The sequence below is a fragment of the Tenrec ecaudatus genome, chromosome X (genome assembly GCF_050624435.1).
Source record: "Tenrec ecaudatus isolate mTenEca1 chromosome X, mTenEca1.hap1, whole genome shotgun sequence".
NCBI lineage: Eukaryota > Metazoa > Chordata > Mammalia > Afrosoricida > Tenrecidae > Tenrec > Tenrec ecaudatus.
In genome coordinates, this window is record NC_134548.1 from 92,853,248 (window position 1) to 92,997,426 (window position 144,179).

The 144,179-nt window shown below is 36.9% G+C and overlaps 2 protein-coding genes and 1 non-coding gene across 4 annotated transcripts; 1 reads left to right on the forward strand and 2 right to left on the reverse strand.

Moving 5' to 3' along the window:
- Nucleotides 1-6,086: 6,086 nt before the first annotated feature.
- KLHL4 (kelch like family member 4) lies at nt 6,087-78,165 on the forward strand. Of its 2 annotated transcripts, XM_075539154.1 has the most exons (12): nt 6,087-6,493; nt 16,861-16,865; nt 45,892-46,054; nt 47,218-47,354; nt 53,157-53,353; nt 61,628-61,840; nt 64,683-64,869; nt 66,175-66,399; nt 67,476-67,638; nt 73,495-73,707; nt 75,795-75,966; nt 78,106-78,165. In XM_075539154.1, exons 1-12 carry the CDS (start codon nt 6,087-6,089, stop codon nt 78,163-78,165), a joined length of 2,142 nt encoding a protein of 713 aa, XP_075395269.1. The 2 variants fall into 2 exon arrangements, with proteins under 2 accessions (XP_075395269.1, XP_075395268.1); XM_075539153.1 differs by lacking the exon at nt 16,861-16,865 and having other exon boundaries at nt 45,887-46,054.
- Nucleotides 78,166-125,136: 46,971 nt separating this feature from the next.
- Nucleotides 125,137-125,270, reverse strand: LOC142435390 (small nucleolar RNA SNORA42/SNORA80 family). The gene has a single exon (XR_012781453.1). It is a non-coding gene; the product is annotated as a small nucleolar RNA SNORA42/SNORA80 family (small nucleolar RNA).
- Nucleotides 125,271-132,660: 7,390 nt separating this feature from the next.
- On the reverse strand, nt 132,661-137,164 carry LOC142433519 (large ribosomal subunit protein eL32-like). The gene is made up of 2 exons (XM_075538395.1): nt 137,098-137,164; nt 132,661-133,130 (listed from the first exon to the last, which is right to left on the reverse strand). The coding sequence occupies exons 1-2, from the start codon at nt 137,162-137,164 to the stop codon at nt 132,661-132,663; spliced, it is 537 nt and encodes a 178-aa protein (XP_075394510.1).
- Between the last annotated feature and the right edge of the window lie 7,015 nt (nt 137,165-144,179).

Consider the following 144,179-nt stretch of genomic DNA (forward strand, 5'->3'; position numbering starts at 1 on the left):
TGGAGTCCAGCTGATTTTTTATGTTGATCGTGTATCCTGCCACTTCCCTGACTCTATTAGTTCTACTCTACTTGTTTTAGTCCGGGTAGACTAGAGAACAAATTCATAGACACTCAAATAGGTGTATTAGAAAGAGTCTTATATAAAGAGTAATTGTACATTAAGAAAATATTCCACCCCAGTGTAGATCAAGCCCATAAATCCGGTATTAGCCCATTAGCCAGTCTATAAAGCCCTCTTCAGTCTCACGAAACACATGCAATGATGCCGAATGCAGGAAGATCACAGACTAATGGGTAGGAAGTCTTATGGATCCAGTGGCATTGTAAGCATCACAGCGCTGACAGGGGTCTCCACGTGACTCCTTCAGCAACCATGGTTCTGGCTTCATGAGGGTAGCTTCATGTGGCTTCTCGTCAGAAATGTCTTTCAGGTAGTATGCCAGTGTCCTCCCTCAGTGAGCTATTTATTTCCTTAGCGCCACCAAATGAGGTCATGAAGCTATGACCTGATTGACAGGCTAGACTCCACTCCTTTATTCTTAATCCTCAAATTGACAAAAGATTATGTAACTACCACACTACTCGTATTGGGTTGGCATGAGTCAAAATTGACTTGACAACTGGTGTTGTTTTGTTTGTATATTTGAAATACTGTAAGAGCTTCAAAGAGATTAGGAGCTAGATAGTTTGGGTTGTTGTTATTTTTAGGCTTGCTTTTCTTTGCCCCAGAGGAGCCCTGGCAGTATAGTTGAGCTGTAAACCACAAGGTTCACAGTTTGAAATCACCAGTCACTCCGCGGGAGAAAGAGGGGGCTTTCTACTCTTGCTACACCAATAAAGAGTTAGTCGTGGAAACCCATAGGGGCAGTTCTACCATGGCCAATAGGGTAATTATAAGTCACCATTGACTCTGCCAATGGGTTTATTTTGTTTTTTGGTTCTCCTTTCCCAAACTACAGCAGGCAAAATCTCTCAGCCTCTCTCTGAGTGATGCTGTTGCTTTAGGTTCTGATTGTTCAATGGTCGTGGGGAGTACATTGTTCTCAATTATTCTTATATTCCCTCTACTGGTATGGGCTTAAGAGTCCTGGTGTTGCAGTGAGTTAAGTATTCGTCTGCTAGCTGCAAAGTCAGCAATTAAACCTGCCAACCACTTGATGGGAATAATTTGAGGTGGTCTTAACAGATCACTATGAGTTGGAAATGACTTGATAACATTGGGTGTTATGGGATCTCTTTTTGGTATGGAATTACTACGTTATGAAGTAAGGCAAGGACTTTGGAACCCCAGCATTTTCTGTGGTACCATATATATGACAGTTTCTGTGAATGAAGTCTGAGTAGAAGAAGGGAACCTTCACTTCTCTAGTTATCCTGATTTTTGCCATAGCAAGTGATAAAGGAGAAATGTTGGTATCCTTTTCCTCTTGGGATGATAGTCCTTTGACAAGGAGCTGGAGGAAGAGGGATCCCTGTGTTCCTAGTTGTGTTAGTATGAATGAAATTTCTGTCTCACAGAGTTAGAAGGGGGAGTGGGTCTCTTAAAATACTTGACTCCTGCTGTTCTCATCAAATTTTAGATATTCTTGAGAGGTGTTTTGTTTGTTTGTTTGTTTTCACTTCATTTGTTGTTGATCCTTGGACCATTTTCAGAAACTTAATTTTATTTCAAGTAATTATCATCAATAGTATTATTCTAGTCATTCCTCAATTCATGGCTATACTTAGGCAATTTATGCTGTAATATAAAAAGGCCAAGATGAAAAGCTTCTGAAATACAAATAATTGGATGAAATTCATAAGCTTATTCAATAGTCATTCAAATTAAATGTCAAAACCTGTTTGAAACAATTTACTAAGCATTTACGTGGCAACAGAAGAAAATTTGTCTCATGTATTTACCTGTAAAATATATTACATTCTTATTTGAGAAACAAGGTATATAACAAATATAAAATGGTTAATAATAAACAATATATATGAAAAAGATCTCAATTTTATCAACAGAAACTGTATTCTGATTAATAATAGTGTCATTTAAATTTGTGATAAAAGTTACACTCAAAAAAATTGAGGGACTGTTCCTGAATATAGCCCATCTTAGATATTTGCAATTATTTATAACCCTAATTAATTATTCTATCCCTTAATTAACATAACTCTTTTAGACATTTGCATTAAATTCTCCAATAAGTTCTGTTAGAAATAAATCTTTTAAATTGTGTGCAATCCACTGTTTGCTAAAATATTTAACCATAGCAAATACCTCAACTAAGAATACAAGGTGAGTGTTCTTGAGATACAGTTTAGGAAATGCTCTTCAAGATAAAGTGCTTATTTTCAAATTACTCCTTATCTCAATTATCCGTGTCCCTAATTATAAATATTGGTATGTGTAGGCATTCACATTTGAAATAATAATTTCATGATGTCTTACAATTGACAGAAAGTCTGACATACTCATGTAATGCAATATGCAGAATGTGCTTACAAAAGCAGGTTGGAGCAGAAAATAGGAGAAGTTGCTATATTTTGGAGTACTTGGTATAATATACCAACCATCCAGAAGTTAAAAAGGGGATTAAGAAAAAGAAATGGCTCTCTGGGACGTGGTCGGATGGGGTAATTTTACTTAAATAAAGAAATGATAGGAAAAATAAATTCATTAAAGAGATGTCAGAGCAGAAATCAAGGGACTAACTTGGCCCACAATTAGTGGGGCTGTGGAGCATATTCCTTTTGAGCCTGACACTTAATATACATGAATTTGTTTAAGGAAATAGAATAAAACCTCTGGGCTAGTTGTAAAATCAAAAGACACTTGAGATTGCTCACTCTTCAGAATCTTTCCAACTTATAATATATGTACATAATTGTGTTATAAGCAAAAATGAGAGAGAAGTAACTGAATGTACAGTAATGAAATTAAAGATGATATACCCATGAAATCTGAACAATAGAACATACTTTTATTCACATACTTTGACAGATTGGCTATCAAAGTAGGTAAGATTGAACTCAATGTGTGTTCCAATGGTTCAGCATTGCATAAAGTGGACCATATACATTCCCTTTTTGTTTCTCTGCTTTCATTGAACAAATTATTTTATCTTGATAAGCCTGTTTACTCAAATCTTGATGGAAATAATAACCACATCATACAGTGTCATAATATCGGTAGACCAATTGAAGTGATTCAGCAAGTTGATGAAGCACTCACTCGTGTACGCTAAAAAATTTGGAAGACGCCTCCTTGGCAACTGACTGGAAGAGATCCATATTTGTGACCATTTCAAAGAAAGGTGACCCAACATAAAGTTTAAAGTGTTGAACAATATCATTGATATAGCATGCAAGTATAATTTTGCTGAAGATCATCTAACAAAAATTGCAGCAATACATTGACTAGGATATAGAAGGTGAGAAGAAGGAAAGGGACCACTTGGAGCTCTGAGGCTGGGGCAAATGGAGAACCAGCAAGATCCCTACCCATGGCAGGCTGAAGGATGTTGTAGGCAGTGGGTAGCACCAACAACCATAATCCAAATCCCTATGGGTTCTGCTCTGGTGGGAAAGATGTAGTGAGGAAGGGGACTCATTTTGATAGTCATAGCCTAAGAGATGGGGGGGTGAGTCAAGGGGGAAACACTGGCACCAAAGACAATGAATGATCCCCTACCCTCATATAAATCCCCAATTTTCTATAACCATTTGCCATTTGGAACCTAATCATATAGATAAGTGAATATTAGTATACTTCCTTTTCAGCACCTACCACATATTATTTATATCTCTATGACGCCATTTTGAAGAGGCCTGGTTGCATAGTGGTTATACATTGGGCTGCTAACTGCAAAGTCTGCAATTCAAAACCAGTAGTTGCTCCATTGGAGAAAGACAGGGCTTTCTACTCTTGAAAAGAATTACAGTCATGGAAACTCACAGGGACAGTTCTACCCAGTCTTACAGGGTCGCGATAAGCTGGCATCAACTTGATGGCAGTGAATTTGGTTTGGTATGACATTTTGGCATGACATTATTCATTTTGTCTTGCATTTACAATTTGCTTATTCTTCATTCAATATTGTCCTTTATATACAGTGGGGAATGGAAAGGTTTGAAATACGTATGCTGACTCCATTGGTTGTACTTGGAATATTGACAAGTTCGATAACAGAATGGAAATTCATGTTCAGTTGCTAATACTCATCAATATGCCTATGATGCTCAGAAGAAATAATTAAGATTTTCTTCAATTATTTACATGCTGAGTACAGTAAACACTTAGTTATTCTCCAAGGAGAGATTATAATAGATATTAACACTGAGTCTTAAGGAGCCTGTTAGAAAATACATTGGTTAGTTGGAAATGTGTATATTCTCTTTGTAGCTGAGTTAAACCACCTATATACCTATGTATTTATTGGCATCGGGATGAGGTGGCTGAGTGGTTAAGGCGATGGACTGCTATTTATTGGCTTCATAGTATAAGGGAAAAACTACAAACAGAAGAGAGGAATGTATTTATGCACTTTCAGGTACAATATTAATCAGAATTTAGAAAAAGATCCATTTCTAAGTAATTAAATTTTCTAATATTGTCTTAGAACCTATTATATCTATTTAACCTCTTTAAATTTTATATGAGAAGACGGAAATGCCAAGAGGTAAAGTCAGTCGTCCAAGTTCATTACTGATACATTAGTGATAGAGTTAGAACTAAAATTAAAATCGGCAATGTCATTCTTTCTAAGGACACACTGGTATAACTTTCTCCCATATCAACTGTTTGCATGACATGAGAGTTGGATAAAATGAAAACCTGATTTCAAAATGACATTGTTAAATAAATTTCGTGATACATGACTACCTGTTTCAAAATTATTTACTTCAGTACAGGATAGTAATTGTGATTCAGATTCCAAAGTGTTTTGCGGGCAGTTATTACTGAGTTGTGTGATGATTTGAAACTAATTCAAATTATGCTCCATTGCATCTTCTTCTCGGGATTTTGAAAAATAAACTAAACCTTTAACAATGCCTGTGGAAGTAATGGACATGATAAGGCAGTGTTTGTACAGGCATGGTGCCAGCATGGTCTCTTCAATTTTGATGTTTTGGTCACTAAGTGAAGACATCTCTAACCTAAACAGTTTAGAAAAATACCACTATTTTGTTTCAGATATAGACTTAGACTACAACATGGGTAACTCGTGCTTTATTATGTTCCTGAAATGGTTCAGGTTTTCAAGAAAATGTTTGAAGAGAGGCAGTCCGACTTTCAGGAGAGTTTGTAAATTTAATTTAAAACCTGCATAAAAGAATTGATAGCAAGCTGCTTTTTCTTAATGAACTACTTTCAATATTTCCATAAGAAAACTTAAACATGGAGTAAAATTCATTCCCCTGTCACACAATCTCCTAGGACTAAGTGGCACATTTTAATAAGTGGGATACTAGGGAAATGAAGCTGAGTGGGTGGGGGTGGTAGGGCTGTGGGCGTGTTTAGTGGGGAAATGCAGAAGGAAGTGAGTTTACAGCCTCTGCTGTTGCTCACTTGCCTGCGTTTTGTCTGAGCTTCTTTACTAAGTGGGAGAAACACAAGGCTTTCTACTTCTATAAAGAGTTACAATCTTGGAAACTCACAGGGGCTGTTTGACCCTGTCCTGTAGGGTTGCTATGAGTTGGACAGTACTCAGTGGCAGTGAGTATTGAAGTAATTAAATACTGAAGAAGCTGGCTTAGATGTTTGCAAGTTAATTTGGGAGGGCTGCTGCCTGCATATCTAGCAGCTTGAATGTGTTGTTGTAGCTGCTTTCCTGTGCTAAGCTGATTTACTTGTTTAAGGTCTGACCTCATCATCCTGTCAGAATGAGTTCCCACCTACACAGCTGCAAATGTGTGCTTCTGCTGGAGGCTCAAAGTATTCACAGTGAGCCACAGGCAGGGGTAGGGGGTAGAGAGTGAAAAAGCCTCCTCTGGGTAGGTGTGCTTTTGTTAGTTCTGCAGAAGAGGCTGAGCAGCGGAAAAGAAAGGCTCCATTTCCTTTCTTTGAGAGAAGGCTTTTGTCTTTCCCCTGCAACAATGTCAGTATCTGGGAAGAAAGAGTTTGATGTGAAACAGATCCTCAGGCTACGCTGGAGGTGGTTTAATCACCCTTCTCAAGGTTCACCTAGCACTGGAAGCTGCCTTCAGCAGGAAGGATATGGGCATAGAGGGACCCCAGTTCAGGGTCGCTTGAAGAACCACCCTTGGGACAGAAACGGGCTGAAGAAAAGCAATAGTCCTGTTCGCCACAGCATACCGGCACCAGTGCCCAGACCAGACCATCTTCAGAACTGGCACCAACAAAACCTAAGAGAGCATCTTCAAGCAAATGAAGATACTCCTAAAGCAGTTCGAGAGAAGAATTTGTTCAAAGAACCTTCTGTAAAATGCTCACGGGATTTGGAATTGATGACTGATAACAACATAAAAGATTCTACAGGGAGGTAGGAGTTTTCATTCCCATAAATGACAACCGCATCCTAGCTTAACTTATCCTCTAAAACTTTCCTTTAGTGTTTAAATAGAAAATGCTATGATAATCTCTGAATCTATATGTGAGCAGAATCTACAAGAACCCGTTTCCTTTAACTTTATAAGGGAAATTTAAGAATAGTATGTATGTTTTGATAGTTACATGGAACGTTGTGAGTTTCCATCTATGTAAAACAAAAAATTTTATTTAAGTTCTACAAGTTGCTTATTATAATTTGTAAGTATTGTAAGTATTCTATGTGGTATGGATGTTCAAATAGCTTTTGTGATTCTTAGTGCAAGTGGGATGAATAATATCTCTGTCTTTTTGTGAGTTAGAGGAACATTGACAAAATAAAATCTTTGACCGCTCGGCACATCGTTAGCAGTTCCTTAGTACATTGTTTATATCTTGCCACTTGATACATGCATTATCTTTATGTGAGAATTTGGAACAGCTTTTACTAGCATTTGAGATTTATTTCAAGTTGCATTACTTTTATAGCTAGTTTGCAGTTGTGAAGATATCCTGTTTAAATCAGATAATGAAATGCTACTTACAACTGTGAGTTCTTTAAATAGGAAATGGCATGTCAGCTATTAAAGTGGAACAAATAATTGTTCTTCACATATAGTTCATAAAACATGATTTTATATTTATTTTTATATCAACCAGTGTTTTTTATAAAGAAGAAAATTATATTCTGTTCTACAATATTGGCATATATATTTTACCCTAGTGGAACTTTATATATTTTTATTTTTCATTATAATAAATTGTTGTTTTCTAGTATTTTTTAGGCAAAAGTGATACGCTGCACAGTGAATAAAGAGTGGAAACAACATTACAAAATATTTTTATTTAGTTAAGTTACATAACAGGGCAATGAGAAGCAATGCTAATTTATTTGGAAAACTGGTATTTGGTATGATGTGTGTCTCTACCTACTTATAGACAAGAAAAATTGCATATATTTTTTCTTAATATAAGTTCCCTGAGTATATCAAGATTCCTGACAGTATATTATTCCTTAAATTTAAAACAATTTCAGTAAAAACTAAAGCTTTATAATAATATTATAGCACATAATATATTAACTTTGGAAAATGATATCTTTAAAGAAATTCAGTCTTCTTGTTAAAATGTAAGCATAGATTTAATAAGAAGACTTATTAAATTATGTTAAGTATCACATTCAATTCTTTATGGAATTGATGACCTAAGACATTAAAATGTGCATAAATTTCCCCCAAGTAAATGCTATGTAACTGTTGGGATTCCAATTTATGATTTGTACAGTTAAGATTTCAAAGTAATATAAAGTCCTTCTTTTTAGATTCAGCAAGTTTTCAAATGATCTATCTGCATCCTGAAAAAATGTTTGAAAAATTGATATAATTAATAAGACATTTGACTTGATTGTAGGGAAATTCAAATAACCCACTATTATCTACAGACGAAATTTTTTCATGATCTCTGAATTGATTTTCTAGAATGGATATACCTACAATAACTTAGTTACTAGAAGAACATGCTAGATAAAAAGTAAAGTGTCACAATGTGATATTTTAAAAAGATACATTTCTCTTTTGTTTTTCCTTTAGGCAGTTTTTATATTCTAATAAAGTGATCAGTTACATGTCCTATAGTTTCAATGATAAATTAATACTTTCTTAATTTAATATAGATATTCATAGAAATACCTTAGGTTGAAAAGAAATGAAAATATATTGATGTTCTTATAATGGATTATTAATTTTTGTATTAATTTAGAAATAGTCTAAAACTTCCATGCCATAGACCAGGAGAGTGAGAAAGACCTTTCTGACATCTTTTCTCTCTTATATCTCCTCTCTTTTTCAATAAGATCAGGAGGCACAAAGGGATGTTTCTTACCTGTGGGCAGCAACTTGAGAATCCTTTCAGTGAACTTAAAGGGTTAAAAAAACAAAAACTGGGGAATTATTGCATCACTACAATATGCACTGTGACATTCAGGGAAAAGTACAGTTCTTTAGGTCATTCGGCTTTGTACAAATAATACAGACAATGAATAGATAATGTACTACATTACTTATATGGAACAATTGCATTTAGTTTTAAAAGGGAATTTAAAGCCAGTATAAATTTATATTAATAAACTTGTTTGGGCATTTTAAAACCAAAATATATTTCTATTCAAGTCAATTATAAGTATGTTATGAATTTAGGAACAATGCTGTATCAATAGTCCACACTAAGAGTATGCATGTAAAAGTATGCTCATTGTTCGACCTGAACTCAGTTGTCATTCATTTTGTGTCTCCGTTGCTTGCTAACTCTGTATCTTTGCTTCTCAACACCTATCCTGCTAGATTCTTTTTCCCTATTATTTCATCCATAACATTGTAACAAATATTTTATCTGTTATCATGCTTCTTAAATAACAGAATATTTAGTTATGAATAACATATATATTAATACACAGACTGATATATATAACATTTCACTTACTCTAAAATAAATGGTTTTATAAGTACACAAGTGAATATCAAAGTGTTAACATTATGCTAAAATGAATTATTTAAAAGTATGCAGTTTTGCCCTCATTTTGTTTTTTCATATTGACTAAAGGCCACATGGCATGTATATGGGTCCAGATCCAGATAATAACCCAATACAAAATCAAAGCTTCATAGAGCTACTTAGTTATAAAATAATAGCTTTAATATGAATAATGCACTCATACTATCAGTGTCAGTGTTTTTGTATGTATATATATTTTTTCACCCTGATGCAGTGTTATTAGATGACACTGCAATTCCCTTCCATTTTAGTCCTTCTAGTTTTCTAGATTTATCTAGAAAAAAAGTAACAATCATGTGTACATTGTGATATTATAAAGGGTGATTGGAAGAGTAAGACTTAAAACCATCCCATAAATATTGAGTTCTCATTATATAAAAGTACTTTTCTAAGTGCTAGAGATAGAACAGGATCAAAACAGAGAACCTGTTTTTATGGAGCATGAATCCTAAAGGAGGGAAGAGAGGCAATATAGATAAACACAAAGCATAATATCTGAATTATGATAATTAGTACAAAAAATAGTAAAAACGAGGGTACTCTTTTTTATTGAAAGTCCATGCTCATGAATTAGCCTTCAGGCAGAGATAGAGATAAAGTAAAGGGGCAACCATAAGAATGTATAGGTCTAGATTTTGAACTAAGTGAAAAGTTACTCTTGGTGTGTCGGAAGGAAATCTTTAATCCACCATCAGCCTTTTTCTACAAAAATCAGTGACACACATTACTACTTGTGTAGTCCTGTGATGAGTGGCAAACATCCTTTAACTTAACTGGTGAACTAAAAAATATGTCCTGACTTTTTGATTACCCTGTTAGTTTCACATTTGTGGCCTGTGGTCACAAAGGTGACTTCCCAGCCATCCTGAAACCATGATGGTATTTTCTCCTGTAGAGTTCTGTCTATTCAACCATCAGACTATACTTGTCATGTACAGGGGCCTGTGCCCTTTGTGAATACAGAAACATGATGTTTCATTTACTTAGGGAACTATTTGCTTAGGACCAAATATATGCTTAAGGGAAATCCTGCATCTAGAACAGTGAACCTTTTGGCAATATTCTTTCTCATAAAGTGGGAAGTGAACCATGTGTGTATTTGCAGGAAAAGTTTCCCAGGCAGAGAGAACAGTGATCCATAAATCCCTAAAACGGCAGTGCACAAAGAAGCCAGGCCAACAATTGCAGAGTCCTCATAGAAGAGAGTGGTAGGAGATGACTTTGGAGATGTAATGATAATTTTAAATCACATTAATATAATTGATTTTTCTAAACCTAATTTTTGCCAATCACTTTGCATATATTTTTCCAAGGCCTCAAGGAAAATCGTTGAATATACTTTCTTTTTTGCTTAACACTTTATTGTTTTTAATTGTTTTGAGACCTATTATTATGATATCCAAATAGCATATAATTTGATAGTTCAATCATATCAATAAGTGTAGTACAGTCAATACCACAGTCAACGTTAGAACATTTTCTTTTTACTTCTACTCCTTGTTTGTTATTGGCTCCCCATTTCCCCCCAACCTCTCCTACTGTGCCGTTGAGGAACAATTAATCCAGTTACTGTCTCTATAGATTCACCCATCCTGGATTTCATATATAAAAACAAGCTAAAATACAAAACTAAGAGTCAGAAAATCTAACAATGCGAAAATAAACAGAGAAAAACCCCAGTTGGAAAGAAAACAGAAAATATTCAAAGCTAGACAATTTTAAAGTGGGAGATCAAATGATAAAGTGTTCGGTATTAACCTAGTTATGCTTTTCATGATAGCAAGACTGTCCACATTGCTGGTCTGAGTTCAGAGGGGTGAATATGCTTTCATTTCTCTAATTGCTACACATTTTGTTGGATGACTTTTGCGATTATGGTTGCATTACCTTTTTATAGGCCAAAAATAATGTTTTCGTGGGATAGAACTACTTACACTTATTTATCAGTAGAGGCTTTTACTTCAAATGTTGGTTATTGAGGATAAAGGAATAAACTGCATTTTATTTTTGATTTGAGCGTGTGTGTGTGTGTGTGTGTGTTAGAAACACTTAGGTCTAAATTCATTTGTGTAGAGTTTTAAATGTACCTTAGAAAGAATGCATGTTATTAAATTGTTTTACTAAATTTGGAATGTACCAATGAGTAATTTAAACTGTACTGTATTTAATCCTAGCCTCAAATCCGCTTACTAATAGTCTTATTCCTTAGAGGGAGGTACTATAGTCCTCGTGTCTCCTTCTTGAAAGTGTTATTTCATATTTATTAAATATTAATAAATTTAACATTTAAAAACTTGAGAGTTCTGTCTCTTTAGGGAACTGATGATACTGGGGGGTCATATCCCTTTAAAGATCATGGTTAGGTAGGTGCCTATCATCATTCTTTTTGGTATATGAAAAACAGGAATTAGTTCCTTCCTGCATCTGGAAATAGCGAGAACTCAAATTGGATCATAATATTTAGTATGTGACTTCAACAATCAATAATTTCCTAATGATCAGTTGTTGCTTTGATTAATAACATTTTCTGCTTTGAGACATACTTAAGACACTTGAATGGTATACAAGAATAACAGCCAACATAGGTAAATACTATTATATGCAGTCCGGTTTCATCAATAATATGAACCATGAATCTACAAATGAATAGGTAGGCAAGATGAACAAATAGGAATAGGTAAAAGGTATTACATTCATGACCATTAAAATATTTAGCAGATGGTATTTTTACAAGCTTATTTCTATGTGTTGTAAATGCAACCATGCTTATAATAGAGCAAATGAGTCAAAGGCATGTAAATTTCTTGGCCATAATCAGATACTGTAAAGAAATTAGTCACTGGGGCTGATGGCATGGGACCACTGTCGTGAGCAACATCAAATACCAAACGGAAAGTGTCATACATCTGCTTTTAGTAAACAGCAATTGAGATCTTGAAAGTTTGTGAGTAGCCATCTAGGGTACAACTATTGGTCTTTGTCCATCTGGAGTAAGGAAGAATGAATAAAATCAAAGACTCGAGGACTAATTGACCATGGAAACCTCAGTCTCCATGACCCTGAGGCCAGAAAAACAGATAGTGTCTGCCTACCATGCCTACCCATCTAAAAGGGAGACAAATGTGGAACAAAACTCAATTATAGAAATCACGAGGTTTATTGGTCTGAGAGAGGCAGATATAACCCCCAACACCATGATCATTGGTCACTTATCAGGTCTGTAACTGAACCCGGCCTGCTGGCTCAACTTTAAATCCAACAATGGACAGGCTTTTCGGGTAAAGTAGCAACAGAAAGAAGGCCAAGGAAGAATCTATGTGTTTGGATTATGATGCTGGTGAAGAATCTTGAAATTATCATGCACTACCAAATGAACAACAGATCTACCTTGAAATAAATATGGTTGGAATGCTCCTTCGCCATGTCTGAGGAGGCTGCAGTTTATGTCCTTTGGATATGCTCTCAGGATAGACAGACCAGTATCTGAAGAAGGAAAGACATCATGTTTGGTAAAGTAGAAGGGAGATCTTCAATGAGACTGACGGACGCAGTGACTGCAACAATAGACTCCAACATAGCAATCGTGAGGATGGCACAGGACCTGGAATGTTTTGTTCTGTTGTACAGTTACCATGAGGCAGAACTGACTTAATGGTGCATAATAACAGTAGTATCCTTTAGTACAAGGCCGTCAGTCATAGCTTACCATATACATATATGCCTAGAAGAAAAACTAGATAACAAGACTCTTGTTAATGCAAACTTATGTGCCAACCATGAAGAAATTGAGGGTTTTTTACCAACTTATGTGGAATGAATGCTGCAACAATGGGCCCAAACTAATGCAGCTGTTTCATTCTGTTGCTTGTAGGGTTGCTATGAGTCAGAACCAGTTTGAGGGTACCAGAAAAAATAATATACAGTCTGAAATTGATCAAACATGATACCAAGATGCTTTGATTATTACTGGTGATTTGGATGCAAAAGTTGGAAACCAAAAAGTATAGGATGGCATGGGAGAATGCATGATAGACTTATTTAAGACCAGTGCATTACTTATTTTAAATATCCCTTTAACATCATAAATGACAACTATATGTGAACCCTGCTGTATAGGAAACCAACTAAATCTATGGAAAGAATCAGTGGAGACAGGTTTTCTAAAGAACTGTACAGGTGATAAAAGTGAAGACTCAACATTTGGAGTGATCACTGCTAATTAATTACATGTTGTGAGTAGAAACAAATATTTTTGACTCCTGAACTCACGCACAACTCTCTCAGCATACTTCTGGTATGTGTGTACAATCAGCATTATGGCTGATGTTAGAAAGTACTTAAGTTAGGCTGGTCACAGAATACTATAGAATAATATATTTCAAATTGTGATACTTTAAATTAGATTACTACCCCATAGGAGATATAAATTGGTAAATTTCACAAATTGTCATGCTCATTTTACCATTTGCTTAAAATATCCAATATAGTCCAATAAATTCAAGTGCAGACTTGGTGTTCTATGATTGTCTGCCATCACATAGTCAGTTTTCTCCACTCTCAGTAGTCCAAGAGCAAGGTAAGAAGGATTGCCAGTTGGGTGATAAGCTTTCCCTCCTTCACATCTCCACCGTAACAGGATGTGTAACCCAGAAATAAATGGGTTTATATGTATGTTGTTATTAGCATCTTTAATTAAATAAATTTCACAACCATATTCAAGAGATGAGATTATTCTTATACTAACGGTAACTTCCCAAGCTAATTCACAATTTCCCTTAAACAGTTTAGGCCCCATTCTCTTCTTGTGATGACATGTAAAACGTCTTATACAACATTAAATCCATCCTAGAATATTCTTGTCTTCAAGACAAATTTGAGAATTGTTATTAAATTCCTTAAATCCCCTTTCTTATTATCTGAATAATTTAATCTTCTGTTGAAAGTCAAACACTAATACCCATTGCTTGTGGATTCTAACATAATGGTGACCCTAAAAATAGAGCTGTGCTTTTTTGGCCCTTTGTTGGTTAATTTTTAAGAAGTTGATTATTACCGGGCTTTTCTTCTGAGATGCTTGTGGTAGTTTTGTGTCAATTGTCTGGGTCAGGATAATCAGTGGCTTCTGTAACCTAACCTAATATAATCCATTTCATTATGGGATCTGCTGTGAGTAGCCAGGGGGAATGCAAACCATGGTAGACGTGTAGTGAAATCCACTTTCTCAGATCACAGCCCTGATGAAGTTTCCTTGAGGTCTGGCCTAATTTCTATATAAAGAGGTGTTGTGGGGAGCTTGTTTGCTCCCCGCTAGATCGGGCTTATGCTTTTGGTTCAGCAACCTTTGATTCTTTGAACTTGAGACAGTGGCCTACCATATTCATCTTTTCTGATGACTTTGAGTTTATTGATTTCTGCAGTCACAAGCCTCACCTGTGCATCTTTGATTCATTGGCCTATGTTACCTTGTTCATCAGCCTCCAGAGCATTCTTTCATTACACACACACACACACACACACACACACACACACACACACACACACACACGTACACATACATCACTGATTTTCCTTCTCAAGGAAACCAGGCCTACCACAGTGCCTCTGAAAGGATTCAGATTTTCAGCCTTTCTGTTAACAACCAAGCATGTTTAACAAATTGTATGATGAAGAGTCTCACTATAATGGTAAGGGCTTGTCTATCACAGATGTGTACTATCTCTTGAAAGTGACTTGCAAAAGTAAATAAATACAAATTGTGGCTTCTACTCAAAGTTTCAGGTAATTAAGAAAGGAAAATATTTCCAAAACCATGCAAGTCATTGAAGCCATCTAATACTGCATCTAGTCAATCCCAAATAAAAGGCATTATAACTAGTGTAATGTAAATTTTTTTATCATTCTACCTTAGCATAGAAGTGCCAGGTATATGATAATTCTTGCCACTATACTAAAATGAATACATGAATCTTTTTTAAAGACTGTGAAGTCTTAACGGGACATACATACATGCTGTATAAAATTATTTCAACACTGAGGCAAACCACTAAAAGTGTGCAGCAGAGCAACCGTGGGAGCAGAGCAGGGAGCCCCTGATGGAGTATAAAGGACAGACTCTGGGGCCAAAGTATGGTACCCCATTGGACCTGAGTGAAGGACATGCCTAGAGATCGAAACTCAGACCTTCATCTATTTATAGGTTTTTCTTTCTTTCTAAAATTTTTTTCTATTAATTAATTTATTCTTCTATGGGTAATTGGTTTCCTTTTTTGTTGTCATCCCTGTGTTCTCACCCATTGCCTATCTTGCTATGGTTTGATTTTTGGTGCATATTATTATCTCTACAGATCTATCCAGATAAGATAGACTGGATGAATAGTCTGAAGGAGAAAACAGTGGGAACAATGGTTCCGGGGGGCATGGGAGAGGGGGAAGAGTTGATAAGGAGGTGGTGCTGATCAACCCAGGGACAGAGGAGCAGCAAGTGATCCAAAATCAGTGGCAAGGAGGGTGTGAGAGGCCTGGTAGGGATTTAGCAAGGGCAAGGTAACCGAGAGAAATTGCTGAAACCCAAATGAAGGCCGAGCGTGATAGTGGGACAAGAGGGAAATGTAAGGAAATAGAGGAAAGAACTAGGTTACAAAGTATTTACAGGGGTCTAAAGACTGGAGTATACATATGTAAATATATTTATACAAGAGTGTGGGGAAACAGATCTATGTGCATATATTTATAGGTTTAGTATTAAGGCAGTGGATGGATATTGGGCCTCCACTCAAGCACTTACTCAATGCAAGAACCCGTTGTTCTATTAAATTGGCATTCCAGAATGTACACTTTCCCGACACGATTGCTGAAGAAAAATGGGTGCATAAGCAATTGTGCTGAAGAAAGCTAATGGTGCCTGGCTATCAAAAGATATAGCGCCTGGAGTCTTAAAGGCTTGAAGATAAACAAGCGGCATCTAGCTAAGAAGCATCAAAGCCCAAATGGAAGAAGCACACCGGCCTGTCTGACCACAAGGTGTAGAAGGGACCAGTTATCAGACATCAAAGAACTAAAAATCATATCAGTGGGTGCCTACCTTCCGGATATGATCAATGAAGACAAACGTGTACATAAGCAAATGTGGTAAAGAAAGCTGATGATGGTTCCCAGCTATCAAAATATATAGCGGCTGGCTTCTTGGAAGCTTGAAGATAAACAAGTGGCCATCTAGTTCAGAAGCAACAAAGCCTACATGGAAGAAGCATACCAGTCTTTGTGACTATGAGCTGTCGAAGGGACCAGTTATCAAGCATCAAGGAACAAAATATCCTATCATTGTAAATGTGTGAGTGCAGAGTGGGGACTCAAAGCCCATCAGTAATGAGTGAGTGCAGAGTGGATTCTCAAAGCCCATTGGCAGCCCCATTGACACCCCCTTACTAAAGGGCTGTGGGGAGGAGATGAACCAATCAAGGTGCAGGGTAGCAATGATGAAATATTTAACTTTCCTCTAGTTCTTAAATACGTTCTCCCCTCCGCCCCCACTATCATGATCCCAATTCTAACTTACAAATCTGGCTAGACCAGAGGAGGTACATTGGCAGAGATAGCAACTGGAAACACAGGGAATCCAGGACAGATGACTCCTCCGGGACCAGTGGTGAGAGTGGCGATGCCTGGAGGTTGGAGGGAACATGGGGTTGAAAGGGGGAACTGATTACAAAAATCTGCATATAGGCACCTCCCTGGGGGATGGACAGCAGAGAAGAGGGCAGGGGGAGACGTCAGACAGTGTAACATATGACAAAATAATAACACTTTATGAATTATGAAGGGTTTGTGAGGTAGGTGGAGCAGGGAAGGAGGGGGAACTTGAACAGCTGATATTAAGGGCTCACGTGGAAGGCAGATGTTTTGAGAATGATGATGGCAACAAATGTACATATATGCTTGACACAATGGATGTATGTTTGGATAGTGATAAGAATTGTACGAGCCCCCCCAAAATGATTTTAAAATATTATTTCATAATACAAATGCATAAAATATAGTAATTCTCCTGCTGAGATTATTTGATGACAGAACTGCATAGAGAGTCAGGAGGTCCAATGATGTTGTGCTAAGCAGTTCTAAACCACCAGCCATTCCTCAGGAGAAAGACAGGGCTTTCTATTCCTGTAAAAAGTTACAGTCTTGACAACTCTCCGAGGCAGTTCTACCTTGTCCTATAGAATCACTATGAGTTGGAGTGCATGAAGTGCCAATCAGTGCAAGTTAGATATTTATAAAACTGAATTTCCAAGTATGCGAAAATATGAGAACTTAAATAAATAGCTCTCTTTGTTTCTTTTAAATTAATTTATGGTTAATAAAGTTATAGAAACAGCAGAGTTGCTTTTGTTTTGATTAGTCATAATTGCTCAGTTTTGACAGTACATCTAGTAATTACTTGTAAATTAATAGACTGCTAAGGAATTTGTTATTAAACAATTTCATTTCTCATGTTTAAAAGGCTTGCCTTTTTATATAAAAGATATGCAACCATAATTAATTACATTTCAGACTAAAGCAAAGCATTAATGAAATGGATTATTAGGAGTTCTGATTTTGGTATTCTGAGTTTAGAATACTAAGAGTTTACTTTTAATCTCCTCATTCTATGTACTTGTTTTATGAGGCATTTTATTTAATCACTCACCTTTGCTCTGGCTATATTATATTTCCCTGAAGGCACACTTCAATTTCTGAGTGTAACCAGAAAAAATAAAATACAAAGAATTCATTATTTCTAAACATAATATCTTTCTTCCTCCTCTCTGTATCCATCATCTTCAACAAAAGTATGGCTCCTCAAGTATGAGAATACTGCTCACATCACTTAAAAAGAAACTTACAATCAAAGGTTACATCTATGATGCTGGAGAATAATCAAGTGAATTTATTTACAAAAGAGTAAACTAAGGATGCTATCATATTATCTTGGAGCTTTTGTTATAGTTCAGGGGTGGATAATCTTTTTTCTGTCAAGAGCCATTTAGATATCTATAACATCCATTGTGGGCCTACTGATCAAATCATTTAATTTACTCAACTCTCATGTGATGGCTGGAATTAGTTCTCTTTGGTTAGGCATGTGCTATTGATGATATTGAGGATGTTGGAGGCCTTCTATGGCCTGTGGGCTGGATGTACCCTACTTCTATTTTATTTTTATTTTATTTTAAAATTTTAATACAATTAACGTATCATACAATTCAGTTGCTTAAACATATTGAAACATATTAAAAGAGTTGTGTAATCATCACCAAAATCAATTTAGAACAATTTTTTACATTTTTGTATTCATTATTATTAGCTACTCAAGACCCTGTAATAACCCTAAGAAACTGTTATTTTAGCTACTGTCATAGTGTCCTCTAACTGGGATTTCATAGAATGGACATACCATAAAACAAAAAACATAACCACCACCCCAACTATAATAACAGAACAGAGACAAACATGATTCAAAAAGAAAGCCAAAAATAATAAAAACTAGAACAAATTTTAAATGTGTCCAAAAGGACAAAAAATGATAAAGTATAAATTTTAACCTAACTACATCTGCATTAATTCACTTTGTCTGATAATAACTATTTATATCACTGGTCAGTTTTCAGAGGAAATTCATCAGAGACTTAATCCATGGGGGGCCCTGCAAATGAAATTTGGACTTTCACAGTTATCCATAACCTTCTGCAAACCGGGTGCTCTGAGTTTAAGCTCTGATACCTTCCTCTGGTCTTGGGTTTTATTATTTATAAATTTTGGATCACATAGGCAGGTGCGCTTCTTCCATGCTGACTTGGCTGATACTTCACTTAGGTGGTTGCTTGTTTTAAGAAACGCCTTTAGACCTCAGACAATACTCATTCTGGTAGTCAAGCACCACCTGACCTTTTCAGCACACTTTGCTACAACACTCATAACTTCACTAATCTCTTTTTGAGGGCACGAAGGGAGGAGGACTACACATAAGAATTGTTCTTAGATAAGTGTATGTTCAAAATCCATTCAGCTATCTATGGTTTGTATATGCCCTTGATCTCCTTTAGAGACAACATTAGCATTTTACTGGGGAACACTATAAATCATCCCCATGGGGCATATGTCAATACTATTGTTTATATAGTTAATTTAGTCAGTGATAAGGAATTTAAATACTGTTGAGAAAAGGAAAGTACCGGTATACATGTATAGAACGGCATTTTAGACTAAATACATGGGTTGTTGACTTATATAGATTAAAAACTTAAAGTAACCAGATACAATTTATATTACACAAGCAATGAGGGTTGGAGATAGGGCAAAACTTTCAATAATGCTCATTTACAAAGGCATCACTACTCTCTGGACTAAAACACAAAATTGTTAAAATAAAAAAAATAATAAAGTAAGTGTGAAAATAGAAAAAACAATGTAGTGTTTAGCTACCACTTGTTGGGCATCTTCAAAGCAAGAGGTTTGAACCAAAATCTAATGACTTTTAAATCTGTAACCTTGGGGTAGTAGCCATCTACTTCCTACAGAAGGGCATTTCAGCCTTGAAGCCAAAGGAGCATTTCAGGTCCTTTACTCTACTACAGGTGTGTGTAAGGTGAAGTCAGTCCAGTTCGGTTAATAGGGTTTTCAAATTGGAGCCTTCTGGTGAGGTCTATGAAGAATGTTGTGACCTGTTAGAATAAAGCCTAACAACAAAGTTGTATATTGCACTGGATTGAAATTAGGTCAAAGAGTGCCCAATTAGGAATATAATACTAGGTGTATTCTGTAATTGGGTTTCTATATAAGCATTGTTAAGCTGGTTTCCCATTGGCCGGCTGCACACCTGATTTATAGTGAAGGTCAAGCTTTAAAGTAACATGCCCTTTCCTCAAGGTCCAGGAGCCCCAGTGGTGAAGTGATTACGCATTGGGCTGGGATCCACATGGTCAGCAGTTTGAAACCACCAGCAACTATACGGGAGAAAGACTAGGATTTCTCCTCCCTTAAAGTTACAGTCTCAGAAACGCACAGGGGATCGATATGAGTTGACATTGATTTGATGGCAGTGAGTCTGTTTTAGTTTTGTTTATTCTCAAGGGAAGAGCCCTGGTGGTATAGTAATTACAAGTTAGGCTGCTAACCACAAGGTCAGCAATTCCAAACCGCCAGCTACTCCTCAGAAGAAAGATGGGATTGTCTACTCCAGCAGAGTTACAATCTCAGAAACTTACAGGAATGGTTCTGCCCTGTCCTGTAGGGTTAATATGAGCCAGCATCGACTCAATGACAGTTCATTCGGTTGGGTTTGGTTTCTCAAGGTATGATTAAGTAATAGAGGTATGATTACTGATGGAATGCTTAAATAAAAATTAACTCTTAATGATCAATATCTAAAAATAACAAAAACGCACTGCCATCAGGTTGCTTCTGATCATAGTGGCCCTATAAAACCGAGTGCAACTACCCCATTGGGGTTCCAAGTCTGTAGGGCTTCACAAGAGCAGACAGCCATCATCTTCCTCCTAAGGAGTTTCTGGTGGCTTTTCACTGTTGGCCTTGTGGTTAGCAGCTCCATACAAAACCACAAAAACAGCCCTCCTACCCTCCCCCCCAAAAAAGATAAAAATCAGGTAGCCAAATTCACAGCACTCAAGTTAATTAGGACTGACAGTGACCTGCCTCTTTTGGGTTTCTAAGGCTGTGAATCATCATTGGAACAGAAAGACTCACCTTTCTTCCATGGAGCAGCTGGTAGTTTTGAACTGCTGCATTAAGCATCCCAATTCGTAATGTATTACACCATCAGGGCTCCTAAAGTATCATTGTATATGCCCTATAAATTTCATTTGGTAAAATTTAAAAAATACCTTGTTAAATTAATTTTATAAAAATATATAATCTCATTCTCATTTAATGAAAGCTAAGACTATGAGAAGGTACCCCCCCCCCAAAAAAAACCAGAATTTGTTTTCCAAGCAATGTATTTAATTTTTTTTTTACAAAACAACTCTCTTGGAAACATTTTTCAAACTCATCTGTTTGGATGGCTAACAGCACCTCCCTCATTTTTTTTTCTTCACCTCATTTACGTCTTGAAGTCGCTGTCCTTTCCTCTCCCTCTTCATTTGGGGAAACAAAATGAAGTTACATGCAGTGAGGTCAGGTGAGTAACTGGAGCAAGGTCAGGTGAGTAATGTGTGGGGGCAAGAGAGGCATGCTGGGTTTTGTGAGAAACTGGCACACTGAGATGGCTGCAGGAGCAGGTGCATTTGTCATGGTGGCAAAACGAGCCCCGTCTGCCACAAATCAGGCCTTTTTTTGTCACACGCTGTTACACTCTTTCAGCAGCTCTAAATAGAAAGCTTGATTAACAGTCTGGCCTGGTGAAACAGAGTCGACATTTTTGTCCATTTGGGAAGTTGACAGACATCCAGAACGAGGTTTGTCATCATTGGCATTTCACCTTTTTGAAATAAGAGGGTGCCCTTGGGATATGTATCAACTCTGTAATGCTTGTCCATGCAAGAGACTGAGGATCACAGATAAACAGGTCTGCTAGCTGTTAAATGTTGTAAATTAGTAAATTCCCTAATAAACACCATAATCATGAATATTGTTTCGAAGTTCTGTAGTCATTGCAGCAACTTACTGAACCTAGCAAAGAAGTAGAATACCATGGGAGGGAATTGTTGGTGTCAGAATAGGATAAAGAACATTGAGGGTGGAGAAACACCTGACCTCTGCCTTGGGCTAGTGTGGAGTTGGGCTTTCCTTCTTCCTCTTTAACCAGAGAAGGTCAGATGTGGCTTCCTAACCATTTCCTCAGATCAATTTTTATTTTCTTGGAAATCGAATGATATTTGAAACCAAGTTGCTTCATTGGCCTATTTCCTGTCATGGAAGACTAGCTTTCTTTCATTATATGCTCTCTTTCCCTTTCAAGTTAAGTTGATGGTAATATTTTGTTTTGGTGGTTGGATTAATGTCAGTCCCAGGCTTAGTCTCCTTAATACGAGATTGAGACACCAAATCCTTGCTGAGAGTTTTAGGTTTTGTGCCGTTTGTACAATAGAATTTTATACATCTTTTTAAATATGTTTCATTTTGCACAGTTCATCTCATTTCTCCTGTAGTCTATAGTAAGTGGCAAGGGAGGGTAAAAATACTGTCTCTTTAAGTTCTTCCTTAGAAACCTCCTCAGTCATATATTCAAATTCATCACTTGCAAGGTTTACCTTCCATGAAACATTGGAACATAGTGTAGAAAAGAGAGAGAAGGTCTTTGCCACTGCATAAAACACATATCCTTTCCTCTATTATTTTAGTGCTTGTTCATCATTTCCTTTTAAATCTTCACCAAAAGCACATTCAATGCCCACAAATCTAGCAACGTTTTATTGACAGTGTCATATGTATGCACTAAGAAGATACTTTCTTCACTAATTCCACCAGTAATTTTTTCAAGGCATCAGAACCAAAAGATTGGCAGGAGATATACTGATTGGTTTCCCAGTTCACTGAGCAAAAAAACGAATGATTTGAAGTAAGAGTCTTTCTGATAGAATGTGTTACCCGTGAAAATTTAGCAGCATATCTACAAAAGCTTTGTAATAATTCTTGGAGCAGGGCCAATCAAGAGGCCCTGGACCAGAGAGAGGTGTGGCTGTGGACACAGCTGAGAAGAGACTGTCCTGATTACAAACAAACAAAACCTGTTGTTTCCTCATAAACCTCATTATCCATAGTAGGGGCTATGTCCTCTGAGTTCTTTGTGTCCATTGCAGTGAATTATCAAAGGCAGCAAGCAAGGTGAAAGGACCATGGGCTGGACAGCTAGTGTCTAAACTGGTAAAATGATTGGAGAGTAGAGGCATGTCTTATCTTTGCCTCATAGGAATCTTCCCGAGTTGTTGATCTCTCTCTTGTTCTGTTCATTCATTCATTCATTCATTCATTCATTCACCAGCACATAGTAGTTATTGATTACCTACTCTGTTGAGAGCATTTCCCTGTGTGTTTAAGGGAGTATTAAAAAGGAGACTGGGGTCGTGGTGGGGTAGTGAGTTATGAGTTGGACTGCTAACCATAAGGTCAGTGGGAGAGAAAAATGAGGCTTTCTATTCCCATAATGATTTAAAGTCTTATATATGGTTCTTTGGTGAGTAAACAGGGAGCAGCAATCTCCCATCAGAGGGGAAAAAAACTCTTAACAATACTTCTATACAGAACCGTAGGAGAGAATAAGCCTGGTGCTATCTTCATAATTAGGCACACTTGACCTAGTTCTATTCAACCCTTGGTGACCACCAGGCCACGTGCTATAAACTTCTAGGACTTTAGATTCTGCCCTTTCAAGCTGCACAACCTCCTGCATAGGCCACACCAGAAAGACTTGATAGAGAAATCTCACTAAGTGAACTGTACTTTACCTCAAACTTGCCTGTAGCCGTTGAACTTAAAGCTGAAATTCCCTCGTGTGAGAAGAAACAGATTATTGCTATCCTAAGATTATGGAATTGGTAGTCATGGTACTTTGGATCGGATCCCTTTCACTAAGGGTACCTAATGAAAGGTGACCCACAACCACCATGTAATTACTATTTTAATATCCTCCTTGCTTTACTAAGACTTGTATTAATCTGATAGTCATGGTTGTGCTTTTATGAATGAATGTTATTGGAAACTTCGCCCTATAACCAATTGTTATTGTTAGTGTAAAGAGTGTCCAGTGACTTAAGAGTTTAATCTTAACTAATCAACAATTTATATAATATGGTTTGTAGTCAGCCTATACTTGTATAATTTCCTTTTCTCAACAGTGTGTTAAATTCTATACCAATGGATATATGAATGACACTATATGTAAAATTACCTCATGCCCCAAGGGAATGATTGATGGTACCATAAGATGATAATGAGTCCTCTAAAGTGAACCAGAAATGTATGTAAACCATAATATGAGAATGGATTTGAGGCCACTACTTATTTCTAGTCCCAATCTAAGAACAGTTGGTTTTTATGACATAGCTCTTTTCAATGCTCGCCCTCATGGAGAGATCACTGAAAGAAATAAAAGATATGGGTGCTATAGCAAAGTGCTGTGAAAAAGTAGACGGTGCCAGGCTATCAAAAAGAATAGCATCTGGGGTCTTAAATGTTTATCTTAAAACAAGCAACCACCTAAGTGATGTGTCAACTAAGTCTACATGGAAGAAACGCATAAGTCTGTGTGATTCAATGATTATAAATAGTAAAATCCAAATCTGCCGAGGGGAATGGTATCAGAGCTTAAATTGTGAACACCTGCTTTGCAGAAGGCTATAGATGACAGTCGAAACCCAAAATCCATTTGTAATGTTCACACATGGATTAAACCTCCAGTCAGTCCCCTCTGAACTTCGTCAAGGGATGTGAATAGTTGTGCTTTCAGACAGAGATAAATGTAAACTTGATTATGACAGATATAGCGAGGTTAGAATGTAATCCAAAGGCTAAAGTGTAACACTGTCATTTGATCTTCCTTTTGACCCATTTTAAAGTTGTTTTATTTTTTTGAAAGTGGTGAGGAATGCAATGAAAGTGGATTGTAACAGAAACATTTAGTTTAAAATCTAACATCCTATTGTTTGATCACCCTTTTGACCCAATTTAAATTTGCTCTAGCTTTTAATATTTATTTCTTTATGATTGAGGTTTTTCTCTGGTTTATTTTGTTGTTATAGTTACACTTGTTCTTTTCCATTTTTGTATGTTTTCCTATATATGAATTCAGGATAGGTAAATCTATAAACACAATAAATGAATTAATGATTTTTTGAGGGTATGGCAGGGGCAGTTAGAGCAAAATGGGGATCTAAGAACAGTGAGTTCAAGAAGGAAGAATATATTCTAGATCTAATTTAGTGATTAATGTACAACTCTTTTTAATATGACTAAAGTATTGATATATATGAATTCTATGTTAATAAAACTATAGGAAAAAAGATTTACAGTCTTAGAAAGCCACAGGGGAAGTATTACTGTGTCTTACAGAGCCACGATGAGTCCAAATTGACTTGATGCTGGTGACTTTTGGAGTTTGAGAGGAGTGCTAGGGAAGTATGTAATCTTTCAAGATCATGTCCAGTTCAAAGCTTGAGTATCCAAGCCTCCGCTTTACATTTGTGAAGATGTTGCTTTTTCTCTTGATCTTATGTGTAGGATCCTTTGTCTTAACGTGGTGTGAATCAGTTTACTTAGTAGCTTATCTGTTTTATAATCAATAATTTATATAGATTATTTCATCTCATTAATTCAATGCTCTCAATTTAACGTAACTTATCCCACTTCCTCCTTGTGTTTATGGCTTCCTTTCTTATTTCTTAACCCTTCTGAAATTTGTTCTTTTAGGAAATTTTGTCTTCTGGATCTAAAATATTTGATTATTCAAAAGTGTGTGGACCTCACTAGTGTTATTGCTCTTCGTTTTGGCTGAAAATTGAGCCACAGTTATCTAATGAAATGAGTACCGTTGCATACCTGAAGGGCGATTAAGGGCCACATCTCAAGAATTCCACAAGTTACTATCCAAGTACTGAGCTGGTCATTTTTATGATTTTGTGGTTTGCTCTACCTTTTCTCCTTTATGCTATCCTGGGTCTTCTAATGTAATCCCTTTCTGAGAAGTTGGTAATGGTAGCTGGTAACCTTGTAGCTCTTTGGTTCTCAGGGTAGTGGAACTTGATGTTCATCTTTCCAGTGGCTATAGTCTTCTGATGCCTGAAACGACTCTTCTATTCTCAGTACTCTCTTCTTCCTCTCTGATTTTTATCCAATCTTCCACTTATTGTATGTTATTGCCTTTCTCTTCACTTAAGTTAACAAGTGGACAGTTTTATACATAAGCAACAACGGCTCAAAGGGACCATTAACTATTGAAATGTCAGAGACCAAGAAGTAACAGAACTAAGGCTTGAACTTAATGTTTTGTCTTAAACTCATGTTCTTTTCACGGTACTAGACTTCATGAACCACAGTATAGGAAAAAATTACAGGAACTGGAAAACATTCATTAGAGGCACAACGGAGAAGCTTGAACCCAAGCTTTAGAACACTGCAAGCTAATTTCAGACACCCTAAATTAAAAATCCTAGATCATACCAAGTTGAGCCTAGATATAATCAAGGAATTGAATTTATCTGCTTAAAACAAGGTCCCATCACATATGAGATGGTCATAATATGTTGGCTGTGTGTTGTTGTGATGCTGAAATTTATTAGACTAGTATTTCAAATACCAACAGGGTTACCCATGGTGGGCAGGGTTCAGCAGAAATTCTGTATATGAAGGATGAGATAGATATCTGTTATATACTTTCAAAAATTAGCCAATGAAAACCTTAGAGATCCCCATAGAATATTGTCTACATCCCAACATCAAGAGGGATGAAAAACTGGAACAAGTGTCAAGGATGATGAGGGAGACACATTGAGGTTGATTAGCACAATAGCAGCAGATTTACATGGAACTTTGAGAAACCTTGAGTAGCTAACATAATCCTAAAAAAAAAAAAAAAGAACAGAGGAACATTTACACTTGCCAGTATCAAACATATTAGAAAGTAAGTAACCAAAACAATCTCTTACTAATATAATTGTGCTAGTCTGGGTTGACTAGAGAAAGAACTTCATAGACACTCATATGTGTATAAGAAAGAGCTTTATATAAAGAGTCATTGTATATTAAGAAAACATCTCAGCCCAGTACAGATCAGGTCCCTAAGTCCAATATTAATCCATATGTCTGATACCAGTCTATAAAGTCCTCTTCAGATTCCTGTAACACAGGAAATGCCACAGAAAACAGAAATTTCACAGGCCAGCGGGTGGAATATCTTGTGGATCCAGTGGTGGTGGAAGCATTTCAACACTTGCATGGGTCTCCAGCTGGCTTCTCCAGCTCCAGGGTGCAGGCTCCATCAGGGTAACTTTTTTTTTGATATTCAAAACCACTGCTAAGCCTTTATTCACATTTCCCTTTACAGAGTTTGTGCATAATTGGAACACAACATTCAGGGGCCTGTGAAACTTTATGTAGGTTGTCAACAGGGATTTATTGCAGGGACAGTGTGTGTCTCGCCTCCCGGAAGGAAGATAGGAGTTCTCAGAATCCTCAGGAGAAGGCGATGCCCACACAGCGGCCTCAATAGCTAAGACCCGAATGACAGGCTACTCTGCCACTTCACCCAAATTGACATTCGATTATGTAACTGCCACAATGATAGAAATAAAAAAATGAGTAGAAATGGGAGACTAGAAATAAACTAGTACATCTCAGATCATGTGATTTCCAGCAAGTATGCCAACCTCATGCAAAGAAGACAAACACTATCCTTAATCAATTACATTAGAACCACAGAGTTTCCACAAACAAACAAGAAATGACACTAGAACCATACCTTAACCCACATGTGAAAACCAACTTAAAATAGATCACATACTTATATGTAATATCTATAACCATAAAATACTTAGAAGAAAACAAAAGAGAAATGCTTCAGCATCTAGTTTTTAGCAGTAGATTCTTAGGTATAGCACCAAAGCATGTACAACACAACACAAAATAACAAATAAGAGTTTATTAAATTTTAAAACTGTTGTTCATAAAAGGACTTTATCATAAAGGTAGAAGAGTATCTACTGACTGTGAAAAAATGTTTAAGAATAGTGTATCTGTTAAGGGTTTAATATTAATGATATATAAAAAAACTCCTACAACTTAACAAAAAGGCAAGCATTCCAATTTATATAACAGGTAAAGGACTTGAATATATACTTACCCATAAAGAAATACAAATAGCCAATATGGATGTGAAAGGGTACGAAATATCCTTGGTCTTTAAGGAATGTGAATCAAACTAGGGAAGAGGAACAGATATGAAGTTAATAATAATTTATATTTTATCAAGAAGTTATGAGGTGGGAAGTGGGGAGGGAGGTTACAAAGAGGAGCTGTGAGCAAGGGCTTAAATAAAATGTAAAAATTTAGAAAATAATGATGGCAACATATGTATACACATGCTTGATACAACTTATGTATGGTTTTTTTTTCTTTTTTTACATTTTATTAGGGACTCATACAACTCTTATCACAATCCATACATATACATACATCAATTGTATAAAGTACATCCATACATTCCCTGCCCCTATCATTCTCAAAGCATTTGCTCTCCACTTAAGCCCCTTGCATCAGGTCCTCTTTTTTTTCCCCTCCCTCCCCGCTCCCCCCTCCCTCATGTGCCCTTGGTAATTTATACATCGTTATTTTGTCATATCTTGCCCTATCCGTAGTCTCCCTTCCCCACTTCTCTGCTGTCCCTCTCCCAGGGAAAAGGTCACATGTGGATCCTTGTAATCAGTTCCCCCTTTCCAACCCATTCACCCTCCACTCTCCCAGCATCGCCCCTCACACCCTTGGTCCTGAAGGTATCATCCATCCTGGATTCCCTGTACCTCCAGCCTTCATATGTACCAGTGTACCGCCTCTGCCCTATCCATCCCTGCAAGGTAGAATTCGGATTATGGTAGTTGGGGGGAGGAAGCATCCAGGATCAGGGGGAAAGCTGTGTTCTTCATCGGTACTACCTCGCACCCTAATTAACCCATCTCCTCTCCTAAACCCCTCTAAGAGGGGATCTCCATTGGCCGACACTTGGGCCTTGGGTCTCCACTCTGCACTTCCCCCTTCATTTAATATGGTATATATATACATATATATATACACATATACACACATATACACATACATACACACACACACATATATATATATATACATACACACACTTATATCTTTTTTTTTTTGCATGATGCCTTATACCTGGTCCCTTGGCACCTCGTGATCGCACTGGCTGGTGTGCTTCTTCCATGTGGGCTTTTTTGCTTCTGAGCTAGATGGCCACTTGTTCACCTTCAAGCCTTTAAGACCCCAGACACCAGAGCTGTAAGAACCCCCAATAAAATTATCTTGAAAAAAAGAAAACATAATGATATATCACTTCACAGCCAAAGATGGCAATAATTTTGAAAAGTGGAAAACAACAGGTAGTGTTGGCAAGGTTGTGGACAAGTGGAAATCTTGATGCATTGATGGTGGCACTGTAAAATTGTGCCGCCACTGTGGAAAACCATTGTTGTATAAAAGATCACTATGAGTTGGAACTGCTCCTCGGTATAAATCCAGCAACATTGGAGGGAGGAGCACAGAGATGTGTGTGCCAGTCAGTGTTCTTTGCAGCATTATTCCCAAAGGTGAATGACCATTGGTGGATGTTGTTTTTGGTGCTGTTCAGTCAGTTCCAGTAGAGGAGTAGAGCAAAACACTGCCAGGTCCTGCGTTATCCTCACAATTGTTGTTATGTTTGAGCTCATAGATGGTTTTCCTCTTTTTCACTGCCCCTTTACTTTACCATCCAGAGATAAATGGATAAAAAAGTGATGAATCCATATGATAGAATGTTACTCAGCTATGAAGAGAAATATAGTGCTGACACAGGATACAATGTGGATGAGCCATGAGAACGTTATACTAAGTGAAATAAATTAAACACAAAAGGACAAATAGTGTTCGCTTCATTTTGCATGAAATAAGTAGAGTAAGCAAATATATGGATACTTAGCTAATAGGGGGAGGCAGGAGGAATAAGAAAGAGGGACTTACTTCTTAGGAGATATTTACCTTTGTTATAAAATAATGAAAGGCATTGAAAGTAGATAACAATGATTGTTAAAAAGCTTGATAAACATAAATCTTGTCAATGAATATTGCACGTGAAGGTTATAGAAATGAAAGTTTGCCTATATATTTATCACATTGTAAAAGGAAAAGCACATCAAATCCTTCTATCACAGGACAAACAAATACACAAAATAAAAACTTGAATAAACTATTACGCTCAATACACTTTCCTTTTCATTCTTCTAAGTGCTAAAGTGACAGCAATAGAGTGATTACAGCTACAGTGCCATCCTCATCATTAGCAATAGCTACATCTACTCACCTTCAATAGAGGCGGTGAATGAGAGTTAATTCTACACCTTTATTTGTTAGGTGCTTTCACTGCCTTGTCCTATTCCATATTCATAAATGTTATGTTTGTGTACTTCATAAGGTCCACACTGTCAGTCCATCTCTTTGAGGGTCGTTTTCTCCTCTTTTTTTTGGTGGCCATTTACATTACCAAACACAATGCCCTTTTCCAAGGACTGACTTTTCCTGAGAACATGTCCTAAGTAAGTGAGACAATGTCGCATCATCTTTGCTTTTACAGAACATTTGGCTGTACTTCCTCCAAGATAGAATATCTTTTTTATCATCTGGCAGCCCATAGTACTTTCAGTTTTATTTGCCAACACCATAGTTCAAATGCCTGCATTCTTCCTTATTCATTGACTTGCTTTCATATGCATATGAGACTATTGAAGGATACCCTGGCCTAGGTCAGGTGCATATCTTAGTTCTCAAAGTATCATCTTTGCTGTTCAACAATTTAAAGGTCTGGTGTAGTGTGCTTACCCAGTATGTGTGTCGTTTGATTTAGAGATGCACGCTTCCATGATTATTGATTGTGGATGTAAGTAAAATGAAACCCTTGACAACTTTGGTTTTCCTCCGTTTATCATGATGGAGACTATTGCTCCGGTTGTGGAGTTTTGTTTTGTTCCGTCTTTACATTGGGTTGGGATCCATACTGAAGGCTGTAGTCCTTGATCTTCACCAGCGAGCACTCAAGTCCTCTTCTCTTTCAGCTGCAAGCTTGTGTCCTCCTCTACACATTGCAGATTGTTAATGACTTTCCCCCCTTGTACTGATACTGTATTCTTCTTCATATATGCTCCTTGACCTATTTGCTTAGCATACAGAGTAAATAAATATGTGAAAGGATGTAACTGAGGCACAGTTTTCCTGATTTCAAACCATTTAGTATCTTCTGTCTTTATTTGAACCACTTCATCCTAACTCAAAGTAACCCTTATGTTGTAGTGGTTTCGTGTTCAACTGCTTCCTGCAGAAATGCAAAACTACCAGACACTCCATGGGAGAAAGATGTGCTTTCAATTCCTGTGAAGAGATACAGTCTTGGAAATGTAAAGGCAGTTCTGTCCTGTCTTAAAGGCTCTCTATGAGTCTGCATTGACTTGATGGCAGTGTTTGGTTTGGGGTTTGGTGTTAGTTTATGGACAGGTTCTACATTAGCACAATTAACTGTTCTAGAATTTTCATCTTTGTCATGTTATCATGCAGTTTGTTATGATCCACACAGTAAATTGCCTTTGCATAGTTAATAAAACACAAACATCTTTCTGGTATAATCTCTGCTTTCAGCCAAGATCCCTCTGATAGCAGCCATATTATCTCTTATTCTACATTCTCTTGTGAATCCAACTTGAATTTGGGGCAGCTGCTTGTCAAGTACTGCTTTAGCTGTTTGAATTATCTTTAGAAAATATTTTCCTGAGAATGATATTAATGATATTATTTGATAATTTCTTCATTCTGTTGGGTCACCTGTCTTTGGAATGGGCACTAATATGCATCTTCCAGATGGGTAGCCTTGTAGCTGTTTCTTGGTATAAAAAGTGGGTACTTCTAGCAGCTTAGACTTCATATCTTAATACCATCTTGAAATTTTCCCCCCAAAAAACAAACTCATTGCCATCAATAGGACAAGGTTAGAACTACCCCCGTTGAGTTTCTGAGACTGTAACTATTTATAGGAGTAGAGAACCTCATCTTTTTCCCCATAGAGCAGCTGGTGGCTTAGAACTGCTTGCTAACTTGTGGTTAACAGCCCATTGCATAACCACTACACACCAGGGCTCCTTCTTGAAATGTTTAATATTGCCCTAGTCTCCTTGAGCAGTCGCTTTGTATTTCTTTTGTTGTTTCAGATGCTTTCTGCATCTTTGAATATTTTTACAAAGAACCTTCAACGTTTAGGTTTGACTTTTTTCTTTATTTCTGTCAATTTGAGATATGCTGAACATTTTCTTCCCTTTTGGTTTTATAACACCAAGTATTTGTACTTTGTACAACATTGTGTCTTCTCAAGCTGCCTTTTGAAATTTTCTATTCTATTTTTTACTTCATTATTTCTTGTTTTTGCTTTAGCTAGCTCATCTGGACAAAGCTTTTCGCGTTCGATTTATTTTTTCACTACTTCCAATTATCCTCGATTCATATTTCTCACATTCCACATTCCAATTATCAATGGATGTTTGCAGTTGTTTCTCTAACCTTGAATTGTGCCCCATCAGCAAATGAAGGTACCCGAACCTTTACTTAATCCATGTGATTAAGATTGACTGGAAGTTCTGGAATAACTGTTTCTCTGTCATATTTTTAGTGCTGTCTACCTGGTAGTACTATGTACCACAGTACTACTTCATACAGTAGTATTCCAGTGCTATTTGTAAGATTTTCATTGACTGATCACTTAGAAATTGATATCCTGTTTCTTCTTTCTATTCTGTTCTTAACCTGGAAGCTCCACGGAAACCTGTTTATCGTGGGTGACAAACTGAGAAAATCTATATCTCCATGACAATTAATACAATAAATGAATAGTCTCCTTTTTTCCTTTAGTTTTCTAACAAATTCTCCTGGAGAATAACTTTCATTATTTAATATATAATGTAATTGATTTTATAGAATTTGCTCCCTTCCTGGCTGAAAGCACAACTGCCTTATGTGTGTTTTCTTTGATTACTAAACGGATTACCTTAAGCATATGGGGACACAGACGATACATCACTTCATAGCCTCCAGGATAGCTATTATAAGAAATGTGGCTGGGGAAGTACTCGAGAGGATATGGCGAAATTGAAACTCTCAGAACCTCAACATATAAGCATAAAATTTCTATGGGACCCAGAATTTAAAGTAAACACTTAGAGGTTTACTGGTACAAACTATTCATTACAGCATTATTCATAATATCTCAAATGGGGTAACAACTCAAATTTCCATAAATAGGTAAATAGATAGGCAAAAGTGGTTACAGGAACTGGTGAGAAAGGGATGGGTCTTGACTAAGAGGTATTGAGTTTCTGTTTGGGCTAATAGAAACACTTGTTCTAATCTTTCATTGTGGTAAATATATATAGCAAATATATTTCATCAGCATTTTTCACATATACCTTCAGTGACATTAATGCTGTTTGTCATATTCAACAATCACTAGCATCCATTTCCAAAGTTTTGTATCACCCTTCAAAGAAACCCCCAAACTTTCAGGAATGTGTAAGTGGTATTGCCTGCCAAACATGGTGCATGTGACTAATGTCACTGAATTGTACACTTAAATATTTTTTAAAAGGAAAAATGTTATATATATTACTATAATAAAATTTAAAAAGTAAAATAAAATTACTTACCCAAGCAGGGAATATGCGGATGTGCTTTATACAATTGAGGTATGTATATGTATGGATTGTGATAAGAGTTTTATGAGCCCCTAATAAAATGTAAAAAGAGAAAAGGAAAAAAATTACTTACCCAAGATTACTTATCTAATAAGTAATAAATTATGAAAGTGATTACAGATTTGGATGATGATGGTGGTTTATTTACTTGTTTATTTTGTGTTTTGATTATATATTTTGCCTAAATAATAGCCAGGAGTAGATTGTAATCTTCATTCTGCTGCTTTTTTTATCTTTGGATTAATATGTCTGTCATATATTTAAAACAATTTGATTTAGGGTCAAGTTGACATAACAATTTAGTTTTCCATGGAATAATTCATGCAAAAATTACTAGGTGTCATTGGTTGCCACCTAAGCAATCTATCAGCATTTGCTGTGTTTCCACCCTGGTTTTCCTGTTTCCATTCCTTTGATTTGACTTCCACTTCCTGTTATCTCATCATTGTTTCTTAGCAAATGTTGCCCTTTTGGTCTTTCAGAGTTTTATATTCTAAGGAGCACATTCCTTATGGGTGTTATTGTTTTTTTAAATTAATAAATCTCTTTATTGGCGCTCATACAACTCTTATCACAATCCGTACATACATCAATTGAGCAAAGCACCCTTATACATTCGTTGCACTCGTCATTCTCAAAATTCACATTCCACTTGGGTTCCTGGATTCAGCTCGGTTTCCCTTTTTTCCCCTTCCCCCTCCCTCCCTGTTCCCCCCTTCCCCCTTGCCCCTTGATAGTTTATAAATAATTATTATATCTTATCTTACATTCCCCGGCGTCTCCCCTCACCCACCTCCCATTGTCCATCTCCCAGAGAGGATGTTCCACATAGATCTCCAAGATCGGTTCTCCCTTTCTACACCCCATTCCACCCTGGTATCGCCACTCCTACCGCGGGTGTTGAGGGGTTCGTCTGTCCTAGATTCCCTGTATTTCCAGATCCCTACTGCACCATTGTACATCCTCTGGTATAACCAGATCTGCAAAGTAGATTTGGGGCCATGATAATTGGGAGGGGAGGAAGCATTCAGGAACTAGAGGAAGGTTTTGAGTTTCGTTGTTGCTACACTGAACCCTGAGTGACTCATCTCCTCCCCACTACCCCTCTGGAAGGGATGTCCAGCTGCCTACAGATGGGCATTGGGTCCCCATCACGCACTCCCCCTCATTCACGGTGATGTGATTCTCACCACCCCACCCCCCGCCTTTGTTGTTTGAGACCTGGTCTCCTCTTCCTTTCATGATCACCTATTTTTAAATACATTATTTGTTTAAGCAGTTGCCCCAGGGAGTAATATCAGTTCCACATTAGAAGGGTGACTTAAGGCAATGATCTTGTGGTGCCCTCCAGTCTCTGTTAAACCAGTAAGTCTCTACATTTTCATGAATTTTTTATTCTTCATTTTCTACCATTCCAACCAGGCCCTTCATTTTTTAAAAATCTTTTTATTGGGGCTCATAAGGCTCTTATCACAGTCTGTGCATACATCAATTGAGCAAAGCACCCTTATACATTCGTTGCACTTGTCATTCTCATAATTCACCTTCCACTTGGGTTCCTGGAATCAGCTCGGTTTCCCTTTTTTTCCGCCGTCCCCCTCCCTCCCCGATCCCACCCCTGGTCCCTTGATAGTTTATAAAGAATTATTATATCTTATCTTACACTCCCTGGCGTCTCCCCTCACCCGCCTCCCCATTGCCCATCTCCCAGAGAGGAGGTTACACATAGTTCTCCGAGATCGGTTCTCCCTTTCTACACCCCCTTCCCTCCTGGTGTCGCCACTCCCACCGCTGGTGTTGAGGGGTTCATCTGTCCTAGATTCCCTGTGCCTCCAGATCTCCACTGCACCGCTGTACATCCTGTGGTATAACCAGGTCCGCAAGGCAAGGTAGAATTGGGGTCATGATGATTGGGAGGGGAGGAAGCGTTCAGGAACTAGAGGAAGGTTTTTAGTTTCATTGTTGCTACACTGAACCCTGAGTGGCCCATCTCCTCCACACTACCCCTCTGGAAGGGGTGTCCAACTGTCTACAGATGGGCATTGGGTCCCCATCACGCACTCCCCCTCTTTCACGGTGATGTGATTCTCATCACCACCCCACCCTTCTATTTTCTTCCTGGTAAGATTACTTGGTAGTGGTAACCCGGAATCATCTAATTCTTCTGGTGTCATGCTAGAGGAAACCGTGTTCCTCTCGTTCTTCAAACTAAATTGTTTTCTGAGTCTTTGAGTTTCTGTACTCTTCTTTGCTCTGGATGGAAGGAGAAATAATAGTTTTACTTTATATGGTTGTTTGCCAGCTCTCAATAAATCAGACAATATGAACTATTGAATTGTATGATTTGTGAATTATATGGCAATAAAACTGTTTTTAAAGAAAAGAACCCAGGCAGTAGCTACTCATCAACTTAGGATGTAGAACCTTGTCTTTATGTATGATGTTATGCCAGTTGATCAAGATGTCCTTCTATACCAGCGGTTCTCAACCCTTTGGGAGGTGGGGTTCAAATGACCCTTTCACAGAGGCCGCATAAGACCATCGGAAAACAAGTATTTCTGATGATCTTAGGAACAAAGACACCGCTCCTCTATCCATCTGCAGGCAGGTCCGCCCACATGCAGATATGCCCACATTCAAGTATCTGTCGGGAAGACTGTTACCCATGCTAAACCATGCTTCAAGACAAAATTTCATTAATTTGTAATTAGAAACAAATATTCCAAAATATAGAATTATAGAATGTTTGTAATTAATCACTATGCTTTAATTATATTCAATTTGTAACAATGAAAATACATCCTGCATATCAGATATTTACATTATGATTCATAAAAGTAGCAAAATTACAGTTATGAAGTAGCAATGAAAATATTTTATGGTTGGGGGTCACTACAATATAAGGAACTGTAGGAAAGGGTCGCGGCATTAGGAAAGTTGAGAACCACTGTCCTATACTATATTTCTTAATATTAAAGCTCAGTGGTTCAGTTATGTGAGGTGTTTAGTTTGTCTAAGAAGTTTCCATAGTTCTTCTACTTATGTCTTCTGATATATATATATATATAAATATATGATTATACATGCAGCATATATAAAATATGCATGTATGCAAATTCACAACCATGCCTATATATATGCAGGAAGTGTGTATTCCCGTATGACCTCTAACACTTATTTAGCATATATATGCTTATGTATATACTCCCTATTTTTTGTATTTACAATGTTTTGCATTTAACGCACATAGCATGGATGGAAATGTAGCATACAAGGCAGTTGCCTCTTTTTCAAAAAGCAATATAATGCATATATTATTTGCATGAAAATAGGATGGTTTTGTTACAGAATTATATATACTATAGTGGTTACTAGGTTTTCCTTTATTCTTGAATACCTCTCAATTTATTCATTTGTTTGTCATGTTGTGCTCATTTCCCAAAGATTATGTGTTACCTTTCATGTCACTGAAATGAACACATTTCTGTTATCTAGTTAATGATTCTTATTTTTTCCTCCTTGCCTCATCTCTTAGGAATCAAATATTGTTTCTTTGTGTATATAAAACTATTCTTGACATTTTAAGATAATAGTGGTTTCCTATAGTAGGTAACCTTTTGTTACTGATTTATTTCAAGAAGTAAAATGCCCTCCAGCAGGAGAAAGAGGAAGGCTTCTACTCTCGTGAAGAGTTATTGTCTTTGCAACCACAGGAGCATTTCTACTCTGTCCTAGAGGGTCGCTGTGAGTCAGCATTGACTTGATGGCAGTGAATCAGTGTACTCTGCATTCATTTATACTGTGGGATGCTTCACAGAGTAGTCATCATTCTTTATCTTTGGGTATTATCACATTGTATGTATATACCATGATGTATTAATTCATCTAATTATAGAAACACTGTTTCCAATTTTTTGATGTTGTGAATAATGCTTCAATGAACATGGACTTACATATGTCTGTTTGTGTTACGGCTCTATTATTTCAGGATATATACCTAGGATTAAGATTGCTAGATCATATGATATTGCATTTCATAGCATTTTTAGGTAATGTTGTACTATTTTCCATAGAGGTTGGACCATTTTACAGTCCTACCAGCGGAATATAAGAATTCCAGTCTCTACAATCTTGACATCATTTGTTGTTTCTTTCGGTCAGTGCAATCTTTTCTAGGGTGAGATGGTATTTCATTGTAGTTTTGATGTATACTTCTCTAGGATCATTTGGCTGTTTAACACAAGGTCAACAGTTCAAACCCATCAGCCAACTCTGCAGAAGAAAAGAAGAGGCTCCTGTAAAAACTGTTCAGGTTCAAAAACTCACCGGAACAGTTCTACTCTATCCATAGAGTCACTGTGAGTCAGAATTGACTCGATAGTAGTAAGTTTGATTTGGTTTAATGGCTAATGACTACCACTTGGTTATCGGTTTGCTCTACTGTGGTGGATTATGTATTGCTGTGATGCTGGACGGTCTATCATCAGTATTTCTAATACCCTCAGAGTCACCCATGATGAACACATTTCAGCAGAATTTCTAGAACAGACTGTGAAGAAGGAATTATCTCTCCATTTCTGAGGGAGATGCCCCCTGACAACCTTATGAATAGCACCAGAAAAGGAGCCTCTAGGTTGAAAGACACACAAAATATAACTGAGGAAGACTTGCATCTTCAAAGTAGAGAAAACCCTAATGATGACTTGGCCAGAGTAAAGCTATGAGAGCTTTAATGTACTGATTGGGATGAGGGAAAAAGAGAAGAAACAACTGCAGACGGGTTTCATGGGAATTACAAACACGAGGAATGGTATTGCATTGCATTGTCAAAAAGAATATTTCAATATTTATATTAAAATGCAATGTAGCCCATGATAAGATAATATTCATAGAAAAAGTTAATTTTTTACAAATATTATTGAAATCTATATAACAATTACTAAAGTTAGTGATGAAGAAAATGAAGACTCCTACCACCTTCAACCCCAAATTGATAAAGCATACAATCAAAATGCTTTTTAGATTGGTGTCAGGCATTTGGGCTAATGTTGGATTTATGGACTTGGACAGCACTGGGTTGGGATGCTTTCTTAATGTACACTTACCCTTTATATAAAACTCTGTCTTATACATATGAGTTTCTGTGGATTTGTTTCTCTACCCAGACTAACATAAAATGCCTTTGATAATTATTGGCAATTGGAATGCAAAAGTTGGAACTAAAAAGGAAGGCACAGTAGTTGGAATATATGGCCTTGATGGTAAAAATGAAGCTAGAGATTACATGATAGATTTTTGTAAGGACAGTAATTTTTTGTGATGCAGATAACTTTTTTCTTTTTAATTATTTATTTACCCCACTCTTTTCTCCTCCCCTATCCCCTCCTCCCTCTCCACTTGCCAGGCTCCACATAGCTCCTTTTAGTGTGAAAATCATTTTCCTTTTTTTAATAAAGGTCTTCTACAATATAGACTTCCAAGGTTATATTGAATAAGAGTGATAAAGGACAACCCTGTCTGATTACTCATATGGAGAGGGGATGCTTTCACTTGCTCTCATTTGAGTATAATACTTGTTGGTTTTACGTGCATGGCCTTTATTATATTGTAGATTTTCCCTTCTATTCCTTTATTATTGAGTGTAAATAAAACAATGTTGTGTAAAGCCAAAGGTCATTACCAATTTATAAAATTATATGATACTTTTTTATTATCAAACTTGGAAGAATATAATCTCTCATAGTTGTTTCAGGTGTCATCAATTCCAACTCATAGGAACCATATGTACAAGAAAATGAAGCATTGCTTGGTCCTGTGCCATCCTCACAGTTGTCCTAATGTTTGAGCCCAATGTCATAGCCACTGTGTCATTCCATCTTGTCTGGGCTTTCCTTTTTTTTTTTTTTTTGACTGCCTCTCTACCTTAGTAAGAATAATGTCCTTATCCAAGAGTTAATCTCTTCTGGCAACATGTCAAAAGTAGGTGGGACAAGTCTCACTGTCTTTGCCTCCAAGAGCATTGACGATACTTCTTAGAAGACAGATTTGTTGGTTTTTTTGACAGTCCCTGGCACCATCACTATTCTTCACCAGTGCCATAATTCAAACACATCACCTCTTCTTCAGAAGTCCTTATTAGTGGTAGTCACATAATCTGTTGTCAGTTTGGACTTAAGGGTGAAAGGGTAGAGTTTAGGCTGTCAATCAGGTTACAGCTTGATGACCTCATTTGGAGCCCCTACAGAGACAAACAATTCACTTGAGAGGGGACACAAGTTCACCCCCTGGAAGATATTACAGCTGACAGGACACATGGAGCTACGCTAGTGCCCTGAGCTGGAGGAGCCACGTTGAGACCTCTGCCAGTGCTGAGATGCTTACAACACCACTGGATCCACAAAACGTCCTACCTACTGGCCTGTGATCTTCCTGCATTTGATATCATTACATGTGTTTCATGAGTCTGAAGAGGACTTTATAGATTGATATCAGACATGTGGACTAATTTGGACTTATGGACTTGATCTGGACTGGGATGTTTTCTTAATGTACAATTACTATATAATGCTCTTTCTTACACAGATATGTGTGTCTGAATTTTTTTCTGTGGTCTACCTGGACTAACACACTTTTAAATATACAACTTCACATGCATATGAGACAAATGGCTTGGATCAGACACACCTTCGTCCTCAAAGACTAGAGTTCGTTTATAGGATATTTACCCAATGCAATGTATCCTTTGATCTATTGACTGCTGCTTCTATATGAATAGATTGTGGATCCAAACAAGATGAAATACTTGACAACTTAAATGTTTTCTCCAATTATCATGATATTACCTATTCGTCCATTTGTGAGGATTTTGGTTTTCTTTACATTGAGTTGTAATCCGTACTTTGGTTGTAGCCATTGATCTTCATCAGCAAGTACTTCAAGTCATATTCAGTTTCAGTAAACAAGGTTGTGAGATATATATATATATATATATTGCAGATGGATAAAAAAGCTTTCCTCTAATTTTGATTTCATATTCTTTTAAATATAGTCCAGCTTCTCAGTTTATTTGCTTGACATACAGATTGAATAACGATGGTGAGATGATACAACACTGACATGCACCTCTCCTGATTTTAAACCACACAGTATTCCCTTGTGTTCTCGCAACTGCCTCAGGATCCATGTACAGGTTCTGCATGAGCACGTAAGGTCTTCTGGAATTCCCATTCTTCTCAAGACTATCCATTGGTTTTATCATCCACACAGTCAAGTGCTTTCGCTCAGTGAAGACAAAACAAGCTAGTCTCTTTCTGGTATTCGTTTTGTTCAATCTGATCTCTGCAGTGACCTCCCTTGCGCTGTGTTGTCTTTTTAATCCAGCCTGAACCTCTAGCAGCTCCCTGTCAATATAATGCTGCAACTGTTGTTGGCTGATCTTCAGAAAAATATTATGTGTGTATATTATCAATGATATTGTTCTGTAATTTGAGAATTCGTTTGGGTCACCTTTCTTTGGATTTGGTAAAAGTAATGATTCTCTTGTAGTCATTTGGCCAAGTAGCTGTCTTCCTAATTTCCTGCCATAGATGAGAATGTTTCCAGTGCTTCATCTGCTGTTTGAAATATTTCCATTGATACTATATCAGTTGCTGAAAAATTGTTTTTTACTAATACTTAAGCTGCAGATTTAATGTCTTTTTTAGTATCATTTGTTCTTGCGCATATGCTACCTCCTGAAATGGTGGAATGTTCACTAATTAGTTTTGGTACAGTGACTTTGTGTACATGTTCCATCTACTTTATGAAACAATGATGATGCCTTCTTTGTTCAATATTTTGGTCATAGAATATTCTAATATTGTAACTCATGGCTTAAATTTTCTTGTTAGTTATTTTAGTTTCAGATTTTCTGTTTGATAGTCATTTTTTGGTTTTCTAACTTTATCTTTGCACATTACATTTTAATATTTTCATTTGTCTTCTTTAGCTCTCCTTTGACATTTTCTGTTCAGATCTTTGACTTCTAAATTTATTCCATTTGTCTTATCTGCTTGATGATTAAGATCAAGTTTCACAGTCATTTCTGACATTCACTTTGATTTTTATCTTTCTTGTCTGTCTTTTAAAATAATTTTATTAGGGGCTCATAAAACTCTTATCACAATCCATGCATGTATCAATTGTGTAAAGCACATTTGTACATTCATTGTCCTCATCAGTCTCAAAACATTTGCTCTCCACCTAGGCCCCTGGCATCAGCACCTCATTTTTCCTCTTCCTCCCCTCTTCCCCCTCCCTCATGAACCCTTGATAATTTAAAAATTATTATTTTGTCATATCTTGCCCTGTCTGACATCTCCCTTTACCCACTTTTCTGTTGTCCATCCCCTAGGGAGGAGGAGGTCACATGTAGATCCATGTAATCGGTTCCCCCTTTCCAACCCAGCCTCCCTCTACGCTCCCAGTATCGCCACCCACACCACTGGTCCTGAAGGGATCATCTGCCCTGGATTCCATGCATTTCAAGTTCCTATCTGTACCAGTGTACATTCTCTGGTCTAGCCAGACTTGTAAGGTAGAATTGGAATCATAGTAGTGCAGTGGGGAGGAAGCATTTAGGAATTAGAGGAAAGTTGTGTGTTTCATCATTGCTACATCACAGCCTGACTGGCTCGTCTCCTCCCCAAGACCCTTCTGTAAGGGGATGTCCAGTGACCTACAAATGGGCTTAAGGTCTCTACTCGACACTCTCCCCCCTGATTCATTATAAGATTTTTTGTTCTGATGATGCCTGATGCCTGATCCCTTCGGCACCTCGTGATCACACAGGCTGGTGTGCTTCTTCCATGTAGGCTTTGTTGTTTCTGAGGTAGATGGCCGCTTGTTTACCTTCCAGCCTATAAGACCCCAGATGTCTTGCCTGTCTTTTTAATGACCATTTTCTTTATCCCTGAAGGCATATACATACAGCTTATCAGGTCTTTTATTATTCATGTTCAGCATATCAACTCTGTTCTTGAGATATTCTTGAGATTCAGGTGGTATATACTCAGGATGTAATTTTCATCTAGTGGACATGGTTATTAGACTTTCTTTGTTCTTTGCTTGTTCTCTTGGATTGGAACCCAGATATTTGCCTTTAAACTTACTAGTTTGGGTTTCCATCTATTCAATTCCAGTTCTCTGTTCTTTTATAATGTTATGTAATTCTGTTATTATAGTGTTCGACTTCTGGGTTTCTGTGTGGAGTTTTTCTTGTAAACTTGTAGTGAAATTTTTAGATTTTCTCTTCTTCCACTTATTGTCTTTCAGACTCGTCCTTCATCTGTTGTATGCATGCAATCATTCTTCTGAATTGTTTTCATGTTAATTCCATAATCTGTTCAATTTCAGGCATTTCCTTTAGGTCTGGATGTTCACTTGTTTGTGTGTGTGTATGCATCAATATTTCCTGATTTTTTTCCCTTGATATTTTGGTATAGGTTCTAGGTGTGGTAGGGAGGTTGGGTTGTGTAGAGATAGTTAACTCTCTTGAGTGGTGTAGTAGAGAGCTAATAGACTCTTCAGAACTGGTAGTAGGGAAGATGTAGAGAGTAAAAAGTAACAGAAAGCTAAAATGAATGGAAGGAAAAGTAATAGAGGAAAGATAAAAATATCAAGTAGTGCTAATCCTTAAATTGTATTATAAAAAAAGAAAAAACCTCATTTTGAAAGGACAAAAGAAAGGGTAATACTAATGAGAAATAATTATAAGAGTAGTACAAGTTTTTGTTTTGAAGAAAAGGAAAGGGAAGGATTAAGCAAAAAAAGAGAAGGAAAAAAATAAGAGCTGCTAGTTTGTGTTTGGGGTCTAAACTCTGAACAGGCCATTGCAGCTGGCGTGAGCAAGAGACAGGTGTGTTTCCAGGAGAAGGGTGGTAAGCCTCGGTGGGTTAAGTACCTCTGCTGGAAGCACAAAAGTTCAGGAGAGTTCAGCAGTTACAGCCAGTGCCTATGGGCAAGTAAGTCCACCTGGGTTGGCACTGGGGTTGACTGAACTAGCTTTCAGTTTACAGTGGCCTGCAAGTGTGGATGGTGACTGGGATAGCCGTGTATGGAAAAGTTTCTAAGAGTGTCCTGAGGCTGAGTGGGTGTGGACGGGGTGGGGCTCGTGCCTTTCCGGAGTTCGGGCTCTCTGAGAAGAGTCAAGGAGAAGGTAACAAATCCATATTCCACTTACTGGGATGCCCCAAGGAGGAAGGGCAAGGATTGAGTAGTTCCATGGGGAAAGATATTTCTCTGAATGGCCTGGGGTTGACTAGGGTGGTCTAAATGAGATGCTTCCTGGGATATGGGAGTATTACTAACTTGAGTATTATCTAAGTGGTGGAAAAATATGGTTGAATTTTTAAGTTCTGATGAAATATAAGATTTTGTTTCAAAGAAATGGTATCCTTGCACTATAATTATCAAACAAATAACTCTAAAAGCTGAACTACATGAAGAAGAATGTGGCATCAGGGTTGGAAGAAGGCTTATCGTTAACCTCCAATATGTAGATGGCACAACTGTGCTTGCTGAAAGTGAGTAGGATTTGAAATACTTGCTGACGGGGATCAAAGATTGCATTTATCAGGATGGATTATAACTCAGTGTTAAGAGAACCAAAATCCTCAAATGTGGACTGAAAGCTAATATCATGATAAATAACAAAAGTTTTAAATTGTCAAGGATTTCATTTTGTTTACATTCACAATCAATTCTCACAGAAGCAGCAGTGAAGAGATAAATAGATCTCATTGAACAAATATGCTGCACCAGACCCCTGGAAAATATCTAAGAACAAAGATGATTACTTTGAAGACTAAGTTACTCCTGACCTAAGCCATGGGTATTTTAAATCAGCTCATATGCATGAGAATGCTGGACATAGAATAAGGAAGACAGAAGAATTGATGGATTCGAACTATGTTATTGACAAATAATACTGAAAATGGAATGGACTGCCAAAAGAATAAACAAATCTGTCTTAGAATCACTAGTCAGAATATTCCTTAGAAGAGAGACAGCTGTGGGAAGCAGTGAATGGGAATAGAGTGTATACGGACGAATCCTTCATTCTCCTCTATTAAGAAGCGTGGCAGGCTTAAGTGGAGAGCAAATGCCTTGAGAATGATTGGGGCAGGGAATGTATAGATGTGTTTTATACAATTGATGTATGTATATGTATGGATGGTGATAAGAGTTGTATGAGTCCCTAATAAAATGTAAAAAAAGAAAAGAGGAGAAAAAAATGATTAGGGCAAAGACTGTACAGATGTGCTTTATACAATTGATGTATGTATATGTATGAACTGTGATAAGAATTGTATGAGCCCCTAATAAATTGTTAAAAATAAAAATAAATAAATAAATACATATATGTACATGGGCCAAAAAAAAAAAAAGCGTGGCAGGCTGGGTTTCTGGGGTAGGGGGAGGTATTCACTCTTGTGAGTTGAAGGTGAGTCCCAATCACATACTTATAATTATTATTGTTCCCCACTATATCCTCCCAAACAGTGTTACCTCAGAGTTACCTCTTACAAGCACATGGCTGATTGCTATGCAGCTGACAGCTTTTAACTACAGAACCAATATGTGCTATTGCCTCTAGGCTCTGAAGAGAGCTCCTCCCCCTTACCTGCCCTGGTCACTGGTGTTAGTTTACTCCCCCAATATTCTCAAGGGTTCTAATAATTTTAAGCACCTATGTGCTTGAGTTATTATGTAATTTCACTATTTTAATGTTGACAATTATATGTACTCTGCTTTCATTATTGTAAATTTCATCATACTTACCTCAATATTAAAAAATAACTTCTATCTGTGTCACTTCTATAGAGGATCTCTATATGAAGAAATAAAAACTATTAGGAATTTCTCAGGCTTAGGATTTTTCAAGCAATTCTGCTGGTTTGAAATGAATATACATGGGGAAATCCAGGACAGTCCAGCGTGTTTTGAATTAGATCTATGAATTTTATACCTAAGAAAATGATTGTGATACACATCAGAATCAAAGAGCATGGTATTTTAAACATTGTGCATATGTATCATCAGTGAGCATGCTTCCGTTCCACGTGAATGATAACTGTGGTACTTCATATTAACAGGCTTGGAAGTCATCATAGTGAGATATTTATTATAAGAGGGCCAATTTTACCTTTGCTTTAATCTAACATATTCCCTTTAAAAGTCGATGTGTCTAAATTTCCCTAGGGAATTTGCATATTGACTAGGATCAATAGTGCCCTTGTTACCAACCCTTTTTGTAAATCCTTTTCTTGCTCTTAATGCCCCATTAGATTAGATGCACAAAATCTTGAAGAAATGAATGATAGCGTAACCGAGGAGAATTTCCAGGCTGCAAACCATGCAGAACATGCTCTTAATAAAATGGAGAACTACTTGAAAGAGAAACAGCTGTGTGATGTGCTAATCATTGTTGGACACCTCCGAATACCAGCCCATCGGTAAGTGTCCTTTTGAGATTAGAATACTTGATGAGTATAACAAGTATAATTAAAGAGAATCAGTATGTGGTAGTCACCTAATCTGGTGTCAGTTTAAGGAACAAGAGTGTAGGGGTGGAGTCTAGGCTGTCAATCTGAAGATAGCCAATGAGACTTCTGAGGGCATGGCCTTCTCCTGAGACTTCTGGGAAATCTGGTACTTCTTCCTTGGAGGCGGAAGACACCTATCACTCTCAGTTCACTCCCTTGGAGACTCTCTACCGACAAGACTGACTTCCTGTGAGGCATCCTTGAGGAGGTACCACATGGGCCTACCCTGATGCAGCCCTGGGAACTGGAATGGCCACGTGGAGACCCCTGCCAGCGCTGAGATGCTTCTACCACCAAAGACTTTCTACCCACTGGCCTGTGTTCTTCTACATTCGGCATCATTGTATGTGTTTCGTGAGTCTGAAGAATATAGATTGTTGTCAGACATATGGGCTAATATCAGACTTAGGACATTGTACTGGACTGGCTTGGGATGTTTTCTTAATGTACAATTTTAACCTTCATATAAAACTCTCTCATATACGTATGTGTGTCCATGGATTTGTTTCTCTAATCCACCCAGATTAACACACAGTGTTTTATTCACGTCTTTTATTAGTTATAGTGTTAATTACTATATGAATTACAATGGGAAACATTTGGCAGGATATTTTTATCTTCCTATATTAGAATGAAGTATTGCATTGGGAAAATCTGTTGAACACGGCTTCTTTAAAGTGTTAGAGTTAGCATGTGTGATCTTATTCTATGTTCAATGTTTAGAAGATCCAAATTGGTAGAGTGTAATGAAGAAAAGACAGACAACAGTGGAAAACTCTCTAGAAGAAAGTTTACTTAATTGAACTTTCAAATTTCATGATACTTCATTAAATTGTGAACGTTTTTTTTTTAACCAAGCAACAGTATACAACAAAACAACAACAAACCACTGACAAAGAACAAAACAAAACACAACAGGAAAGAAAGCTTGTAGTTAGTTGAAGGATCGTATGTTGTGAAAGTTGTATGAAGAAAACAGACTCACTAGTATTACAAGCTTACTGAATGATTTCCATGCTTTTCAATGAGATTATTAATTCAGGTACATTCCTCTGAAACGTTTCTGTTTCCAGGTTGGTTCTCAGTGCAGTGTCTGATTATTTTGCTGCCATGTTTACTAATGACGTCCTTGAAGCCAAACAAAAAGAGATCAAGATGGAAGGAGTGGATCCACATGCATTGAATTCATTGGTGCAGTATGCTTATACAGGTAGGTTGGGCGTGCATTAACTCATTCAAACCGCATAATAATCCTAGACTGTGTAACTGATGTTGTGATTATTTTCACTTTCTAGATGAAGGATAGTCAGGTTAAATAACTTTATTAAGGTGGAAAGATGTAGAATCAGGAATTAAACCCAATAATATAAGAAAAGAAATAGATCAGTAATGTACTGTAAAATGATGTTGACCATGAGGGAAGGGAGCTATTTTAACTAAAAGTTATATGAATATGCCTCTCTGAAATGATGTGGACACATTCTTGTTTGTTTAAAAAAAAGGCAAAAGAAGTAGAAACGGGACCTTCAAGGTCTACATAAGAGACTTAGAGTACCTTCAGTATCTTTTGTATTTAATAACAAACTAAGATTTACTCAAACTATAAAAGAAACCACTTGTCTAGTCTATCAGTTTGTGGTAGTGTGGTGGTTTGCAGGTTCTTGTTACGCTATAAATCATGTCATCAGTATTTCAAATACCAGCAGAGTAACCAAGTTTCCAAACTAAGAACTATGAAGGATTAGGTTGTCCACTTCTGAGAAATTGGCAGCTGAAAATGTTAGGAATATCAGCGGAATATTATCAGATGCTGAAAACCTCTTGAGTAGCAGTAGAACACTCAGATATAATGCCATAAGATGAGCCGCTCAAGTTAGAAGGCACTTAACATATGCCTGAAGAAGAGCTGCTTTCGTGAAAGAGTATAGACCTTAATGAGCAGATAGAGTACAGCTTTCGGCAACGTCAAATGCTGATAGAGCAAGACGTACAATGAGCAGAAACTGCTGCAAACACTTATTAATAACCAGAACTTGGAATATACAAAGTATGAACCGAGTAAAATCATACGTATTCAAAGATTAAATCGAATGCATAAAATTGATATTCTAGGCATTGCTGAGTTATAACGGATTGACATTGGACATTGAGGCAGACAGTTATATAATTTACAAAGCCAGAAATGACAAATTCAAGAGGAATGTTGGCACACTTACCATTCAAAACGACAATTCAGTGTATAACTTGAACCACCATGCTATCTGTGATGGGAGAATATATATACACAGGAAATTCACTTAACACAGTTATTCAAATGTATGAACCCACCACTAAAGCTAGTGATGAAGAATTTGAAGAATTATACCAAAATTTTCCATTAAAAATGGATCAAACATACATTCAAAATTCATTTATGATGATTGGCAATTGGAACACAAAAGTTGAAAACAAGAAGGAACAGTAGTTGGAAATAGGGCCTTGGTAAGAAAAATAAAGCTAGAGATAATACGATAGAATTTTGCAAGAACAACTTCATTGAAAATACCTTCATTTCAATGACATAAATGCCAACCATACACATAGACTTCTTCAGATGTACTACACAGAAAACTCATTGACTACATCTGTGGGAAGAGACCCTGGTGAAGCTCAATAACAGTAGCCAAAAGAATCCAGGGATGACTGTGGAACAGACTATCAACAGCTCATATATGTAAGTTGGAGTTAAAGAAAAATAAAGTCCATTATAGCCTTGTGCTGGCTGATGATACTGAGCTTCTCTATTATCTCTTTCCTCAGATAGAGTTGTTTTGATTCCTGTGGTTCCCTTCCATGGAGGTCCATATGTACAGTCACCATTTATGTCTTTGGAAAATGTGTTTGCAATGAATAAGTCATTAGTCTTGCAAAATTCTATTATGCTATCTCCAGCATTGTTGCTGCCAAGAAGGCCATATTTTAAGCCACTGATCCATTTTCATGTATCCTCATCACATTCCAATAACTAGTAATTGACAGTGCATCTTAATTTCTTTTTTGGAAAATTTCAGAGTAAAAATTTGGGGGAAATAGACCTTTAGTATTTCCTCTTTTGCATTAGTGTTGGTACACAAAGTTGAGTAGTATGTGAACTAAGTTGTATTACTTACAGATGTATGAATCGTATCCTGTCACAGCCTTGAACTTTAGGAGAGATCTTGAGGTGTTCCTTTTGATGATAAATGCAATGCCATTTCTTCTCAAATTGTCGACCCCACGATGATCCAAGAAAATATGGCCGATCTCAGTCAATTTCAGCTCACTTATGCCTAGGAAATGCATTGCATTTCAATTTTTGACAACTGCAGATTTTTTTCTAGATTCATGTTTCATACATTCCCCCATTTGATTTTAGCTGTTTGTTCTCATTTTGAGTCATGTATCATTATCAAATGATGAAAACTTTACTCCATCTGCATCCTTAAGAGGGACTCTTTGGAGGATGTGGCTCTTCCTCAGTTACATTTTGAGTGCTTGTCCACCTAAATGACTCATTCCCCAATACTGTGGGACACAGTGGTGCAAAAATGGGCTCAGACATAGGAACGAATGTGAGGATGGTACAGGACTGTGTGGTGCTTCATTCTATTGTGCATGGGCTCACTATGGGTCAGAACTTGGCACCTAACAACATGTTAAACAGTGTTCTGCTGCTATTAGAAGGTTTTCAATGGCCAGGTTTTTTGGTTGGTGACTTTAAGTTGATATATAGGTTTTCTTTCTAGTCTTACCTTAACCTAGAAACTCCTCTGAAACTTGGTCACCATGTTTGACCCAGTTAGTATTTGAAATAATGCTGACACATCTTCATTCATCACAGAAACAGGCAAGTCACCATAGTTTGACAAACTGATAGATGCATGTTGATCTTAAATTCTAAATTTTCAACCTACTTCCTTATATCATAAGTCATAATAAAATTTTCCAAAATATTCCATAAAACCTTCTTTTTTAAAACATTTTATTAGGGGCTCATACAACTCTTATCACGATCCATGCACATACATACATCAATTGTATAAAGCACATCTGTACATTCTTTGTCCTAATCATTTTCTTTTTTTTTTACATTTTATTAGGGGCTCATACAACTCTTTTCACAATCCATACATATACATACATCAATTGTATAAAGCACATCTGTATATTCTTTGCCCTAATCATTTCCATAGCATTTGCTCTCCACTTAAGCCCTTTGCATCAGGTCCTCATTTTTCCCCTCCCTCCCCACTGCCCCCTCCCTCATGAGTACTTGATAATTTATAAATTGTTATTTTGTCATATCTTGCCCTATCCGGAGTATCCCTCCACCCCCCCTTCTCTGCCGTCCCTCTCCCAGGGAGGAGGTCACATGTGGATCCCTGTAATCAGTTCCCCCTTTCCAACCCACTCACCCTCCACTTTCCCAGCATCGCCCCTCACACCCCTGGTCCTGAAGGTATCGTCCACCCTGGGTTCCCTGTGCCTCCAGCTCCCATATCCACCAGTGTACAACCTCAGCCCTATCCAACCCTGCAAGGTAGAATTCAGAGCATGGTAGTTGGGGGGAGGAAGCATCCAGGAAAAACCTTCTTTTATATGTAAAAAAAATTCATGGATTTTATTCCCCCTACATAATGCATTTGAACCTATACCTTTAAATAATCTTTTTGTTCCCAATGAAGCTCTTTTTCTAATCACATGTATACCAAGATAACTCGGTCAACTGTGTAGTTGTTTTATTTCCTCTTTAATGAGGTAAAGCCACACTCGGTTACAAACAGCTTTTAAAAAAGCATTTTCTTAATTTAATATATTATAGTATGATGCTTTGTATATATCCTAAGATTTATAATTGAAGTATTCTTATTAATGACTATCCTTCTATTACTAGGCCAAATTTCAGTGTCTTAAGTAGGTGAGTCTTTAGATCTGAATCTGTGAATAGTTCATACTTCTGTGGCTCTTATGCGGTATGGGCAAGAATCTCCCTTCACAAGGACCAGGAACAACACAGACATGTCCGATGTTTTGGATTGGTTGGACTCTTTACAACAAATTTTACAGGTTGAAATAAATATAGAACATATCACAGTATGTATTTACTTTCTCTATGGTTACACAACCATCTAGGATCTTATTTAGTCATTTTACAGGTCAGGAATGTAAATAATTTTCATAAGCAATGTGAAATGTCATGTAATGTTGTGTAAATAATAAAAACAAAACTATCTTATAGAAATCACTTTCTCTAGTTAAAATAACTGCTCAAATAATACAGCTAGGAAATAGAAGAAAGGATTAGGAGGCAAAAGACATTTATAGAGGTATAAATAAAGGCATGCACATATGTAAATATATTAATATATAATGATAGAGATATATATCTTTGTATATATGCACATAGAACCGCTACTCAAGTACTCCCTCAATGCAAGAAAACTTTGTTCTAATAACCTGGCATTCTGTGATGCTTACCTTCCTGACACAATCACTGAAGATAAAATGGTTGCAGAAGCAAATATGCTGAAGAAAGCTGATGATGCCTGGCTATTAAAAGAGATATTATCTTGGGTCTTAAAGGCTTGGAGTTAAACAATCAGCCATCTAGCTTGGAAGCAATAAAGGCCACGTGGAAGAAGCACACTAGCCTGTGTGATCACGAGGTATTGATGGAATTAGGTTTCAGGCATCAGAAGACCCAAAACAAACAGCCCACATAGATGCGAATGAGGGGGCTCAGAATGGAAACCCAAAGCCCATCTGAGATGATTGGACATTCCCTCACAGAAGTATCACAAGGAAGGGACGAGTCAGCAAGGATGCAATATAGCACCAATGAGACACACAACATTCCTCTCTCGTTCTTTAATTACCCCTCCCCCACTAGCATGATGCCAGTTTTAGTTTACAAATGTGGCTAGACTGGAGCAGGTACACTGGTACATATAAGAGCTCTTGACACATGGAATCCAGGACAGATAAAATCCCTCAGGAAAAACAATGGGAGTAGCAATACCATGGGGGTAGAGAGAAGGTGGGGGGAGAAATTAGGAACTGATCACAATGATCAACATAACACATACACACACACACCACACCACACTACACCACACCACCATCACCCCTGGGTACAAACAACAGAAACCTGGGTGAAGAGAAACAGCATAGGGTGTAAGATATGAAAATAATAATAATTTATAATTTATCAAGGGATCACAAGGGGGGAGGGAGGGTAAAAGAGGAGCTGGTACCAAGAGCTCAAGTAAAAAGATAATGTTGGCAACATATGTACAAATATGATTGATAGAATTGATGTATGGATTGTTTTTAAGATCTGTAAGAACACTCAGTAAAATTATTTTTTTTTAAAGAAAAGAGTAATAATAATAATACAATTATACTGGTGTAAAGTGAACAACTTAAATGAATTCTGGTCTTTTGAAAAACATTGACAGATTTTTTTTAACTTTAAAGAGCCTGGCTCTTACATGTCATAAAAGACTATAACCAATCCTTAATTTGCAGACTTTTGAACATGCTTTCTTCCTTTAGAAGTGCCAGGAGTCAATTCCAAGTTGAAACATTTTGCAGACATATTACCAACTAATATATCTAGATGGTAAAGTAGACGTACAAGCTCAGTGCTATTCTTAAAGCTATTCTCATAAGCCAGGATGGTTAGTGCCTCTCCAATCCCAGTGTCTTTTGTGATTCGTATATGTGTTATAATGTAGAAAGTCGATCATATGCGATATGACTGCTGCTGTGCCTTAATGGTCATTGTTTATTTCCTACAGTTTTTAATAATCTAGTTGCTTTCTTAGTGTTTACAGACAGCAAATCAGTTTCAACAGGTTTACTAATAGAAGGTGTTATACTCTGTAAAATTTACTTCTCCTCGAGAAAGAAGTTGAAAAATGCAACTAGCTAGCACATTTGTATCTTATTTTAGGGAACAAATGTTCTTACTTTACTTTTTCAAACCATCTAGGTCACCTGCAATTGAAAGAGGAAACTATAGAAAATTTGCTATCTGCAGCTTGTCTCCTGCAGCTGACTCCAGTCATTGATGTCTGCAGCAATTTTCTCATAAAGCAGCTCCATCCTTCAAACTGCTTAGGCATTCGATTCTTTGGTGATGCCCAGGGATGCGCAGAGCTCCTGAAGGTGGCACATAAATATACAATGGTAAATAAATTGCCTTAAATTGCCTTATAGTAATAGAATATTAATACAATTTCTAACTTGCTGAATAGTTAATATATATAAGATTAAGTTAAGAATAAAGTATTGCCAAAAATAATAGAAACCTTTAATAAAAAATGTACTAAAAAGTAAAGATATTGTATCTCAGTACATCCTCCTTCTATGCCTGTTTGCTTCTATAGGCAGTGCTTCATCTCTCGAACCCTTCCTCGAAGGGTTCTTTATTTTACAAGGTGTCCCACAACATTTTGGTGCCCTCAAAGGACTCATATTGTACTATTTTGAAATATTTTTTGAGTTTGAGGAAAACTTTTTTAAAATGTCTGAATGGGCAAGATCTGGTCTGTAGGGTGGATGACATAAAGTTTCCCAAAATAACTTCTACGACAGGCTGTGCTACCCTTGGGGAATGAGTGCGTGCATTTTTGTTGCGTAAAAACATTCCTTGGCACAATTTTATAACTTTTTCTCATCAGTGCAGTTTCCTATTTTCTCAAAACATTCAAAATAATACCCCATAATCATCTGTGTTGTTCAAGAAAATATACCAATATTATCCATTGGGAATCTCAAAATTGAGTCACTATAACTTCTGCAATGAACTCTGTGCTCTGAATTTAATCAGCCCAGCACTTCCCCTCTGAAACTTATGTTTTGAATGGGAAGGCACGCTGTTGAGACTAGGAGAAAGAACTTGTAGCCATCCACTAATTGCAGAAACTTACTGAAACATATTTCGTTTGGAGTAAACCCACACACAGTGAACTTGTAACCTAATATTTGACAAACCTCATATTTGACAAATATTTATAGTTAATATATATGCAATAAATGTAGAGATAGCAAATATGCAATTAATAAATATATAGAGGAAAACATATTTTCTCTATATATTTATTGAATATAGTCTATAAATATACAAAGGGCCCTGGTGCTGTTGGGCAAGTATTAGACTGCTTATCGCAAAGTTGACAGTTCCAACTCATTAGCTGCTGAGTGGTAGAAAGATGAAACATTTTGCCCTGAAGGTTTTACAACCTAGGGAATCCTATATGGGGTTTCCATGAGTCAAAAATTATGGCAGTGGGTTTGTTTTGTTTTTATATAAATATAAATAAATATATTTAATGTATAGTCTATATAAAAATATATGTGTACATGAATGGGGTAAGGAATAAAAACCTACTAGGTTTCCAGTTCATACACACATGGATTTATTCCAAACAAAACATGTTGAAACATGTCATTCTGAAAGTTTCTCTCAGTAATGACTTATTCTCATTAAGGTTCCTTAAGAAATAAGGATACTGGTTTTGCTATGGGGTGGGGAATGATTTTGAGATCATGGCTTAGATAAAATTTTTAACAAAACTCAAATAGACATCTTCTCAAACATTGAAGCTTTGCAACCAGAGTTCTTATGTTTTTAAATGTCAACACTTTTATTTGCATAGAATTCATATATTATCATGAAATTCAATGGTTAAAGCATATTATAGATTAATATCTATATTAATATTATAGATTAAAGAGAGGTTAGCAAGACCTCAAAGATCATCACAACTGTGCACCTGCTTATTGTTGGAGGGTTTTAAATGCCACTTATGGGAATATTGTTGGAAAACCTTACTACATCCACCCTGTAGCCTTAATCTTGACCCTTCAGACTTCTTAAGCCTTTTCCCCAAACTCAGATAACATTTCAAAGGACTAAGACTTGAGTTGCTTCAGGATACCCAAACTGCTCTTTTGACATGGTTCAAATCAAAGAAAATAGACTTTGTGGAAAAGGCTTTCAAGAAACAAACACTCTGCCACACAGTCAGTTCTGACTCAGTGACCCTGTGTGGAATGATAGAACTGTGGGGTTCTAAAACTATAACTCTGTATGGGAATAAGCCTCATCTTTATCCCTGGAGCAGCTGGTGAATTTGAACTGCTGACTTTACCCTGAGCAACCCAATGTTTATGCCACAGGACTCTGCCACCAGGTCTCTTGGAGGTAAAGTTTTAAGAGATAGAAACTCTGCCTTTAGAAGGATGGAAAGACCTACAGGGAGGATATGTCAATAAATAATAACTTCACATTTTGATTTTTTTAAAATAACAGTTTGTATGATTTTGTAGCAATGATTTTCTACTTACCGTCACTTACACATCATGTGTTAAGTATATATGTTTATGTAAAATTATGTTCATAAACTTTTAAGGTTAAGAATATATGTGCCATGAATTTTTTATTTTAATATATGTATATATCATATATGGGGGCATGATGTTAGGATAAGATGAATAAGCAGTATCAACTTATATAACCTAATAAATGACTTGCATATGGTGTTGGATACAAATATGTTTATATTTGATTTCTCATTTGGGGCATTAAGTTGTTTAATTATATCTGAACTCTTGTATTTATACCTATAGAAAATGAAAGTTTTTGTCAAACATTAAATTATAAAGTTTATATTTCAATTTGAATTCATATTAAAATATTAATTCCATGACTTTTGAGTTGTTAAAACTTCAATTTTCAAAATTATACTAATTATGATTCCTAATAGAAGTAAAGTAGTATTCATTAAGGAACAATAAGTTAGTAATATATTGATGTTAACTGGAAGAGTTTAAGAACTACCAAAATTACTAAAGGGATTTAAATATTAATAATTATATTCAAGTAGTTAATAACAATTACAGTTCAAGCTTTAATTGACACTAATTAAAGCTCAACTTAATTTCACGGTTATTTTTGGCATAATGGTTAAAAGTTGGGATGCTAAGCATAAGGTCCGCAGTTCTAAACCACGAGTTGTTCTACAGGAGAAAGACAGGGCTTTCTACGCCATGAAAGAGTTATACTCTCAGATTCAGAGGGGCAGTTCAACCATGCCCTATGGGGTTTCTAAGCTTGATTGGTTTTAAAAGATATTGAGTAGGTATTGACTCCTAATAACTACGTGAAACAGATGGAAACACTGCGCAATCCTGTGCTCCCCTCACAATTGTCATTATGATTAAGTCCATTGTTGTAGCCACAGTGGTAATCCATCTCCTTGAAGGGCTTCCTTTTCTGCTGACCCTGTATTTGACCTAAAAAGAACTAGTCCACATATTCATTCAGTCATTTCAAGAGGTAGCATATCATCAAGAACTAATGCTACTGAAGGAAGAAGCCCTTGTTTACACTGAAGGAATTATCCAAGATCAGGAATTGATGGAATACCAATGGAAATGTTTCCATAAGCTGATAAAGTGCTGGAAGTACTCACTCCTCCGTGCCAGGAAATGTGTCAAGTTGACTAGAAGAAGTCCGTATCTGTACCCATTCCAAATAATGTGCAAATTATAGAATGTACAAATTATTTCAATGATAACACATAAAAGCAAAATGTGGTTAAAGAGCATGAAACAATGGTTATAGCAATGCATTTGCAGGGTGTTATCAGAAATTCAAGCCAGATTAAGATGTGGTTCAAAGGATCTCATTGCTGATGTCAGGTGAATCTCTTGGCAGAAAGCAGAGAATACCAGAAAGCTACGTTGTTTGTATTTTATTGACTATACACAGGCCTGTGTGGACCATAGAAAACTATGGATAACCCGAAGAAGAATTTTGGGAGGACACTCATAATGCTCACATAGAACCTCTGCATGGATTAAGAGGTGCTTTTTCCAGACAGAATGAGAGAATGGTGCATGGTTTAAAATCATGAAAACAGTGCATCAAGGTTGTATCCTCTCACCAGATTTATTCAATCTGAATGCTGGGAAAATAAACCAAGAAACTGGATTATAATGAAGAAAAATGTATTGGGATTGGAGGAGGATTTTATGAACAATCTTCAATATGCAAATAACACAACCTTGTTGACAGAAATTCATCAGCACTTTAAGCACTTGATGATGAAGATCAAGGAATGCAGCCTTCCGAATGTATTACAAATCAATGTAAAGGAAGACCAAAATTCTAACAAGTGAATCAGTAATTAACATCGTGGTAAACGGAGAAAAGATTGAATTTGTCAAGGATTTTGTCTTGCTTGGATCCACAATCAAATGCTCATTGAAGCAGCGGTTACAAGATCGAACAACACTTTGCTTGGGTAAATCTGCCACACAAGACCATTTTAAAGTATCAAAACATAAGCATGTTACTTTGAGAACAAAGGTGAACCTGATCCAAGCCATGGTATTTTTAACTGCCTCATAGGCATGTGAAACTTGGGCACTTAGGAATACTTAAGAAGAATTATGCATTTTGAATATTGGTGCTGGCAAAAAATATTAAAAGTACTATGGACTGCCAAATAAACAAATCTTTCTTAGAAGAAGTACAGTCAGCCTACTTCTTAGGAACCAAGGATGGCAAGACTTCTTCTCATATCTTTGGGCATGTTATCAGGAGAGACCAGTCCTTAGTAAAGAAAATCATTCTTGATAAAGTAGAAGGGAAGTGAGAACAAGGAAGACCCTCAACAAGATGGATTGATAGCGTGTTTGCAACAATGGCCTCAAACACAAGGATCATTGTGAGGATGGCACAGGATCGATGATTTTTCATTCTGTTTTACAGAGGGTCACTATGGGTAAGAAGTGACTGTTGGCACTAACAACAACATAGTTTACCAGACATATTTTCCTTTACCAGGAATCAATGGATTTTTTGTTTTCTGTATATTTAGTTTAAATTTTTTTTGTTTTTTTAGTTTAAATTTCATACTGAAATCTTTTCTCTTCATCAACAATAACCAAGCCTTCTGAGTTAGTTAATTTATTGTGCCAACCTGGCCGATAAACACATGTAGGGTTAATTGAAGGGCAGAGAGATAAATGGCTCGGTGAGCCTCACCGTTCTAGTTCTTGGGTCTCTTGCTTTGTGATGGTTGAACCAGGGTACAGCTGCCTTAGCCAGTTCCCTGCTTCAGCTGGCAAGGCTGACTTCCTGCGAGACATCCCGGAGGAGAAACCACATGGACCTACCCCAATATAGCCCTGGGTACTGGAACAGCCGCGTGGAGACCCCTGCCAGCGCCAAGATGTTTACATGTTCACTGATTCGGCTTTCCTCCTGCTGTCGGCATCATTGCGTGTGCTTTGTGAGATGGAGGAGGACTTTGTAGATTGGTGTCAGACATATGGGTTAATGGTTTAATGTAGGATTTGTGGGCTTGGGCAGCAAAACTTGCATAGGATAAGACCTTTTCTTTAGTCAAGTGATTGAAAGTCAGATAGTAAGGCAAACTAGACAAGGTGATACTAAACAAATCCTGTTATAAATACTAATATTTCCCTGATGTATATAGTAAAGTGCGTTTTTATATCTCTGAAGCTTAGGAAACATAACAGGCCAATATTTCTGTGAAAAAAATGCTATGTAATTATTTACAGCAAATAAAATTGTTCCACTGACTTTTTAAGATTAAAAAACTAAAAGTAAATACACACAAGTAAATAATAGAGAATCATACCTACAAATGAAAAGTAAAACCATCCTTACAGTTTGGGAGTTGAGATGCATTTAAGTATTGATTGCTTTTCTAGTGTGTTATACAGAATGTACAATTGTCAATATTTAAAATTTGAATTTTCTAGAAGTTTATTGTAAAACTTCCCTTCTGTTCCTACACATCTTAATTTCATTGTTCAATGGGGGCTCATACAACTCATCACAATCCACACATATGTCAATTGTGTCAAGCACGTTTTTACATCCGTTGCCCTCATCATTCTAAAAATATTTGCTCTCCACTTAAGCCCTTGGTATCAGTTCTTCATTTTCCCCCTCCCTCCCCCCTCCCCCTGCCTTCATGATCCCTTGATAACTTGTAAATTATTATTATTTTGTCATGTCTTACACTGTCCAACGTGTCCCTTAACCCACTTTTCTGTTGTCCGTCCTCCAGAGAGAAGGTTATATGCAGGTCCTTCTAACAGGTTCCCCCTTTCTACCCCACTTTCCATTTACCCTCCGGTATTGCCACTCTCACCATTGGCCCAGAGGGGATCATCTGTCCGGAATTCCGTATGTTTCCAGTTCCTATCTGTACCAGTGTACATCTTCTGGTTTAGCTGAATTTGTAAGGTAAAATTGGGATCATGATAGTGAAGGGGAGGGAGCATTTCAGAATTAGAGGAAAGTTGTATGTTTCATAGTTACTACAGTGCACAATGACTGGCTCGTCTCCTTCCTGCGACCCTTCTGTAAGGGGGTGTCCCGTTACTTACAGATGGACTTTGGGTCTCTACTCTGGACTCCTCCTCATTTACAATGACAGGATATTTTTGTTCTTTGATGCCTGATACCTGATCCCTTTGACAACTCGTGGTCACACAGACTGGTGTGCTTCTTCCATGTGGGATTTATGCTTCTGAGCTAGATGGCCATTTGTTTATCTTCAAGCCTTTAAGAGCCCAGGTGCTATATCTTTTGATAGCTGGGCACCATCAGCTTTCTTCACCACATTTGCTTATGCACACATTTGTCTTCAGCGAATGTGTTTGGAAGGTGTGTATCGTGGAATGCCAATTTAATAGAACAAAGTGTTCTTGCATTGAGTAAGTACTTGAGTGGAGGTCCAATGTCCATCTGCTGCCTTAATATTAAACCTATAAACATATGCATGCATTATCCCATCATCCTATATAAATATATTTACATGTGTACATGTCTGTATTTAGACCTCTATAAATGCCCTTTGCCTCCTAGTCCTTTCTTCTATTTCCTTTTCCTTTCCTTTTGTCGCACTATCATGTTCAGACTTCATTTGGGTTTCAGTAATTTCTCTCAGTTACATTGCCCTTGCTGAATCCCTGCCAGGTCTCTCACACCCTCCATGCCACTAGTTTTGGATTACTTGTTGATCCCTTGTCCCTGGGTTGCTCAGCACCACCTCCTTTCCCCCACTTCCCCCTTTCCTCTGTCTCCCCCCCCAGAACCATAGACCCGTTGTTTTCTCCTCCAGACTGTTCATCCAGCCTATCTTATCTAGATAGACCTGCAGAGATAACAATATGCACAAAAAAACAAGGCATAGCACACAAAGCGACGAAAGAGAACACAATGACAACAACAAAAGCATGTCATTCAATTATTCCATTTCTATCACTGTGTCAAATATAGATGTCATATAATCTAAAGGACCAGCAGTTACATAGTTCAAAAGTTAATTCTGCCACAGGAGCCAAGCCTGACGACTTCCTGTTAAGTAAATCTTAAACTAAGTAGTCACAGTTTCCGGACTGGTATTTTACTCTAGCAGACAAAGAAAACATTCTGATAAACAACTTGAATTACTCTTGTAGCTCAAAATGTACTTATCTTTCTTCTGGGTTATGTGAAAAAAAACTCAGCATACGAAATATATAAAAATGTAATACTTGATTTCCCCTCTTTAGTTATTTTAACGTATTCAGTCAAAATAGTCAACTTCTTGTTACAAAAAGCTTATTGAAAATTTCATGTCTAAGAAAAATATTAAAAGCTTTTAGATATGAAACTATAATCATTTAAATAGTTTAAATCAATGAAGTCTTCAATAAGTAGACTATACTCATTGAATTGATCATGTATGAGGATTAAAAATTATTAAAAAGTCCATGAAACAAAATTAGACTTTAGAAAGAAGTTTACAAATTATTTTCCTTGGGATTAGAGTAAATTAATCCCAAAGTAAAAATATTTAGAATTAATTTTAAGGAAACAATTATTTTTCTGCAGTGATGGATACTATATTCAGCACTGCAGTACTATATATAGATATTTTCAGCCAGTAAATTGATTTTTTTATTTAGACTAATATACTAGATTTCCCTGTCATTTTAGCCCCTCAGATAGGGATTCTGCAATGTAACAGACTCATTCAGAACCATCAAAATTCTAGTTTTATCTTAATAGGACCCTAATATCAGCCATTTTTAGTCATTTCCTAGCTCTTCTAAATGTAGAAACAAATTTTAATGGATTGTGTTATGATCCACATTAGCCTTCGATTGGATTTTATGAACCAAGTATCTTTCTTCATTCTTCCTTTCTGTCTGTAATTTTTTTCTTTTCTCTTCTCCCTTTCTCTCAGTTTCTTTTTATTTTTTATTCTTTCATTTGGGAATAGATAGAAATGATAGTGTGTGTGATATTACCGATTGATATTATAAATGGATATAATGGTTTCTCTACCCTTTTCTTGAAGTTTAATTTAGTAAAATGCAAGACATTTCTGAAGTGCCTAGTCTCAGTAGAAAGCCTTTCTTTTCTAGGAACACTTCATGGAGGTGATAAAGAATCAAGAATTCCTTCTGCTTCCACCGAATGAAATTTCCAAACTTCTGAGCAGTGATGATATTAATGTACCCAATGAGGAAACAATTCTCCATGCTCTAATGCATTGGGTGGGACATGATGTGGAGGCTAGGCAACAAGACCTGGCAGCGCTGCTTTCTTACATCAGGCTACCGTTACTCTCGCCTCAGGTATGAAAATTAACCCAGGTAAATTAAACCGTAGTTCTAAACTACCACTATGTGCTAATCCAAATCCTCGTCTAATTTGATTTTATTCAGAGGATTCGTGATTGAAGTCAGTTGGGTCAATCTTTAAATTAGTGGTATCGTTGGAGAGAGATGAAGTATGGATTTTTTAAACTATATATCTCTACCTTCATAATATTCATGATACTATTCATAATAGCTTTAGTTTCATTTCCTTCTTTGTACCAAATAGCATTTATTACAAACAGAAAAGGACTCTTTGTCTTCTCCTTCCCCCCTTCGAAACGAAATGTCATAATTAGTAAGCCTCCTAGAGTTGATTCTAGGAAGGAGTCAGATCCAGGATAATACCATCTTCTACAATATGAATACACAGTAAGACCATGGGTTAAAATGTCACACTGACAAATAACTTGTATCTTTCCCTTAATGTTATGTAATGTTTCCCTCACTTCGAAACAATTGGCTGATTTTTTTCTGGCAACAAATTCTTCATCACAGTCGCCTTCACTTGCTGCCTGTGCAGCTTTTAAACCATTGAAAAGGCTTCCAGCATTTTCTTGCCCTAAAGTAAGACCAAATAAGAACTGTATATACTTATTCCAACTTACCTATAAATTTGACTTAAAGACATAGTTCAGAATAGATCTCATTAATAACCCAGGGATTGTTCATACTACACATATGTATTTTATATTTATTGAACCTGGTTAAAGTCATCAAACATTATCCACATCAGGAAAAGAAGAGTCAATGTAACAGGTCAGTTTTTCCATATACATTAAAATTAATGATGTTTTCAATAGCATTTCTACTTAAAAATTAATGCTGAGAATAGTTAATTGCCTTACAGTTTCTCCTATATTTTCGTGTTTAATTAGCTCCCAAGGAGCTATATGTAACCGAAGGTCATTATTGACTTTCATCATAGGTGAAGCATATCGACAAAGTTCAAAGCAATAGTAATGCCAAAATGAAAATAGTTAACATGTAATTTTGAACCTGAAGTTCTAAACCTGGATTGATGGATAACATGCAAAAATCTTTAGAGATCTCCATGTATGTGCATTTATATGTACATTTCTGGAAGAGGATCTATGAGATTTGACAAATACTCTTAAGTCGATGATACTTATTATGTTCCTAAACTGTCAGCACCACTCTCACCCAGCAGCTTGTTGCAGATGTACTTTCTCAGGCCCTGTGAAAGGAGTACAGAGTCGCTAAGTACTGTTGTTCCAAGGGAGAAAGATGGGGTTGTCTGCTCCCGGAAACCCTCGATTGGTTCCCTGTGCATCAAGATTGACTTGATGACAGTGAGTGGGATCTCAGTACTACTGAAACAGCATTTTTGATGAAGCCAAGTAATACCTGGCTTAACAAGTTTCCAGGTGCTTCTTAAACATGCTAAGGGTTGAGATACATTGGTGTAAGCCTTTATTATGTAATATTGTGTGACTAGGCATCTGTAGCAAGGAACAAATTCAAGGGATCGGTGGTTCTTAAATTTACATTACTGTAAGTCTATCTTACATTCCTTCAGAAAAATGTTTAGTTTGAATTCTACTTACTTTTTTGGAGTAAAAGGGAGATTTCTAGGTCAAACACAACCAGTGATGTCTTGGCATTATAATAATATGACTGTGCCTTATGCTATGAATGTGCACTGTGTGATGATAATAGTGGTGGCTAATGATCTGCAGAATATATAGGTTTTTCTCAAAAAATTTTCTGCGACAAACAATATTTAATTAATAAACTACATATAGGACAGAGTTATCAGTCTGAAGAATACTCTTGAGAGAAATAAACACATTACATAGCTTAGTTCTTAAACCTATTTCCGGTAATACATGTATTCAGAAAATCCATGAAGCATCATCAGCTGAGTCAAATTACTGATCCAGGACCACCGGGAAGATAACAGAATTGGCTTTAACCAGTGCAGAGCAGAACACTTCAGCGAGGTTTTATGGAGTGAGATTAGCATCTCCATGCTATTCTTCCTCTATGTAATCTGATACATAAGGCCAATAACAAAATACAAGGAAACAGTCCAATTGACCCTTTGAAAGAGGAAGCTGATGTTTTGAAACTGGTTGTGTTAGCAACTGTACAATATCGCTCAATGGGATAGAACTATAGAATTATATGGCGTCTGTATTAGCTATCAATAAGATGGTTTTGAATAACATTAGGAAATAAAATTATATGACCTCTCCCCAAACCCTCTGAGAAAAATATCATATGTGTCTTTTATCCTATTCAGTTAAAATTTTATTTTCTGCTAAGAAATGAAAGAAAAGATTAATCATTTGTTTCGGCTGATAGGTTGGCTAGTTATTAATACATATACCTTAACCCAGTTAAAATCCATCTACATTCACAATACCCTATGCTATGATTTAATGATAGAAGATAGATTTCATGGATTATATTATTTTAGGTGGGCATGTTTGGACCACTGGAAAAAGAAAAATCCACGAAGCAGGTGGCTGCTTGCTCGATGTTACAGCATTAGATTGGGAGAGTCTTACTTCGTGCTAACAGTGCCATTCTCTTTGACTTTTCAGTGACAATTGAGTGCTTTTTGTGTTCGGCCCCGTCAGCTTATATGTGTATATATTCAAAATACAAACCATTTGTCAGTAAAATACATCTGTATAACCATTAACTATTAGGCTTTTTAGCCTTTTAAATGAGAAATGAAAGCAAAGGTCTATTAAGTAATTTAGTATATTAAATAATAAATAATCTCCAGTTTCTTCAGAGTTACAGAGATATTTCTAATGGTGGAATGGAAACTATTCATCATTCTTTGTAGTTACTGGCAGATCTTGAAAACAGCTCCATGTTTGCTGGTAATCTTGAATGTCAAAAGCTGCTGATAGAAGCTATGAAGTATCATCTATTACCTGATAGAAGAGCCCTGATGCAAAGCCCTCGGACCAGGCCTAGAAAATCAACCGTGGGGGCACTTTATGCTGTGGGAGGAATGGATACTTTGAAAGGTAACAGAAGCACATTATTTAATTTCAGTAGTGCCTTCATTCAGAAACAGAAGGTACATTAACAGCATTCTCCAAATCATGAGAATGGTATTAAAGGTATATTTAAATATGTGCCTCTAAGACTAATTTTCACAAACGTAGGACTCTGTGATTTCTTTTATCATATTATATTATAGAACTTTTCATTTTAATTTCATAAATTCTTCACAAGCAATTTTTATTATTAAGCAATTTATAAAAATTAGGTATTAATATATATGTAATGCTCAGCTTAAATTTTTATTTGATACCATCCCAAACTTTCAATAGATATACTTACATGCCCTCCAGATTTTCATCATAATTAATGCATTATACTTTCTGCACAAATCATCAATATAAACCAATATACAAAATGTTGGGAAAACTTATATTTGTTTTGCTTATTCTTAGGATTCACTTTGTACAAATTGAATTAAATTCCCTAAATTTCTCATAAGCTGTTTTACATACAATATAGGTATAAATATTTTTACATTTAATTTTCTACCTTTTTTATTGTTCAGAAGCATCCCTATAGTCCAAAAGCTTTTACTAAGGAATAGGAGTTGTTATTTTGAATGATGATAAGAAGTACTGCCTATAGAAGTGACAGTTTACTATTGTGGTTCTAACTACAGTCAGTGGTGGTATCCATGATATTTCAGTAGGTGAGCAAGAATCAGCCTGTTAGTATATGCAAAGGATGAAATACCACAGAATTCCAGATGCATAATTATATTCCTCTGAGCTGCCATCATGTGACATTTTGTGAAATAATATGAAATCCCCTTTAAAAAGGACTTTTGGCACTTAAGTTATTTGACTTTTAACCTACACACACACACACACACACACATTAACAAAACAAACTGGAAAATATAAAAGTATATAAATTACACATTAAATTATCATAGGCATTTAAACTGTAATACTATAATCATGTGTAAACATTCAGTAATAGATTGCAAGATAGTTTGCTGCTGTTGTGAAATACTTGCCTGAATGTGTTTGTACTACCAGTAGCATAGTCTATCCAAAGAAGGTTTTATGGAGATAAAAATGAAAATTAATTATTTTATTCTGACTTTTCTATTTGGACCCAGGAGTGATGAAACATTACCCTTGATCATGTCCCAGAGGTTGGAGAATTATCTAAGCTATTTTAGTAGTAAATTGAATTGACGGCTTCTGTGCTATAAGATGTGGGAACATAAATATAAGTCATACCAATTCAAAATTTTAATAGGAAACAAATTTAAAAACGACTCCATGTCACTTTAACAGGTACCACTACAATGGAGAAATATGACCTCAGGACCAACAGCTGGCTATACATTGGCACCATGAATGGCCGTAGACTTCAGTTTGGTGTTGCAGTTATTGATAATAAGCTCATTGTTGTAGGAGGAAGAGATGGTTTAAAAACATTGAATACTGTAGAGTGTTTTAACCCTGTTGGCAATATCTGGTCTGTAATGCCATCCATGTCAACACATAGACACGGCTTAGGTAAGAACTTAATTCTTTTTGCTTCTAAAAAATGCATATTTAGTATTATTTTTGTCCTTTTAAAAATTATGCCCAGCTCTTAGTTGTTAGGATTTAGTAAAATCCTTGTTAAAATGTCTCCAAATCCTCAAAAAAGCTTAAACAAATGATAAAAAGCTTTCTTCCCATTGGAACTTCGTGTTGGAACTTTCTCTATATTGCAGATGGCATATTTATTAGTCCTGTCTCTGGTCAAACAGTCTCTTAAAGAAGTTCTCTTTTAAGAGAGCATCTGTTAGAAGGATGGAGGATTACAGAACATAGAACTATGATCAAGTTGTTTTCGTCAAAGCTCAACTTAGAGAAGAGAGTACTTGATGATAATGAAGCATTGTGGTCTAATTAGATAAATCTTGTCCTTTCTCAGAAGAGTCAAGTCTACATTTTTGCAAAAGACTTTGGATTTAGGTCCCAAACAGAGCTACTCAGTAAAACTACTTTGATTAAGAGAAACTGTAAGTTAAAATTAAGTCACAGTTTCCATAAGATGTTTTAGAAGCATACACTGGGGCCTTCTAGAGAAGTTGAGAGCTTTGATTCACCTGAATATTTACAAGTACATTTTGAGAACATGTCCACAGTATGTCAGAGGAAGCCTTGCCATCCTTGCCTCTAAGTAGCACTCTGGCCTTACTTCTTCCAAGACAAATTTGTTTGTCCTTTTAGTAGTCCATGGTACTTTCAATATTCTTCTCAGTAACACAATTAAAAAAATAAAAATCTCTGCCATCGACTGAATTCAGACTCATAGTGGCCCTATTAGACAGGGTAAGATTGCTCTTGTGAGTTTCCAAGACTGAACTGTATAGAAAGCCTCATATTTCAAGGAACAGCTGGTGGTTTTGATCTGCTGACCTTTAGGATTGAAGCACAACTTGTAACCACTACACCCGCAGAGTTTTTATACACTACCAAGGCATGAACAAATAGAATTAGTAATGAAACAAATTTCCAGCAATCAATAGCTTGCAAAATTAAGCAATGTATATTCTGTAAGGAATACCTAGTTAAACTTTCAGACTCTTTTCATATTTTAGGTGTAGCCACACTTGAAGGGCCAATGTATGCCGTTGGTGGTCATGATGGGTGGAGTTATTTAAATACTGTAGAAAGATGGGATCCTGAGGGACGTCAGTGGAATTATGTGGCCAGTATGTCAACTCCTAGAAGCACAGTTGGTGTTGCTGCATTAAATAACAAGTGAGTAAACCCAAATATGCATGTTCTTTCCTCCCGGGGTATGTGGTATAGAACTTCAGTGATGTGATCCATCAATAATGAAGCATTCTGATTGGCAAGGGTATAGTGGTAATTAATAACAAAGTAACTTTCATAGAAACCTACCCTCATTAGGATAGAATATGCTTATCTAAAATAAGCATTTGATTAAAATTTTTGTAGGCCCTTTCTTCTCAAAGTGTGCTCCTGTGATTAGCAACATGTGTGTTATTACCTAAAAGTTATGTAGAAAGGTAGAATCTTAGATAACCTTACAACCTCCTGAATCTCAATCTTAATTTTAATAAGATCCTCAAGTGACGTATATGTACCCTAAGCATGAAACGGTTTTTTGTATGCAAACAAATTCCAAGTATTACCTTTAAGAAATTTTTTGTTTTACATTACAACTTATTTTTGCCTTATGAAACCTTTGGCCTGGCATTGTTTGTAATAGAGTTAATCATTCTATTCTTCAATTCTATCTTCTTTGGACATTTAAGGTTCCCAAATACAAAATCATAACTAATCCTGTCCTTTATGAATCATTGCCTTTTCCTGATCAGTTACCTATGAAATCAAGGTGATATACTGAAACCTGATAATATTAAAGGATTCTATCCCCTTACCCCATTCTGCCAAGATGTCATCTACCTTCTGACCTTGGAAACAGTCACTATCATTTACATGAGTGCTTAAGTGATGGTACTTGCAGACACCACCATGGCTCAGTGTCAGGAGACGTCTTATGTATCTGCATTGAGTATGCCTAAATACAACACCTCACCGTATGTGTTCTTGTTGGGTGTCATCAAATCCGTTCTGACCCGCAGCAAAATGAAACACTGCCTAGTGCCGCACCATTTTCACAGCTGTGCCTATTATGGAGCCCATTGTTGCAGCCATGGCTTCAATCCATCTCCTTGAGGGCCTGCCTCTTTTCCATTGCACCCCTATTTTACCAAGCATGACGTCCTTCTCCAGAGACTGGTCTCTCCTGACAACATGTGCAAGATATGGAAGATGAAGTCTTGCCATCCTTCTCTCTAAGGAATACTCTGGCCATACTTTTTCCAAGACACATTTGTTGTTCCTTTTAGCAGTCCATGGTACTGTCAGTACTGTGCTCCAGCACCACAATTCAAAATGCATCAATTTTTCTTAGGTATCCCTCAATCAGTGTCCAATGTTCAAATGCATATGAGGCCATTGAAAATACCATGGCTTGGGTCAGGCTCATCTTAGTCCTCAAAGTAGCATTCTTGTTTTTTCAATAATCTAAAGATGTCTTGTGCAGCAAATTTACCTAATCCAACTCATCTTTTTATCTCTTGACTATTGCTTCCATGAACTTTAACCTTTTCTCCACTTATCATGATGTTACCTATTGGTCCAGTTGTGAGGATTTTGGTCCTCTTTACGTTGAGGTCTGCAATCCTTGATCTTGTAGCAAGTGCTACAATTGTAGCAAGTGCTACAATTCTTCCTTGATTTTCAGCAAGCAGGGTTGTGTTGTCTGCACATTGCAGGTTGTTGAATAAGCTATCCTCCAATCCTGATGCCACATTCTTCTTCATATCTTTCAGCTTTTCTGATTCTTGGCTCAACATTCAAATTGAATGAGTATGGTGAGAGGATACAGCCTTGACACAAACCTTTCCTGATTTTAAACCATGCAGTATTCTTATGTTCTATTTGCAGAGTTACCTCTTGATCCATGCTCTGTTCCACAGGAGCACAATGAAGTGTCGGAAATCCCATTCTTTTAAAGGTTATCCATAGTTTGCTGTAATCCACACAGTCAAATGCTTTTGCCTAGTCAGCAAAACACAATCATCCTTCAGGTAGTCTCTGCTTTCAGCCAAGGTCCATCTGACATCAGCAAAGATATCCCTTGCTAATGTCCTCTTTTGAATCAGCCTGAATATCTGGCAGGTGCCTGTCTATCATTTTTGATGATCTTCAGCAAAATTTTATTTGAATGTGATATCAATGATACTGTTTTCTAATTTGAGCACTCTGTTGGGTCACCTTCCATTGGAATCGGCACAAATATGGATCTCTTCCACTCAGTTGGCCAAATTTAGTTGGCTAATATCCTGGCATAGTTAAAGATGAGTAAGTGCTTCATCAGCATGTTGAAACATTTCAATTAGTATTCTATCAATTCCTGGAGCCTTGCTTTTGGATAATGCTTTCAGTGTAGCTTGAAATTCTCCCTTCAGCACTGTTGGTTCTTGTTCATATGCCACCTCCTGAAGTGGTGGGATGCTGACTAGTTCTTTTTGGCACAGTGACTGGATTTTTTTTCCATTTTCTTTTGATGCGTCTTGCATCATTCAATATTTGCCCATAGAACCTTCAAAGATTGCAAGTCTAGTTTGAATTTGTCTTGATTCCTTTCCATTTGGATATATTGAGTGTGTTCTTCCCTGTTTGGTTTGTAATTTTAGGTCTCTACGCATATTATACTATTAGTATTACAATATCTTCACTTTGTCTTCTTGGGCTGCCCTTAGAGTTTCTATTCATTTCTTTGACTTCATCATCCTTCCATTTGCTTTAGCTACTCTCCGATTAAGAGCAAGTCTCAGAGTCTGTTCGGACATCTAATTTGATCTTTTCTTTCTTTCCGGTCTCTTTTTAAAATTTAAATCATTTTATTGGGGGCTCATACAACTCTTATCACAATCCATATATACATTCATTGTGTCAAGCACATTTGTACATTTGTTGCCATCATCATTCTCAAAACATTTGCTTTCCACTTGAGCCCCTGGTATCAGCTCCTCATTTTTCCCCTCCCTCCCCACTCCCGTCTCCCTCATTAACCCTTGATAATTTATAAATTATTATTATTTTATCATATCTTACACTGCCCAATGTCTCCCTTTACCCATTTTACTGTTGTCCATGCACCAGGGAGGAGGTAAAATGTAGTTCCTTGTAATCAGTTCCCCCTTTCTACCCCATCTTCCCTCACTCTCCCGGTATCACCACTCTCACCACTCTCACCCCTCAGGAGGGGTTCATCTGTCCTGGATTCCCTGTGTTTCCATTTCCTTTCTGCACCAGTGTGCATCCTCTGGCCTAGCCAGGTTTGTTAGGTAGAATTGGGATCATTATAGTGGTGGTCGAGGAAGCATTTAAGAACTAGAGGAAAGTTGTATATTTCATTTATGCTACACCGCACCCTGAGTGACTCATCTACTCCCCTCTACCCCTCTGCAAAGGGATGTCCAGTTGCCTACAGATGTGCCTTGGGTCCACACCCTCACATTCATGACGATATGATGTTTTTTGTTCTTTTGTGCTTGATACCTGATCCCTTCGACTCGACACCTTGTGATGACACAGGCAGGTGTGCCTCTTCCATATGGGCTTTGCTGCTTCTGGGCTAGATGGCCGCTTGTTTACCTTCAAGACCCCAGACTTTTTGATGACCTTTGGGTTTTTTTATGAATGATATTCTTGATGGCCTCCCAGCTCATCAGATCTTTTGTTATTAGTGTTTAATGTATCAAATCTGTTATTGAGACTTTCTCTAAATTCAGGTGGCATAAACTCAATATTGTATTTTGGCTCTCATGAACTTGTTTAAATTTTCTTCAGCTTTATCCCCAAGTTACATATGAACAATTAATGGTCCATTCCACAGTCAACAGATGACCTGGTTTTAGCCCCTGACATTGAACTGCTCCCTTGTCTCTTCCCACAGATGAAGTCAATTTTTATTCTTAGTATTCCATCTGGGGAAGGCCATGGTGATAGTCACCTTTTGTGTTGTTGAAAAAGGTACTTCCTATGAATACATTGTTGGTTTTCCAAAATTCTGTCATGCGATCTCGAACTTTGTTTCTATCATCAAATCCATGTTTTCCAACTATTGTTCCTTCCTCTGTTTCCAACATTTTCATTCCAGTTGCCAATAATTATAAGTGCATCTTAATTCCATGGTTGAACAATTTCATACTAAAGCCTAAGGTAAAATTCTTCAATTTCTGCATATCTCCTTTTAGTTATCAGTGCATAAATTTGAATGATACTTAGAGTGATTTGATTTCCCTTATGTGGCTAGATATCATCTTATCACAGACAGCATTGTACATGCAGATCTTGAAGTATCCATTTTGATGATGAGTCTGACACCATTCCTCTTGAGTGTGTCATTCCCGCTTAGTAATCCCTGTGATTTTCTCATTCAAATGGCTAATACCAGTCCATTTCAGCTTGCTACAGCCCACACTATCAATCTTTCTGCATTTCACTTGATTTTCACAACTTGCAGTTTTCCTTGATTCACACTTTCCTTGATTCATACTTTCCTATTTTCAATTATTAATTGATGTTTGCAGTTGTTTCTTCTCTTTTTGAGTTGTGCCTATTAGCAAATGAAGGTTCCACAGGCTTTAGTCAGTCCATGTCAGGTTTACTGTAAGAAGGCAGCTCTTCCAGAGTCATATTTGGAGTGCATTCGGACTGGAGGGGTTCATCTTCTGGCACACTCTTGGACAGTATTCTTCTGATATTCATGACGTTTCAGTATGTTCCAATGTTTTCCGTGGGTTATCAGTGACGAATCCTGCTGATGTAGACAACCCATTCTTTCTTTGTAGTCTGGTCTTAATAAGAAATCTGTGCTGAAACCTGTTTACTTTGGGGTGACCATGCTGTTATTTGAAATACCAGTGACATACATTTCAGAATCACAGCAACACACAAGCCACCCCAGTACAACAACTTGACAGATAAGTTATGGGACATGTAATTTAGCATTTATTAATTCAGAATTAAATTTAAAGTTCTGCTCATCAACAAAATTTGCATTTTCAAGTTTAAGGGAGTAGTTTGATAGCAGCCAATATTTGTGGGAAAAATCTTACTTCTATATATTTTATGTATATTAAGTTTAGATCTTCTTCATTGTAAATAGTTTTTGCTAAAAAAAGCATATAACAATATGAATTCTAATGCTAGGCAAGTGGGTACTAGCTACAATTGTAAGAATGGTAAGTTTGGCAGATGGAGCCATTCTACCATCCTTGTGGTAATGCTTCTTTCCCTGTACTTTAATTGTAATAACATCAAAGGCACTTTGGGTGAGGAAAACTTTATATATATTCACTGCCATCGATTCTTTGTCAACTCATTGCTAATATATATATATATATATATATATATATATATATATATATATATATATATATATATATATATATATTTCACTGCCATTGATTCTTTGTCAACTCATAGCGACCCAGTAGGACAATGTAGAAATGCCTTTATAAGTTTTCGAGACTGGAACTATTTATGGGAGTTGTAATGTAGTGTCTTGAAATGGAGAATACCCTTTTGAAGAATAAATTGTGACTCCCTGTCTTTTTCCCACAATGTTTTGAATGGCCAATCTTGGGGATCACAGCCCAACATATAAACATTAAGCCCCAGGGCTTCCTTTTTGGTGTACTCCAGTAACTGTTCATTCACAAACAGTTTAATTGCTACAAAATAAAAGAGTTGAACCCCAAACTTATTGCCATCAAGTTGATTCCAACACATAGTGATCCTGTATAGCATTTTAAAGGCTGTACATTTTTATGGGAGCAGATAGCCTCAACTTTATCCCATGGAGCAATCTGGCGGGTTTGAACCATGGACTGTGTGGTTAACAGTACAATATATACACCACAGCACCACCAGGGATCTTCTGAAGTTATAATTAGAGACTTGGAATACTTTGAGCTTGGTTTTCTCACTTACATCAGTGGTATAAATTGGAAATGTTTTTATCCTTTGCGTGTGTGTGTGTGTGTGTGTGTGTTTCTGTGTTTCTTCTAGGTTGTATGCTATTGGTGGACGCGATGGAAGTTCCTGCCTCCAATCAGTGGAATGCTTTGACCCTCACACTAACAAATGGACTCCATGTGCTCCAATGTCCAAAAGACGTGGAGGTGTGGGAATTGGAACATACAATGGATACTTGTATGTTGTAGGGGGTCATGATTCCCCTGCTACTACTGTGAGCTCCAGGCTTTCTAACTATGTGGAACGGTAATATATGTCTATTTATGTATGTGTGTATTGAATTTTATTATGAAACAAGAAAAAAATAACTGCCACAAGTAGACCTCCATATAAAGGTTAATCATTTTATAAGTTAATGTTTTGTAAAATTACACAATTATTCCTAGCTCGATCTGTTTTAGATAAATCCTCTTTGTACTTTAGATCCTGCTTAAGAAAAATATAAAAATAAGATACCTTATTGATTTATATGCACAATATAAAATATATAATTAAATAGAATTCATGAAGAAAAAATATGTTATTCCAAGATACATCACTCAGCCTAGTCACCAAATTGAATTCAAAATAATATTATGGTTTCTAAAGTTAAGTCAATCCTCAAAAGGAAGAAGATTTAATACCACAAACTTTACAAAAATAATTTCCAACGAGATTTTAATAATGTTTCAAAAGTTTTCTATATTACTATAAATATTTTGTCTTCCAAAGGTTATATCTTGGAATGAAGGACATTTCTTTTGAAGAATAAATTATGGCATGTTTATTAACCAAAGTCAGTCATATGCTTTTATATTTATACCTGTCATATTCCCTTCAGAGATAGATTTTTTCAAGAAATAGCTAAATAATATTAATGTAAAACAAAGTGACAAAATTACAGTCAGTAAGGTTATGGAAATCCGATAGACATGATTAAAACTGGTATCCTCATGGAAAATACTGGAAATAGGTAATATTTGTACATTGTAAGCATAAAAAGTAAAGGAGGAAATGTGAGGACTGGGAATAACCATAAAGGTAAAGAAGGAGAAAATTATATATTTAAGAGCAGAGACTTTCACATGAATAAGCTTGATTTAGCAGTTGAAAACACAAGATTGTCTCGTGGTATATAATGTAGAATAGAAGTGGAATATTTTCTATTTTATCTTCTTAGGGATAATTATATTTTAGAAATTAGAATGGCAGAGTAAAAGCATTTTGGAGTATATGTATCTAATGATGATATATTGTGTAAAATAGAGGAAGAAAACACTGAAGGAAAGATCATAAGTGATCCTAATCATAAGTGATAAATCAACATTCAGGTTTTAATGAGAGATAAAATTATCTGTTGTATTTTTATGAGAAATACATATCTGAGAGATGGTTAGAGGGAAATGGGGAGCTAATACCAATTAGTATAAGAATGAAGAAAATGTTCTAAAAGTGATCATGGTTAATATTGTACAATTCTTCTTGATGTGATTGAACTGTTGAATTGTATTATATGTAAATATATGCCAATAAAACTGTTAAAAATGAATAAGGGACAGGGACACACAATAAAAAGGGGGCTTAAGATTATGGTCAAGAATATATATATATAATGCTTTGCCTACATATAATGTGTAATTATATGAATTTTCTTGCTCGTTGCCTTTTAGATTTTACTATAATATCTTAATTTAAAATTAGGCTTCAAGTATTAGGAAACAATTCTTGCAGTTTATTTTAATAAATGTTACTGACTGAAGTATCTTTGATTCTGCTTACTGAAAAGGTGTTGGTGTAAGGAGATAACTGAGAAGTAAAGTAGAAAAGAAAAAGTCCAGGCTTGTGTAAATGAAAAGAGAACTCTCACAAGGGAAAATGACAGGATAAAACTATGGTCATCCTTCCTCTAAATTTTATTCAAAGGAAAGGCACTTGTTTATTTAACACAGATCAAAATTAAAGACTATTTATTCATGTGGTTTAAAATGGGAGCCCTCTGTAAAAACTTTGAAGAACAAACAATAAAAGAAAAACAAAAGCTTTCTAACCTCTATTCTAATTGATTCAGAGAGTATATTCATCAAAGTATTAGGTTCCTAAAATATCTTCAATCTTAATACTGATTAAAGAAATGGAAGATAGTTTGTAAAAGAAATATATTTTCAGTTTGCTTTTGGTGACCTCTGGTGGTTGAACAGAATTTTGCTATACACATATCTTATTTATTAGCTAATTTTGATATTTATTATTTTAATTAATTATTTTGAACAAACATATATATTGTTAACACTTAATATTCTGAATTATAGCACTATTGGATTCACTATTATTTTTTTTTTCTTAACTCTTTTAAGGTATGATCCAAAAGTTGACGCATGGTCAAGTGTGGCCCCTCTGAATATACCTCGCGATGCTGTTGCGGTATGCGCCCTGGGAGACCGACTTTATGTAATTGGAGGATACAATGGACATACTTATCTGAACACTGTTGAGTCATATGATTCACGTAAAAATGAATGGAAAGAGGTATTCTCATTATGGCTTTAAAATTAGTGTATTTCAGACTTAGATAATATATTTTAAAATGTGTATTTAGTTTTGTTACTGTCTTCCTCTAGGGCGGTGGTTTTCAACCTTCCTAATGCTGCAACCCTTTAATACAGTTCCTCATGTTGTGGTGACCCCCAACCATAAATTTATTTTCCTTGCTACTTCATGACTGAAATTTGCTACTGTTGTGAATAGAGCGACCCCTGTGAAAGGATCGTTCGACCCCCACAGGGGTTGTGGCCCACAGGTTGAGAACTGCTACTTTAGGGCCTAGCTAGATATATTACCAATGATATTAAAATTTCTTAGTTTATCATTACCAGGATACATGAATACTCATATGAAAAAGGACAAAACGTTTTCTTGATTTCATGGAAAGCTTCCTTTTACTGAAAGGAAAGGGTTCAAATTCACTATGGGTCAGTCAGGGTGCAATGTAGCACCGATGAAGAACACAGCTTTCCCCCAGATCCTGGATGCTTCCTCCTACCAGCTACCATGATCCGAATTCTACCTTGCAGGACTGGATAGGGCAGAGGTTGTACACTGGTGCATATGGGATCTGGAGGCACAGGGAATCCTGGGTGGATGATACCTTCAGGACCAGGGGTGTGAGGGGTGAGGCTGGGAGAGTGGAGGGTGACTGGGTTGGAAAGGGGGAACTGATTACAAGGATCCACATGTGACCTCCTCCCTGGTAGATAGACAGCAGAGAAGGGGGGGAAGGGAGACTCCGGATAGGGCAAGATATGACAAAATAACAATGTGTGTATTATCAAGGGCTCATGAGGGAGGGGGGAGCGGGGAGGTAGGGGGAAAAAAAGAGGACCTGATGCAAAGGGCTTAAGTGGAGAGCAGATGCTTTGAAAATGATTAGGGCAAAGAATGTACAGATGTGCTTTATACAATTGATGTATGTACATGTATGGATTGTGATGAGAGTTGTATGAGTCCCTAATAAAATGTAAAAAAAAAAACCAGAACCATATCTTGGCCAACATTCTATGTGTGTATTAGAACCTGACAACCAAAGAGCAATATCTTGTTTCATAAATACCTCTTCTAGTTGGCTTATGCTAAGAAAAGCATTTATTCAAGTCCCTCTATAAGAAGATGGTATAAACTACAAATATTCCCAACTTCTTCAGTCATTCAAGGAGTTTAGTATACAAGGGACCAGAATTAGATTCTCACACGAGGAATGGGTATTTAAAAGATGATGTATGAGCAAGCACACTGAAAGTACATCTTGATCATGCTAAAAGCAAACTTTACCCTTGTGACAGTTTTGCTAGAGATGGCCCTGATTTTATTCCAAAATATTGAATGGTATTTATTGAGTTAAATGATGGGTTGTTTCAAAAATGAAGTTACATTAACTGTTACTAGCTCCATATACAGGCAGAACCGCCTAGTTAGAGCCTAACTTTACCTTCCCTTTCACTTAAATTCCTCTTTCTATAGTTGCCTTCTATCCTAAAACAATAGGTGCTAATTTAATACACCTGAAAATGAGTTACCTAATCTCTCTTCCAATATTCAAATCTATTTTGACTCAGAAACCCTAAAATTCTACCATGTAAATAGCTTCCTATTTTGTTAACATTCCATATGAAGCAGAACTTGAAGAAACAAATTTTAACAACTATGGGGTCCAATATAAGAATCCATATTTTTTAATGAAATTGTGAGAGTTACTTTTGTGAACATTGCAGACTAGAACTTGCTAAGGACACTAGGATTCTATTCTTGACTGTTACTACTTCATTGTGTAACCTTAGAAAGAGAAAGCGTGCCAGATCATGGGACTATACCTTGTATATGCTTCCTTATTTTTGTCATTTCCATTAATTGTCATAATAACATTAAAGTATGAGTATAATCAGAAATTTTCAAATGAAGAATTTGTTTACTGAAGTGGTCAAACTTATCTAAGGTTTTATAGTCTTCAACCTCAGGTTTGTTGATTTTCCCATTCTTAATTTGGCTGCAGTTTCCAATATCTTTATACAAGATTATTGGTGAGTCAGAATAGCCATATTATGATTAGTTATATTATAGTAAAGATAGAGATTAAACAAAGATTTTCTTTCTTTTGTTTTTTGTTACTTTTAGGAAATTCCTCTTAACATTGGAAGAGCTGGTGGATGTCTTATTGCGTTGAAACTGCCATGAATCTACTTTATGAAGTAAAACCAAATAATTTCAAGAAATAGAGTTGGAAGAAGGGAAAAGCAAAAAAACATATTGTGTTCTGCCGTTCATAAACATAGGAATCTTTCTGTTGTTTTAATATGTAGTCGTAATTGCTCTCCTTTGAAAAGCCAAAAAGTTTCTAAGCAGAAATTGCTTAAAAGTAACAAATGTATTCATTTTCAATAACTGATCACATATGAGAGCAATCAAGTAGTCTAGGTTTAGCTTTATTACTTAAAATTGTTCAAATGTGTAGTGCAAATTGATATTTTCACAAGTGTGAAGTGTAATTAACAGTTTGGGGGTAGGAATCTGAGAAGTTAAAAACATTTTTATTTCCACTAAAGGTACCCTATTAGGTGGAATATAACATAATATTTAAAAAAATCTAAAATTCTAAAATATAGTATATTTTCAATAAGGCATCATTTTCTTATTCCAATATTACCTTAAGTAATACCTCACAGTTTCCAAGAGGAAAGTTTTTACTGTATTAATTTTTTTTAGAAAAAATTTAAAAGATGGTTATGCTGATCCCAATATGTCAACTTTCACAATAACCATCTTCTAAGACATGTATAAATTTAGTATTCCATAACATGCTCTCTTGTTAGATTTTCACTAGTAATATATTGTTGTAATATCATATGTACAAGCTATACATCAAATATTGAATTTAATATTGATACAAACTGTGAACTCATCTTCTGAATCTTGAGGCTACAATTATATGAGTAAAATTCTTCTCAAATATGTCTATGAGCTGTATAATAACCTAACATTTGCAAAACAATTTTTAAATGTATTCAATTCAATATGTTATATGATAGAAACATCAGAATGTGCTGTAGCTTATTTTCATATATCAGTATATGCGATCTGTTCATGTTGTATTTATCTAATAGCATATTAATTATATAGACACTACAAAATTACTAAATTAAATAATAAGCAGCATAGTAGAGTAGTATTTTAGCTTTAAATTCTTTAAATTTTTCCATTTAGTAATAAAATGTTTAAGATAAAATGTTAGGGGGGAAGTCTATCAAAGTAAAATCTTGCAGGCACATTTTTAAATTTATGAAATGTATTCTTTAAATTTTGTATTTTACAAAGGTATCAACATACAAAATCTAGAAATATGCTTATAGATTGCTTTATATTTCCTTTTAACATTCAGAATAAATATCTACAAAATATTTGTAATTTGATGGATTAAAATAAATTTCCCTCTGGCAATAAAAACTGTGGCTTTAATTTAACAATATCCAATTCATTCCTCATAAAACTCATAAGAAGATAGGATGAAAGGTGACAATGAAAAACCAGTACTCAGTGGAGAAAAAACTGAAAACCTTTCCACTGAATAAGGGACTCTGACAAGGCTTTCCCTTATCCCCACTCTTATTATTGTGCTGGAAGTCCTAGCCAGTACCATAAGACAATGGAAAGAAATCAAGGGAATGCAATTAGGCTAAGAAGAAGTGAAACTTTCACTATTTGTGGACAATATAATTTTATATAGAGAAAATTCTAAGGTGTCCACAATAGGATTATTGGAAACAACTGAGCTTAGTAGAGTAGCAAGATACAATATTAACAAGCAAAAACCAATTGGATTCCTATATACCAGTGATGAGAATACCAAGCAAGACATCAGGAAAAGAGTATGATTCAAAATATCCACATAAAGTCTCAAATACCTAGGAATAAACCTGAGCCAAAACAAAACAAAACCAGTCCTGTACAAAGAAAACTACAGACATGATTACAAGAAACTATTAGGGACCTACACAAATGGAAGAGTATCCCATGTTCTTGGATTGGGAGACTATTGTGAAAGTGTCTTTACTGCCTAGAGCAGTTTATAAATTCAGTGCAATCCTGATCCACATTCCAGAATTGTAATATAAAGAAATGGAAAAAGTAGTTGCTGACTTCATGTAAAGAGGGAAGAAGCCCAGGTTATGAAAAGAACAACTCAAAAAAAAGAAAAAAGGTGGTCTTGCACTAACTGATCTCAAAACCTACTCTAAAGTCACTGTTGTCAAAACAGGCTGGTACTAGTATAATGATAGGTAAATGGACGAATGTATCAGTATGGAAACCCCTGAAATGAAAACATCTGCATACTGGTAATTGATTTTTTTTCAAAAGCGCAATAGGTATTAAATGGGAAGCAGATGCCCTCTTTAATAAATTGTACTGGAAAAACGATATCCATCCGCAGAAGAAGGAAGCAAGATCATCTCTGACCCCATGCACCAGAACAAACTCAAAGCCATCTGGATTATCAATGAGAAAATTGCAACAAATCATTAAATGCCCTACTACAGGGAACACACGGACTACCAGAGATAACGAAGTGAATTCCATGGAAGACAAAATAGATGAGAGGGACCTTTTAAAATATTGTGCACAGCTACTGTGGAAAGCAATTTGGTTTTTCTCAATACTTTGTAAATGAAATCACATGACCCAGTAAAACCATTACTGGGCATTCATTATACTCCAAAGAAATAAGAAAGATGACTGACATGTTCATCACAGCGCAGTTCTCAACAGCAAGAAGTTGAAAACAGCCTAAATTCCCATCAGTAGAAGATTGGGTAAAAATCACCGGTATATACAAACAATGGAATATAAGATATTCCTAAAATAATTCAATGAAACCATGAAATGCCTCATGACATGGAGGGAACAGGAAGACATGATGCTGAGTGAAGATGGTCAATCACAGAGGAACAAATACTGTATGAGTTCACTGCTATAGGAACAAGCAGCAGGTTGGGCACAGGCTCAGGCTTTCAGGGAATCCTTTCTGCTGCCCAGGGTGGCCAGACAGCCTGGCAGAGGACCTGACTCGTGCCAGGAGATACACACCATTCTTTCTAGGTCAGCTGGGGTCAAATGGTAAAAGGAAGGGAAGGGGATTTTGTCTACTGAGTGGCTGCTAGGCAAAGCTATGACAAGTTTCCCCCTGACAGGTAGCTATATCAGAGGGATGAGCGATACTGGTGGGACAATCAAGTGAGGGGAAAGTTAGCAAACACATCTGGGCGAACCCAAATAAATGCTTGACTCTGTAGTAAATGGCAGAGGACTAACCTCCTGGTGGGGGAAGAATAACTAAAAATTATTTGGGGAACTTAGAGGGGGAGGTTCCCTTGTGGTATTCACTGAATGGGCCACATTAACCTGGGTTATGGGTGGATCCTGGGACCAAGCCAAATGCCATGGGATGCTGGGGCATTGAATCCTGGATCCTCTGGGAACAAAACTTGCTCCAGAAACTGCATCAGTGAGATCTGATGTGGAAAATCCACTGTGTGAATTGGACCCTACCTCAGACACATTTGACCCTGAGAACTTAAGACAGAAAATTCATGGTATTTGAGAAAGCAGAAGACAGCTGTACAAAGATAGCTGAACTATTGGTAAGTGAATTAACATGGTCTTGCTGCCACAGTAGCCTATATACTGTATTAACAAATATATTATTCCAGCAAACCTGTGACTGACAGTCTCGGTGAATATTGTAAAATTTCTCTAACAATGAACCCCCATTGTATGTGTAAAGAGCATCAGCCACGAATGCACTGATTCTGTACAAGTGAATAATTCAGGTACTGCGACATGGGGTTAGCTTCCATGGGCCCAACTCTCACCAGGGATTTAAAAATTAGTACCAGGGGCTAATAGAAGACAATTTTAATGAAAGATTGTTAGGCCCCAGGAAGAGGATGGATGAAGCTCTCTTCCTAAATTAGCGAGGAGGTTTTGAATGGGAGCCAAAGGTAGATTTGTAAAAACCAACATAGATCTAGGAATGGGTTTGGGGCTCATACTAAATCCTACTTCCAATCAAAGAACAGTTAGAACAATTAGTTCATACACCATGTCTGTGCTTGACACTCCCCCTCAGGAAGGAAACACAGAAGACATGGGTGCTATAGAAAAGTGTGGTGAAGAAATTTGATGGTGCCTGGCTATCAGATAAAATAGTATCTGGAGTCTTAATGGCTTGTTTCCAAATAAGCAGCTATCTAAGTCATATGTCAACCAAGTCAATGTGGAAGAAGCAAACCAATATCAGTCACCGAAAACATTATAAATCATATAATCCAAATTCAAAGGAGGGAAAAATATCAGAACCTAAATTGTAAGAATCTGGTTTGCCAAAGACTAGGGATGAAAGTGGGATATATTTATGGGATTAAATAGGGAGAAATCCTCCAGTGATTTCCCTCCATACATAACAGAGGGATCGGAGGAAAGTGGTAACCAAATAGCATTGGAAAGATGACAATAGAACATCAAAATGATAAACCTGACTTAAATGGCTAAAACCATGTCAGTTGATCCTCCTATTGATGCCCATTAGGCCTAATCTGGTTTTCAACATTTTCTGTAGTTTTTTTTTGTTTGTTCCTATTGGGGTTTATCTCAGGTGGTTTATGCCATTGGGGGTCACCTTGTGGGTGTGGAGGTACAGTGGTAGTGGCGGTGAAGGGGGTTGTGGTGGTGGTAAGAGGGAACCCATATCAACGAGTTCAGGAAGGAAAATAATGTTTTGAACTGATTGTGGTAACAATTGAACAATACTGCTTGATGTGAGTAAAGTACAGAATGATATATCTGTATTAATTCCCAATAAAATGGTTTTGAAAAATAAATAAATGAAGTATATGAGTATAATGTGACTAAAAAAAAAACCCTGTGGCTTTAGAATATGTAAAGTGAAACCTGAATTGACCTTTTAAATATTGCCTTACCCTATTAACAATACTAAACAATATCCTCCCTCCCCCCAAAAAGTCGCTGCTTTGCTTCTTAGCCCTTACTTTTAAAAAGAGGGCTGTTGACATTGAGGTAGTTAGTTTATTGTGCCAACCTGGCCGATGAACACATGTGGGGTTAATTGAAAGGCAGAGGGATAAATGGCTCAGTGAGCCTCACCTTTCTAGTTCTCGGATCTTTGGCTTTGTGATGGTCGGGCCAGGGTGCGGTTGCCTTAGCCAGATCCGTGCTTCAGCTGGCAAGGCTCACTTCCTGCAAGACATACCCAAGGAGAAGCCACATGGACTTACCCCGATGCAGCCCTGGGTGCTGGAGCAGCTGTGGGGAGACACCTGCCGCCGGCGCTGCAATGTTTACACATCCACTGACCGGGCTTTCCTCCTGCAGTAGGCATCATTGCATCTGTTTTGTGAGATAGAGTAGGACTTTATGGATAGGTGATGGACATATGGTTTAGTGGGTTAATGTTGGATTTGTGGGCTTGGGCAGCACTGGGTTGGATGTTTTCTTGATGCACACTTAACCTTTATATAAAAATCTCTCTCTTATACATGAGTTTCTATGGATTTGTTTCTATAAAGTACCCAGACTAACACAGACATCTTTAGTTCTGAAGATACAAATGAAAACATAGGCTGTAAAATAAAATATTCACACATCATCTCGATTCTTTTAAATTTATAAAATGTTAAAATTAAAATTCCTAAGCCCTTAGAACACATCCTAGTATGTAGAGTTCAAAAAGGATATTAGCCAGAGAACAAGGGAAAGATCAAAAGCCTTATTACAGCCTAGCTTGTAAATTTTTCAATCACAGGGACAAAGCACCAATAAGGAGACCGTGTGAACAATCAGACCTGATCTAGCAGGTCCAGATTAAGTGTCATCTCACTGATTATCTGTGCAGGCTTACTCTAGTTTGATCATGTACATACTAGTAGGAAGTACATATGTGTTACCTAGGGCTAGCAATTGAAAAGTCAGAGAGGGCATCGTCCTGGATTGAATAGTGTTCCCCCCAAATATGTACCAGCTTCATTGGGCCATGTGTCTCAATAGTTTGCCAGTTATATAAGGATACAATTTGGCCATTACATTATAATGTAAGTCTTTTTCTTTCTGAACTTGACATCATCTCCCTTTTATTTAAACACCCACACCCACCCCACCCCTATCACCATGACTATAGCACCCTTCCCCAATGTATCCTTTATTCTGCTTGCTGTCCCTATATGTCCATCACTCCTGGGTTTCTTATATTGAAAAGCAGAAAAACATGTAATACAACTTCAAGTGGGTGACCCCCGATGACATAACACATCTGAGATAAACTCCAATGTGAACAATCAAAAATACAGAAAATGTTGAAAGCCAGATTCGGGTCTAGCTAGCATCAGAGAAGGGACCAACTGAAAAAAATTTAACTATCCAAGTCAGGTTTATCCCTTTGATCTTCTACACTCATCTCTTCAATGCACTGTTTAGTAACCGCTATTCTCCCGTTCCTGGTTGACACTCTGTTGTCAATGCCTCTGGGCTTGCTCCAGTGGCTTCTGGAAGTTCCTAGCCCACAATGTCAAGGAGCTGAAAGTGTTGCTGATGTCCAACAAGTTGTACTGTACAGAGATTTCTCACAATGTTTCCTCCAAGAATAACAAAACCATCCTAGAAAAAGCAGCCCAGCTGGCCATCAGAGGTACCAGTCTCAGCACCAGTCTGCGCACTGAAGGAAATGAATAGGTGGCCCATTTGAAAATTTTATTTGTGCTAAATAAAACTACAAGTGAGAAAAATTGTTTTAAAAAGAAGTTGTATCGTGGATAGTTAAGACGTATGTATGTGTGTTCATATGTGTGAATATATACAAATATACATGTGCATGTCTGAGTATAAATACTTGCATATCCCATTCAAATGCATGAGAAAGAAGAGGAGAGGGCACCACAGATTAGCAATGTTTAAGGTCCTCACATACCTTAATCTGACCCTGAATGCCAGAAAAGCAACCTTCTTTTGACTACATCGAGGAACTTGGTAACTTAGTGATTACACATTGGACTGCAAATCTAAGGGCATCTGTTCAAATCCAACAGCGACTCTACAGGAGAAAGAAGAGACTTTCTATACCCATAAAGAGTTGTAGTCTTAGAAACCCACAGCAACAGTTTTACCCTGGCCTATAATATTGTTGTGAGTCTGAATCAACTTTATGGTGATCAGTTTGGTTTTTTTTTAATGTGTGTTTATTAGGCCATGTGTTAATAAAGTTTTATTGAAATGCAGACTTGGTAATGGGCTGATTTATTAAGAATTCAATCTTACAGTATTATGGCACTGCAAAAGAAATGAAATTTCTGTGGAACAGTGTGTGAGTCTTGGTAAGAGTAATTGTACCTTAAGAAAGCATCCCAGCCAAGTCCATATCAAGTCCAAAAGTCCAATATTAGCCCATATGTGCAATGTTAGTTCATAAGTTCTCCCCTAGACTCATGAAACACATACAATGATGCTGAATGCAGGAAAATCACAGACCAATGGGTAGAAAGTCTTGTGGATCCAGTGGCAGTAGAAGCATCGCAGGGCTGGAATGGCTCCCCCAGCTCCCAGGCCTCTGGCTGCATTAGTGTAGCTCCATCAGTCTTCTCATCAATAATGTCTCACAGGGAGAGTGTGTGTGTCCCACCTCCAGTGAACTTTTTATCTCCTTAAGTGCCTCCAAATGAGACCATCAAGCTGCGACCTGATTGACATTCTAAACCCCACCCCTTCATTGTTAAGTCTCAAAATGACAAGAGATTATGTAACTACCACAGACAGTGTGACTTGAGGTCTGTGACTTCATGGTAGAAAAGGGACGTGACTTAGAGAAAAGTAGGAGCAAACACTTCTGTTTTCTTATTGCTAGAAACAATGAAAAGCAACCGGAAAAAAAGGGCAAAGCCATGTGTTTGTGGGTTTCCATTTTCCCTCTCCAAGTTTTAGAAGGCCAAGGGGGAGTGAAGGAGATAATTTAGTATTTGTTCTACCCAGCCTCCTAGGCAGGTTGTACCCTTACATCCTTTGCAATCCTTATCTATAGACATACACAAACAGCGTTTTGCTGTTTTTTATAAAACAATTTACAAAGATGGAGGATAAGAATGGAATATCCTAGTCAAATAATACAAGAATGGTGTACGTATCTCCTCTCTACAATTTGCCTTTGTTTTTTTTTCACTGACCCCCTACCAAGCACGATTGAAGTCATTTTATTCAGTTGCAAAGTGAACATTTTATTTAAAAACATGTCAAATTGTTTTCCCCATAAAATGACTATTTCTTGATGAAAAGGGCGGCACTGTTGACCCACAACCATATGCTTTAGATTTCAATGTTTTCCTCTAGTTGACCAGTTGTACACTTGCTTATTGACTAAAGAAGGCAGACTAGTTTGGTGACTGTAATAGTGTTTTATATTCTATTTACATCTTGATGTACCACTGTTACTAAGTTAGAGTTCCACAAAAGAACAATAATAAACCAGGTTTGGGGTGTAGAGGGCCAGTGCCGCTAGTGTTCTTGCTTTGGGTGAGCAGCTCAGACTAAGGCACATTAAACAATTAAAGGATACTCGGTTGTGTCGGTTGTTGTTGCTAGATGCCGCCATGCCGGTCCTAATGCAGAGTGACTCTATGTACAACAGATCCAAACACTGTCCTCTCCGACAGCATCCAGTTGAGCCGAGTTTGCAGCCACTGTGTCAACTGATCTCCTTGAGGGTCCTCTTTTTGTTCTGCTTTCACGGACCTGCTACCAAGCCTGATGTCCTTTCCTAAGGATTGGCCTCTCCTGACAACATGCTCAAAGGAGGTGAGATAAAGTTTCACTATTCTTGCTTCATGGGACTCAGGCGATATTTTTACCAAAACAGATATGTTTATTCTTCTGGCAGTCCATGGCACTTTCAATATCATTAGGCAACATCATCATTCAAATGTATCAATTCTTCTGTCTTCTTTATTCAATATACAACTTTCACCAACATATGAAGCGATGGAAATGACCATGCCTTGGGAAGGCACACCTTAGTCATAAAAGTGACATCCTTGCACTTCAACAAATCAAATAGGACTTGTGCAATAGATATGTCCAGTGTAATAATTTGTGTGATTTCTTGACTGTTGCTTCCAAGAGGAGTGATTGTGGATCTGAGGAAAATTAAATTTTAGCGAACATCAATATTGCCCCCATTTATCAGGCTATTTTCCATTGGTCCAGTTGTAAGGATTTGGTTTTCTTCACACTGAGTTACAATCCAGACTGAAGGCTAGAGTCTTTGATTTTCATCTGCAAGTGCATCAAGTCCTCTTTGCTTTTAGCAAGCAAGGTTGTGTTGGGTTATTAAGAAGTCCTTCTTATTAATAGCGAAAGACTGTATTTGTCTTTATTAAAGCTGCATTTTTCGTCATGTAGTCTAGTTTATCAGATTATTTTTCTTCTGAGTGCTACATTTGTCTTCATGTAATCTAGCTTTTCAGATTATTTTCTTTGCATACATGATACCTGAATAGATATCATGAAAAGATATAACCCTGATGAATACCTCTTTTGCTTTTAAGTCAGGCAGTATTTTCTTGTTCTGTTTGAAGGACTGCCTATTGGTCCATGCACAGGTTCTTCATAAGTACAATGAAGTGTTCTGCAATTCCCATTCTTCTCCATAGTTTGTGTGTGTGTGTATGTGTGAGTTCAGCAAACTCACTATTTTCAAGAACTGGGCAGATAACATATATTTTAATGGGGCTATTTATAACCGAAACTGAAATTATGAGGAGTGTGAATTTAAGCTCTTCTGAAGCTCTGGTGGTGTAGTGGTTACACGTAGGACTGCTAACTGCAAGGTCAGTAGTTCAAAATCACTTGCCATTCCTCAGGAGAAAGATGGGGCTTTATAATCTTGTAAAGAGTTAACAGTCTCAGAAACCTATGGGGTAGTTCTACCCTGTCCTATAGGGTTGCTATGAGTTGGCACTGATTAGATGACAGTGGGTTTGATTTTTGGTTTGGAAGACATTTCGATTTAATTTAAAAGAATATAGGCTACAGGTTAAGGAAGAGTTTGCCCTAGGATTTGATTTTCATTGGTAATTTGTCAATTTTGAAAGAAAATGTTTTTTAAAACTAGGCCTTCTGAAAAAAAAAAAGACCTTCTGGCTATTCTCATAATCTCACTGCCATAAAGTCAATTACAACTCATAGATAATCTATATGACAGAGTTGAACTGCCCCTTAATATTTCTGAGGTTATAAATTCTAACTAGAGCAGACAGTTTCAGATTTCTCCTGCGGAGTGACTGCTATGTTAGAACTGCTGAACTTGTGATTAGAATCTCACTATGCCATCATGCTATCCTTCTAACTATTGGTATTCAAAATATATATAATAATGTCTAAGATACAGCACCTAATAACTTTGTAACACCCAACTCACCTTCATACTTTAGTTATGATAACAATTAGTGATGACATTTGGAGAGGTACCATAGGAGCTGGTAGACTGTCTGGATAGAAAAAGGTCCACAAGGGATTAAATATTTGCTCTACCTTAAAGCAAAGAGAGGGTTCTGAGGATAGTTAAGAGGCAAGAGAAAGGAAATATAGTCCATTAAAATATAAATCTTATATGTCTATTACAATATAGCCTTCTATAATCCTTTGCAACATAAGAGCAATAGTCAGTTGCAGGTTAAGAGCATGATTGAGAGATCCAAAGGAAGCCTGAAGGATCAGTGCATAAGTGTCTAGGTACTACCCAGGAGATCCGTGGCTGGAACCCATTAACCCCTCTACCAGTGAGAGATGTGGCACTCTATTTCTAAGATCACAGTCTTAGATATCCTACAGGGGAATTCTACTCTATCCTATATAGGCACTATGAATCAACTTCAAGACAATGGGCTTTGGGTTTGGAGAGAGACATCTGTGGCTTTAAAATGGTGAAAAGGGGAGTTACAGTGCGAGGGGGGGGGGTAGACCATGGCCAGCATGCATAGATGCTTTGCTACCTTGAGCAACAGAGCAATTTTCCCCCTTGTTTATCTTTAAAATGCATAACATGCTCAGGAAGTGAATACCACCCTGGAAAAGAAGCAATGGATTCTTGTTTAAGAAGTACCCTTTATCAGAGGAGACTAAGTCAATACTCTGAGTGGGGCTCTGTGAAAACTGGAATATTATAGGTCCTGAGAAGAAGTTCAAACTGTTCCTGAGATTGTACAAAACACCCAGAAAATGAAGATACAATCAACTGTGAGATCAACATGAATGTAAAGATTGCAATATCACAGGATTTATTTGTGTTCATTTTTAATCCATACATATTATAGTAGGCTTATATAATGCCTGGTATTTGGTGATAATGATAGTTTCTGATATGATTTTCTATTCTTTAGTTGCATCTTGGTAAAGTGTATGATGGGAATAATATAGCAACTCATTAATATGTTTTGATGTAGTAGAAAGGTTTAGTATCATATTGTTCCGTGTTCACGCACTGACTATGCCATAAGCCCATTGAAGGAACTTGAGAGAGTCATTTATATCTCATAAGGAAAACACTTGGATTTACCTCATTTGTTCCTGGAAAGAAAGATGATTCAAAGAAAGGTGATCTAAGAGAATATATAGATTGATGACAGATGAATCTTGACAGTAGGCAGAGAATACCAGAAAGATGTTTATTTGTGTCTTAATGACTAGAGAAAGACATTAGGCTTTCTAGATGGCGCTGAAATAAATGGCAAGTACAGACCAGTGAATTGTTCTTGTGTATAATCTGTACATAGATCAAGAAGTAGTTGTTTGAACATACCAAACTCACTGCCATCGAGTGAATACTGACTCATAGTGATCTTTTAGGAAAGAGTAGAACTTCTCTAGTGGGGCTTTCCTAGACTGTAACCCTTTTACTTTTGTTGTTGAGTCCGTATTTATTTTTGTATACTTTTAAAAGTTTTATTGGGGTATAATTCACATATAATACAATTCAATAGTTCAGTCATATTAAAAAGAGATATTCAATCATTTCTATAATCAGTTTCATAATATTTTCTTTTTGTACTCTTTTTTATCAACTGGGGGCAACAGATGTACAAGTGTGCTTTACACAATTGACATATGTATGGATTGTTATAAGAGTTGTATGAGCCCCCTACAAAATGATTGTAACTCTTTATGGAAGTAAAATGCCCCATCTTTCTCCCATAGTTGGTTGCTAACTGTAGACTTTTTGGTTAGCAGCCCAACTCATAACCACTATGCAACCAGGACCCCTCTGTTCTAACATAGCGAGTTAAGATCAGGAGCAGTGTGTTTTAGGATTTTATCCTTTCACCATACTTATTTAATCTACATGCTCAGAAAAAAAACCCCAAGAAGCTGGACTATATGAAGAAGAATGTAACATCAGGAATCAAGGAAGGCTCATTAACAGTGAGTATTATACAGATGCCACAAGCTTGCTTGCAAAGATAGAATATTGCAGCCTTCAGTATGCATTACAGATCATCATAAAGAAAACAAAGATTCCTTCATGCCCTCTTATAGGATATTATCTTGCCCCTCACCAAAGTTAACACCCATCTAGTCTCAGATCTTTTGCTTCATCTTTCTATCCTTTCCCTCCAGTTTTGGTAACTATCAAATCTTTTGGTATGGAAACATTTAATCGATTTTTTAAAAATAAAATAGGATGTACAGTGGTGCAGTAGGGATCTGGAAACACAGGGAATCTAGGACAGACGAACCAACCCCTCAACACCCGCGGTACGAGTGGCGACACCAGGATGGAAGGGGGTGTAGAAAGGGAGAACCGATCTTGGAGATTTATGTGTAACCTCCTCTCTGGGAGATGGGCAATGGGGAGGTGGATGAGGGGAGATGACTGGCAGTGTAAGATAAGATAAAATAATTATTTATAAACTATCGAGGGACCAGGGGGAAGGGGGAGCAGGGAGGGAAGGGAAGGGGGAAAAAAGGGAAACCGAGCTGATTCCAGGAACCCAAGTGAAGGTGAATTTTGGGAATGACGAGTGCAACGAATGTATAAGGGTGCTTTGCTCAATTGATGTATTTACGGATTGTGATAAGAGTTGTATGAGCCCCAATAAAAAGATTTAGTAATTAAAAAAAGTGATCTCATCCAGTGTTTGTCTTTTTTTTACTAACCTCACATAGCATAAGATCCTCGAAGTTCAGCCATGTCATGAGGTGTTTCAAAGTTTCATCAATATCTTTAACTGTGCCTAATATTCCATATGTACATAGTGAAGTTTATCCATTCTTCCACCAATGAGCATTAAATTGTTTCCATCTTCTTGCTATTGTGCATAATTCTGCAACACACAGGTGTGCATGCATTTATTCATGCTATGTTCTTTATTTCTGTAGGTTATATGCCAGTAGCACTATTTCTGGGTCACAGTCTATTTCCCATTGTTTGGGTCACTTCGATTCTCAATTGTTTGAGAAATTACAGTATCACTTTCCACAATGGGTGTATTGATTTGCAGTCCCATCACCAGTATATGAGGGTCCCAGTCTCTTCACACCCTGGCCACCTAGCCAGCATGGGTTGCTTTCTGCTTTTTAAAACTTTTCTATTAATGCTGGGGTGAGGTGGTATCTCGTTATTGTTTTAATTTGCATCTCTCAGATATTTAGTGATCGTGAACAACCTCATATGTTTGTTTTCCATTTTAATATCCTCTTTAGTAAAAACCATCTGAACCTGTCCTCTGCCAATTTATAGTTGGATTATCATCTATTTCTGGTTGAGGTGTAATCCCTGGTCTGATATGCCACTGGCAACATTTCCCACCAGTTTGTGGGCTTTCTTGTTGTCTTGATGACATCTTTTGATGCACAGAAGTTTCCTATTTTTAGGGAATCCCATTCATCTATGCAGTGTATGCATATTTTTCATTGTTTGATGTGTGTTTATGCCATATATTAGGATTACTACATTTGTTTTTACTTTTTAAAATGATCTTTGTACTTGTAGGATTTACATTCAAGTCTTTAATTCATCTTGGGTTCATTTTTTTTATATCTGGAGTGAGGCATGGATCCTGATTCATTCTTCTGCAAATGGAAATCTAATTACTCCAGCATCATTTGTTAAACAGACTATTCCCCCATTTGATGTGTTTGGGTCCTGTGTAAAAAATTAGTTTTCTGTAGGTTAATGAATTTTTTCTGAGATCTCTATTCTGTTTCGTTGGTGTATGCATTTCTTGTAGGTATGGTATTTGTTTTAAATTGATGGTTTTCAAGAAGGGTTCACAGATCACCTGTATCTGAATCACCAGGGCTGACTGTATAATAAACATATTCCTGGGCCTCAGGTTTGATATACTGAATCAAAATCAGTGAAGAATGTGATTCATAAATCTGTATTTCAAAGGAAGAAGCCAGGTGATTCTTATACACATGTTGATAAATGCTAGTGTTTTTACATATTTTGTAGTTTCAAAATTTCCCAGCAGATGGTGGTATCTAATAACTTTATCTGTCCTTACAAATACCAGCATTAAATAAAGTGGCATATTATTTTCACTGTTGGAACAAGTTATATTTTCTTAGTTTTATAAATGACATTTTTTTTGTGCTTAAAACACAGTCTATAGAATAGAGTACTCCAAAGTTAGTACAATAGGGAATCAAAGTACATCATTTCCCAGAAAATATTTGATCAGAGAGTAAATATTTTAGCCACAGTCTCCTAGCTATTCAACTCTGATATTAAAGCATGAAGAAAGTCATACACAACAAAAAATTAATATTTGTGGCTAGACGCCAATAAATTTTATTTATGGATATTGGCATTTGAATTGTAAGTCAGGCTCATGTGCAAAACAATACTATTCTTTTGTTTGCATTTCAATTTAAAAACCTCCTGAGCCATACAAAAACCAACAATTGGGCAGAATAGTTCATCCCTTATAGAGATACTCACATTTGTCCAAACCAAAATAATACTCTGATTCTGATATTATCAGGCAGTCTAGGCTAAAAGTTGGGTTAAGAAATTTCATTTCATTCTCGCTCTCCTTTTAACCTTTATACTCTTTATTCCTTTCTTAACCCAAAGAAAACAGAAATTATAATAAAAACAATAATGACCTTATAAAATGATTGTGAGGATTAGATGAGTTTGTATGAAGAGCTCAGAATGATGCTAGAAATACAGAAATCCTCCAGGAAATGATTGTTATGGGTTAAATGCTTTACTAGATGCTCTTAATATATAATTCCAATGTCATAACAGGCCTATCCTTAGCTTTAGGGTACCCCATTTATAATTATGCCCCATTTAAAGATATGGAAACTGGTTCAAGATGGCTGACTGATCACAAAACAATAAATCTCTCTCTAAGAACCAGAAGGAAGATATCAAGAAAGAGAAAATAGGGTGTCAGCAATTGCAGAGTAAACGTCATAAATATGTAACCTGAAGCCCCAAAGTCCAGAAATGGTGGGAGCAGCAGAGATTAAGAGGAAAGGGGAGACGCCTAGACCTTCCTCCCACTGAATTTAGCAGCTGATTTCAAAGCAGACTTAAGAGACTTCTTAAATTCGCAGCTGGTGTGCATTTCATACACCTGGCCACAAAAATGCCCAAGCAATCTCCTCATACCTTGGCTGTCTAGCACCTATCCATTAGTGATCATGCCTCAGTTGGAGAGTGCTCCTCCGCATTTGCAAAAGACATAAAACCCTTAGTTCAGGTGGCTTTCATAACTAACTGATTTCTTGGCTTTTTAAGAAAATAGAAAGGGACAGTAAACTCTCAATCTCATTCTATGAATCCAGCATATTCCCCATAAGAAAACCAGGTAAAGATCTCACCAAAAAGGAAAACTACTAACCACATGAACTAGATGCTTAAAATTATCTCAACAAAATTCTGACCAAAAGAATCCAACAACATATCAAAAATGGGATTCATCAACATTTGAAAAACAATAAGTGCAATCCACCACATAAACAAGGGAAAGAATAAGAAGTACCTGATCATATCAATTGATGCAGAAATGGCATTTTACAATATTCAACACCTATTGATTATAAAAGCACTCAACGAAAAAGAAGGGAAATTCCTTGACATAATAAAGGTCTTATATGAAAATCCTGTAGCCAGCATTGCACTCAATTAGTCAAAAATGAGGGAAAAAAATCCCTGAAATAGGAACCACACAAAGATGCTCCCTGTCATCACTCTTATTTGATACCATGCTGGAAATCTTAGCTAAAATAATAAGATGATAGAAAGAAACCAAGGTTCTGCAAGCCTCGGGCTCACTTATGTGATGCTCTGAGTAACTTCTAGTACACTGTACCTTTATGTGTCAAATGGTGCTTGTCACAAAATTTCTACTTTAAAGAACTATGTGTTTGCAATCAAATTTTTATGTACATATTTATATGAAACAGCTATGAAATTAAAAAATATACAGATATACATTTTTGACATGTGAAAAAAAGCTAATCTTCATTTGTGCATATAACAAAAGTTTCTCAAACTTCTACTCTTCTGAGGAAAACCCTAGAGAACAGTACCAATCACAAAATAATATTTCTATGACTCACTCTATATTGCTGTTGTTCTTAGGAGCTGTCAAGTTGGTTCTGACCCATAGCAACCCAATGAACAATAGAATGAAACCACACCTGGTCCTGTGCCATCTCCACAGTTGTTCTTATGTTTGAGTGTATTGTTGTAGCCACTGTGTCAATCCATTTTGTTGAGAACCTCCCTCATTTTCACTGCACCTCCATTTTGTCTCTCCATTGATGCCCTTATCCAGGCACGGGTCTCTTCTAATAACATGTCCATAATATGTGAGATGAAGTCTCACTGTTCTTCCTTCTAAGGAGCTATCTGGTCATACTTCTTCCAACACAGATTTGTTTCTTCTTTTGGCAGTGCATGGTAGGTTCAATATTCTTAACCAACATTATAATTCAAATGTATCGATTCATCTTCGGTCTTCCTTATTCAATGTCCAACTTTCACATGCAAGTGAAGTGATTGAAATCACCATGATTTGGGACAGGTGTATCTTAGTCCTCAAAGTAACACTTGTGTTTTCCAAAACTTTAAATAGGTCTTGTGCAGTATATTTACCTAGTACAGTGTATCCATTGATTTTGATTTTCTACAGCCAAAAACAAAAGAAAAAGACAAAATAAATTTGGTCATGAGAAAAAGAAAGATTTTCGTGCACCAACAGATTTTACCAAAAACCAGAAAAAATAGTTTACAAAGATAGTGAATAATGGAAGAATATTTATGGAAACCATTTATCTGATAAGGTTCTAAATCTCAAGCTTAACAAGTAGGCAAACAACTAAATGATAAAATTGGAAAAGCATTTCAAATAGAAAGTTCACCAAAGTGGGTATTCAAAGAGCCAAAACACCTATGAAAATATGATCAAGGTCATTAGCCATTGCCAAAACTGTAATTCAAACCCTCTTACATTGATAGTCGATTATGACTCAAAAATCCTGGAGACTAGAACATACCTTCACCCATCCCATTTTCTTAACTCTAAATCCGTGTGAAAACAGTCTGCCACATGCCATCTCATGGACTTACTAGTGTGTTAGAGCCTGACTTTATGCATGAAGCAGGCTAGTGCTTTATGCAATGTAACCAGAAATTTTCATGAGCCCTTAAGGAGGTGTTATTTGAAGTCACAATAAGATACCATCTCATACCCATTGGAATGGCAAGGACAAAAATAAACAAATAGAACAGGAAACAGTGGATGTTACTATAAGTATGGTGGGAGTGCAAGATGATACACATAGTATATAAGGCTCTGTCAATTTCTCAAAAATTTGCATATATAACAAACATTACTCTTGGTGGTGTTTCTTGCCATCAAGTTACTTTCAACTCATGGTAATGCCACATATGCAGGATTTTAAAGTCTGTGATCTTTCAGAAGAAGGTTGCCAAGTGCCTCTGGGGTTGAAATGTTAATCTTTTGTCTAATAGTCGAGCTCTTAAATGCTTGTGCCACGCAAGCACCTGGAAATATATTTAATGCATATACCACAAGATCTGAAAACAGATACAAGAACATGCATAAGTGCAGTGTTCATTGAAGTACTAGAAACAATAGTCAAGAAGTAGAAACAACAAAATGTCCATCAAGTGATAAAATAATAGACAAAATATGGTATATACATACAATGGAATAATATGAAGTCATAAAGAGGAATCGATCTATGGGAATGCCACAATATTCCTTGAAAACATTATTCAGGGGTGGCGGTAAAAAAAACAAACAAAAAAAAACATTATTCAGTAAAAAAAATTCAGAAACAAAAGATAAATAATTTATATTATATATGACATTAAATAAACAAATACAAACCAAAAGTAATTAGTGATCATTAGGGAGCGCAGGAAAGAGGAGGACAAGGAATACTTGCTTAGAGTGCATCTGCTTATCATGGTGGGATAATTTGAATAAACATAAGGAGGATAGGTGCGCAATTTGAAGAATGTAGTCAATGTTACTGAATTGGATGAGTAGAAATAGATAATTACTGTTTTTTGTTGTGTATGCCACTAAAAGAAAAATTGTTGGTCAATCACAAAAAGTAATATTATTTGTGCTCATTAATATGAAATACTTAGAAGGGGCAAATTTCTAGACATTAGAGTTTAATAATGTTTACCAGGAGTAGGAAGGATGGAAAAGACATGTTTTGGTAGAACTGAGAGTTAGGGTTTTGTTGTTGTTGTTGTTCTTGTTGCTGTTGTTTTTAAATAACTGTGAAAATTTTGAGAATACATATTGATACGTGCACAGAATGATAGATGTTATTGATCTCATAGAATGGTACATGTGCAACAAGTTGAAATATAAATAATAGAGTGTATAGATGTATACATATATTTACAATACTTAAGAAAACACAACCACTAAGATTGTGAGTGTTGTGCAATGAATTAGGAAACATAACAAAAACACAAACCACATTATTGGGCTACTTAACTTGGTTGCACAACAAAACCATTTTCCTAGAATTCTATTTCAAAAAAAAAACCCCATGAGGGTACAAAAGCAGCTTCAGCAACTACGATATTTATTTTTATTTTGGAGAGGGTCATTGAAAATATGTCTTTTATACAAGTTTGCCAGCTCAACCTTGTATACATTTTCAACATATTTAGAGCAATTAGGATAATGAACTGAAAACAAACCAACCCAAACCCAAACTCACTGCTATGGAGTGGGTTCTGATTTATAGTGACCTTTTAGGATGGGGTAGTAAATCTTAACAGGAGTAGAAAGCTCCATGTTTTTCTCACTGAGTGCCTGGAAGTTTTAAACTCCTGTCTTTGCAGACAATAGCCCCAAATGTAACCACTATACCACCGGGGCTCCTTCAACTGTGAAAACCTACCTTTAGCCAATTCAAAGCACAACAATTTCTATTTGCTTGGTGAAACAAAGAAAGAAGGAGAGTCAGAAATCGGATTTAAAAATATAAAACAAACAAATGAAAAACCAAACTCCCTGCAATCGAGTCAATTCCAACTCATGGTAACCTTACCAGACAAAGTAAAACTGTCACTGTGTGTTTTTCAGATGTAACTCTTTATGGGAATAGAAAGCCTCATCTTCTGTGGAGCAGCTGATGGGATCAAACTGTGGACATTGCAGTTAGTGGCCCAACTCATAACCAGTGAGTATATCAAATGGTTGGCTCATTGTCTCCATAAGCATGTACCTCCTTTATCATAAGACCAGACTGGTTCCTGTTTGTGTTATACTGGGTTGACTATAGAAACAAATTAAGAAGTAATTATATATCAAGAAAACATCCCAGCCCAGTCCAACTCAAGTCCATAGGTCCCTCTGCAGATTTTTGAAGCCACATGTAATGATGCAGAATGCAGAAAAATCACCAGCCAGTGGGTCCCAAGTCGCATGGATCCAAGGTCAGGTCAATGGAAGCATCGCAGGGCTCCAGCAGCTCACAGGGTGGCCAGCAAGCCAGAAGACAAAGACAGGAAGAGGGGGAGGTTCTCAGGACCCTCCTTAAGGGAAGGCCACACCTGCAAGGAGGCATTATCAGGCTGTGACTTGATTGACAAATTGGATACCACTCATACACTTATATATATCTTCAAGTTGACAGAAAATTATGTAACTGCATTACTGAATATTTTGATAAAAATTATATAGAGGAATTCTGATCTAAAGGGAGAAAAAGCAAATTCTCATGAATTCCAGATTTCCTGGAACTATTTCCCGGAGATAATGTTAGACCTTATCCCAAAAGATTTCATCATTTTTTTATAACCAAAAAATAGTTTAGCTTAACTGGGAAAAAAATATCTGCTTTGAGCTTTAAGCTCTTTTAATGGCTATCTATGTAAAATAAAATAGAAAACAGCAACTCCAAAGCCTAGAGACAACCCTTTATGGGCATTGAATTTATGTTAATGGCAGAGGAACAGCTCAGAAAAAGAGATAATGGCTGCATAATTCGAAGAAGACAATGTCTTTAATCAGTATATGCAAAACTGTTGAATTAGTGAATATATTGCCATGCATATCCTTGAGAACAACAAAATTTCTTTAAAGCATCAAATACCACTTTCCTAGAGAAAGAGATCATCAACAAATTGTGGTTTGTATATGTCAATAAAATGTAAGCTGCAAGTAACAAAACAATTGAGTAATTGACCTAATTTGAAAGTCTAATTTATCAGATGAAAATAAACCCAGGTATTGGAAGTTCCAGTTGGTCCCTCCACTCATCTGACAGTTTGTTATACTTTTTAAAAAATCATTTTATTGGGGGATCTTACAACTTTTATCACAATCCATGTTTCTGTGATAATGGACGCTTTACCACTGTCTTTGAAATACCAGCAGAGTCACCCTAAGTGGACAGGTTTTAATTAGTTTCCAGATTAAGAATAGACTAGGAAGAAAAAAGAAGTGGCCTACTTCTAAAAAAAATTATCCACTGAAACCTGATGACTGGCAGGAAAAACAATTTCTGTTACATTGTAAAAGATGAGCCATACTATCATATGGATGATCTTCATATGATGCCTTCATTTGCTGGTGGTGCACAACCCAAAATGAAAAGAAACAGCTGAAAACATCACTTTTATTTTTGATGACTTACAATTTTCCTATCTCGATACATGTACATTTTACATTCTGATTATTAATTGATAGCCTTGTAAAACAAAAGGAAGCAATAATGGGTGCTTTCATTCTTCAGCCAACCCCCCACCATGTCTCCAGTTTTAGGGGAGCTCAGTCATATTGGACTTGACCTGACCTGACCCTGCTTGTTCCTTAAAACTGTCTTCGGTGTTACCTAGAATGCCACTTGCTATCCCAAATTGACATTGTATACTTTAGCAAACTGAAATGGGTTGACATTGGTCATCTTGAATCTTGGATAGTTAAATGGTTTACAATGCCAGGAATGAAAAATTCAAAAAGAATATCAGGGTCGCCCAAAAGGACCCGGTTTCAGTAGAGCTTATAGAACAAGAACAGTCTACAAAGAAGTCTATAAATTTTAATTAATAGATCTGTTTCAGCTTTTAAATAACACACCTTATTATTATTTGAATTTATAACATGTATCATCTGTGTCTAGTACTTATCCTTTTAGGCAGGGCTCCTGAATCCGATATAGTAGTTATTTGAGTCAATTAAAATATTAAGATATTATATTACAGTATATATAAATATATATATATTTGAACAATGTAGGCTGTCCACTTTAGAGAAATTTGCCACTAAAACGCTTAGGGATAGTAGAAGAACATTGTCAGATATTGAGGAACAGACTCAGAAGAAGTAACAGGCTGTATAATTTTGAGGGATTGGCCATCTATGGGATGCTGCAGAACAGTGTCAGATATGGAAAATGAGCCCTTCATGTAGGAAAGCACTAAATATTGGGGGTACCTCCCCACAAAAAGGAATTTCTTTGAAAACTACATATTTACTTTTTTTTTACAAAGCAACCTTATCATCTCCATTATACTTAATATATATGTCAAATCCACGATTTCATTTTTGGAAATATTTTTCAAACTCATCTGTTTGAATGGTGGACAGTACCACTCTCATTTTTTTCTCCACCTTTTCTATGTTGTCATAATGCTGTCCTTTCATGTTCCTCTCCATTCACAGGAACAAGAACTTGCATGGAGCGAGATCAGGTGAGTAAGGTGCGTGGAGCAAGAGAGACATTGCTGTTTTCTGCCAAAAACTGGTGCACTAAGATGGCTGCATGAGCTAGTTGGTGCATTGTTCTTTTACATAATCGTTTCAGAACCTTTAAGTCGAAAGCATGATTAACAGTCTGTCCTGGGGGAACAAACTCCAAATGCACTGTGACCCGTCATTTTTGTCCATTTGTGAAATTTACGGACATCCAGAACAAGGTTTGTTATCGATGAACGTTTCACTTTTTCTGAAATAAAACCACTAGTACACTTGAGTTTTACCCCAAAGTGCTGTCCTTGTAAACTGTGTTCAACATCACAACACTTTGTGTGGCATTTTTCCTGAGCAGGAAACAAAACTTCACATCTTCACACTGTTTTCTTAAATCGGCCATCACAAAAAATAAGATTCAAGTGAAACTAGTTTTATAAAAAAATTCACTGTGATCAGAGAGAACCTTCCCAGGCAACACTACTGGGTGCACTGACAGAGTGAGTTCCTTGATGCTCGCCTAGTGGGGGACAATTCATACTACAAAAGCTCTACCCAGTGGAGCGTTTTTCCATGTTGTGTTTGTTTGTGTGGGGGGGATGCGGGTAACTCCTTGTATATAAATGGCTGTAAGAATAGAGTGTAAATATTCTTAGACATATAATATACTCAAAGTTTTGTTTTGTTTTTTAACTCTGTGGGCATTATTTACTCTTATTGATATCTCAGTATTAAACAGTTTCTGGATATGTATTTGATGAAAAGATTTTATCCTGAAATTTTCCATAATCACTTTGGTGTAAGCTGAGACCTTAATTTTAAAATACCAGGAATGACTTTTTATTTCTACCATGTTAATAACATTCTTTCTTATGGGTCTTTCTGCTTCTAATTTACATCTACTTATTAACTGGCATGTTTCAGGATTTCTTCCTTTCTTTCCTCTGGTGTTCAATATTTAAGCAACTGTCTATATAGGTCACTTTATCCAAAATTAGCTTTTTCAATGAAAGTTCCAGAGAAGATAATTAAAATATTTTATTTAGGCAATTTTTCTTGTTCCTTTTGGAATAGTTAAATTCTCTTTGAGATACCACCACTTGCTTAGTCAATCAATCATATTTAAAGATATATAATGACCAAAACATTTAAGATAATAGGACATGAGGGATGATAAGTCACCAATATATATCTTTTAATTAAAAACTTACTTAGGATAAATTTATTTAATTGACCAAAGGTCATATTTTCCTTGAAATTTCAGCATTTGACAGTGCTATATCAGTCCCATTCTTAGATATTTCCAAAGAGAAATAAAACAACTTAAAATATAAAATGTTTCTACTAATATTTTAGTTTTGACAGTATTTATTTCTACATAAATCACACTTTAGAATAATTTCCTCAGAATATCTGCCCCTCAATAAAAGCAAAAAAGCTCTGAATAAAACAAGATCAAATCAGATTTTGTTTGTTTGTTTTTGGGGGGGAGGTTTGACTTGATATCTTTATGAGGAAACACCAAACTTTTACACAATGATACGGAAAGAGGTTCTGCCATCTTCACCACTGGGCTTCTGGCATGATCTTGAATGTTATCATTGGCATTTGCTTAAAGTGGGGGAAAAAAACATAACAGAACTAGGAAGCCCACATAGGAAGATTTGGAAACATGCCTGGTTCTAATAAGAATGTTATTCACTCATATTCACCGGAGAAAACTCAATCACATGGCTACGTCAATGTTCAAGGAAGGCAGAACAATATATTTCAATAGAGTCCATAAAAAGGAAACATTTGGTGCCACAATTAGAAGTACTTATTGCAAAGGCCATGTTTTAGAGAATTTTCTCTATCTTGAGACAGATGGATACTTATTGTATGACCACACCAAACTCGCATATTGGCCTGGTGTCATAGGAAGTAGACCTCAGAACCTGGCATGTATTTGGCACCCAACAATATTTTCTGAAAAAATAAATGAATGAATAAGTAAAAACCATGAAAACTATTATTAAAAATATTAAGAATAAAGATGGCTCTTTAACTGTCAAGAAACAGAATAATAATAACATTCAAACCAATATGAACTCAAATCCTGAAACTGTAATTTACAGGTTTGTCGGTTTACACATCAGTTAGATATATCGAATGTCAGTTTTCTTATCTGAAAAAAAGGAATGACAATACTATCTGCCTCAAAGGTAGATGTTATGGACCAAGAGGTAGTGACTTAAACAGAACAAAGGAATGCTGTGTGGTTTAAAATCAGGAAAGGTATATGTAAGGTGTTGGGTCTTTTCACCACATTCACTCTGTATGTTGACAAATAATCTGACAATCCGGACTATATGAAAAAGGAGGCCATGTGCTCCAACAACTCTAAATAATAAAATCCAAAGCCAGAGTAGGGAACAGTACCAAAGCCTAAATTATAAATATTTGGTTTGCAGAATATTACGGATAATGACGGAAGCCCCCAATCCATTTGCAGCATCCTGACATGAATCGAGTCTCTGGTGGATCCCCTCTGAAAATAATCTAGGCACGTGACTAGCCTTAGTGTCGGACGAAGAGTATTGTAAGTTGGATTTTAGAAACAATAGTCAGATTGGAAAGTAGTACTTTATCATTTGGTCTTCCTTTTGACCCATTTTGACTTTAATCTCATTTTCAAATGTTTTCTACTTTTTTCTCGATTGAAGTTTTTCTCTGTTTAATTTAGTCATATTTGTTATCTCTTTGATATTTGTAATTGTTGTATATGATTTTCTGTGTAAAGATTAGAGATGTCAGAATGAGTGGATCTGTGAAGAGAGTGACAGGATTAATTATTACCTGGATGCATGGAAGAGAAGGTTTAGGGCGAAATGGTGAGTCAATATCAATGGGTACAAGAAAGAAGGAAATGTTCCAAACTTGATTGCAGTGATGATTGTGCAGTCCTTCTAAATAGGATTCAACTATTAGATTTTGTGATAGGCTAATTACATATCAGTAAAACTATGTTTAGGAGATTACAGGAAGACTCATTAGCAATCTGCTATATGCAGGTGGCAAACCTTGTTTGCTGAAAGTGATGAGAACTTGCTACACCTACTCAGGATCAAAGAATAGAGACTTCAGTATGGATTACAACTACGTGTCAAAAAAGTTTAAAAACCCCAAATCCTCATAACTAGATCAACAGACAAACTCATGATAGATGGAGAAAAATGCAAGATTTTATAGATTTCATTTTGCTTGGATCCACAATCAACACTCATGGAAGCAGCAGTCAAGAAAGAAAATGACTTATTTTATAGGGTAAATCTGCCCAAGACCCTTTAAAAAGTTGAAGAACAAGGATGTCAGTTTAACGCAAAGATGCGTCTGACCCAAGACACAGTACTTTCAGTAGCCACCTATGTGTGTAAAAACTGACCAATGAATAAGGAAGCAGATCGATGCATTTGATGCATCATGTTGGTCAAGAATGTTGAAAGAACCATGGGTTGTCAGAAGAACAAATAAATCTGTCTTGGAAGATATACAGCCAGAATGCTCCTTAGAAACAGGAAGAAAACTTTGGAATTAATTTGTTTGTTTTTCCATTTCTTATTTTATTTAATTAAAAGATCATTATATTGGGGCACTTACAACTCTTATTATAAAGCATACATTAATTGTATCAGGCATATTTGTACAAATGTTGTCATCATTCTTTTCTAGACATTTACTTTCTATTGAGCCCTTGGTATCAGCTCATTTTTTCCCTCCACCCCCACCCTTGTGACCCCTTTATAGATTATGAATTATTATTATTTTCATAGCTTCCACCAACCACTGTCTTATATCCCCCATGGTTTCTGTTGTTCTTCCCCCTGGAAAGGTGTGTGTTTATATGTCAATTATTGTGATCTGTTCCTCCTTCCTCCCCTCCTACCCACCATCCTTGCCCCTACCCTTCTGGTATAGCTATTCACATTCCTGTTCCTGGATTCCGTGGGTCATGAGCTCTTATCTCTTATCTATTCCTGTGTACATACTCCGGTCTAGTCCAAAATGAGAAGCAGAACTGGGGTAATGATAGTGGAGGGTAAGCAAGCCTCGAGGAACCAGAGGAATAGTTTGTGTTTCATCAATGCTTTACTGCACCCTGGTTGACTCATCCCTTCCCTGTGACCCCTCTGTGGGAGGCTGTTCCATTGTCTACAGATGGGCTTTGGGTCTCTGCTACGACCCCTCCTTCTTCTCAAGGAAACGTTTTCTCAAGATTTATTTGTTTGTTATGGGTTTTCTGATGCCTGTTACTTGGTCCCGATGATACAGGCTGGTATGATTCTTCCATGTGAGTTTGTTGTTTCTCTGCTGGATAGCCGCTTTTCTAACTTCAGGCTTTTAAGACTCCCAACACAATATCTTTTAGTAGCCGGGCACCATCTGCTTTCTTCAACACATTTGCTTATGCGCCCATTTTGTCTTCAGTGATTGTACTAGGAGGTTGAGCATCATAGAATGCCACTTTGTTAGAACAAAGTATTCTTGTATTGAGGTAGGGTATGAGCAGACCCGAAGTCTGTCAACTACCTCAGTGTTTAGTCACATAAATATATGCACATATGCTAATACCTCTATTTGTATGGACTAATATATTCACATATATACACACCTATGCTTATGCCTCTCTATCCATAGCTTTGCTTCCTAGATCCTTCCTCTGTTTCCTTTTACCTTCCCCCGGCCCCAGAATCACACTTTTCCTACTTCTGTCCATTAATTTTGATGTATTGTATTCTCATTGTCAGTAGTCTCTAGAAATTTCCTAAACTCCTCTCTAATCTGGGTCAGTACCCATTCAAGTTGCAGAAGATCGTTATTCATCCTCCAATTGTTTGCCCTTTTTTGTGGTTGTCTCTTTATTAATCTCATGTTTTATGGCGGGGTGACTTGATAAGGATATCTGAGTAGTCTCTATGTGTTTCAATTTAGTCAGGCTCCATTTGTGTCCAAACATGGTCTATTTTCAAGAATGAGCCATGAGCGCTTGAAAAGAATGTGATTTTTTGTGTGTTTGGATGGAAAGCTCTCTCTCTATATATATCGGGTTCAGTTGCTGGGTTCAGTATTAAAGTCACCTATTATGATTGTTGAATTTGCAATTTCTTTTTTCATCTTTTGAATAGTTTGACTAATTTCGTTGGTTTTCTCATTGGGCATGTATATATTTATTATGCTCACTGCTTCCTGTTTTATTGATCCTTTGAGCATTATATAGTGTTCATGCTTGATTCTTTTTATGGTTTGAACCTTGAGGCCAATTTTATTGGAGATTAGGATTACAACACCTGCAATCCAAATTCTTTAAGTGACCGTTTGCCTGGTATATTTTTCACCAGAATTTTATTCTTAGTCTATTTTTGTCTACAATCTTAACATGTGTCTCTTGCAGACAACAGACTGATGAGTTATGCTTTCTGAGCCAGTCTGCCAGCCCTTTTCTTTTAATGTACGAATTGAGAACGTTGGCATTCAGAGTTATTATCAGGATCTGTGGACTCATTGCTGTCATCTCATGCCTTTACATTTGGGTGTTTTCCTGTCTCCCTTTACATCAGTGTGCTGTGTTTGTGGGAGGTGCTTCATTCTTGCCTCCTTTTCCCTCTGAGGCTATGTTATCTTGGTAATTTTATCAGCACCTTGGCTTCTTGATGGAATTGAGCTATATGGTGTTCTCCTGCTTGTGCTAGATGGATGTTGGTCTTCTGTTCATAGTGAGTTAGTGAGGACCTTACACAGCGTTGGGTGTCTTACAGTGTGTTCTTTGTTTTTCCTTGTCCTAGAAGACACTTATCTTTCCTATCTTAGTAGACAATTTGGCAGGGTAAAGGATTCATGGGCAGGTGTTTTGTTCTTTTAGTTTTTGGAAGATGTTACTTCACTCTTTCTTCCTCTTCATAGTTTCTGATGATAGGTCTGAGCATAATCTTACCTGAACACCCTTGCATACGACCCTCTTCCTTTCTCTTGCTGGTCTTAGATTTTCTTTTTTCTTGAAGTTGAATAATATAACTACTATATGCCTTGGTGAGTATTTCCTGCTGTTTAGTCTAATTGGTGTCTTCTCTGCTTCTTGTATGAGTCTCTGATTTTCTTTCATTAAGGTGGGAATGTTTGCTTCCAGGAATTCCCTTGCTAATTTAGCTGTCAACCTCTTCATTGTGTCTTGTTCTGGTAGACCAATTTATTCGAATATTGCTTCTCTTCATATCATCTGTCTTTGAACTCAGATTTTCTTTGCCTCTTTTATTTTCTTGTGTGTTTGTTTTTCTCATTTGCTTAAGTCTTCCTGATTGTCATTGATATCACTGATACACTTCTCCTCCCACCCCCCCATTCTGCTTGTGAGATCTGTGATCTTGTGTGTAGCTTTTGTTATCTCATCTGTTGACTCCTATATTTCCCTGTGGTGCGTGAACTTCATCCCTTCTAGCATGGACTTCATCTCCTCTATTATTGCATCCTTATTCTGCATTGCTTCCCTCATCTCCTGTATTACTCCAAGAAGCCTTCTGAAAATTTATTTTTGTGAAAGATCCATGTCTGATTCTCCTATGAGAATCATTAGCTCTGCTGTTGGGTTTTATCTTTCTTGTTTTTTTTATTATTGAGAGTGTTGCTGCATGCTGTTGTTTACATGAAAATTTCACAGAAGTGGCCACCATCTTTCTGGGAGACCGAGCTGGCCCTGACTTCTTTCTCTATGTGACTGGTAAGGGTGTTTACAAGAGCTGCCTGTGGATTACTTTCATGGTGGGTCAGACTGCTGTATAGGCAGGATTCCATGGTGACTCAGTTGCCAACAGTTGTGAGGGCCTCAGAGACTGCAGTAAGGCTGGTGACTGTATATATGCCCCTGGGTCGAGTTGGACTGATCTGTCAGGTCACGCTTTGCAACCTTATTTTTTTAAGGAACCTAATAGGATAAAATGGTGGGGGATGCCTTGCTGAGTGAAGGTGGGAACAACCCCACTGCTGCTAGTGCAGGAAAGCCTCAAAGGGTGGAAGTGCCAGGCACCGGTGGGAGCAGTTGTTGCTGCCACAGGTAGGGTGCATCGTGCAGTGTGAGATAGGGCACTGCTGTTGTGGGTGGCAGGAGGGGAGAAGCTCCAAATGCATAAATAAGGCTGGGAGTGGCCAATTGGTGGGTTGTGGGCACATTGGGGGTTGAGGCAGTGTGGCTGACATGGGCCTGGGATCCCCAAGGCCCAGATCGCTTACCCCCTGGAATCTGAAGCTAGACTACATGTTGGGGAGTGTTGCCTTCTGCAACAAGTATGTACTCTCTGCTGCTTCTTGTGGGCCATGAGGGGGTGATGAAGTGTTGAGCCACATTGCCAGAGAAGTGGCAGGCTCTGCGCCCCATGGACACTGTATATGTGGCTGCCACAGGGTTGGGGGCATGCCAGAAAATGGTGCGGAGAGCCCCCGCAGCTTCAAGTGACCAAACTTACTGCAGGCAGACTATAGATTGGCACTTGGAGTCCTGGGTGTATGGTGGTAGGGACCAGAGCTTGCTGGTGGGACACCACCAGGTGGAGAGGGGAACCACGGGAGAAGGGAGTAATTCCCCTAGGGGAGTGCTAAGGGCAGACAGCTGCTTTGTGGGGGTCTAAGCCCAGTAGTGAGTGTCTTGGCAAGGCAAACCTCCAGCTTCTGCTATGGCGACCAGGCCTAGGTGTGGGTGGGACAATTGGTGGGTGGTGACTGCAGCAGCATCCAAAAGCAGCGCAGCCGGCATGGGCCAGGAAATCCTAGGGGTCAATTCACCAATCTCTGGGGCTCTGGAGCAAGGTAGATATAGGAGAGTGTAGACTCCCTGACAGAGGAAGCTCTATAGGCGGTTGTGGGGGTCTTTTCACTTACCAGAACCCTCACACACATGATGCTGGACACTGGCCTCTCTGTTTCCCATAGAGCTCCCAGTATGGGCTGCTTACCTGGGTGCCATTTTGCCTCTCCTCTTGGAATTACTTTGAATATAGTATCCACAGAGACAAATCCTTCAAGAAATATATAATGTTTTGTAAAGTAGAAGTTCAGTGAAAAAGATTAAGTAGACTGCCCGAAAAACAAACAAATCTATCATGAAAGAAATACAGTCAGAATGCTCCTTAGAAGCTGGGCTGGTCAGACTTTGTCTCATACACTCAGTTCATGTCATGAGGAAAGACTAGTCCATTAAAAGTAATTCATGCTTGCTAAAATATAAAGTCACTGAAAATGAGAAAGACACTCAATGATGTGGACTGACACAGTGGCTACAGCAATGGTTTAAAACAGCACACATTTTGATGATGATTCAGGTTTGGCAGTGTTTAGTTCTGTTGCAGATAGAGTTGCTGTGAGTTGAATCTGTCTAGATGGCAACAATAACAACCCATTAAATATAAATTATATGGAAGTTTACCAATGTAAGGGGGCAAAAATATCCACAAATTACTTGGAAATTTTGATGACAAAAGAAGATCCAGCATGTTTGAGGGAATGAATTTTAAACAATCACAAATGGAAGTGAATTTAAGATGTGTCAGCGGTAGATAATAAAATAGATAATATTTAATGTTGTGTTAGGGAATGAAAACCAATGGCATTTGTGTATATGACAGGAGGTTGATGATCCAAATCCAGCAGTAGACGTCAGCTAATGTTCACACACTATCAATTTATACTAAGTATAGATCACACCTGGAATGAAACTTCCCCCAATTGTATCAAAACTGTGATCAAATTAAGGAGGTCTAGTCTACCTTAAAACTATTTGGCTACCACACAAAAGAACCTATTATGGAGTTGACAACACTATGTCAGTTCATTGGATGGGAGAATTCTGACCCACTAAAGTTAACATCAAGCCTAACTATCACAGGCCACCTCTTCTCAAGTTGGCACTTGTACACATCTCTTTAGACTATACACAGTATTCAAACAAAGACAATAATAAAATCATACATGTACCTAAAATGATACAACTGAAAACATAGCCAATTTATATTTTGCAAGTGAACAAAACAAAAATACTTGATGCATACATACAAAGAGAAAATATAACTATTACAGTCATCATTTCTGTTGTTGATTATGTGATAATAACTGGTAGTTAGAACTACCTTCTTTTTTTATCCATTCTCTATTCCCTTTGTCCTCAGCAAGTACCTCAGCTAGCCAGGGTTCTTCGCCTGATGGAGTGACCCAAATTTTCACTCTGAAGAATCTGGTTATGAGCAGTTATGTCATAATTGGGTTGCTGCTGTTTGCCATGGACTTTAACCAGAGAACATAGTAATACCAAGAAATGACCTACGGAATCTCCTGCATCCTAGATATACTCTTTTTTTACTTGTATTATGCATTGCCCATCCAATTTCCCCTTGGTAATAAGGATCAATCACATAACTTAGTATAGCACACCCTTCTTTGTTGATCCACAGGCATGAGACATCCAAAATTGTCGCAAGCCATTACTAACTTCCAGTTCAATGGACTCTGTTCTGTGGAACTAGCAGGGAGATTCGTCCCTTTGTGACTAAGACTTCCAGTCCAAAAAAGCATAGGGTTGCAGGAAAAGGAAGCAAAAATAAGGTGAGACAGCCATTACGAGTAATGGTGTCACTTCCATTGCCACCCTTTGATTTCTGGACCCTCAATCCTGGCTATGGGACAAAAAATTCCATGTGTTGGATGCTGATTTAGAGAAAATACAGCCTCCTGGAGAACATTGCCTAAACTCTTCAAGGTATTGCTACCTAAAAGGTAGCATCCTTAGAAGTCAAATCCATCATTTTTGCAAGCCAATTGATTCAGGATGATGAGGAACATAGTAAGGCCAGTGGCTTCCATTGGCAAATGTCTATTGCCACACTTAATTTTTTGTGAAATGTGTCCATTGAACCAAGGCAATAGTGTCCCAGATACCAAGCCAGAGGATAAGACATTCTGTGAGTCTATGAATGGTACTTGGGCAGAATGTTCAATGGTAGTTGGGCATTGTGTTCAGAGAAAGCAATTCATACCTAGAGTGTCTATTTCAGTAATAACATTCTGCTCTTTCTATGATAAATGTATTCCACCAGGTTTTTGGGTAATCTTCCTGAGGAATGACCTCCATCTCTTGGATTTAGTGTTGGTCTCTGCTGCTGACAGATTGGTCACTCAGTAGTGGCCATAGGCAAGTCACCTTTTGTGATTGGAAGTCCATATTGTGGAGCCCACACATAACTTTTATACCTGCCACCATGGTCACTTTTTCTTGCACCCATTGGGCAAGGACACGAATGGCTAGAGAAAGATGATAGCTGGTTTCCACATAATATGGAAATCAAGCCACTAGATTATTAAAATTCTCCTTTGCAGAGGTAAACCTTTGGTGAGGATTCACATGAGGCACAAATTTCTTCACTTTGGGGACCCACTCAGATAGGTTTATCCAGGTACTTATTCCCTACATCTCCTTGTCATCAATTTTCCAATCATGCTCTTTCTATGTCCCTGACCATCCCGCCAAGCCATTAAATCAGTATACTATGGCACATTGGCCATTTCTCCTTCCAAGCAAACTGAACAACCTAGTGTACCACTTGCAGTTCTGCCAATTGGAAGGATTTGCTTCACCACTGTCCTTCAGGGAGGTCTCAAAAAGGAACTTCTGCTGTCGGTTTTCAAGTGTCGCCTGCATAATGTTTCTGCAGAAACCAAGCAAAAGTTTTCTCTTCCTTTAGTCAAATTATCATAAACAATTGCCCATTAGGACATAGCTGCAGGATGGGAGAAAGATGATTCTATGCTATGAGTGGAGACCATATGCATTTGAACCACTTCTTCATGCAGCTTATTTGTACATTCAGGTCCTGGTCTAGCATGGTCTCAAATATACTACTTCCATTTCATGATGGAGTTCTGTTGTGCAGTCCAGCTTCGTGACTCCATGGATCAGACAGCAGCCAGTTCATGATGTGTAGCTCTGGCTGCATGGTGACTTCCTGACCAATAGTGAGGCAACCAGTCTCCATTAAAGTCTATTGACGGGCCAACAGCTATTTTTCAAAAGGGGAGCGAGTAGTTGTTTGTAGAGGATGACTGAGTTTTGCTCTAAAATCTGAAGGGTCTGTGAAGTGATTCCCCAACAGGGGCCTGAAAAAGTCTCTAAACTGGATCTTTCTCTACCATTGACACCTTACATACCATTGGATCAACTGGATCATATGACCCAAGGAGAAGAGTGGTTTGTACAGCAGGCTGAACCTGTTGAATTCTTTTATTTTGTTTTGGTTCACACTCTAACCTGGTAGTTTTCCGTCACTTCATAAATAGGCTGTAGTAGCACACTCAAATGAGGGATCTGCTACTTCTAAAATCCAACAAAATCCACTGATAATGCGTTTTGTTTTGTTTTTTTACTTGTGGGAAGGTACAAGTATAACTTGTCCTTCACTGTAGAAGGAATATCTCAACATGCCCCACACCACTGAACTAGAAATTAAATTGAAGTGAAAGGTCCTTATATTGTTATCCAGTTAATTTCCACCAACTCACATGGATGTTTTACCAATAAATCTAAAGTCATTGATACTTCTTCATTTTTGAGCCCAATAAACATACTATCATGAATGTAATGGGTCAGTGTGACATTTTGTGGAAGGAAAAGGTGATCAAGGTCCTTGAGGGCAAAATTATGGTCTAGGACTGGAGAACTGATATAAGAGAGAGTTTTGAAAGTGTAATGTTACCCATGTCAGTTAAAAGAAAATGCTTTTGGCAGCCCTTTGAAACTGGCATTGAGAAAAAAAGGCATTTGCCAGATCAACAGCTGTATACCAGTAGCAGGAGAAGTATTAATTCCCTTAACCACTGAAATCACAACTGGAAGAGTGTCTGCGAGTGAAGTCATCACCTGATTTAGTTTATGATAATCCGGTGATTATTATATGATGGATCTACAAGATCCAACTCTTTTTTGTTGTTTATTTTTAAAAATCATTTTATGGAGGCTCATACAATTCTTATCACAATCCATGCATACATCCATTGTGTCAAGCACATTTGTACATTTGTTGCCCTCATCATTCTCAAAACATTTGCTTTCTACTTGAGCCCTTGATGTCAGCTCCTCATTTTCCCCCTCCCTCCCCACTCCCCCCTCCCTCATGAGCCCTTGTTAATTTATAAATTATTATTATTTTATCATATCTTATACTGTCTGAAGTCTCCCTTCACCCACTTTCCTGTTATCTGTCCCCCAGGGAGGAGGCCACATGTAGATCCTTGTAATTGGTTCCCCCCTTTCCAAGCTAACCTCCCTCTATACTGCTAGTATCGCCACTCACACCACTGGTCCTGAAGGGATCATCTGCCCTGGATTCCCTATGTTTCCAGTTGCTATCTGTATCAGTATACATCCTCTGGTCTAGCCAGACTTGCAAGGTAGAACTGGGATCATGATAAGGGGGTGGGGTGGGTGGAGGAAACATTTAGGAACTAGAGGAAAGTTGTATTTTTTATCATTGCTATATCGCACCCTGTCTGGCTCATCTCCTCCCTGAGACTCCTATGCAAGGGGAGCTCCAGTGGCCTACAAATGGGCTATGGGTCTCCACTCTGCACTACCCACCTCATTCACGATGGTAAGATTTTTTGTTCTGATGATGCCAGATACTTATAACCACTACACCACCAGGGCTCCCTCTTCTAACAGTTCTTTAGGAGTTTGGTGCACCTTTTCCTGGGTCAATATTTAGACTTCGCATTTAGGGACTTTGTGTGACTGAAATCTAGTTATAGGATAACAGCCATAATGAGGGTACTTTCTGGAACCTGAAGGAGTTTCGTGTAAGGCATGTGCCTCAGACAATGCTCCAGATACAGCCCTAAGTGCCTTATCAACATTCACAGTTGGGCTAATCTCTATAGGGGACACTTGTTTTCCTGAGAGTGCATTGATCTTTTTAGATGAGACTGGTGGTTCTGGTGGCTGGAGTTGATGAGTGGAATATGTGGGTTAAATTTCCTCACCTGTTGGTTTATCAGTCCACATATCCCCATGCCAAATTCTAGGGTCCTATTTCCTTCCTATCAATGTGTTCACTTTAATATCCGACACTTTTCTTGGTTGACAATTAAGCTGGCGTTGGACTTCAGCTACTCATAAGATTGCTTGGATTTTAGCAATATCAATTCAGTTAGTGGAAAAGAAGACTTTTGTTCCTGGCACAAGTAGAAATTTGGAGGTATTTTTTTGGTATTTGAGCTAGGCTTCTAAAGCCCTGAGCTTATCTCTTTCCTTTACTAGTTTGTCTATTGTAATATTAAACAACCAGCTTCCATATTGGCAAAATTATAGAATGATATCCAACACAGCAGAGTCTCACTTCTTACCAGCATTTCATTTATCACTAATACTACTTTCAGTACTAACGTTGCTACTTCACACCATGAATTAACAGCAACTTCTTTACTAATAGTGACAGACGTATCCACGTTAACAGAAAATGGTTGAGTTCTCAGTCTTTATGCCTAATGAGACTTGAGAACCAATTTACAAAATTCATCGTTGTGATTTTGTTTCCTTAGAACCACTCTCAATACCAGCTGTTTTCGGCTAGGTTCTCTGAAGAAGCAAAACCAATTTGTTACTCAAATCACCATGCTGTAGAACGGGAGGTTGTTTATGCAGTAGAATTCAATTTGCATCCACAAACTCTATTTATATGAATAGTAAACTCGGAGGGAAACCCCCCTCAACTGTATCAAGGCTGTGACCAGATTAAGGAGATCTATTCTCCTCATAAGAGCTTGGCTGCTTGTCAAAAGATCCCAACATGGAGTTGACCATGCTATGTTAGATCATGCGATGAGAGAAGACTGGCTCACTCAAGATGACATAAAAACCTAACTATCAAAAATATATTGCTGTTTAGCTGTCCCTATAATGCTATTTAATAGAGACTACTGTGTTAAGACACTTTGGTGTCAGTACAGGTAGTACGTTAGTCTGGGTAGACTAGAGAAACAAATCCATAGAAACTCATGTGTATAAGACAGCGTTTTATATAATAGGTAAATTGTACATTAAGAAAACATCCCAATCCAGTCCATTACAAGCCCATAAGTCCAATATTAACCCATATGTCCGATTCCAATCTATAAAGTCCTCTTCAGACTCATGAAACACATGAAATGATGCTGAATGCAGGATGATCACAGACCAGTGGGTAGAACGTCTTGGATACGGTGGCACTGTAAGTATCTCAGCACTGGCAGGGGTCTCCACGTGGTTTCTCCAGTTCCCAGGGCATGGTGTCTATCAGCATAGTGTCATGTGTCTTGTGTGTCTTGTCAGTAGAGTGTTTCTAAGAAAGGGAGCTGAGCGATTCTGTCTCTCACCTCCAAGGAGGAAACCTAGGAATTCCCAGACCCAAGCCCAGACCCACACAGAGACTTCATTGGTTATATCTTGATTGACAGGCCAGACTCCAGCCCTTCACTTGTAATCCTCTCAAAATGACACTAGATTAGGTAACTACCACAGGTGGTTTACTACATCTACTCTAAAGAAGTTAGTGGTCAAGTTGTGCTATATGTTAACTTTGTTAGATATCACCAAAAATACATGATAAATAATGATGAAATTGAACTAAGAAAAGTCCTGACCCAAATTCTTTACTGCACAGTTGAATTATGAAGAAAAATGACAATTCCCAAGAAAAATAACACTTGATATTGCCTTTGTTATTGACAATTGATCATCATTTAGTAAATACAGTCTTCCTGCTATTGAAAAGTAATCTACAACAAATTATTATAAGTAGTGCAATTTAAATATATAAAGTAATATGAATTTAAACCAAGTATACAGTATAAACTCTTTCTCTCCATTTTAATTTTGCTTTAGCAAACATGCCATTGGCAAACGGAATTAAATTATTTCTACTCTCCAACCAACCATTAAGTAAATGGTGCTTTCTGCTTTGTTTTTTGTAACTTTTTGCTTTGTTTTCAGTGCCATAATGGCATATACACTTTGACATTCAGCAAATGTGCTTTTGTTACAGTTCTTTCTGGCTACTAGAACTATATTAAAACATTTTAGTTCAAAATTCTCATTAATAGAGTCACCTGAATGACTCTATTGAAAACTAATGGTATTAGAGACAGAAAACTCATAATAATCCCAATACTTTATTTAAATTACTCTGATGGAGTTTTCTCACATCATACTGTACAAAATCATGTCTTTGGAGGGTTGTAAAATACTAAACAATTTGGTAATTTTAAGTAAAAAAGTTACAAATATTTAATATATTATGAGTCTTCAGATAATAACAGTTAAAATAAATTGAATATATTTAAGCAAATAATGTTTCTATATTCTGTCACAAAGTTTCACCAAGGAGTAAAGTCGATATTTAGTAATACTTATGTTTATTTAGCTAACGCAATCACTTAACATTGTCATTTGAATATTCTTTTTCCCAATAGAATATATACCACACACACTGTTATTAACTGCCATATAGACATGAAAGAAAAATCTGAAATATTTATTAGGCCAACTCGTGTTATTTCCTTTAAATATTCCCAAATTGAATCATATATTAGAAAGTTAGAATTTGTTCAACACTGGGAATTTTTGAAACCCAAGGTACTTGTTAAGCATAAAATGAACTACATCTCACATATACAGAAACATTGTGATGGCACCACAGTGTACCAGAACACATAATTAAATTGCTTAACAATCTAAGCCCTAGCTAAAACCTTCCATGCCATACTTATTCAACTATGCCTTTGTTTGACATTTCCCTGTGAGATGTATCACTATTAGTAGACTGAAATATCTAATGAATTTCCCCTTAATAGTATTTATCTTTGCTCATAAGTAACCTATTAATCATTTCACTCTGCAATGAAAGCCTAACTGAAATGAGAATGCATACTTGCAAACTAAAAATAGTAGGAACTCATTAAAAGACTTGATATTAGTTCTACAGTACAACAATATGCCTAAATATCCTAAGCTATTTATAATTGATATTGTGGTTCTCAACGTGGCCTATAACTGTGTTACAGACTTGGGCAACACATCTTTATTTCCTATGACTCGCCCAAGTGATCAGGAATACTTTCCACTCTACCTTGTATAGACTTGCTTGAAACGTTCCTGGAACTCAGTTGAATCATGCATACCAGTTCTTATTTTCTACATCAGTCAATTAACTACATTAATTCCCCAAGACCTCTGGGGCAAAAGAGTTGTTCAGTTTGCTTTAGAGTGTATTTTACTGCTCATTACAAGGGACATTAAAATTTAGTAGTCCCATTACTAAGATATAATTGGATTTATTCAAATTAAATACTGTGGAATGTAATACTAATGAACCCTCATGTCATTGAAATTCTTATATTCAGGGTTACACTGCTACAAGGAGCGTGGGCTAGCCCAGGACAGGGCTGGGGGAAGTATCTCATATTACTACAAATCAATATATGGAGAAATGTATCAACATTATTTTACCACTTCGTGAACACTAAAATAAACATGAGTGAGCATTCCTCTTTCCCTCTGTTGGTGAGTTGATAATGTTTTGCAACTGTCCCCAGAGCACATCCCATAACAGAGCTAGAATAAATCTGACAGGAGTAAATACAAGGAAGATGATGAATATTATGTGATAAGAAGGCAATAAGAAGAACATTACAGTAATATAAATATGAGTTGAAATAGTATAAACTATAGTGAATCACAGTGAGAATGGAGAGGAAAGAACGACTAAGAATTTTAAAAGAAAAATGAGAAACCAGTGAAAATTGTACACTAAAGTTTTGTATGAGCTAGAATAGCTTAAAATGTTCTAATTTATAAGATTAGACAAGTGATTGAAAGAATCTAGATACAAAGAGAAGCCACTTTTAGAAAACTATTGATTTCAGTGTCACAAATTTTGAATTTGAGATTTAAGTGTTAAATTCAGTGGAGTGCATCGGTACAGTGCTACAACTCACATAAGAGACCATAGACAAATTAATATGCAGTCAAACATATAAAAATGGACAATAATGGGATAGGTCAGGAATTAGTTGAATTCTTATACCTAGATGACAGAAGAAGGGTTCTAAATATCTTTATGAGGAGCAAGAGAAATAAAAGAACAAGGAAAAGGATTAACTATAATGGCCTAGGAAAGCAAGTCTTTCCAGAAAAAGTGTTGTCTTTTTAGGAAATGGGGGTTATTAACTCATTGAAAATTATAAAAATATTGGTTTAGTGCTAGAATACTAGCTGAAAATTCAATCACCCCAAAACACGCTAAAGGCATTTGAGAATTAAGGACTACCAATCTGAATCGTTTGAACATATTATCAGAAGGGACCAGACCCTGAAGAAGAACACTGATAGTTGATAGAGTGAAGAATCAGTGACAAAGAGGAAGCCCCTCAATAAGTGGCTAAAACAATGGCTGTACCATAACAATTGTGAGAATAGTGTATGATAAGGGAGTGCTTTGTTCTTTTGTACATAGAATTGCTATGAATTGGAACCAACTTCAAGGCACCTCACAACAATACCTGGCTTCAAATGTCACAGTCTTGCAAACACTGTGGAGCAATTCTACTTGGCATACTTGAAAACATGAGTTAGAATCTTTGATGGCAACTACCAACAACTGTAATAGCACTGGGTTAATAAGGTCCCTAGTAATTTTTGAGTGTATTAAGAGTTGAAATCAGAAAACTAGTGAGTTTATAAGAAAAAAGAAGACCAGACGTATTTAGCAGTGGAAGGAAGGAGAATTTGGGTAAAAGAGAGAACGTGCAAAAATCTTTTAGATCATTTTAGTCTCACACCCATGCAATACAGTCAATGCTGACTCATAGTGATCCTATAGGACAAGGTAGAAGTGGACCTGTGAGTTTTTGAGACTTTACAGGAACAGAAAGCCCTGTCTTTGAGGTTTTGACCATAAGGTTATCATCCCAATGCATAACCACCTCGCGACCAGAGCTTCTTTAGACCATTATAGTCATCATTAAATAAATACCCCAGATAAATTCAGAAGCATAACTAAAAAACTCACTACCATTGAGTCAATTCCAACTTAGAGCAACTCCTGTGACAGGGTAGAACTATCCATATGGGTTTCTGAGACTTTAATTCTTTACTGGAGTACAAAGCCACATCTTTCTCCTGGTTTTGAAATGCTGCCCTTGCAGTTAGCAGCCCCCAAATTGACTCACTATGCCAGCAGGGCTCCTTCAATATAAAGCAAAATTTCACTGACTTGCTTTCCGTTGAAGAAGTTAAAAATATTTTTCAAAGATGTACTTTCTGAATAGCATAGAAAATGGATCCGAAACAAATCAAACCCCAAAACATTCAAATAATCTTTGAACTAATATCTGTAAGAAAGATGGCTTCGATTGTTAAGGTAAAAATATTTGAAGGTATGAAGAAAGGGGGAATTGAATCACTGCGAAGAAGATATATAGAGAAGATAGATTAATGGAGAGTGTATATATATATATATATATATATATATATATATATATATATATATATATATATATATGAAAGTGGATGGTAAAGTACACATGTACACACACACATACATAAACACAAAGATGAAAGCATGAAATGTACTTCAAATTTTACAGCATTAAATGCCACTGAATATTATTTTGAGTTTTGCCTGACCACCAACTCAAATAGTTTGTGTAACTAGTGTCTAGTCACATAAATCAATAATCCATGTATTTGATTTGTAATTTGCATATACTTATTTAATATACTTTTCTTAATTGTTTTTAAATACATTACCATGAGCTAAATCAATAACAGTATAAACAGAAAAACCTTATGATCCTGATATGATCTTTAATGTTCTCTAATATATTATCACAAAGGTGTCTCTAAGGTGAACCTAAGTCTTATAGAAAACACAGATATAGAAATAGATTTGGGGCTCCCACATAATGTTAACTCCAATCTAAGAAAAATTAGTTCTTTCAACATGCCCCTGCTCAATACTCACCCTCATAAAGACAATGTGGAAGATATGGATGATACAGCAAAGTGTGATGAAGAAATAGGTGGTTTCTGGCTATCAGAAAGATTAAAGTCTGGAATCATAAAGACTTGTTTTTAAACAAGTAGCCATCTAATGAGACTAAGCACACATGGGAGAAGCATACCAGCATGCATAATCCAAGGATTGTATATAATATAAATGAAACCTGGAGGAGGAAATGGACTCAGAGCTTAAATTGTAAAAATCTGGTTTGCAAAAGCCTATGGATGACAATGGAAACCCAAAATATATTTGGGGGATCTACATATAGAACATGCCTTTGCTGATTTCTCTTTGGCCATAATTGAGGGATGGGAGTAACCTGATTATCAATCAGAGAAAATTGGAGAGATGAGTATAGTAGATTAAAATGACAACTCTGATTTGAATGGTTTAAACTTTATTATTTGATCTCCCTTTCAACACACTTGGAGTTCCATGTGGTTTTTAATGTTTTCTGAATTTGTTTCAAACAGAGGTTTCTCTCTGTTATATTTTGTTATTATTGGTGGCATTCTTGACTCACTGTTATGTATTTGCTATGATTTATAGAATATGAAAGCCAGGCAAAAACAGACACAGCATAATGATCAAGGGAACAATAGTAAAAGAAGATATAACTATAATAACCATATATGAACTCAATGAAAGACCCTTAAATTACATCAATCAAATTCTCACAGAATAGGAAAAAAAGAAGATAGACAAATCAACAGTAATCACAGGAGACTTAAATATGATACTCTCAATAAAACACTCAATAATTACACCAAAAAGCTAAGCAACACAATCAACAAAATCAACCTCATAGACATTTACAGCGTGCTCCATACAACAAAAACTCCGTATACTTATACCTTCTTATGCAAAGCACATGGAACATTCTCAAGAATCTAACACATGCTAGGTCACAAAGCATGCCTATACAAAAAAAAAAGTTTCTACAACCTATCTTCTCAGACTAAATCACTGTAAAATTATAAATAAACAGAAACATAAAGACAAGCATATGGAGATTGAACAACATAATACTAAAAAGTGATTGAATAAAGCAAGTAAGGGAAGAAATTTAAAAATTCCTTGAGACACATGACAAAAAGAACACAAAATATAAAAAATACCTTTGGGACACAGAAAAAGCAATAAGCAGAGACCAGTTTGTAGCAATTAACACACACATGAAAAAAGAGGAGCAATCCGAAATCAGTACCTGAACACAATACCTTCAAGAACTGGAACAGAGAGAACAACATAAACCCTACAAAAAAGAAGGAAAGAATCAAAGCAGAAATAAATGATATGGGGGGAGGAAAAAAAATCAACAATGCATGGAGGTGATTCATTGAAATAATTAACAAAATAGACAGACTACTAGCAAACATAAAAAGAGAAAAAAGAGAAAAGATTCAAATACCCCGCATAAGAGCTGAAAAAGGGAAAATACAACACATCTAAATGAAATTAAAATAATAATATCACACTACTATGAAAAGACTGTATTCAAGCAAATTGGACAATCTAGAGGATCTGGACAAATACACAGAAATACACCACCCACTCAAATTAATGTAGACAGATATTGAATAACACAACAGACCCATAACAAAAGAAGAAACAGAGCAAGTCATTAGGAAGCTACCAACCAAGAAAAGCCCAGGACCTGCAAACTCCTCAACTCATTTTATGAAGGACACATAACAGTGTTACCCAGACCAGTCAAACACCCCACAAAGATAGAAAATTATAGACCAATATTGCTCATGAACATAGATGCTAAATTCCTCAACAAAATTCTGGCCAATAGAATCCAATATCACATCCAAAACAAAACAAAAAAACTCACCATGACCAAGTGAGATTCATCTCAGGGATGCAGGAAATGGTTCAATATTTGAAAAACAATCAATGAAATCTACCACATAAAAATGGCAAAGAATTAAAAACCACAGAATCATATCATCAGATGCAGAAAACACATTTGATAATATCCAACACACTCTTTTGATCAAAACACTCAACAAAATAGGAATAGAATGAAATTCCTCAACATGATAAAAGCCATATATGAAAACCAACAGTCAACATCACACTCAAGGAAAAGTTAGAAACATTCTACTGGAAACGGAATAGACAAGGATGTCCCTTCTTATCATTCTTATTCAACGATGTGCTGGAATTCTTAGCTACAGCCATCAGATAATAAAAATAAATCAAGGGAATATAAATAGAGAAAGAAGAAGAGAAACTCACACTACAGCAGATTATATAATCATATATAAAGAAAACCCAAAAGTCTCCATAAAAAGCCTACTGGAAACAATCTAGAGATTAGGCAAGATAGCAGGATACAAAATTAACAACCTGAAATCAATTGAATTCCTGTATAGCAGCAAAGAGAACTACAAAAAAGACATTAAGAAACAATACCATTTACACCAAGGGCAAATTGGACTGTTAGCCACAAATATGATTTTACTCTTGTCCTTGTTTTAAGAATTATATATGGCTAAAGAGTTGTGTAAAGGTATCAAGTTGACAAGGCGGGTCTGTGGTAGTTACACAATTTCATGTCAACTTGATAAATAAGAGGGAAGGGGTGGAGTCTAGCCTGTCAATCAGGTCACAGCCTGATCATGCTTCTTTATAGGTGTGGCCTTGTCATGAGGATTCTGGGAACTCTCTCCTAAGAGGTGGGTCACACTCTATCTGCTTCACCTTCCTGTTCACAAGCCATAAGGAACCACATGCAGCAAGTTAGAGGAGTATCATGCCAGCTCTAAGATGCTTCCACCACCACTAGATCTGGAAGACTTTTCACACACTGGCCCGTGTTCTTCCTGCATTTCACACCATTGCACATGCTGTGTGAGTCTGAAGAGGAATTTATGGACTGGTATTGGACATATGGGCTAATATCAGACTTATGGACTTGATCTGGAAGGGGCTGGGATGTTTTCATAATATACATTTACTCTTTAATATAAAATTCTTTCTTATACATATGACTGTTTCTGTATTTGTTTCTCTAGTCAACCTGGATTAACACATTATGATACAAATCATGAAGGAAAATAGATACTTGTTTGACCTCTGCTCATGGTAGTTTTTTCTTCTTGGGCTAGCAAGAGGTCAGATAAGGCTGCACTGTTTGTGCAATTGTTTTATGGAAAGAATATGGGAACTTAAATTTTTGATTATTTTGTTTGGTTGTTGTCTTTGGTTATTCCTATTGAAAATGGAAAAAATGAATGTGATCAATGTATATTTTGAGCTCAGGGGTTGAAATCTCCCTTGAATTTCTCAGAGACCATGCTGCTTAGTGAAAATTGCTGACAGAATGTCTAAATTAATGGCAGAAGGCCCAACTTGACGTGATGCAGTCAGGGGCCTAAGGTCATATTTTGTATCAATGGAACAGTTTAGATAAAGATTAAGATAATATAGATACAGATTGAATATGACTGTTTTAAGAATTGAGTTTAGAATCTGGCTGTACTAGGTTTATACGGTCTTCTTCTGACTATTGTTATTCATAAAATGATTGATAGAAATGATGATTGGGAAGTGAATAGATAGAATTTGTAAGCCTACTTGCCTTCAGTAATCAATGGAACTGCTGGCTTACACACTTTCATAGGTGGGGGAATATATTCATAGGATTGATTATAGGATTAAAATGTAGGTGTTCACTTAACTGCAATTGTTAGGCATAGAATATTGTTGTTTTGCTCATTTATAGCATATTATGATTAAATATGGCTGGCACATATTGAATTGTATGCAATTTAATTTTATACTATTAGCTGCAACTATGATTTTACTCTTGTCCTTGTTTAAAGAATTATGTATAGCTAAAGCATTGTGTACAAGTGCTAAGTTGGCAAGGGTTGGACTGTGATAGGTTTATTGTACCAAATGGGCTAATAGGAAGATGTGGGCAGAGTTTAATCAGGTTGCAGCTTGATTGGAGGATGACCAAAATAAAGACAGACAGCATCTCATCTCCTCTCTTGCTCCCTGGTGATAGGACCAACATGCTGGTGCTTTAACTAGTCCTCTACCTCAACTTGTGTGCTGCACTACCTGTGGGCTAAGTCAACCTATGGATTGTGTCGCTAGCCCTTGAGGCTCCTTTGAGACAAGCTTTGCGAACCTGCTGGTGTGTGCTTTGCTTGAGCTTGGGGCTAGTTGATCCTGTCACCATGCTTGAGTTTGAGATCCCCTCAGGGCCTGCTTCACTAAGTTCCCAAGCTACTGACTGTTGCTGACCCACCCTGCTGTCTGCTGCCTATGGGCAGACATTGCCTGCCTTGTCTGAGGGAAAGACTCCTCTGTCTGCTTACATGACCTTGGACTGGGCAGCCCATGTGAGTTAAAGGACTTCCAGTATATTAACTGTTCCTTGAAAGTGAGTTGAGCTGAGCCCTCTGTACTGCTGTGTGGATGAATAAGCTATTATACTCCTTCTCACTGTATAAACCTATATATATGTATAGTCATAAGTGTCCTGGTTTTGTTTCTCTAGAGTATCATGCCTAACACAAAATAGCCACTACTTATGAAGAAAATTAACTAAAAAACAAAATAATTAGACAAAGAAAACTAGAAAACATTGCAAGAAATCAAAAAGGACCTACATAAATGGAAGAATGACTCATATTCAGAGATAGGCAGGCTTCATATTGTTAAAATGTAAAAACTACCTAAGACAATCTACAGATATAATGCAATCTCAATCACAAATACATTCTTTAAAAAATTGAAAAACTAATTACTAATTGTGGGTAGGCAAAAACAGGATAAGTAGAGAACTTATTAAAAAGAAGATCCAGTAGGAAGTCTCTCAGTACTGTACTCTCAGACATAAAAACCTACTACTTAGCCACAATGATTAAAACAGACTTGTACTGTTATAAGAAGAGAGATAGAGACCAATGGATCAGAACAGAAAGTCAAAACATAAATGCATCAGCCCATATCTCTCCACATGCACAAACACAACTCAAGATGGATTAAAACCTAAATGGAAAACCCAGAGCTATCAGGATTATCAATGATAGAAATAGAACAAAATTTAGGACCTTATTGTAGGGCATACATGGACTACCAGTTATAATGAAGTAAGTACACATAATAGACGATAAGATAGATGACTGAGGCATTCTGAAATTACATAGATTTTGCACATAAAAATATTTCACCAGGAAAGCAAAATCAGAGCCCCAACTGGGAAACATTTTTTACCAAGGACTCATAGAACATGTCTCTAATTACAAAAATATACACAACTCTACAACAACTTAGTTTTTTTAAAAAAGACCCAATTAAGAAGTTGGAACAGTATATGAACAGACAGTGAAACACATTAAAACATGCTAATTATCACTAGGCATCTGGGAGATGCAAATTAAAACTACAATGAGACACCATCTTGCACCCACAATGCTAATTCAATTCAAAAAACCAGAAAACAACAAATGCTAGAGAGGTTGTGAAGAGAATGGAACAAATACACATGGTTGGTGGACTTTTAAATACTTGCAATCACTATGGAAGTGGATATGGTTGATCATTAAAGCATTTGGGAATTGAAATATCAAGTGATTCAGCAGTACCACTATTAGGCACATACCACAATGAAATGAGACCCATGAGTGAATGTATGCTCTCCCATGTTTATAGCAGCACAGTTCACATAGCAAAAAAATGGAACCAGCCTAAATACCTAACAGTTGAAGATTTGATAAACTTTGGTGCATACACACAAGGAATTCTTTCTTTTTTTTTCTCACTGTGCAACCCAATTCAGTGCCTGAAGCCCATGGGTTAAAGCCAGGCAATGGTTTGGCGTTACAGTTTGCTTTGGCATGGGACACTATGAGAGGCCCATGGGATCGGGCCTGCCATAAATCCAAAGCCATGCGCTCACACAATGGAATTCTATGCATCCCTAAACAGCAATGAAGAAAGCATGAAGCACCACATGGCATAAAAAGACTTGGAAACCATTTTGCTGAGTGAAGTCAGTCAATCATAAAGTGACAAATATTGTATGAGTGCACTACTATAAGGAGAAAGACAATTTTTAAATAATCTTTGAGAACAATATACAACGGAGTGAAAATCTGCCTACTTGCTCTGAACCATTCATCTCTTATGAGCACTTTATAAGAACCACCTGTGTTGAGAGCTCTTATCTGTACCAGTATACAAGTTCTGATCTAGCCTGATTTGTAAGATAGAATTTGCATCATGATAGTGGGTGGGTGGGGGGAAGCATTAAAGAACTAGAGAAAGGTTGTCCTCTATTTCCTTTTACTTTCCTCCTGTTCCATTATCACAACGGTTCTCAACCTGTGGGTTGTGACACCTTTGGGGGGCGAATTACCCTTTCACAGTGGTCACCCGATTCACAGCAGTAACAAAATTGCAGTTATTAAATAGCAATGAAAGTAACTTTATGGTTGGGGTCACCACAGTATGAGGAACTGAATTAAAGGGCCGCAGCATTAGGAAGGTTGAGAACCACTGCACTATCATGTTCAGCCTTTGTTTGGGTTTTGGTAATTCCTCTCAGCTACATTGCCCTTGATTGAGCATCCTATGCCCTCCTCACCATCAATTTTAGATAATTTATTCTTCCCTTGTCCCTGGGTTTGTTGCTACTTCCCCACCTTTACCACCACCTCCTCCTTTCTAGCATCCCCTCAGAACCATTCATCCCATTGTTCTCTCTTCCATATTGTTCTTCTTGTCTATCTTGTCTGGACAAGATATTGTCTAGACAATAATATGCGTAAAAACAAACCATAACAAAACAACCAAAAAAAGACAAAAAATAGATCAACAGCAACAAATACAACAAAACAAAAAAGAAAGGAAAATCAACAACAGTAAAAACTGAAAATCTCTCAAACAGTTCCAGTTCTATCTGTTGACATTTATGTGTGTTTTCCAGTACAGTCCTCTCAGGACCAATAAGGGGAGCTATGATAATAGGAGGGGAAGAGAAGAGAGGGCGGAATAAGGGGAAACCAATCACAATAATGACGTATGTTCCCCCTCCTAGGGTGACTTACAGCAGAAAAGTGAGTGAAAGGGGGCAGTGGTCAGTGTAAGACATGAAAAAAAGAATAATTTATAAATTATCAAGGGGACATGGGGGAGGAAGGGTGGGAGAGGGGACAATGAAGAACTAATATCAAGGGCTCAAGTAGAAAGAAAATATTTTGGAAAAGATGATGACAACATATGTAAAAATGTGTCTAATACAATATATTTATGTCTGGATTGTGATAAGAGCTGTAAGAGTTCCAAATAAAATGATAAAAAAAGAACCACCTGGAAAGAGGAGACCTTACATCATCTGTGGTCACTCCTTCAAGAAGGAGGAAAGGGAGATAAGCATTCACTTGATCCTATAGAACACTGAGCACTGCTACAACAAATCAATAGGCCCTCCTCCACAGGAATGAGAGGGGACCTTTACTGGAAAATCAAGTAAAGACAAGGGGAGGAGAATATCTACATTGTCAATGAGGCACTTTAAGTTGCTAGGTATAATAGGTAAATGGGGAAGAACAACCGCACCTTCAGTAGGGATGCTGAACAATAATTATAGGAAACCTAAGGGGAAAATAAAACTGGTTCTATGTTCCTTGCATAGATACTTTGAATAAGTTTCTACCCAACCCTAGGTGAACCATGCCATGGACTAAGCACTATGATGGCCTGAGATTCTGGCCTTACAGGGAACATGGCATCCTCTGAAAGCCACACAAGAAGGATTTGACATGGACACCAGGCTGAATGAACTGGGCCATGTCTGAAAACTACCAGTAGCCCTTGGACTGACGTTCCCGGGTGGGAGATGATTCAAAGAAAGGTCACCGCAAGAGTTTGGAAGTGGCTGTAGTTAGACCTTGGGTGGGACCCCTGGCTTAGTGGTATCCAATACAAGGGAACCCAGAACCACTATATATTTAGTATCCCAATGCTTCTTTTACATTAAAATGACAGGTATTAATCTGGTAGGCAAGAATCTGCCCTTTTAAGAAATATTACAGGAAATGTCTTCCTAGTATCTACCTCCATCCCCAATATAAACAGAGTTAACTCAATTAAGAACTAAGGCTATACAAATCAACAATTTATGGATTGAAGCTCATAGTTGGACAATACTCACATAAACTCCTCCTATCAACAGTACCTTAAATTCGATGCCATTGCATACATTATTGATTTTACCAATGCAATTGCCTTATACCCCAGGAGGATGATTGACACTGTTGTTTTGTTTTGTTTGCTTTCTCTTCTTTTATTGTTTGTTTTGTGTGTGTGTGTGTGTGTTTGGTTGTTGTTGTTGGTTTTAATTTTTGTTTTGTCATTATTTGACTGCCAAAGTAAACGACAGTCCTTTATAACCAAGGACAAGTGGATGGATTCCATTTATCTATCTATCTATCTATCTATCTATCTATCTATCTATCTATCTATCTATCTATCTATCCATCTATCAAAGTGTCCTGGTTTTGTTTCCCAGAGAACCCTGTCTAACACGGATGTCATTTTCAATCACATGGATTGGGCAAGAACTCCATGCATGACTTTATCAGAAGCCCCTAATGAAGGTACCAATGGGGATTTAAATTTAAATATTCTAATTGTAACTTTTGCATGAATATTTTTGAAAAGTTACAATATACTTCAAAATATAATTTAGCTGAATTACAGTAATCCCTCAGGAAGCTCTAGCACAGATATAAAACATTTGGTGATTGTTTCTGTCCTCTACTCACACTCAATTTTACAAAAGGAGACAATTAATGGTTTTATATTCTGGGTATTGTGGGGCAAAATTGGGTCTTAATGACGTGAATAAAATGCAAGGAATAATAAACAAGCAACTCTATCAATGGGAACCTAAGGAATCAGGAGGTGGAAATTGATACTCCTGATTAAAATATTCCTGACCTGATCTGTTGTGCTGGCAGACAATTTTTTATGAATATTTTCATTATTCAAAAAGTCCAGCCTTCTGAACAGGGGATGGTTGCAAGCTGATTAACTATCAAATATGCCTTTATTGTTAGACAGAATGTATCTCTCTGGAATGATTTAGAAACATAGCTCCTGGAAACATTTGCTTATTCTACAAACATTTGCTAATAAATCTAAATATCTTTATGATTCTTCCTTGAGAGCATTAGCTTACATTTCAACATAACAATGATCTCTCTCTCTCTCTCTCTGTCTGTCTCTCTTTCCCTCACACTTCAAGGATCTCTGTCTTGGTTTTGGAATAAAAACTAGTCACAGAATCCAGAATTGTCATTTTGTCATTTTGATCAACATTTAAAATGGAATAAGCAATCACAAGTATAACCAGGGAAAGTTTAGATAATGCAACACGATCCTGCAAACTACTTTCTAGCTAGCAAATCAGGCTCCTGCTCATGTTCAATTATATCACAGAAACTCAAAATTTCATGATTTAATTTTCTATGTGCTATATCCAGTATGGTCAAAAAGGATACAAAATACACTTTTACTATAGGACTCATAAGAATGTTAACTTTGTGTGGCATTGATGCATAGAAATTATTATTTGTGTCCCAGTACTTACATTCTACTCCAAATTCTCTTTTCTTGAATTATCAATTAGCATTTCCTTTTTCTGAAAGAAAAAATTATTATATGAAATAAGAACTATTATTTACCTATTTGTGTTTATTTCAGACTAAAATTTTTTTAAAAACCCCAAACTACTCTTATATCTCTTGTACTACTTTAGGGGATAAAGAAAAAGAAATGCCACTATTGAATACAGTTCATGACATATGATAATAATAAGCATTTATTGAAGTCTTAATGTGAGTCAGGCACTTTAATAAACCTTTGACAGATGATAACTCAGCTAATCTTCACAATAATCCAATAACATATCAGTTGCCCTCAAGCCAATCCCAAGTGCAAGTAACCTAATATATGGTGTTATTTGTGGGATTTCGAAAGGCTAACATTCTGGAAGCAGATACCCTGGAGACTTTTGCAAGGTAAAATTGGGTTGGCTTGAACATCAAACCTTTTATTTAGTACCTGTGGTAGTTACAAAATCTAGTGTCAACTTGTGAAGGGGTGGAGTCTAGACTGTTGATCAAGTCGCAGTGTGATAACCTCATTTGGATGTGCCACAGAGGTAAATAGCTCACTAGAGGACAGATACACACACACACACACACACACACACTCTCTGCTTCATCTTCCTGTTGACAAGACACATAGAGCTACGCTAGAACCCCAGAGCTGTAGGTGCCACTAGACTTTCCACCACCTGGTCTGTTATCTTCCTGCACCCAGTGCCATTGTATGTTTTCTGTGAGACTGAAGAGGACTTTACAGATTGGTATTGGACATATGGGCTAATAACAAACTTATGGACTTGATCTGGACTGGGCTGAGATGTTTAATACACATTACTCTTTGACATAAAGTTCTCTATTACCCACATATGAATGTCTATGAATTTGTTTCTCTAGTCCACCTGGACTAATACGTTATGGTACCTTGGGAGTGGGGTACTAGGGAAACAAATCATGAAGATGGAGAGTGAATACTTGTTTTATCTCTGCCTCAGGATAGTTTTTCTTCTTGGGATAGCCAGTGTCAGAAGTGACCATGCAGTTTACTGGATTGTTTTCTGGAAAGTATATGGGAAGTTAAATTTTTGATTATTTAGTTTGGTTGTTGTCTTTGGTTATTACTGTGTGAAATTGTGAAAATTCATATGATCAATGTATATTTTGAGCTCAGGAGACAAAATTGCTCCCTGAATTTCTCAGAGACCATGCTGGTTAGTGAAAATGACTGAAAGAAGGTCAAAATGGCTGACAGATAACCTGGGCCTGGCTTGATTCAATCAGAGGGATAGGTCATATTTTGTAATAAATTAAATAGATTAGATAAGGATTAAGATAAATTAGATAAGGATTGAACTTGACTGTTGAGATTGGATACTCAGACTAACATAGCACCCAAACATATTAACCATTTGTACATCCCAAGAACTCATAAGCACCCAATCAGATGTTGGTATTATTGTTAGGTGCTGTTGAGTTGGTTCAAACTCATAGCAATCATATGCACAACAGAACAAAACACTTACTGGTCCTACACCATCCACACAATTGTTGCTATACTGGAGCCCATTACAGCAGCTATCCATCTCAAAAGGTCTTCCTCTTTTTTGCTGCCCCTCTACTTTACCAAGCATTAGATCCATTTCCAGGGCCTAATCTCTCCTAATAAGTTGTCCAAAGTTGGAGAGATAAAGTCTCTCCATCCTTACTTCCAAGGAGCATCAGGGTTGTGCTTTTTTCAAGATAGATTTGTTTGTTATTTTGGCAGTTTTATGGTATTTTCAATTATTTTCACCAATACCACAATTCAAATGCAGAGATTCTTCTTTGGACTTCCTTATTCAAAGTACAACTTTCACATGCATATAAGGTGATTGAAAATTCATTGGCTTTGGTCAGTCACCACACTTAGTCTTCAAAGTATCCTTTGAGTTTTTCAACACTTTAAAAGAGGTCCTGTATGGCAGAGTTACCTAATGTAATGCATTGTTCAATCTCTTGATTGCTGATTTCACAAGAATTGATTGTGGATCCCAGAAAATGAAATCCTTGACAACATTACTCTTGCCCCCTCTCCCTGATTTATCATGATGTTACCTATTGGTTTGGTTGTGAGCATTTTTTGGTATTCAATATCATTTTATTTTTCATGCTGTGTGCAACTTTTCAGAACCACCTACTTTCAGTGTCCGAAGGTATATATTTCATTGCTTGACCTTATCCAAGAAATATTAAATACAATTCACTGACAGTCCAATCTCTTATCCCTTTTTACATTAGCATATCTAGATACTCCTTGCCAATATCATTCTCAAGTACCCTAGAGCTATGTGTCTCCTTACAAGCTTCTATAAACCCAGACAAGGGAACAACAAGTGACTGAAAATCAATGGTGAGAAGGGAATAGGAGGTCTGGTAGGGTTTGATCAAGGACAAAGTAACTGAGAGGAATTACTGAAACCCAAATGAAGGCTGAACATGATAGTGGGACAAGAGGAAAGGATAAGGAAATAGAGGAAAGAACTAGGAGGCAAATGGCATTTATAGAGATCTAGATAAAGGCATGCACATATGTAAATATATTTTTATATGATGATGGGGAAATAAATCTATGTATATATATTTATAGGTTTAATATTAAGGAAGCAGATGGACATTGGACCCCTATTCAAGTACTTCCTCAACACAAGAACACTTTGTTCTAAACAATCTGGAACTCTGAGATGCTCACCATCCCGACTTGATCGCTGAAGACAAAGAGAGTGCATAAAAAAATGTGGTGAAGATAGCTGATGGTGCCCAGATACTAAAAGATACCGCTTCTGGGGTCTTAAAGGCTTGAAGATAAACAAGTGACCACTTAGCTGAGAAACAACAAAGCCCACGTGGAAGAAGTGTACTCCCTGTGTGATTATGAGGTGTCAATGGGATCAAGTGTAAGGCATCAAAGATCCAGAAAAAATCATAATGTGAATGAGGTGAGAAGTGTGGAGTGGAGGGACAAAGCCAGTCTGTAAGCAATTGACCATTCCCTTACAGAAGGGTTGTGGAGAGAAGACAGGTCATTCAAGGTGCAGTATAGAACCTAAGAAATTTACAGATTTCCTATGGTTCTTTAATGCTTCCCCCATCCCCCACTATCATGATCCTATTTCTACCTTACAAATCTGGCTAGACCATGGGTACCCATGTACATGGGTACAGATAAGAGCTGGAAACACAGGGAATAAAGGACAAAAAACCCCTTTGGGACCAATAGTGAGAGTGGCCATACCAGGAAGGTAAGGGGAATGTGGGGGGAGAAAGGGGGAACTGATCCATCACAATGACCTACCTATAACCCCCTCCAGGTTGATTGACAACAGACAAGGGGGTGGGGGGGGACATCGGCCGTGCAAGGCATTAAAAAATAATAACATTTTGTAAATTATCAAGGGTTCATGAAGGAGGGACAGAGGGGGAGGGAGGGGGAAAAATGAGGAGCTGATACCAAGGGCTCCAGTAGAAATAAAATGCTTTGAAAATGATGATGGCAACATATGTACAAATGTGCTTGAGGCAATGGTTGGATGTATGGATTATGATAAGAATTGTATGAGCCCCCAATAAAATGATTTTTTCTTTTTTTTCATTTATGGTTTTATTTAGCATAAATAAAACTCGCAAATGGGCCATCTACTCATTTTCTTCGCTGCGCAGCCTGGCGTTGGGATTGGTGACTCTGATGGCCAACTGGGCTGCTCTTTCTACAATGGCTTTGCGATTCTTGGAGGAAACGTTGTGAGCAATCTCTGCACAATATGACTTGTTGCACATCAGCAGCACTTCCAGCTCCTTGACGTTGTGGACCAGAAACTTGCAGAAGCCACTGGGCAGCATGTGCTTGGTTTTCTTGTTGCTCCCGTAACCAATGTTGGGCATCAAGATCTGGCCCTTGAACCTTCTCCGAACCCTGTTGTCAATGCCTCTGAGCTTGCGACAGTTGTGCTTAATCTTGACATAGCGGTCGGACTGGTGCCGAATGAACTTCTTGGTCCTCTTTTTTACAATTTTAGGCTTCACCAAGGGTCTGAGGGCAGCTATGATGCTGGTGGGAGATGGCTGCCTCCTCCGTAGGCAGCGCCGAAGAAGAGAGATTTTGTTTTCTTTACATTAAATTACAACCCATGTTGAAAGCTGAAATCCTTTATCTTCAGCAGCAAGTGCTTCAAATCCTCCTCACTTGAAGGAAGCAAGATTGTGTCATTTGCGTATCAAAGGTTTTTAGTAAGTATTCCTTGAAACCTATTCTTCATGCCCTGAAGCTTCTGTGTTCACCTTCTCAGCATAGAGATTGAATAAGTATGCTAAGAGGATGCAATCCTGATAAATAAAATCTTCCCTGATTTTAAACCATACAGTGTTCACTTTTTCTGTATGCATAACTGCTTCTTAAGCCATGTACAGCAGTGTGGGAAATCTGGCCTGTGGGTCCGATACAGCCCTTGAAACATCAATACCAGCTAACATCACATGCCTCACCAAAGAGCAGCAGTTCCAGAAATCATGCTAGAGGGGACTTAATTAAAATTTTAACCAAATAGGGCAGGTTAATTTTTAAGCCTTTAATTTTGTATGGCCTGGAATGATGTTATAATTATCCAAATGGCCCTTGACAGCAAAAAGATTCCCCAACTCTGATATACAAGTTCTGCATGAGCACAATTAAGTGCTTTGGAATTCCCTTTCTTCTCCAGGCTAGCCATAATTTTGTAAGATCCACACACTAAATGCCTTTGTATAGTCAATAAAAAAACAAGTAAACATCTTTCTGCTATCCTCGGCTTTGAACCAAGATCCAGTCTACATCAGCAATGATTTCACTTCTTTCATATCCTCTTCTAAACTTAGCACGAATTTCTGGGAGTCTCTTGTCAATGTGCTGCTGTAACCATTGATGGATGGTCTTCACACAAATTTTGCTTGCAGATGATATCAGTGATACTTTCTATAATTTGCACATTCTATGGGGTCACCTTTCTTTACAATGATTACAAATATGGATATCTTCCAGTCAGTTGGCCAAGTAGTTGTCTTCAAATTTCTTGGCATAGACAACTGAGTGCTCCTAGTCCTTCATCTGCTTGTTAGATCATTTCAATTGGATTTATATCAGTTCCTGGAGGCTTTTTTTGGCGAATGCCTTCAGGGCAGTATGAATTTTTTCCTTCAGTACCACTGGTTCTTGCTCATGTACTACTTTTTGAAATGGTTGAATGTTGATCAATTCTTTTGTGTACAATGACTCTGTGTATTCATTCCATAATCTTTTGATGTTTCCTGCATCATTCAATATTCTACCCATAGAATATTTCAATATTATAACTGGAGCTTAAATTTTTTCTTCGTTTTTTTAATCTATTTTAAATTAGCTTGTGTGTCACAAAAGAATGGAACTAACTTTCAATTTTACTTTTTGTCCTTTAAAACTACTGAGCAGGGTGTAGGTCTAAAGAGCAAAGAATCTGTACTTTTTATTGAAGTGTGTGACTCCTCTCTTTTTAGTTTTTATGAATATTATTTTCCTTGAATTTGGAGCTATAATACATAGAAAGAAAAACATGCTACATGTTGTTGCACAACCCATTGCATCAAAACAGTGAGAATATTTCAGTAACCCTCCCGTCCGCTCAGTGGTTTATGTGAGTCTTTTATTGTGTGTTATGAAATATTTATTTTTATGAGATTAACTAACTTTGCTGACTGTGAAATGGAGTGTTTTACAAACTAGTTATTGCTTTTTTAAAGATGCATAATACTCCACTGTTTGTATGCACTAGAGTTTATGTGGTAGTTACCTAATCTGGTGTCAATTTGAAAGGATTATGAGTGAAGGGGTGGAGTCTGGCCTATCAATCAAGATATAACCAATGAGGCCTCTATGTGGGCATGGCCTTCTCGTGAGAATTCTTTGAACTCTGGTATTTCCTCCTTGGTGGTGGAGACATCTTCTCTCTCAATTCACTCCCCGGGAGACTTTGTAACTGACCAGACACATGGAATTGGCTAGTGCCTGACCTGGAGAAGCCATGTGGAGACCCCGGCCAGCACTGAGATTCTAATCACACCACTTACAAATCCACAAGACTTTGCACCCATTGGCCTGTGTCATCCTGAAGTCAGCGTCATTGAATGCATTTCGTTAGTCTGAAGAGGACTTTATATATTGGTGTTGGACATATGGAGTAATATCTGACTTAAGGATTTGATCTGGATTGGGCTGGGATATTTTCTCAATACACAACTGTTCTTGTATATAAAGTTCTTTCTTATAGACATATGAATTTCTATGGATTTGTTTCTCTAGTCCACCCAGATTAACAGAGTGTGTTTATCTATCCTTCCACAGATAGTTTTTGATTATTTCTATATATTCACTATTATACAAATTGTTGCAATAAATGTGCGTGAACTTATATCTGTTTGTGTTTTTTTCCTTCCCTTAGAGCAGCAGTTCTCAATCTGTGGGTCACGAACCCTTTGGGGGTAGAATGACCCTTTCATAGGAGTTTCCTAAAACCGTCGGAAAACACATATTTCCGATGGCCTTAGGAACAAAGACACTGGTCCTCTATCCATCTCCAGGTGGGTCTGCCACATGCAGATATGCCAACATAAGAGTACCTGGCATGAAAACTGTTACTCATGCTACACCGTGCTTCAAGACAAAATTTCATTTATTTGTAATTAGAAATAAATATTTTACATTATATAATTACATATTTTTGGTGATCAATCACTATGCTTTAATTATTTTCAATTTGTAACAACTAAAATAAATCCTGCATATCAGATATTTACATTACAATTCATAACAGTAGCAAAATTACAGTTATGAAGTATCAACAAAAATAATTTTATGGCTGGGCTTCACCACATGAGGAACTGTGTTAAAGACTCATGACATCAGGAATGTTGAGAACCACTGCCTTTGTGTATACACCAAGCAGAGAATTTACAGGATCATAAGGTATTTGCATTTGTTTAAAGAAGCCTCCTACTGTTTTCTACAATTCTGCCAGTAATGTGTGAGCATTCCAATCTCTCCACGTTTATTATTTCCTGTTTTTGTTTTTAAAATTTTGCCCTGAGTATCAGTGTGGATGATATCTGGCTGTTTTAATTTAATTATATTGTAATTCCTTTATAGCTAATGAACTTGAGCATTTTTTCCTGATTGTTGGGTTCCTGGATGTCATCTTTAATCAATTGTCAATTCTTGTCTTGTGGCCCTTTTTAGATTCAATTATTTGTGTTTCTCATTTTTTAACCTCTAATAAATACGTTCTATTTGTTTTGTTTGTACATAAGAACATAAAACTAAGAAAGATATTGTAACTTTCTATGTTATTGTTAGGCGCCATTGAGTCTGTTCCTACCCATAGCGACCCTATGTACAGAAAGACACACCATCTGGTCCACCCGGTCCTGTGCTAACTTCAACATTGTTCTTATGTTTGAGCCCATTGTTACAGGCACTGTGTCAATCTATCTTGTTGAGAGACTTCTTCTTCCAAACATGATGGATGTCTTTCTTCAGGCCCTGGTGCCTCCTGATAACATGTCCAACGTATGTAAGATGAAGCCCTCCCATTTTTCTCTCTAAGGAGCCTTCTGTCTGTACTTCCAAGATTTTTGTTTGTTCTTTTGGCAGCCCATGGTACATTCAATATTGCTTACCAACACCATAGTTTAAATGCATCCATTTTACTTTGGTATTTCTTATTCAATGTCCAACCTTCAAGTACATTTGAGGGAATTGAAAAGATCATGGATTGAGTCAGGTGTACCTTAATCCACAAAGTAACATTCTTCCTTTTCAAGACTTTAAGGACGTCTTGTGCAGCAGATTTGCTTAATGCAGTGCATCTTTTGATCTCTTCACTGCTGCTTCCATGAGCATTCATTGTGGATCCAAACAAAACGAATTTTTGAAACTTCACAATCTTTTCTCCACTTATCGTTTTCTTACCTAGTTGTGATAATTTGAGGTTTCTTTACAACGAGTTGTAATCCATTTTGTAGGCTGCAATCATTTATCTTCATTAGCAAGGGATTCAAAGTCCTCCTCACTTTCAGCAAGCAAGCTTATATCGTCTGTCTCTTGCAGGTTGTTAATAAGTCTTCTTCCAATCCTCATGACTCACTCTTCTTCAGATTTTCCAGTTTATTTGCTCAGCATACAGATTGAATAAGCATGGTCAAAGGATGCAACCCTGATGCACACTTTCTTGACTTTAAACTATACAGTAATTGTTTCTTCTCTTTGAATGACGGCCTATTGGTCCACGTACATGTTCCCCATGAGCACAATGAAATGATCTGGAATTCCTATTCTTCTCAAATCTATCCATAGACTTTTATGATCCACACAGTCAATGCCTTTTCATAATTAATGAAACCCAAATAAGCATCTTTCTGGTATTCTCTGCTTTCATTGAAGATATATCTGATGTCAGTATATTCATCTAGAGATTTTAAAAATTAGCTCTACCTGATATATCACTGTCAAAATTGTTTTGCAATCTGTAGGTTCTCTTTTTATTCCTTTGATGACAATTTTTTCGTTATCTCTCCATGTATTGCAAACTTATTTTATTTATTTTTAAATTTTAACTTACATATCATACAGTTCAATATTTTAAACATATAAAAATAACTGTGCAATCATTACAATTTTAGAACATTAAATTCTTTCTTGTACTCATTATTATTAGCTCTCCATTTTTCCCCTTGCCCACCCAGCCATAACCCAGAGAAAATATTAATGCAATTACTAGCTCTATAGATTTACCTACCCTGGATTTCATATAGAGAATAATATATACAAACAAAAAGACAAAACTAATAGCACAACAAAACAGAAAAACTTCAGTTCAAAAGAAAACTAGATCAAATTTAAAATGGGTCAAAAGGGAGAACAAATGCTAGCCTAACTATATCTGCATTAGTTTACTTTCCAATGCCCTCTGATAGCAAGATTATTCACATCCTTGGTTAGCGATCAGAGGGGATTCACCTGGGGCTTAATCCAAGTGGGAAACCGGCAGCATTTTTCATAGACCACACCAGAAAGGTTTGGATTTGGAAACCCTATCAGCAAAACTCTGCTTACTCACTTGTAGGATTTTTAAGGAACTGAAATATTCCTAGGGACTTAAAGTTGATAGTCTTTTGAAGTACATAAATGTCATATTTTAGAAGGCCCCTATTTTGTCTTCTGGAGTGTGGGTGTTTTTCATTATGTTCAGTGGTGTATTTATATCTTATATTAGGGCCTTTATGGCTGTAACTTTTCACTGAAGCTGTTTATGATTCTAGTGTTTATATTTAGGTCTTTAATTCATCTTGAATTCTCACATGATGTGGGAGAGGAGTCCTGTTTCATTCTTTTGCAAGTAGAGATCCAATTTTGCTACCATCATTTATTGAAAAGGCTATCTCTTCTCCACTTAATGTATTTTAGACTTTTATACAAAATCAGGTGAGATACCAGAAGCAGTAGGTGCTTGCTTGTATTTCAGGGTTCTCTGTTCTAATTAATTGGTCTATGTATCTATCATTGTACCAATACCAAGGGAAGATGCTTCAAGTTTCAGTTTCTCCCATTTGGTGAGATGTTGGCTGTTGGCATTTCATATATTACCCTTATTATTTTGAGACATTTTTCTTCAATTTCTATTTTGCTGAGTATTTTAATCATGAAAGGGTTTATATTTTATCAAATGCCTTTCATGCATCAATTTGTAAGATTTGTAGTACTTATCCTTTGTTTTATTTATATGATGGACTACACTGATTATTTTCCAGATACTGAACCAGCTTTATCATGATTTATTGTTTTTTTTCATATTTCATTGAATTTTAATGCCAAGGATTATGTAAAGAAATTTTACATGTATGTCCATAAGGGACTAATATCTTCATCATTAACTTTCTAAATTAGTCTGTATTCATTTAGGTAGCTGGTGTGTTTCGAGAACATTTTCCCACTTTGTCCAGGTTTTCAAGTTTGTTGGGGTAGTCTGTAATGCACTATTCTGGTAATGCCTTTGCCCGGTCTTAGTATCGGATTATACTTGCTTCATAAAATGAGTTCAGGAATTTTCCACCCTTTTATATGTATTGGAATAGTTTGTGTAAAATTGGTATCAGCTCTACTATGAATGCTTGGCAAAATTCCCTGGTGAAATCATCTGGTTCCAGACTATTTTTTTAATGAGCTGATCTAATTATTTTTTAGTGGGTCTACTGAGGTTTTCTACATCAGTCTGGGGTAATTTAGGTGAGTAGTGTGTTTCTAGAAATCTGTTCATTTCTTTCAGGTTTTCAAATATACTGGAGCAGTGTTTCACAGTCATTCACTACTATTGACCCAAAGTCGATCATAGGGACCCTATAGGACAGGGTAGGATTTCCCTTGTAGGTTTTTGAGACTGGAAATCTTTAGAGGATTTGAATCCCTCATAATTCTGTCACAGAAGAGCTGGTAATTTTGTACTGTTGTCCTTGAGATTGGCAGCCCAACATGTAACTCATTCTATTAACAGGGGTCCTCTTTCATAATGTTGAGTTATTATATTATTTATTTAAGTTATAATATGATTCCTTTCATTTCTTATTCTTTTAAAAAATCATTTTATTGGGGGCTCATAAAATTCTTATCACTATCCATATATGCATCCATTGTGTCAAGCACATATGCATATTTGTTACCCTCCTCGTTCTCAAAACATTTGCCTTCTACTTGATCCCTTAATATTGGCTCCTCATTTACCCCCTCCCTCCCCACACCCCCTCCCTCATGAACCCTTCATAATTCAAAAATATTATTATTTTGTCATATGTTACATTGTCCGACGCCTCCCCCTGCCCTCTTCTCTGCTGGCCATCCCCCAGGGAGTAGGCTATATGTAGATTCTTGTCAGCTCCCCCTTTCCACCTCACATTCCCTCCACCCTCCAGACATAACCACTCTTACCACTGGTCCTGAAGGGGTCATCTGTCCTGGATTCCCTGTATTTCCAGTTCCTATCTGTACCACTGTATATCCTCTGGTCTAGCCAGATTTGTAAGTTAGAATTAGGATCATGATAGTGGGGGGGGGGGGGGAGGAAGTATTTACGAATTAGAGGAAAGTTATATGTTCATCGTTGCTACCCTTCTCATCTCCTCCCCACAACCCTTCAGTAAGGGGGTGTCCAGTTGTCTACCGATGGGCTTTGAGTCTCCACTCTGTACTCACCCTCATTTACAAAGCCCACATGGAAGAAGCACACAAGGCTGTCTGACCACGAGGTATAGAAGGAACCAGTTATCAGACAACAAAGAACAAAAAATCATATCAGTGGGTGACCACCTTCCTGATATGATCACTGAAGACAAACGTGTGCATAAGCAAATGTGGTGAAGAAAGCTGATGGTGCCCGGCTATCAAAAGAGATAGCGTCTGGTGACTTAAAGATAAAAACGTGGCCATCTAGCTCAAAACCAACAAAGCCCACATGGAAGAAGCACACCAGCCTGTGTGACCAAAAGCTATCGAAGGGATCAGGTATCAAACATCAAGGAACAAAAAAAATCATTTCTTATTCTTAATACTTGCATATTAGCCTTTTGCTTTGTTAAATTTGCCCGTGGTTTGTCAGCTTTATTAATCCTTTCAAAGAACCTACATCTTGTCTTGTTGATTTTTTCTTTTTTTCTGTTTTCTGACCCATTTATTGTTGCCCTAATACATCTTATTCCGTTTTTTCTGTTGGTTGAAAGATAATATAGTTGCTCTTGCTTTAATTGTTGAAGAGGTGTTAAGGTATTAATTTTGGTTCTCTCTTCTTTGAGGATGGATGTGTTTTTGCTATAAATTTTCCTCTGAGTATAGATTTTTCTCTGTTCTATAGGTTTGGAATTTATTTTCATTCTTGTTTATTTCAAGGAATTAAAAATTTTCATATCTTATTTCTTCAATTACACAATAGATTTTTCCATTTGCTTTCCCTACTATTGATTTCTAATTTTATAGTTTTGTGGTCTGAGTAAATGGTTTGTGATATCTTATTGTTTTTAATTTATTTAGCTTTATTTTGTGACTTAATATCTGGTCTGTTCTAGAGAACTTTGCATGTGCACACCTAAGCAATGTATATTGTGATGTTTGTTGGAGTATTTTGTAGATGCATAGGAGGTCCAGTTTACTAATTGTGCTATCTTTATTGAGTTAATTTCTTGTTATTCTATCCTTTGAAAGTGGTGCATTGAAGTCTCCTAGTATTTTTGTTGTTTGAAAACAGGTATTTGTGATGAAGAAGCCATTGGTCTTGCAAAATTCCGTTATATCATCTCTGGCTTGTTTCTATTGCCAAGGACATGTTTTCCAACTACTGTTCCTACTTTTTTCGTTCCAGCTTTTTCACTCCAATTGCTAATAAATGTCAATGCATCTTGATTGCATGTTTGATCAGTTTCAGACTGAATAATAATAATAATTTTGAATAAATTTGCATTGATTGAATTTCCTTGAATGTATATCAGTTTCTATGAGTTGGAACCAATTCAATAACATCACATAACAACTATTTTTGTAGTATTGTCTATGACTCTCTTCAAATCTACAATAACTTGATTAATATACTTTGAGGGTCTTCCACTGGGTGTGTATATGTTTATTTTGGATATGTCTTCTTGTCTTTAACCTCTTTCATCGTCATTTAGTAACCTATTTTCTCTCTCATAATGGATTTTGCCTTGAAGTCTAGTCTTTGCTGTTGTGCGTGTGGCATTATTTGTCTCTTTGTTCTTCATATATTTCTGTGCTGAGTTTTATTTGTTTGTCGGTTGTGGTAGTTGCATAATTTTGTGTCATCTTGAAGTTATAAAAGTGCAGGAGTGGAGTCTACCTTGTCAATCAGGTCACAGACTGATGGTGCCTCCATATATACATGAGTTTCTCATAAGGAGAGTCCTGGGAACCTTGCTCTGTCTCTCTCTGCCTTCACTTTCCTGTTGATGAGATATGGTGAGACCTGCATGTTCCCAGGAGATACGTCCACTGCCTTTGGAGTCACAAGACTTTGCACCCACCAGCCTGTGATCTTCTGGCATTTTGCATCATTGCTTGTGGCTGCGTGAGCCTTGGTTACCTTGTTATTTTTATTATTTTTTCCCCATATTTACTATAGTCTGTCATCTCTTGAAAACTATTTTTCTTCTTCCCCATTTGCATGTTTTGTATCTACACTTTCCCATCTATATTCTTAATATGTCTTTCTTACAGATTGATATCTCTGATTCCCTATTTTCCATCTTGCGTATTTTACTTTGTAAACGGTTTTATTTCTGCATAGCGATGTCTTATATGTTGATCGCACATTTCTATCTGTTGTTGGTGGTGATGATGCTTCTCTATTCAAGGAACGCCCAGTATAATTTTTTGTAGAGATATAATCTTGCTTTTAAAAATCCTTTCCATTTCTCCTTATCTGAAATTGCCCTTTCTCCCACAAATTGAAGGAGTAGTTTTGTTGGATATAAATTTCTGGTTGACAAATATTTTCTTTTAGGATTTTCTATGCATTATCCCTTTGGCTGCTTGCTTATATGGTTACTACTGAAAAACCTATGCTTATTCTTATTACTTCCCCTCTGTAGGTAATTTTTCTCAAGCTGCATTCAAGATCCTCTCTGTATTATTCCAGATAGACTAAAGAAACAAATCCATAGAAATGCATATGTGTATAAGAGAGAGTTTTATATAAAGGTACATTCAGAAAGCATCTCAGCCCAGTCCAGTCGAAACCCCAGAGTCCAATATTAGCCCATATGTCCAATACCAATCTATAAAGTCCTCCTCAACTCACAAAATGCATGCATTGATACCAAATGCAGGAGTATCACAGGTCAGTGGGTGGGAAGTCTTCTGGATCCAGTGGCATTGTAAGCATCTCAGTGCTGGCAGGGGTCTCTATGTGGCTTCCCTGGCTCCAGAGTTCTGGTTGCATTACAGTTGATCCATGTGGCTTATCCAGCTACCTGGGCTTAGCACCATGTGTCTTGTCAGTAGAGTGTCTTCCAGGGAATAAGCAAAGAGAGAGTCTCCAAGGGTGTGAGCCAAGACAGAGTCTAGTATCTCCCTCCTTCAAGAAGGAAAATGCAGGAGTTCCCAGAATTCAAAAAAGGACCTGCCCACACAGAAGCCTCATTGACCATGACGTGGTTGATAGACTAGCCTGTACCCCTTCACTCTTAATCCTCTCAAGTCCCAAATTGATACCAGATTATGTAACTACCACAAATCACCCCTTGTCAATTTGACACTTTCACATAACTCCTTAGCCATATATAATTTTCAAACAAACAATAATAAATTCATATCTGTACCTAACAGGAAAAAAATTAAAATGCATATAATTCATTATGTGCCACCCTCATTTAAACATGACATTCTGTAAGTGGACAAAACAAAAACACCCTGTGTCTAACAATTGTAGTAAAGTAACACCTACACCTTAATCCTATAATCCCAAGAATATATTCCGCCATGTATGAAATTTTGTAAGTTCATGCCTTTATTCTCCCATTTTGGATAGCCAATTTCTAAACTGCCCATTTACATCAACCCAGTTCTTTGAGAAAGCTATCATATTCTTTGACAAGAAGAATCTTCATTCCAGATGGAACTTTGTGAAATCCGCATCCATAACTATAGTCAAATCGGGACAGGCTATCCATATTGTCAGTAGCAATATTCAGCAGTTAACAGGCTCAATAATCTTCTTTTCATCTGCTTTGGTCCTAGTCAATTCAATGTGGGCTACCTCACTTCGGCTCATCCAGGGTGTCCAAGGGTTGCCTTGCCTTTAGACTGTGGACTTGCCACAAATTCTTAACAACCCTAGCCCCCATGTGCTAGGTTATGAACTTCAAGACCAGTCAACTTGCTATTGTCTTCTCCTCCAGTTCCTGTGAAACAGGTACACGGGTTTCAGTGGCCAGACTCAACTCTCAATTGCTCATCTCTCTATTGCTGCATTTCTCCCACTTCCACTCCACAAGTGGATCCAGGGCATCACCTAGCAATCATTTCAGCCTGCCCACAGAATCTCTTTAACGTTCAGTCCCAGAGAGGAGTTTTTTTTTTTTTTTCACGGTTCCAGATT

Bases quoted from the DNA above. Each gene is read 5' to 3' on its own strand.
- KLHL4 (XM_075539154.1), top strand. From the start codon at position 6,087: ATGTCAGTATCTGGGAAGAAAGAGTTTGATGTGAAACAGATCCTCAGG. The intron at 53,354-61,627 runs GTAAATAAATTG...TTTCTTTTCTAG, and splicing joins TGGCACATAAATATACAATG to GAACACTTCATGGAGGTGAT. The intron at 67,639-73,494 runs GTGAGTAAACCC...TGTTTCTTCTAG, and splicing joins GTTGCTGCATTAAATAACAA to GTTGTATGCTATTGGTGGAC.
- LOC142433519 (XM_075538395.1), bottom strand. From the start codon at position 137,164: ATGAGGATTGGAAGAAGACTTATTAACAACCTGCAAGAGACAGACGAT. The intron at 133,131-137,097 runs GTGAGGAGGACT...TTTAATGTAAAG, and splicing joins TATAAGCTTGCTTGCTGAAA to AAAACAAAATCTCTCTTCTT.